Source organism: Candoia aspera, chromosome 2, assembly GCF_035149785.1.
Source record: "Candoia aspera isolate rCanAsp1 chromosome 2, rCanAsp1.hap2, whole genome shotgun sequence".
In the NCBI taxonomy this organism is placed as follows: Eukaryota; Metazoa; Chordata; class Lepidosauria; order Squamata; family Boidae; genus Candoia; species Candoia aspera.
This window is the reverse complement of record NC_086154.1, coordinates 217,429,102-217,573,280: the sequence shown is the minus strand read 5'-3', so window position 1 is coordinate 217,573,280 and position 144,179 is coordinate 217,429,102. Positions and strand designations below refer to the sequence as shown.

The 144,179-nt window shown below is 38.6% G+C and overlaps 1 protein-coding gene across 1 annotated transcript; it reads left to right on the top strand.

The window, feature by feature from the left end:
• The first annotated feature begins 50,104 nt into the window (after positions 1 to 50,104).
• On the top strand, positions 50,105 to 115,723 carry MAN2A1 (mannosidase alpha class 2A member 1). Its single transcript, XM_063295344.1, has 22 exons — positions 50,105 to 50,411; positions 62,301 to 62,561; positions 67,475 to 67,619; positions 71,549 to 71,720; positions 74,610 to 74,737; positions 76,392 to 76,565; positions 79,525 to 79,711; positions 82,249 to 82,426; positions 85,436 to 85,638; positions 87,784 to 87,969; positions 88,190 to 88,304; positions 89,674 to 89,741; positions 96,015 to 96,180; positions 98,646 to 98,879; positions 98,962 to 99,084; positions 99,710 to 99,824; positions 101,681 to 101,814; positions 102,627 to 102,768; positions 103,447 to 103,580; positions 107,924 to 108,118; positions 109,736 to 109,846; positions 112,232 to 115,723. The coding sequence occupies exons 1-22, from the start codon at positions 50,277 to 50,279 to the stop codon at positions 112,382 to 112,384; spliced, it is 3,459 nt and encodes a 1,152-aa protein (XP_063151414.1). The 5' UTR covers positions 50,105 to 50,276; the 3' UTR covers positions 112,385 to 115,723.
• The last annotated feature ends 28,456 nt before the right edge of the window (positions 115,724 to 144,179 follow it).

Below are 144,179 nucleotides of genomic sequence, written 5' to 3'. Positions count from 1 at the left end.
CCTTGCTAGTCCTGCATGGCAGTATGTCCCCCCCCCCACCCCTTCTGCACTGTCAGCTTTAGCAGCCTTGTTTTTAAAGAAACTCTGAGTTAGGAAACAGGTCTAGATTCCATCTGATTATTTATTCTATTCCCCCAGCCTATCCTGGAAAGAATACTTCTTTCTATACGTTGACTTGGTTCCAACTTTACATTAAATCATTATTTACTTAAGCATGGTTAAAGGATCCACATTTAATTTGGTTCATACAATACACTAAGCTATAAACCATAATTTACAAACCACAATGCCTGAATTCACACAACAAGCTACACCAAAGCAAAGAAACCACATTATGTCTTAGCACTAAGTGTGACCAGGCCAGTGATGGGAACTCTTAAATATAATCATAACTGAATGTTCCATAATTATTCTAAATCACAAATAGGTTATGTGAGACTAGGCTTAAGCTGCCATAACTAAAGATGAAGCAGGCACATAAGCAGAGAGGACAAAAAGCCAGGAATCTTGTCTATAAAATCCCTTCAGGGAGGTAGATAAGAAGAAAACAAGTAGTTAAGGAAACAAAGGAAAAATGTCACCTGAACCAGACAAAGGAAGTTGGGCCTGAGCACATGGAAAACCCCTCCCAAGCTGCCAGTCTTGTGAATCAACAAAGCAAGGACTTTGGGGGATAAAAGGGGTCCCGAAGCCCACCCACTCTTTGAGTTGTCTTTGGATCCAGACTTGGTGACTTCTGTCCCTCTAGCTAGTGCCTGGCAGCCTAGTTGGGAAGGACGCGAATAAGTGTGGAGGAGCGTGTATGTGTGCATGTGAGAAAGAGCAAATGTACACTGCAACCAGTAAAGTTTTGCTGTTACTTTAAATTCACTGGGTCTCTGTGTATTTCAAAGAACCTGCTGTGCCTCAGTGTTCGTTTGGAAGTGATTTGTGTGTGTCCCTAATTATTTCCCGGCTGTTGAGCAGGGCTGTGTGTCTAGTCTGCTCAAGCCGCACCTATCTGGAAAACCCAGGTAGAAAGCAAGGGGGGCTGACAAGATCTGCATGTCTCAACAGGCTGTGAATGTGTGAGTGAATGACCATAAGCCAAATCTGGGGATGCATGTAACAACTGCCAATTAAATAGTGTAAAGATTGCCTATTCTAAAACACCATCAGACTCATGAGCAGGATCACAAAGATATCTGATTTATTAACGAATAGTATGCAGGATCACAAAGAAAGCTGAGAATGAAAAAAGCGTGCCAAATGCAAACTAAAAACCCTTGGTACAAATGAGATCCCTCCCCCCGTAGAATCTTCCCAAGCTCACAATCCCAGGTGCTCCTAACGGCTTCTAATGGTCCGCGGGAAAAGTCCTTGAGCAGAGCACATGACCCAAACACATTCCATTGAAATGAACAGAGATACAGAGCTTGGCACAAGGTTTCACAGCAGCTCCCTCCCAAACAGAAACACGCGTCAGCACCATGGCATGTGAAACGTTATGATGTACAGTGCACATTGAAACAGTGAACATGACAAATAGTATGTACTATGAATAATACTAGTACTAAATTTAGAATATTTGTACCAAATTGAATGGAATATTGAATGGTTTTATCTTCATTATAATTTGTGAAGTTTTAATGCAGAATTATATGGGTATAATATCACCAAATACTGTATATTAATAGCACTAATTCAATGGGCCTGGCTGGAGAATTCTGGGAGATGAAGTCTACACATCTTCAAGTTGCTGAGGTTGAGAAACACTGATCTAAAGTGTATGCATTGATCATGTATGCAGGGGAAGCTGTAAGTTTAGCCACCGCTGTTTGTACATTTGTTAACAAGTCTGCAAAAAGCTTATGTGTACATAGAACATATTACAAGCATACAATAAATGATATACACCACATCCATGACCTTTGTCTGTCCTGTGGCAAATAACCCTTGATTGATCATGATTATCTCAGTTATACAAATATGTCTTTCAAACTGTCGTAAGGAAATTACTTAGACTTTTGCTTCAGAACCTCTGCTAACGTTCACGGCAGAGTGAAATACACTGTTGCATATATTTTACCTGCACATTATAAGAAATTAGATCACCAGTTTTATAGGTTGCAATGAGCTCATTTTTTCATGAGTTCATGCAAATTATCAATTTCTAGTGCTGGGCAATCATTATCCTGTGGAGTTTTGAAATTTATAATCATACAGGTTGCCAAGTGTTGTCCACACCAGTATCAGCAGGCCAGATTGGAGAGGATACTGAAAAAATCCATATACAATCTACCTCTGTGTCATGATTTTGCCCTTCATGCATGTTTGATTGTAGGAGTGTCAGATTCAAATGGAATTTTTTCTTGCTTTTGAAGATGAAGAATTACAAATGTCAGGCCTTTACAGGATTTACTGATTTATGCTATAATTGAAGTGGAGGTGTGAGAGTTAATTCTTGCACAGAGAAAAACAACCTGTTATCAGATCTGTCATTTTCCAAAACAAAAGATAGATGGAAATTAGGCTTCCTGCCTCCATACACTCCATTGCATAGATTGGTTGGGTGAAAGAAACACAAAAATACTAACTTTGGTTTCACTATATATAAGACTCAATTTTGATATACAGCAGTTGCTGGAATTCCTTTGTAATGTCTTCTTTGCTTTTTCTACAATGAATTACTTACCAGAAGTTCTTGGATTCTTGTATGCCTATGTAATTGATCAGAGACTGGCCTTGCTGGAAAGAAACCTGATAGTTAATTCTGGCAATTCACTACTCCCACTACATAGGGAGCAACTTTGCTTTGAGTTTCCAGAACTAGACCATTGTGATCTATCTCTTTGCCACACTGTCAAACCAGTTGAGTGTATTTTTTTCCTGTTTTACAATTCATATCACTAACATCCCTAGCCCACAAAGCAAGCAGGCAGTTGCTCTTTCAGGCAAACTTGAACATATTGTTCCCTGTGACCTATCTCCTGCCTTTATCTTGCTAATCTCTAGAGGTGGGGAGACATGTTCTTAACTTCACCTAGAAAATTTACACACTGTAACAACAATACTTGCACAGATAGATGACCCCACAGATGTAGGGAATTTCCACTGATTCCTACTAGTCACTGCTCTGAGTTGTTTTTGAGAGGGTAATTATATAAATTGCTAAATAAAATAAATTGCTAACCCTAATCCCTATTTCCTGGAAAAAATGGGAAGAATTATTTCACAATGGCTGGCTGAACATTCCTTCTTTATGGGGAGATGAAATGTTGAACAGATTTCTGGATTGGGGTGGGATGGGGGGAATTGACTGAACCTGAACCTAACATTCCTTCACTCTCTCCCTCTGACTGTCAAGTTAGCATAGACACTACCCAACCTGGCACTGGGAGAATGAGTTCTGATCTGGGGAGAGTGTCTACTCAGAAGGTTGAGTGTTCAAAACCCTTCTGTCTGTAAAAGTTTCTTTCTCCCTCTGACTCTTTAGAAGAAGAGAATGAACTGGAGATTTCTTTGTGCCTAGGTTCCCCTGGAAAGAGGGAGGAAGAAGAGAAGAGTTCTACAGCGCATGAAAATAATCTATGGAAGAAACATATCCTTTCTGAGTTTGCTCTTAGGCAATGAAGGAGGGATGAAGAAGTGATTCCCCAGACTCCTCTAGGTATGAGGGAAGGGAGGTGCTGTGAGATTTACTTTTTTGCACAGAGGAAAACAATCTCATATCAAATCTGTCCATTGTCAGTGTAAGAGGCAAATGGAAACTATGGCTGTCTAGAACATTGCAAAGCTTGGCAAGAGAAGGAGGTGAAAAAATATGAACTTTGATTTTGCTAAAAATAGGACAGGGTTTTGATACACATTAATAGGACCTGGTTTTATATACATAGGGATTTTTCATAATGTCTTTGTTGCTTTTCTACAATAAATTACTTATCAGAAGTTGCTGGATTGTAGCTTGCCTGATTAATTGGTTTGAGCTTGGTCTTGCCAAGCAGAAGCCTGACAAGAGGGGAGGAGCTTGTTCTTTTCCTCCATGATATTACACATACAAAGCATGATACAAAAGTTTCCAAAAATGTTGAGATGTAAAGAAGCAGAGATAACAGAAGTGAATTAAAAAGATGTTGGAAAAGCCTGTCCTCAACAAACAAACACTGTTAGGAGGGCTTAGATTTAGACTTCTGCACTGAGTAGGGTGTTTGGCTTTATAGTCTATATTGGACCTCCTCACCGTATGGTCCTATGATCTAAAAATGGGGACAATGGCTTCCCACCTGTCACTGCTTTTTGTTTCTCTTTGGGTTTTTTTTTTAATGACTGAATTGGGATCCAGGACAGAGAATATGACATTCAGACTTTGTCCTTCTCCATGTGATTGGTGGAATTAGCAGGGGGAATGTGTCTGGTGCCAGTGGAAATGGTACCTCTTGTCCCCTTCGTGGAATTACAACTGTGTAGGATGGGATGGGATGTTCAGAACATTCTTCTTTAGCCATTTTTGTTCCCTTTTTTATTTTTCTGGGAAATCTTTAATGGCTCAGCATCACAGCCAAGGACCTTTCCCCACTTGGACATATCCCTGACAGAAACATGCTCTGGTAACATGTGTTTCCATGGCATTTCCTTCATCAAGTCCCAACTGAGAGTCTTCTTTTTATCATCCCCAGATATATTTGTGTTAATGTGGTGTTTTTCCCCTTATTCCAACACTGCAAGGCAGCCTTAATGTATATAAAATCAATTAAGAATTTTCACACTGTGACTGGCAGTGACTGGGAACAGAGACAATAGAGTAGAATAAGAATTGACAGTGAGAACAGCAAATTTCATGCCAGTATAGTTTTCTGATAACTCAAAGGCAGGTGGAAAGTATTTTAGCTCAGCAGTGGGAAAGTCCCTAATGCAGATTTGGCTGATACATTGTTTCTCTGTGAGCCATGCATGTTCCCAAATTCCTGTAACACTGAACACATTGGGTTGGGAAGGAAGAGAGGGAACTTTTAGATGGAGAAGGTAGATCAGTGGGAATCCAGTTTGGGCTTGGTGGAAAAATATGTCTTCATCTCATTGATTAAATATACAGTAAGTTCGTATAGAGAGCTGGCTTCTGGTAAGAAAGTCACTTTGTATGAATTGACTGAGCATGTGTAAGGGAAATCACTCAAAAAACATAAATCTCTATCCATCTTTCTTTGCAAGAGAATATAACTTGAAATCACTGAGGATGCCTTAAAAGATCAAGTAAGATTTGCTTACGTTGTTTTGACTCCTTGTGGAGTTATAAAATGCGAATGACTGAAGCATTTAGCCCTTTGCAGCTTGTGTACTGATTCTTTTCTCTTGATACTTTCTTTGCTGCACATATTAGCTCTCTTGATATCTGGTTATTCTGAAGTTTAAGAACTGTGTAACACTCTGCTGAGAGGATTCATTGTCATTATGTGTTAGATACTTTATCCTTGCATTCTGTATGCAGTAAGAGATGTTTGTGCTATTGGTCCCAAGTAACAGCTCTTTAAAAGTAATTTCCTCTAGATGACTCCAAATGAGATGGCAGTCTAAGCTAATCTTTAAATCACATCCACACAGACTTAGTTCCTCACTACATCACACTTAATCGATGGGGAAATGCACAGGAGGGACACAGATAGACAAGTGAATGATCAAATGCTTGGATTTCATTAAGCACAGAAATTGCATGAAGATGTATTTACAGGTTAACATTTTCAAGGACAATGAAAAACAATTTACCAACTTACTATTTAAAAGCAGTGGATCTAGGAGCATATGCAGCTACTGTTGGGCAGGATCTCCTTGTTTTTATTAGTTAGCATGATATCTAAAGACATCTTTAAAATTAGAGGCAGCAGATTTATGTACCTACCATAACTTGTATGATCTGCTGAATTATCTGAAAAAGGAAACTATGCAAAGGCAGATTAAAAAAGAACAATTTCTTACCAATGGTTTAAATTATTTACTTTTTAAAAATTATTTAGATTGATTATGTGCCATCAATCAGTATTACTCTTAGCAACCACACAGACAGACCTTCTCCAAGATGGTCTGTCCCCAGCCTGGCTTTTAGGTCTTCCAACAGTGCACCCATCACCACTGTAATCAAGTCCATCCATCTTGCAGCTGGTCATACTTTTCTTCTCTTTCCTTCCATTTAAAACTCTTACTTATCAAATAAAAATTGTCACCAAAGCCACTCATATCAATTAAAAATAGGCCCTGTCTATTTAAGACTTCAATTTAAAAAAAAAAAGGGGGGGGGGAGACAGGACCAGAAAGAAAGGGGAGATGAAAAGTGATGAATTGGTTTGACTAGGCCAGGATACTTCCACAAAAAGGATGCAGCTGATCCAGCATGTGGTTCTTCCAGCCAATGGGCAGATACCAGCATGTTGCTTGAATGCAGTAGTCAGCCCACTTTGATGCTGGGTGGTGACAGCAAGATTTTGAGTAGTAGACAGCTATATGCCATGGCCTGCTGCCTCCATCCAGTCCAGATAGCTTCTTAGAATTTGAATGAAAAGATCCGTTTTAGCCTTCATCTCAGGCTGCAACTTGTTTTTGTTCCTGCTACCACATTGCTGTTTTTATTGAATCAGCCTGTGATCAATGGTTATAAACATACATACAAATATATTCTTGTACATTCTCTTTTTTAATGTTATGCTAGATTCTCAAACAGCAGAATAATTTTTACTGACATGTCCCTCATCCCCCATGCTCCCTCATTCCATGACCTAAAATCTTTCACTATCTAAAGATTGGTGAAAGGTGAAAGGTCCCCTGTGCAAGCACCGAGTCATGTCTGACCCTTTGGGGGGATGCCACTTTCGTGACATTTTCTTGGCAGACTATAGCAGGGTGGTTTGCCATTGCCTTCCCCAGTCCTCACCTTCCCCAGCAAGCTGGGTACTCATTTTACCAAGCTTGGAAGGAGGGAAGGCTGAGTCGACCTGAGCCGGCTACCTGAGAATCCAGCTTCCGCTGGGATCGAACTCGGGCCGTGGGGAGAGTTTCGGTTGCAATACTGCCACCTACCACTCTGCGCCACACGAGGCTCTATCTAAAGACTAATTCCTATTTATTTTATAATATGTCTGTGCTTGTTTGATTTGATACTGTAAACTGTCATGAGTCTTCATGGAGCGTGTTAGTCTAATGTGCAGTTAATAAATATTTCATTACAATTTTACATCAAAGTATTTTCATTCCAATGAATGCAAAGAACAGCATGCCTGTAATGTTTATTCACAGAACTGATTTTGAAGATCCTTTATAAAAAAAAAAGATGTTGAAGTCATTGGAAGTTTCATATTCATATTGATATAGGATTTTTTTTCCATCTGTGAAAAATCTATTGGTGTGTTGTTTGATCCCTGGTATTTTACATCATAATCACATTTAAGAAATTAACCAGTATGACTTGACTGAGGAAGAGTAATGACTAGATTTATATGTATTTGGGCAGTGAATGATATTGGCTGCCTTCCTAAACACTCATTTTCATGTGAAGTTCTTTTCAAGTCAGGGGCAGGAAAAGCAATCAGAGATAACATCGGTTTGGCAAAACAATATATATATATATCAAGCCAATATATCAAGCAAATAAGGCATTAATGCCAGGTAATGCCCGTCCTCTTGTAATTATTTCTATAACCTGTACATCCTGTTATTGGGATTTAAGGCAGAAGTATCATCTTTATTTCAAAATAACAATTTGCCAAAAGAGGGAGACATGATTGTCTCATAGTTAACTAGCTCCTTAAGTATGAATGGTCGAATACTGTGATCCTTCGTTTTCACAGTTTTCCTCTACATTCCTCAGTAAGCTGCTTAAGAATAAGTCTCCTTTAAGCCATGCTTGATTCTTGGTGCCTTCATGATTAAGTCCATGCAATTTTCTTGGCAACAGTATAGAAGAGGTTTGCCACTGCCTTCCTCTAGGATGCTTTTTGTTTTTCCAGTCTAGCCTACGGCCCTGCTATGTATGTATTTATGAATGTATGCGTTATGTTACCAGGCCTATAGACTGCTCAGTCAGAACTGATTCATAACAATATTCTCCAGTGGGAGGAGATGGGCGGTGACAAATTTGATAAATTAATTAATTAATTAATTAAAATATTCACCAGTGGTCTATTATCCAAGTACTAAGAAGGTCCAACCTGTTTATCTTCCAAGTTCAGGCAGGGGCTGTCATCTTCTGCTCAATTCCACTTTTCAAAAAAGAATATGGAAAAATAGAAAAATATGTACAGTATTTACACTATAGAATGTTATAATTAGGTCTAGAAAACTGCAGTAATTGTATAATGTGATTCTAGGTATGCTCAATCAAAAGTTTAAAAACACCAACATTGAATGTAGTTGGACTTAATAATAGAATTTAGGGTTGTAACCTTCACATGTAGTAAAGGAAAATTAGTATATATTCTGTATCCTGGATACATTCTGGAATCACTATTATGATTCCTATATGGGCGATCACTAATCTTGCCATACAATAGCAAGATACAGATACTGTATCTCCCATGTTCTTTTTCCATTTTCCTTCTCACTCTTTATTTTCCTTTCATCATACAAAGCTGGGTGATTGTTCGCCTTTTGCACAGGGACTTCTGGTGGGGACACGGCCAACTGAGCAGCTGTGTCCATGAGCTCTGTGGACAGAACTGACAGCAGTGTTGTTCTTTTTTTTTTTCTGGAGTGTGGGCAGGTTTTTTCCTGAAGCCTGGAGCATTTTCATGGACAAAGAAAACACTTGGAATCATCCCATCTGTTCTCTGGAATGACGACTTGCAGCCTGAGAATCACAAACAGCATTTGAGCCGATCAGGTAAGAGTTGCCAGGAGGCTGGAATATTATCATTTCCAACCTGCACTGTAGCCTTAAGGCAGGAGTCCCCAACCCCCGGCCTGTGGACCGGGACCGGTCCATGACCTGTTAGGAACCGGGCTGCACAGTAGGAGGTGAGTGGTAGGCGAGCGAGTGAAGCTTCATCTGTATTTACAGCTGCTCCCCATCACTCGCATTAATGCCTGAGCTCCACCTCCTGTCAGATCAGCAGTGGCAGTAGATTTTCTGTTAGAATGCAGTCTGAGTTTTGCAGCAATGGCAGAAAAGTTGCAACAGAGCCCAGCTTGACAGTTAGAAAGAGAGCCAAAAAGAAAGAAAGCCCATTGAGTGCTATCTCCAAATGGTGCAAAGAAAAAAGAATAAAAGGTTGGAAAAAAGAGGAACATGTTGTCGGGGACAACCATTCTTCAGGCTCAGCTTTCAGACCTCACCTCATAGGATCCAGAACTGGGAAAACCTTCCAAGCTTTGCATAGCCAGACCACCAGACAAACCTGCCTTCCTACACCTTCACTGCCCTCAGCCGCTTCCAGCTCTGCCCTGCTGACCCATCCTCCACCAAGTCCTACCTTCCTACACATCCTCCACTCTCCACTGCTGCCTCCATTGCTACCGCGCTGCTGCCGAAGCCTCCAAGAGTTACCAGGCTGGAGCACCTTGCCTGAACCTGCTGGTTTCCGTGCCGGTCCTAGTGCCTGATGTGTGCCCTGTGAATCCAAGGAATTCTGTGGCTGGGTCTGCTTTGACTTTGCTGGCTTTCTGTACAGGACTGTGCTCTTCAACCCTGCTGGCAGCACGCAAGTACTCTATGTCAAGCTTTGTACCTGGTGCAAATCCCACAAAGTCTTGTGGTTGCCCGAGTGAATCTTGCCAAGCCTTGTTGTACCCAGTGCAAATCCTACCAAGTCTTGTTTTTGCCAGAGTGAATCTTGCCAAGCCTTGCTTGGATCCAGTGAGAAATCTACCAAGCCTTGTCTTTGCCAGTGTGACCTTGCCAAGCCAAGCCATTACCCTGCTTACCACCATCCTGAGGTTCGTGCCAAGCCTGCTATGTGCCAACCAGCAACTAACCACTGAACTTGTATCACACTTACTGTATTAATAACTTTGCCACATGGAGACCAAGCACCCTGCATTAAAAGACAAGCCTTTGGAGTTTTTCAAAAGAAAAAAATGTGAACACTAAGAACAGAAGCAATTATTGAAGGCCACCACTTCATCAAATGTGTCTGCACTGAGAGCATCATTCTTTGTGGCTAACCACATTGCTAAAGCTAAGAAGCCCTTTACTAATGGTGAAGAGTTGATCCTGCCTGCTGCTAAGGACATTTGCCGTGAACTTTTAGGAGAGGCTGAAGTTCAAAAGGTGGCGCGTGTTCCTCTTTCGGCTAGCACCATAACTAGACAAATTGATGAAATAGCAGAGGATATTGAGGCACAATTGTTAGAGAGGATTAATGAGTCACCGTGGTATGAAATCCAGGTTGACCAGTCTACCGATGTTGATAACAAGGCAACAATGCTTGTTTTTGTGCGATATATTTTTCAGGAGGATGTGCATGAGATATATTATGTGCACTTTTGTTGCCAACCAACACCACAGCTGCAGAAATATTCAAGTCTTTGAATGATTACGTATCAGGAAAACTGAATTGGTCATTTTGTGTTGGTATATGCACAGATGGAGCTGCTGCCATGACTGGACGGCTTTCTGGTTTCACTACTCGGGTCAAGGAGGTTGTTTCTGAATGTGAGTCTACGCACTGTGTCATCCATAGAGAAATGCTGGCTAGCCGAAAAATGTCACCTGAATTTAACATTTTGCAGGATGTGATTAAAATTATCAACCACATTAAAGTACGTGCCCTTAACTCATGTCTGTTTGCACAGCTCTGTGAGGAGATGGACGCAGAGCACACACGTCTTCTCTTATACACAGAAGTGAGATGGCTTTCTAAAGGTAGATCACTGGCCAGAGTTTTTGAGTTACGAGAGCCGCTCCAGAGCATTCTTTTAGAAAAACAGTCACTACTGGCAGCACATTTCAGTGACACAGAATGGGCCACAAAACTTGCTTACTTGTGTGACATATTCAACCTGCTCAACGAACTCAATCTGTCACTTCAGGAGAGAACAACAACTGTGTTCAAGACAGCAAATGAAGTGGCTGTATTCAAATCCGAACTGGAATTATGGGGGTGACAAGTGAACGTTGGGATTTTTGACATGTTTCAAACATTAGCAGAGATTTTCAAAGAGACTGAGCCAGGGCCTTCTTTCTCTCAGTTGGTGCATGATCACCTATCTCAGCTTTCAAAAGAGTTTGAGCATTACTTCCCAACCACAAAAGACCCCTGAACTGGGAAGGAATGGATCTGCGGCCCATTTGTGAATAAACCAGGTGAATAGACTTTGTCCATGCTAGAAGAGGATCAACTGCGTAAGATTGCAAATGATGGTGGCCTTAAAAGTATGTTTGAGACAACTTCAAATCTCCATACATTCTGGATTAAAGTCAAGGCGGAATATCCTGAGATTGCCACAAAAGCACTGAAAAGCCTGCTCCCATTTCCAACATCCTATCTTTGTGAAGCAGGGTTTTCTGCAGTGACAGCAACCAAAACGAGATTATGGAGTAAACTGGACATAAGCAATACACTTCGGGTGTCACTATCTCCTATCACCCCCAGATGGGACCGTCTAGTTGCAGGAAAACAAGCTCAGGCAGGGCTCCCACTGATTCTGCATTATGGTGAGTTGTATAATTATTTCATTATATATTACAATGTAATAATAATAGAAATAAAGTGCACAATAAATGTAATAAGCTTGAATCATCCTGAAACCACCCCCACCCCCACAGATTGTCTTCCATGAAACCGGTCCCTGGTGCCAAAAAGGTTGTGGACCGCTGCCTTAAGGGACACTAGGTTGAGCTACCCCATTACTAAATCACCCAAATTATATATATATATTTTAAGTTATGTGCCCTAAGAGAGACTTTCTACAGCAAGGAGAAATGATCTCTCTTGATGCTTGTCATTATTTCTGGAATTAATTTTCAAAACTCTTTTAAAGCTTTGGCTTGTTTTCCCATTTGGATATTGAGGAGGATTGAAAATAAATAATTGTCTCCCTGCTATTATTTTAGTATTGAATTTGAAGGATTTAACGTTTTCCTACATGTTGACTCTGCTGTTTCAAATCTCCAGTTTTCTGTTCACTTTCTCTGAGAGCTGCTTGTTAGCATACTTTCTCTTGTGTCAACAACTTTCAGAGATCTTCTATTAACTCATTAACGCCTACGTCTGCCAGTCAAGTATCTAGTGGGCACAATCATCTACTGCCTAAAACATGGAGGATTTCAAGGAGACTTTCTCAGAGTTCTGTTGTGAGCTTTGCTGTGAGTTTAAACAGATCTTTAAACAGATCTTTCATGATACCTGTCAAGCTATTCTGCAAGATATTTGGGACATTGCAGAAAATATCAGCTTTAAAATGTTTCATCTGGCTGAGAAGGTTGTGGAAGATGATGCTAATGAAGAAGAAGAAGTTTCTACTGACAACAAAATTGAAGCACTTGTGCCAAATGACCAGATTTTGGTTTTGAAGGAGTTAAAAGAACAGACTGAATTGCAAATCACAAATGCAGTTGTTTTTTTGATGGAATGTTATGGGATAGAAGAGGCTGTGTTCTGTGGGAGGTTTTTTTCTTTTACTGAGAATCTGAGTTTCCAAGGGGGGCAGTTGGGCTGTTTGATTTCTATATGAAAAATGCCTTGTGTGTAAAATAGAGATATATAAATGTTTTGGTATATTTTGAGGTGGGGTAAAAAATTAAGAATTTTTTTTTTTGGATTGATATTAAGGCTTGTATGATTTTATCCTTCTTTAATGATTTGGATTAAGATTTACTGGATTGCTTTTAGATTTGATTTTTAAGATTTATAAGATATAATAATATTTGCTTGGTTTTAGGTTTAATAGGGTTAAGATTGTTATAGCATTATTAATTATAAAAGTAAACAATTTAAATGTTTTTATAATTTGATTTCTATTATAGTGGACAGAAATACATAGAACACTGGTAGGAAGGAAAAAATTAAATAAATGTTTAAATAAATGTTTTTGTGGGGGAAGTTGATTTGGAGGCTTATAAATTTCTTTTTCTTTTAATATAAGGGGAAGGAGCAATTGTGTTTAGTGATTTTTATAATGTGCTAATAGAATGATTTATAGAAATAATGTGATCTTGGTTTGATATAAAGTAAGGGTTTGATTATGGAAATTGCTGTATATTCTTGTTGTTGAAAGTCGGAAGTCACCTCTTTATGTCATCTTCAAAATTCTTTTTTCTTGTGTTTTACACTGTTTTAGGTTTTTTTTGTAGGTTTTTTTTTGGTAGTTTTTGTCTCAAACTTAATAAAATTCTTATAAAAAGAAAAATTGATTGTTCAAAAGCACTTGTTCTTTATAAAGAATCATAGTTGTGTTCCTTCATTACTTCCATCGATTTGAAGGTAAGATTCTTATTGCCTACATAAAGATAGTAAGATGGCTGGCCTGTGATCTTTTGCTCAAGCAGCTTTAAAAAAGAAGGCACTTTACTGAAGCTGTCCATGGGAGACAATCTTGAAATATCTCAGAGAAACAGTAGAATGACAAAACAGAATGCTTAATTGCCAAGACTCATTTCCTTCAAATTCCATCAGTCAAATATATGGGAGAATGTGGATTATATTGAAAAGGTTGCACCTGAAAACCTGGGAAGCATATGTATTACCTGAACCCTATTAGAAAGAAAGAAAGAAGTGAGCATTTATACAAACCAACTGGGACTGATTTTTCCAAGTCACAAGGGATAGAAATGCCAAGATAATTGCAAGCTCTATGACTAACAAGATGGTTTGGCCAGAAGCTAAGATTTCCTCTGAGAGCTGGCAAGAGTGTTACAACAAGCTATACAGCTCCTTCTTCATTAGTTCTTGCTTCAACTTGCACCTTTAAATAGTGTTCTCCCCAGCCCAGCCACCAACTCTAATCAGTTAAAAAATGGGAAAGCAAAGCCCCCATTAGTGATCTGATACTTCCTAAACTTCTGCAAAATAATGCCATTGGTGGGCTTTCCCACTGGCTTCCCTACAGTATTCACACATAACAACACATTCCAAATGCCTTCAAGACTGGAATTTTCTATTATTGTCCCACTATTTAAGAAAGGCAACAGCATGGACCTTTCAAATTACCACCGAATCAGTCTCCTAAGTGTTCCCAGCAAACTATATGCATGCTTTGTGTTCTATGACTTCTGAACTGGCTAGAACTGGGAAAATGTCTTGCTAATGAATAAATGGGTTTTAGGGAGGAAAGGGCAACTGCAGATCAGTGTGCTGTCTTACAGTTCCTAGCAGAGAAATACCTACATGCAAACCTCTGCGCCATTATTGATTTTAAACCAGCTTTTAATTCCATCCCTACAGGAAGACTCTGGTGGAAGTTATTTCATTCATCCATAGATCAGCGATTACTTTGCTTAATTAGGATGTTGCATGCAAATATAGGTATACTGTACAAGTTAGATGTGGCAGGAACTGCCACTTCTTGGCTGATATCTTTGAGTGAAAACAGGCCTGTATTATGGACCCTCTTTGGTATTTATGTGAACTGAATAGTCACCACCTTGATCAAAGCAGAATTCTATCACCCTATATGTTACAAGGGACAGCTGGCCAGCTTCTCTATGCCGATGATGCAGCCATACTCTCCTTAATTCAGGTTGGCCTTAGAAGAAGTCTATGAGCTTTAGCAGACTACTTTAGGGAGCAAAGGTTCACAATAAGCTCTTCTGAAACCAAAATCATGGTTTTTGTCATGTTCGCCGTTTCAATGTCTTTGATGCATCGTAACGTTTTGCATGTCATTAATTGGATGCGTGTTTCATCTTTCTGGGGAGGATGGGAACGATTATCTTTTGGCTTTGCTTTGGAATGTATTTGTATTATCTACTGCGCTCAAGGTTACTTTCCCAGGCTAGCAACTCTGACGATTGCTAGCACCTGTGCCGGGCGGGGCTGTTACGAGGGAGGCGGGATACGTTTGCACCAAGGGTTTAAGTTTGTATTTGGCGCGCTTTTGCTCATTCTCAGCTTTCTCTGTATTTGTCTTTAGTACTCTAATAAATCAGATTTCATTTAGCAGCCTCTTGTGAGTCTGAGTATTTGGGGCTAGGGCAATCATTACATAAAGCTGAGAATCTAAGTTCCTAACTCCGCTGGCCCCTGTCCAGGAAAGACAAGCGTCTAACCCTGTGAGGGAGAGAGCCCGCGATGACCGAACCCGACATCATGATGATGGAGGAAGGGGAACCGGACTCGACCGTGAGGCAGTCCGGCCGACCGTTCCAAGGTGGGGAGCTGTCAGCCGTCCGAGAGGAGGCGAGCTCCGAGTCGGAGAGTGAAGCCGGGGGGCTGAAAACGGCCCCGGAGACCACCGTAAAGTCTCCGGGCAAGCTGCTCACCTGGGATGAGACCCAAGGAGATGCCACGGCAGCGGGGGGCCCATCCTGGAAGCAGAGATACCCATTATCCCCCAACGTGGTGCAGGTGCAGCCAACGGAGGGCTCACCCACTCCGGATCGGATCCGAGTGCTGGAGTCCAAAATGGATTCGTTGGAGGCTATACTGAAACAGCTGAGCTTGGATGTGACCTCGTTGCGAGAGGTCCGGGAAGAATCAAGCCAGAGGCATTCAACCCCTTCGTCCCAGGGGCTGTCCCCGGAACGGCGACGGATGGTGCGGAGGCGCGAAGGGGACCAGTCGGTCCAGATGGAAATCGCAGCATCGCCAGGGCGATCGCCCCGGGGCCCCGTGCCGCCCCGAGCCAGGGAAGCACAAGCTGCGGCAGCACCGGTGGTGGGGCGCAGCACGGCGGGAGGCGGCATGCGAGACTTCCCTGTCAAGTTTGATGGGGACCCGACCAAACTCTTGTTCTTCCTGACGAACGCGAAAGCCTACATGGAGGAATGGGGGGCGTTTTTCCAATCGGAAAAGGCAAGGATCATCACCATTGCCACCAAACTGAAGGGGAGGGCGGCAGACTGGTACGTCCAGATGTGCCAGTCGGAGGCGCCTGAACTGGAAAGTCTCGAGGAGTTCCTCTGGGCGTTGAAGCAACACTTCGAGGACCCCTTAGCAAAGGAGAGAGCAAAGCGAGCCCTGAAGGAACTCAAGCAGGGGTTCAGATCAGTGGCCGATTATGCTCTGGAGTTTAAAGCGCTAGCTGGGAAGGTGGATGACTGGTCCCAAGCAACCATTATCGAGCTCTTCAAGGATGGCTTGAATACAGAGGTGCTGCGCTGGTCCCTGGGGAGGGACGACCCATACACGCTGTATGAGTGGATCCTGCTGGCGGGGAGGGCTGAACATGCCCAGGAAATCTTTGCCCAGCGGAAGACCGCCAAGTCGGGGCGGGAGGTGAAGCCCAGCCGCCCATCGACCACCGGGGGGAAACCGGGACAACGACCCTGGGACGAGGAGCGGGAGAAGCGGTACGCAAAAGGCTTGTGTCTGAGATGTGGTAAGGAGGGGCATCGAGTGGCAGCATGCCCGAAGGCAAAGGTAGAGGAACGGCCCGGAAAACCGCCGGCAAAGTCCCCTGCATTGCCGAGGAAACAGAAAGCTGTGGTGGCTGAAACCGAGGGAGACGATGTGATGTTCTACGAAATTGAAGGGGAGACCGAAATCCTGCAGCCGGCGGGAAACGCCAGCCACCTGCTCTAAAGGGCGCCGCTGGGCAGGTGGTAGACGACGGGCGCGAGCCTCCAGCGGTGAGTGGCACTTACCGCATACTCATGGTGAAATTGAAATTGGGCTCCCAATCCAAGACTGTGGAAGTATGGGCCATGATTGATTCGGGGTGTTCCCGGGGTCTTATGCACCCCGACGTGGTGGCGGCGTTGGAGCTCCCCACTTTCCCTTTACAACGACCCATCGCTTTTACTCAATTGGATGGGTCCATGGCAGGGGGCAAACCGGTCACCCATTTTACAGGGCGTGTAGCCTTGCAACTGGGCAGTCACCAGGAAGGGTTGTCTTTTGTCGTGGCTCCTGTAGGGGGACCATTGGTGGTGTTGGGGGTACCCTGGTTGGTGCAGCAAAACCCCCAAATAAACTGGGTTTACCGAACTATCACGTTTAGGGATGGGTTTTATCAAGCGGCAGAGGGGAAGGGTGCCCCAGAGGAGATGGTGGGGGTTGCGGCAGCTGCGACTCCGCCTTACCCGACCTCTCCTCTGGAAGGCTTGCCGGCCGAGTACAGGATGTTTGCTGATGTATTCGGTGAAAAGGAAGCTGACCAGTTGCCCCCCCATCGAAAGACGGACTGTGCCATAGAACTGCTGCCCAACACCCAATTGCCTAAACCAAAAATTTATTCCATGACGCAGAAGGAACTGACTCTGTTGAGGGACTTTGTAGACAAAAATCTGGCGCGCGGATTTATTGAGCCGGCGAATTCACCCGTGGGGGCGCCGGTTCTTTTTCGCCCAAAAAAGGACGGGACATTGAGACTTTGTACGGATTTCCGCGGATTAAATGCCGTCTCAATTTCCAACAAATATCCCTTGCCATTGATAAAGGACATGTTGTCACATCTGGCCAAGGGAAAGATCTTCTCTAAGCTTGATTTAAGAGAAGCCTACTATCGTGTACGAATCAAGGAGGGGGATGAGTGGAAAACTGCATTCAATTGCCCGTTGGGAGCCTTCCAGTATAAGGTGTTGCCATTTGGGTTGGCTGGGGCCCCTGGGGTATTTATGCAATTAATCAATGAAGTTCTGCATGAACATCTGTTCAAAGGTGTACTAGTGTATTTGGATGATGTGTTGATTTATACTGAAACCATGAAAGAGCATGTAGCTCTGGTAAAGAAAGTATTGTGTAAACTCAGATCTGCTGAATTGTATGCCAAGCTGTCGAAATGTGCCTTTCATCAGACCCAAATTGACTACTTGGGGTATAGGATTTCAGATAAAGGCATAGAAATGGATCCTGCCAAGGTGCAGGCTATCATGGACTGGGAGAGTCCCCGCACCCGCAGGCAACTTCAAAGTTTCCTGGGGTTCAGCAACTACTACAGATTGTTCATAAGGGGGTTCGCTGAGATTGCCTTGCCCCTAACTGAGCTGCTTCGAACAAAAGGGGTGGGAGATACTAGGAGAGTCAGTAATCCCGGAGCGTTGTTGAGGTGGACGCCTGCTTGTCAAACGGCGTTTGAGAGGCTGAAAGCAGCTTTCGTCAAAGAGCCCATTTTACAGCATCCTGATCCCTCAAAGCCTTTTGTTGTACAGGCAGATGCCTCCGATTACTCTATTGGGGCATTGTTGATGCAAAAAGACGAGGCAGGATGCCTCAAGCCCTGTGCCTACCTATCCCGCAAATTCTCCGAGACTGAGAGGCGTTGGCATGTTTGGGAAAAGGAGGCATTCACAGTAAAAGCTGCATTAGAAGCTTGGCGGCATCTGTTGGAAGGGGCAAATCATCCCTTTGAAGTATGGACTGATCATAAAAACTTGGAGGCTCTCAGTACCCCTCGAAAACTGAGCCCCAAACAGGTTCGTTGGGCTCAATTTTTCAATCGATTCAATTTTCAGTTCAAATTTATTCCAGGGAAAAAGAACTTCTTGGCTGATGCCTTGTCAAGGCAACCTCAGGACTCTGGGGCAGCGCCAGATGTGGTAAGCACCCTATGGACGGCGCCCCAATTGGGCATGCAGGCTGTGACGCGAAGCCAAACGCGCGCGCAGCAGCCGCCCACCACAAGCGCTATTCAGCCAAGCACTTTGTCAATTCCCTCCCAGTTGCAACAAAAGTTTCTAAAAGAACTGAAAACGGATACTTGGTTGCTTGTGAATAAAGACAATGTTACTTTTGACAGAGGCTTCGCTTGGAAATCCGACCGCCTCTACGTTCCTGAAAACCTCAGAAAAGAGGTGTTACTACGTTCACACGATGACAAACTCGCAGGTCACTTCGGGTTTGTAAAAACCTTGCACCTCGTTCGGAGGCAATTCTGGTGGCCCACATTACGTAAAGATGTCAAAGACTACATTGCCTCCTGCACTGTTTGTGCAATGTCCAAGCGCAAGGTGGGCAAGCCCCAAGGACTGCTGCAGCCGGTGGCAGCCCCTTCTTCCCCTTGGGAGGAAATCTCCATGGACTTTATTGTAGAGCTACCACCCAGCCAACGCAAAACGGTCATTTGGGTGGTCAAAGACTATTTCTCCAAACAGGCTCACTTCATCCCTTGCGTGTCCATTCCGTCGGCACGTCAATTGGCTCGCCTATTCCTTGTACACGTGTACAGGCTACACGGATGTCCCTCCCGCTTGATTTCGGACAGAGGTACACAATTTACCTCGCAATTTTGGCGGGCGTTTCTCAAGCTGTTAGGCACGAAGCAAGCCCTGTCCACGGCTTGGCATCCTCAGACGGACGGGGCCACTGAGGCGGTTAACTCTACTCTAGAGCAGTACCTTCGAGCTTTTGTGAATTATCAGCAGGACAATTGGGTAGACCTCCTACCGTTTGCTGAAGTGGCTTACAACAATGCAGTGCATCAAAGCACTGGCCAAACCCCATTTCGGGTAGCTCAGGGTAAAGACTTTGTACCTATCCCTGATCTACCGCAACCTCCTGCAGGTGCAGTCACTCCAGATGATTGGACAACACAACTGGCTGACTCCTGGCCAATGATTCAAAAGGCATTGGCTGATGCACAAGCGGATTATAAATTGTATGCTGATAGAAAGCGGGCCCCCCAACCTGCATTCCAAGTTGGGGACTCGGTTTACCTTTCTACCAAGTTTATCAAGTCATCACAACCTTCAAAGAAACTTGCGCCTAAATTTGTGGGTCCTTTCCCGATTATCGCTCAAATTAACCCTGTGACTTTTAAACTTGACTTGCCTCATAACCTTAAACGCTTACACCCTGTTTTTCATTGCAGCTTACTCAAACCGACTATTCCTTCTGACCGCTGGCATCGCCAACCTCCACCTCCCACCCCCATCATGATTGATGGTCAGCAACACTTCGAAGTTAAAGAAATTCTGGACTCTAGACGCCTTCGAAATACTTTGCAATATTTAGTTCGTTGGAAGCATTTCCCTCATCCAGAGTGGGTCGCTGCACCAGATGTGGCTTCCCCTGTTCTGGTGGCCCGTTTCCACTCTGCTTATCCCACGAAACCAGGTCCCTAGGTGTATTTTTAGGGAGGCGGTATGTCATGTTCGCCGTTTCAATGTCTTTGATGCATCGTAACGTTTTGCATGTCATTAATTGGATGCGTGTTTCATCTTTCTGGGGAGGATGGGAACGATTATCTTTTGGCTTTGCTTTGGAATGTATTTGTATTATCTACTGCGCTCAAGGTTACTTTCCCAGGCTAGCAACTCTGACGATTGCTAGCACCTGTGCCGGGCGGGGCTGTTACGAGGGAGGCGGGATACGTTTGCACCAAGGGTTTAAGTTTGTATTTGGCGCGCTTTTGCTCATTCTCAGCTTTCTCTGTATTTGTCTTTAGTACTCTAATAAATCAGATTTCATTTAGCAGCCTCTTGTGAGTCTGAGTATTTGGGGCTAGGGCAATCATTACAGTTTTCTTGAAGAAAATTAGATGCAGCAAACATCAATGGCAGATAATAATAAAACAATGAATTTCATTTTTCAAATATCTTGGTATAGTATTCCAACCCTCTGTAATCTGTCATAAACAAATTAAATCTATTTCTGCTAAGGCCAACAACAGTGCCATGCCATACTGGGCTTCTTTCAAGGAGGCAAGAACATATCTGTTGCCATAAAACTTTTTAAAGTAAAATTCTTCTCCCTGGTATGTGCATATAATAACCTAGAGCCCTTAGAAATCATCCAGTCCATAAAAAATTATATTGTTGAAATTTAATAAAATTGTATGAAAAAAACCCCATCTAGTCCAGATTCCTAAGAGTGCCATTCCAAGTACCTTGCTGTGTTTTAAATGTAGCACTCCATTCAGAAACTGGGATCATATTGCTGCATTTGTTAACTCTATTTCTGGCTCACGTTTCATTTCTGTGATTTCCTGGCTGCCGTGATTCTGCTAGACGATTTTTCTTCTTTCTGGAAAAATAGAATTCAGAATGATCTATGCCAGAGCAGCTTCTTATGTAAAGGTCTTCTGGTCATCTGAAATCTGGGAGCAGATGGTATAGATTTCCAGGTAGAGCAGGGCAATTTAGACTATCAATACTGGCAGGATATAAACAGGAAACCCTTCATGTCAGCAAATTAACTATTCAATACTACCTCCCCCGCGCACTGTCGAGCTCTCTCCTTAGCCTGCTTTAATGCCTCGACCTCTGCAATATCGGAGGGAAGGTATAACAATACCCCATTTGCAGAGCAAGCTGCCCTGTGACCTGGCAGAACTAGAGACTCTAGCCCATTTATTCCTTCAGTGTCCCTCTTCTATAGCAACTTGTGCTCTTCCTTCTTAACTCCACTTGTATCAGAAGTTTCACTTAATCTGAGGAGGATTTCATTTGCTTTTTCTGTTGGATTGGAATGCCAACATCTCCAGGAGAATTCAAAATTTATTTCAACTGTCACTGCATTACACAGGAAAACATTCTCTAATTTTAGGATCTTACAGATATACAATTTTTTCTTACGCTTTCTATGCCATTTTGCATGTTTATGTCTGTTACATCTCACTGGTCCCTAATTACACACACACACTTTGTAATTTAGTATTTTATTCCCAAAGTAGTTTTATAATTCATTCAATTAGTTTTAAGTATTAGGTTTTTTTTTTAGTATCCCACTACTCATTTTTATAGATGGTTTGAACCATTTTATTATTACTCCATTTTATTATTAACCATTTTAGTATTACTCATCTAGAAAATGTCTATGTATTGGAGTCTTGTAATCCTTTTACAAACTTTGTATAAAATGCTGGTCAGTGACTGTAATTCAGACACTATTACTGAAAAATAGCAACAAACACAAACATACACACACACAGAAATCCCAGAGAAATATAATAGGAAATTAAACACAGATTTATTCAACAAATTAATGTACATAAGGACATGGTGAATAATTTAGCAAATCAATATGAATAACCTGAGTAATTGAAGGGTACAGAAGCAAACAGCTATGTAGATTAATTTTTAATACAGCCTTATTTAGTGACCTGTATACTAGTAATAATTGTTGAATCTTAATTGCATAAATAATAGTGTAATAGTTGTAATGAGTTCAAAAGAGAAAGCTGAGAAAGGGATAAGCAGGTCACAGAGTCCAGAATAGCAATTCTTCCATCAAAACCTCATAGATTCTAACTGAATTTTCTTGCTAAATTAATGAAAGTGAAAATTGCACCAAAGTACAAAGTAGTTTTCAGCAAGATTAAGAATAGGTATTATTCATGCTTCAGCATATTTGTTCCTAGACAGAAGATGTTAGCAAACAAAAACTAAATGTAATTTGCACATCTTTGAATTTTAATTTATTGAAAACATAAGCTTCTATTTATTCTGTACTAATTTTAAAACAAGATTTTAAAAAATCTTAAATGACAAAAAAGATTATGACAATAAATCAAAACCCAAACTGTAACAGATCACATCAAAAAGACACACAGCAATATCATCACACAAAATCTGTCCTTACATACATGCAGATAGTAAATCACTTTTTTGCATTATTATGTCAAAACACACATTTTGTCATTCCCCCTGCCCTCCCCCCATGAAAACTTATGATTCCTTTAAGCGATGTATTAGCTAGACTAGCACATTCAGCTTTGACATTTCTTGCAACCTCACATGAGGGGCAGTGTTCTGAATTTTACTGGGCCTTTCTAGGAAATATAAACAGTACAATTGTCCATGATTGAATCCACTTCTGCTCTGCCTGGATGTTCTCCCAGGTCTTTGGCATGGAGAAAAAAAAAAACAGTATGTATACTTCAGATGTAGTTATTTGCCAGACTAGACAGCATTCATTGCAAGGGTGAGAGTTGGAGACATGGTGTTACAGTAGTTCTATTCCTTCATGAGCAGGATGGTTGTGGGGTTGGGGGAGAGGTTGGCCCCCTGGACACTTTGTTATGAAGTGCTTCAGGGTTGTCCATTCACCTATCCTATTCAACATCTCTATGAAACTACTGTGAGAGGTCATCTGCTGGTTCAGGATGAAGTATCATCAATATGCTGATGATACTGAGTTATACATCTCCATCCCAGGTCCACTGGGAGTTGTGGTGAGTTCATGACCAGATGTCTGTGAGTTGTCAGGGTTCAGATTAAATAAAACAGGTTCAACAAGACAAAGTGGCTTTTGATTCAGAGGATGACTGATCCCAGGCCTGTATTATTTTTGACTCTTGATAGGGTTGTGCTGCTCTGGAAAGAGCAGTCTTGCAATCTAGGGGTCTTCTTGGACTACAAAGAGCAGGGGGAGGCTACGATGACTTTTGCACAGCTTTAGCTGATATGCCAGATGTGGCCTTACCTGTGTGAGGGTTCTTTGCTTTCCAAGTACTGGACACACTACAGTGCAGCAAATCTGTATACAATTGCAGCACACACCTTCCCCAACAGCAGCCTATTACTCTGGGTCAACTCCACCCATCTAGGACTTCCACATTGCTGTTGCCACATAAATACATCTTTAATACTCAGTCCTTTATACTCAGTCTTGTAATACTCAGTTCAAACAAAAGCCTCAAAGTTCATAAAGTAGCATACAACCTTTGCCTTTTTCCAAAAGTTCTTACACAACTTGGGCTGAGGTGTTGTCTCAGTGTGGTTGCTCCTCTTCAAGTTGCTACTGAGCTCCCAGCAAAGCTCCAAACTTGACTCCCACCAGGATACGCTGCTTACTAAAACTTGTAGTCCTGGCAGCTGAATGATAGTCCTCTTGCCTGCTTATAATAGCTGCTTATAATCTTCAAACATTGCCTCCACTTCCCCATTTGTATGCCATTTGCTTATCACCTTTCCTCCTACACACACCCACTCTGTCTTAGCATTTGCTTTTGTAAGGTAAGAGCCCGGGTGGAGGTGAGGCTGCCTCTGGATGTGGGCATGTTCTTGAAAATGCTAGGGTGCAGTTTAATTATCACAAGCAGCTGGAACATTGGTTTGAATGCTTGTAACATTGTAGGTTAATAAATGAATGTATGAGGGAAATGGGTTGAGAAGTGTTTCTGCCTGGCTGCAGCTACCTTTCCCAACTTCACTCCCTCATAATCTGAACAGATAATTGCTGTGATTTCTAAGCTTTGTATATCTAGTTCCTAATTATTTCATTCTGATTTGTACTTTGTTTTTAATATGTACTAGACAACCCATGAAAGAAGAGATCAAGAAAAGGTGGCAAGAATATACAGAAGACCTGTATAGGAAGGATAACAATATCGGGGATAGCTTTGACGGTGTGGTCAGTGAGCTAGAGCCAGACATCCTGAAGAGTGAGGTTGAATGGGCCTTAAGAAGCATTGCTAACAACAAGGCAGCAGGAGACAACGGCATCCCAGCTGAACTGTTCAAAATCTTGCAAGATGATGCTGTCAAGGTAATGCATGCTATATGCCAGCAAATTTGGAAAACACAAGAATGGCCATCAGATTGGAAAAAATCAACTTATATCCCCATACCAAAAAAGGGAAACACTAAAGAATGTTCAAACTATCAAACAGTGGCACTCATTTCACATGCCAGTAAGGTAATGCTCAAGATTCTGCAAGGTAGACTTCAGCAATTCATGGAGCGAGAACTGCCAGATGTACAAGCCGTGTTTAGAAAAGGCAGAGGAACTAGGGACCAAATTGCCAATATCCAATGGATAATGGAAAAAGCCAGGGAGTTTCAGAAAAACATCTATTTCTGTTTTATTGACTATTCTAAAGCCTTTGACTGTGTGGACCATCACAAATTATGGCAAGTTCTTACTGGTATGGGGATACCAAGTCATCTTGTCTGCCTCCTGAAGAATCTGTATAATGACCAAGTAGCAACAGTAAGAACAGACCATGGAACAACGGACTGGTTTAAGATTGGGAAAGGGGTACGGCAGGGCTGTATTTTCTCACCCTACCTATTCAACTTGTATGCAGAACACATCATGCGACATGCTGGGCTTGAGGAATCCAAGGCTGGAGTTAAAATCTCTGGAAGAAACATTAACAATCTCAGATATGCAGATGATACCACTTCGATGGCTGAAAGCGAAGAGGAACTGAGGAGCCTTATGATGAAGGTGAAAGAAGAAAGTGCAAAAGCTGGCTTGCAGCTAAACCTAAAAAAAACCAAGATTATGGCAACCAGCTTGATTGATAACTGGCAAATAGAGGGAGGAAATGTAGAAGCAGTGAAAGACTTTGTATTTCTAGGTGCGAAGATTACTGCAGATGCTGACTGCAGTCAGGAAATCAGAAGACGCTTAATCCTTGGGAGAAGAGCAATGACAAATCTCGATAAAATAGTTAAGAGCAGAGACATCACACTGACAACAAAGGTCCGCATAGTGAAAGCAATGGTGTTCCCCGTAGTAACATATGGCTGTGAGAGCTGGACCATAAGGAAGACTGAGAGAAGGAAGATCGATGCTTTTGAACTGTGGTGTTGGAGGAAAATTCTGAGTGCCTTGGACTGCAAGAAGATCAAACCAGTCCATACTCCAGGAAATAAAGCCAGACTGCTCACTTGAGGGAATGATATTAAAGGCAAAACTGAAATACTTTGGCCACATAATGAGAAGACAGGACACCCTGGAGAAGATGCTGATGCTAGGGAGAGTGGAAGTCAAAAGGAAGAGGGGCCGACCAAGGGCAAGATGGATGGATGATATTCTAGAGGTGATGGATTCGTCCCTGGGGGAGCTGGGGGTGTTGATGACCGACAGGAAGCTCTGGCGTGGGCTAGTCCATGAAGTCACGAAGAGTCGGAAGCGACTGAATGAATAAACAACAAAAGACAACCCATGACCTGCTGGGTCATCATTTCAGACTTATTTCCTTACCAGATTCCTCAGTGCCTTCAACATTCCAATGTACTGCCTTCACTGGAAATGTTCTTAAAAATTCAGGGAGACATTCAGAGATGAATCTGCCTTAAAAGTAGCCAATGGTGAACTGTATAGCCCAGTTAAACATGAGGGGTTGACCACAGGAAATGTCATGAGTACTGATGGCGAGCTGGACGGGGCATCTATCCAGGGGGGAAAACGCATGTGTAGTACTGAGGAATTAAGCAGCCATTCAAAGAGACACAGATCAGACCCGCCTTAACTTTTGGGGTTTATCTGTCTGGGTTTTTCCCACACTTCTTCAGTTTGTTAGGATTGATGTCCTAACAGTCAGGAATCACGCTGAGACGAGAGGTAGGTCTCTAGTGTTTATTACTGCTACATAAAACAGAATCCTAACAAACTGAAGAAGCGTGGGAAAAACCCAGAAAGATAAACACCAAAAGTTAAGGCGGGTCTGATCTGTGTCTCTTTGAATGGCTGCTTAATTCCTCAGTACTATGCATGCGTTTTCCCCCCTGGATAGAGGGCCCTTCCAGCTCGCCATCAGTACTCATGACAGGAAATGTTTTATGACATTTTGTATTATGTCATAAAATGTTTTATGATAATTTTATGTAATAAAATATTTTATAAAATTTGCCAAATTTCTATTCCATGGGAGTCATGGGTCCCGGATTTTGGATGCATTCTCTAAGTTAGCCCATTTGAGGTACCTCGGCTCAAAAAGTTTTGCCCTACGACACACAGTTTTGCCCAGTTGAAGGTAACAGACATGAGAGCTTTAGTAGTATATACAGTAGATACCCACAAGTCTCCTAGAGTCTGGCCAGTTTGAGGTGGTCAGATAAATTTCATAAATGAATAAGTAAATAAAATAAACTGTTCCCATTTGGGTTCTGTCAAACTGCAGGCTACTTTCTAAACTTGGCAAGCTTTTTCAAATGCAGTGAGCTAGTAACGTATACTACTTTGGCAGTCTTTTATCAAAGAAAGATAGTGGTGCAAGTATGAATATATCCTAATATTAATTCATTTAGGAATATCCTAATATTCCTAACTGCTAGATATCTGAAGTATAAATGTGTGATGTATCATTTAAAGGGAACAGAAGCTGAATAATCTACATGTGTGGGCAAAACCACCTGATTATAAGCAAAATGTAATATCCTACTATTTCCCAACATGATGTCTCGAAGAGGTTTCGGACTACCTCACATGGCTATGCTGGCTCGGCATTATAAGAGTTGGGGCCTGGCACCTCTGGACACCAGGATGGAGAAGATGAGGTTAAGTTCATGAGTGCCATGCAACGTATTTTCCTAAATATGAATGGCAAGACACTCTTGTACTGCCTTCCCCAACCAGATGCCTTTCAGATATTCAGTTGCACACAATCCTATCTATTGTGACTGGTAGCATTTTGCCAGGGTTCCTGGCTCAGGCTTTCCCATTACCTGCTACCTGACTCTTTCATTTGAGGTATCAGAGACTGAATCGGAGGCATTCTATGCGCAAAACATGTACTCCACCGCTGAGCTATCAATGGAGATTCCACAGACTGCACTTTGGCTTCTATAAAGAAGCAGTTGTCCTTGCTGGTGTGTCTCTTGGCAGCATCAGGCTCTCATTTATTAATGAACAGTCAGATAGATCTTTCAGGGGGATGGGGAAGAAACCCAGCAGGTGTGTTCATATCCCTTGGTTACCTTGCTGACACTGTGATAAAAAGGATTTCCATCATGCATTAAAACATTTGACACTCATGTTATAGAACAGATTCATTCACAGCAAAATCAACCTTGATAGGCAAAAGGAACAATCAGCTAAATAACATCCCGCCAGATTAATGCACAGAAATTGCCAATTAAGCAAAGTGTTTCAAGGATAATGAGAAATTCAACATGGGATTCTTGCTGTAGCTAGAGACCACAGTACTTGCACTGTAACAGTATTAAATATATAATGCAATTTAGCATCCATTTAATTGTTGCCTTTATCATGTCCTATCATGTTTGTCCCAGGAATTCTCTAATATGCAGATTTCCCCAACCTGTTCTAATCCAAGTACAGCTAATAGTCCAACACATCTGGAAGGTAAAAGATCAGCAAAGACCTTATGATTTGGCTTTCTTTCTCTCTCTCTCTCTCTCTCTCTCCCTCTTTCACTACTTCTAAGGCCAACGTTTTAATAATTCAGATAAACCAGAGGCAGAATTCATATCCTTTCATTTTGTTTTTATAGGGTTGCCTGAATACTAAGACACCATGAAACAGTTTGCCATTTCACACACTGCAATTGCTGAAATATATTTTGAACTCTTAGAATCATTTTGAAGTTTTAATTGATTCTGCTAACCAAAATAAAACACTCTCTTTGCCTTAAATAATTGCACAGATGAAAATAGGCAAATTTGTCATAATGGCAAAGACAAATAAGGTAATTTTGATATTATAAAATAGTGGGGGACATGCAAAGGAAACAGATACCTTTGTAGGTATAAAAATAACTGTATAGGATAATCCTATTTTCATCTGTGCAATGTTGGAAGACATCAACCAACGCTAAATTTATATGATTCACACTCTGCTGTGATTCTACTTGGTGTGGGTTGCAGTCGGCAAGAAGTTGGGCAAAACATGAGAAAATTTGGCAAAAATGGTATCAGTGTGATACCACATTACACCAATGTGGTGTAATGGTTAAAGTGTTGGACTAGGAATGGGGAGACCCAGGTTCTATTCTACCTTCAGCCATGGAAGCTCACTGGGTGACCTTGGGTCTGTCATTCCCTCTCAGCCCTCACAGCACTGTTGTGGGGAAAAATGGATCTTGTACTGCACTTAGCCTTAAATGAGGATCAGATAAAAATACTACTAAAATGCTAATTTGATAGTCTCTTGTTCAGCTTTTCTATTGTGAAAAGCTCAAGTAATTTTTATAAAATAAATGAATTTGGTAGGAAAATTAGTCTAAAATTAGTGTTTGTTTCTTTAAATTCCACATCTGTTGCTCCATTCCCATCTTGTATTAATAAGCCCCATATGGATAGTTCTGAAAGTTCAGAGGATAAGCTACAATTTAAGAGTAGTAGATGATAGAACAAATTTAAAATAAACTTCCTCACTGACTTAACCTTCCAGGATTACACTTCACCCACTTTTTTTGGCTGCATGCATTTTTTTTCCTAGAAAAAAAAAAGAATGATATTCAATCAATTCAATCACCTAAAACAAGCCTGTACTGCATTTCTGAAAACGATTCCCATAATCAAGACCAAAAGGGATCCAGATAATCAATTTTCTCTGGGATCCTGCAAATACGTTCTCTAAAATCTTATTCTAAAAGGGAAGTTTGGGTGGAAATTATCCCATATACTGGTGTGGCCATGGACTCTCTTTGGCAGAGTACCTATGAGGCTTGTTTAATCACCCCCCCAGGAAATGGAAAAATCTATCTCTGTTCTTTACTATTACCAGTAGAAAGTTTCCTCTCAAAAGAAATGATTGGAAAAAATGTTTTTGAGTTGCAGAGCTTGAAAAGTTTCTATATCAGTCACTGAACCCCCCCTACAGTCTTAGTAATTCTACAAACTAATTTGATAAACTATGGTATGCCTCTACTGAGAACACTGAATGAATGTCTATTTATAAAGGTGCTCAGGTACAGGGTCCTTCTGGTCACAAGATAAAAACAAAGCAGTTAGCATCATGAGTCATGAGTTACTAGGTGAGGGAAGAAAGCACACACAAAAGTATTCTAGGTCAATGCACTTTAATAATACATTATTTATTGGGAAGGAAAAAAAGGATATTTAGGTTACACATCCCAAAAATGTACATGGAAATTTATTACTGCTACCCTTTAGCCAAAGAGCAAGTGAGTACATGAATGCAGTTAGGTATATAATTTTTACCACGCACAATAGGTATTGTTAGCATCTTTGACTACATTTTCCTATACTCTAGAATCTCACAGATGAAAATAAGAATGGAAAATTTTGATCAGTTTTTTTTTTCTTTTTTAGAAGAACTAGTTCACAATTCCTGGAATGATAGGTGATCAAAATACACTTGTGTTTCACACATGAATTTGTGATGCAGTTCTCAAGTTGAAAATAGTGTTCAAGTTGGAAAATGTATAAAAAACAACAAAGAATTTAGAGAAATTTAAACAATTTATTTTTGTATTGTACTTATTAAACACCAAACTCATAAAAAAATGGAGCAGAACACAACATGAACCTAGCTTGAGATACATTGCAGTCATATTTTCATTCAGGTTCACCATCAATAACAACAGCAACAACAACAATTTAGTAAATTTATATGCTGCCCAACTCCCAGCAACTCTGGGTGGTTTACAGTTGTTAAAACATTTAAAAACAAAGAATACAAAAAACACAAACCAGCACAAGACAAAAGAACAACAATGGCAAAGGAAATAAACCCAGAGAGGAACGGAAAGGAAGAAAGGGGCATCAGTCATCCTTTCTTAAGGCCCTTTAAAATACCAGTAGGGTAGGAACAGTTCGAATTTCAGGGGGAACCTCATTCCAGAGGAGGAAGATGAACACTGAAAAACAAGTCAAACAATTCTAACTAGCCACATTTTAGCAGGACAGTGATTCATTAAAGACACTTTATGTAAACACAGGTCTCCCACCATGTAAAATGAGGGGAGTGGCTATCAGGAAACTGCCTTCTCAGCTGGCAATGGTTCATTCTGCTCAGAGAGGCTCAGCTACCACCTTTGTAGCTTTTCAGTGAACTTTGTTTTAGATAAGCCTTAGACTATAGCACTTTTACTTTAGTTTGTCTTTTTAAAAATCTGAGCCGCTAATCATTTTGTTCTGCCTCCACTAGAAGGCAAATTATCACGCTCTGTTTGGAAATCTTTTCTGATAATTCTGGAAAATACAGTCCAACCACTTCAGGACTGGTGGAAACTGGATTGGGGAAAGCTGTACTGCAACGACTGACTGCAAGTTCACGAGTTCCTGCTGGCTGCAAACTTAGGCAATTATTGACAGAACTGGAGGATAAAGAGTGAGCAGAGATCTGTAGTGAGGAAATCTGCCTCTACATATCACTGTGGATCAAGCTTTCTAACTTGGGAACTACGGAAATGTCAGATTCTTACTCCTATCCTATGTAGCAATGGTCATGCTATGTGTAGATAAATGAAAATTGCAGACTGACGCCAGGTAGCATGAGTCTTATTTAGGCATGGGAGGAAGTTCAGAAGTAAGCAGATTGCTGTCTTTCTTGATTCTCACCTCCATCTATCTACTTGGCACAACTGTCAGCAGTGGAGGCCTTCCCTACTTGTGGAGGTTTTGTGCAGTTGGAACCACAGAAAGTCAATGTTCTAGACTGTGCAGAGAACTTCTATGGATAGACTTTCTTCGGCAGTCAGAAAGTGAGAAGCAAGCCCACTCATCCCTATTTTCTTTTGTGAGTGAAGCAAGTGTGAACAGCCCACCAACACCACCTCTAAGAGGTTTCCCACTCTTATGCCCATCCTTAAAACATAATTTAAGAAGAGGTCAACAAGGGCCCTGTTTTTCTGGGGTGGGGTAAGGAAAAGCAGTGGCTTGGTTCTAAAAGAGTGTGGATTTTCACTTCTACCCTTAACCTCTCCCAAAAGCCAAAAGGGAGAAAAAAGGCTGAAAGATTCCCTTTCTAAGCCTTGCTGGACAGTCTTCTGTGGCCCTCCAAAAGAAAGAGAGATACTGAATTGCGGCACTCAATTCATTGTCCACTTCTTGGGCAGACTAAGGGGATCAGTTCTTTGATCAAAGAAGCCCACTGAGAACCTTGAAAGCATAATGGGAGCAGTCTCACCAAATGGCTCGACAGGGAGGTGTGATGGCCATGGCCAGCCATACAACAGCCATTTATCTGAAGACAACCAGCTTCTCATATAACCTTCCATGGTCTCTACTGACTCAGCTTATCTTTTCTGCAGCTACCTATTGTTTAATTTTTATGAATGCCTATGTGAGATCCATATATATTCCGTTAAATAAAGGCCATGCAGTATAGCACACCAATCTTCCTTTGTTAAAACATTCAAAGTTTAACACCTCTGCCACCAAAAAAAAAAAAAAGGACTGAGGCAGGAATCAGTGGCTTCCAGGTTAGAAGTAGCTATTATACAGATGTACACCAAGCTCTGCACCAACTATCCATTAATCTGAAAGAGCCAGAGGAAGCAGCTGTGAGTTAAACCCTTGAGAACATAAAAACCTTTTACAACTTGGCACTAGCAGTGGGAAATCAACTACAGTATGACTTTTGTCTGCAGAAAAGAGTGTAATCTAACCAAGCCACGTTTCAGAGTTTTCAGCCAAGTCAAACCTTGACAGAGGATTTATGACTGATTGCCAAAACTTGTTTGGGAAGACAGACACCCATCTATGAACAAGTCAGGGTAGGAAATCTTGTGAGTGTTAAGGGAAGAAGTGTCCACCATGGGCACCACATTGCCAAATTCTGAGAGTCTATCACATTATGAATGCCTGAATAAGGTTATTTTGAATGCCCCATTCTCTCTCCCCACCCCAGCCAATTTCTAACTCTCCCAAAGACAAAATAAGAAGGACAGGAGCTTCTAATTTAGAAATCTAAATTTGGAAACAATTTGTATGTTTATGTTTTTTATTGTATATGTGTATATGACTTGCCTTCAATGTATGTTGGAACTTTTGTTATCATTCTTTTCTTTATGCATTTATACATTCCAATATTTTACATGGAATATGTTTGAAGTAAAAATCAACGATTCTTCTATCCCACATTCCATAATTTTTACTGTTCAAGTCAGTTTGCTCCTCCTGTCCTTGAGCCTTATTGTGATCTCTTGGATGTCATATCTTTATAGACATCTCAGACAGGTGTTATTGGGAAGGATTATAACTAAAGGAGTTAACAATGTTTAATCCATTTTTCATGGAGACTACCTGCTCTCCTCTTCTGCACAGAAACTATATAGACCATAAACCAGAGCTTTATCTGCATTCTCACGTCTTGTAATTGAGATGTGGTATTAATCTCTTCCTTCTCACTCCTATTTGCATAATTACAACTCCCAACTCTGACAAGAAATTATTGCACTTTTTATGCTGTTAATTCATAATGTTGCTTAGCAACTGAATGGACTCTTTCAGTTCAGGCTAATATATTCGTATATACTATGGCGTTTGCCGAATCTGCAGCATTCGGAGAACTATATCTATTATACCACTACTAATTCAGAGAAAGAATATTAGTGCACTAAAAAGGTAAACATATATCTAGACATTAGACAGGAACATTATTAGATAAAATACATGGCAGGAACATGACCGTAGCTAAGAACTGTGAACAACAGATAGATGAAATTCTCTGCAGATTCTGCAAAACAGATCAGTCAACAAATGAAAATAAGTAGCAGGGAACTGAGAGGCAATGAAGAATTTTGTGGAGCATAGAAAAAGAGAAAGAAAAGCAAGCATCAACATTCAAGAATATATTCTTCCATCTACATTTCCACCATTTGGCTGGAATTTTAATATGAAGGATTGGCATGTTATGCAGGAGATTCATGAGAGGATCTCCTATCTGTTTTCTATAATTCAAATAATCTCTGAGAAGCAGCGAATTTGAATTGAGGTAGGAAAAAAATGAGGAAGAGGGAAGAGAGTCAATGTTTAGACATTTGCCAAATAGGAATCCTGCCTCTTTAATGCTGCTGTTAGCTCTTATCACATTTAAACTTAGTACACAAATCATGTTAAACAATAATGTGGTTTGTTTGATTTGGCTTAGCTTGGCAAGCCAGCTACTTTTTTTATTATTCCATTTGTATTCTGACGTTCCATGCAAATGGCGCTCATGGCAGCTAACCAAATTTTGTATCATGTTATGAGAGGCCAGCCAATCATGCTTTACTGAATAAAGCCTAATTAAAAATTAGCTTAATACATTGTATGAATCCAAACAGAGGGTATTAATTAATACTTTATACAGGTAGTCCTTCCTTAACAATGGTAATTGGGACTGGTAACTCAAGTCACTAAGCAACACGGTAGTAAAGCATGACGTCATGTGAATGCGCCGACTTATGACAGCAGTTGCAGCAGTCCCAGTTGTCATTGTTAGGCAAATCCTGCATGATCGCAGCATACTGCAGTCATGTGATCACCATTTGCAACCTCCTGCCAGCTTTCCCATTGATTTTGCTTGTTGGAAGCTGGCAACAAAGGTCAGAAATGATGATCATGTGACTGCAGGATGCTGCGACCATCGTAATTACCAGCTAGTTGCCAAGCATCCAAATTGCATCATGTGACCATAGGGATGCTGCAATGGCTGCAACTAAGAGGGCCCATCGTAAGTCCCCCTTGTTCAGCGCTGTCCTAATTTTGAATGGTTGCTCAATGAGTGGTCATTCAATGAGAACTACCTGTATCATATTATCTATTTTAAATATAATCTATCAACAGTCCTGAAGTAGGATTGAAAAACAAAGAAAAATGGGTAATAAAGTGGGCCTTGCTTTCTCCTTTCATCATATTATTTGGCAATTAGCCAATTTTAATTAAAATATCAGAGATACAGTGAAAGATTAGTTGTATTCAAGGAATAAATGAATTTCCAAAAAGTTTGTCTGAAATTGTAGTAGCTTCTGTAGTATTCAGTTCAACTTCACTGCAAGAGCAATCTGATAGTAGTAAAATACATTTTAATATTACTTTGTATTTTATTAAGGATTAAGTAACAACACAAATTATACAAACTGTATTCTCATGTTGCCAAAATTATTCCATGGCAGTATGTGATGATTTAATTATTTTGTGTACCATACATTAAAATATCTGACATGAACTCAAGAACATTTGAATTCTGAAGTAATTTTATTATAACTGGCTACTACTTCTGCCTTTTTAAAAAATAAAGATTCAAACAAACCAATGCAAGGGGAATAAACTATTACAGGCAGATGGTATTTGCAATTCTAAAGAGAAATCTCAGAGGGAAAAGAAAAACTCCCAAGTCACTCTAAATGGCAATTTGGTTTCAAGACATTTATGCTGGCAGCACAAATATCTTTTTTAGCTTGATGTTAATGCTGCCTGTAGGTACAATTGCAGGCTGGGTTCACAGGCATTAAGCCATAGCTTGCTAAATATGCCACAAATACCTAACAAAGATTTTGTAATTTATAGCATAGGTCACAACAAACAATGTAAAAATTACCATCGAACTGTTTAGTTGCTAACATCCCTGAAAGCTGTGGGTTCAAGAACAGCAAGCTGTGGGTTCAAGAGCAACATATCTCCAGTAGCTTATGGGAGCTAGAAAATGATGCCTGAATTTACTGGCTTACAGTATTATGTGTACAGTTCACAGCAACTGTGATTTGTACATCACGGATTATGGCTTAATATGTTTGTATTCAGAGAACTGTAGTTCATTCAATGATTCATGGCTTAGTGCAAAGTGTCAGATTATCCCCTTATATGACATAAATACAACCTCTTGTAGCTAATAATCAACTTTAATTTGTTGGCTATAATCATAAGAAGAACTGGCAAAGACTTGCTAAATTTTAGAATGCAAGGCTGAAGAGTAGTGACAGAAGTGGCCTTATAATAAGCAAATCAGGTTTCCAAGTGAGGGATAGGGAAATAGAACAAATTCTGGCAATGCCAGATTATCAAATTATGTATCTTGGGCTTTCACTCTAAAAAGTTAGAAACTCTACATCTTCAAGAATCTAGCCTGTCAATTCTTTTCCTGTTGTACTGCCTGCCATTTCAGTTCCTTCCCTTTGTCAATCTACTGTCACTTATTATCCTGATAAGAAACATTGGGCAGTGTTGACATTTCAATGTCACACTGCACAACTTTTAACTCAAATGCAGTGTGTGCCCAAGGAAGAGAGCCTTGCATTTTCTGATACCAAACAATCCAGGTGAAAGGACTGGATTATGCTACCATGTTTATTCCGACAGCTTCAAGCCACTTGTTATCTAGCAGTAAACTATGTGGAGCCAAGTAGACTCCTCTCAGCTTCAGAAGAGCTCTGACCAACACTGGTTAATTCATTTGCTATCCAGTTCCTGGAACAACTAAGTCTATGTTTGGAATGTGGTTGTACCTCATTAGTCTCCATGTGTAATTTTCTGAATTTTGTAGGGCAATGCTGTCCTCAGCATGTTTATGTGGTCTTACTCTCTCTAATCGTAAGTGTGCTTAAAGTTTCACAGTTTTGGAACACGGCTTGGTGGCATTAGTTGCTTTATCCATCTCCTTTTAGGGGGAGATGGGCGGTGATAGAAATGTGAATAATAAATAAATGTCAGAATTTGATCTGCAAAGCAGAGTTCCCTATCACTGATGGAAAATGAACTAAGAAATTACATTACATTAAAGCATTGCATTACATTAATGGAAACATGATTTGTATAGGGCTTAGAACTGATGAGTTAAACCTGTCTGAATATTAATTTCCTCCAAGATTTGGCATTTTCCTACCATATATGTTGCATACTGTTGAATTATGTGAGTCCTCTGCTTGGCTGCCCTTTAGCTTTGAGATACTTAACCTTCAGTTAGGTTTATGCATCACACTAAACTATAGTAAAACATAGTAATTCATACAACATGCTAAGCCACAAATCAGAGTTTACAAATCCCAATAACTGCTTCCATATAACACATAAACAAAACCTAACAAACCATGTTGACCTATGAACTTGACCTATGTCCCATAGGATCATAGGAGTGGAACAGACCTTGGAGGTCTTCTAGTTCAACCACGTGCCTAAGGCAGGAATCCTCATACTATCTTGGACAAATGGTTGTCCAATCTTTTCTCAAAAACCTCCAGTGATGGAGCACCCACAACTCCAGGAGAAAAGCTGTTCCACTGCTTAATAGTTCTGTCAGGAAATTCCTCCTTATTTCCAGGTTGGATCTCCCTCTGACAAGCTTCCACCCATTGCTTCTTGCCCTACCCTCACATGCTATGGAGAATAAATTGAAGCCCTCTTCCCTGCGGCAGCCCTTCAAGTATTGGAAGACTGCTATCATGCCTCCCCTCAGTCTTCTCTTTATTAAGCTAAACATACCCTTTAGCCATTCTTCATAGGATTTAGCCTCCAGACCCCTTATTATCTTTATTGTTCTTCTCTGTACTCTTTCTAGGGCCTCAGCATCTTTTTTGTACTGTAGTGACCAGAACTGGATGCAGTATTCCAATTGTGGCCTTACCAGTATGGTATAGAGCAATACTATCACTTCCTGTGATCTTGATACTATCCCTAAACATCCCTCTGTTGATGCAGCCCAGGACTGCATTGGCTTTTTTAGCAGATACAGCACACTGCTGACTCATTCTTAAGTGGTGGTCCACCAGGACACCTAGATACCACTCACAGGCACTGTTGTTAAGCCAGGTACTGCCTATCTTGTACTTGTGCATCTGTTTTTTTCTGCCTAAGTGTAGGACCTTACGTTTCTTGCCATTGAACTCCATCTTGTTGGATAGCGCCCAGTGCTCAAGTCTGTCAAGATCCTTCTGAATCTTGAGTCTATCTTCCAAAGTGTTAGCAATTCCTCCCAGCTTTGTGTCATCTGCAAATTTGATGAGCGCTCCTTCAATCCCTTCATCTAGGTATAATGTTCCTAGTTCTGAATTCTCCTAAATAACTTAAGTACAAGCCGCATAGGATATATCTAAGTTTATTCAATGAGAATCAGCATCCAGAAGCAAAGGCAAAGTCATGATTAACTTTTGGCACACAGTTCAGCAACTTAAAGCTCCCCCCGCCCCCAGTACACAGACAACATACTTCCCTCCATGTAGATGTAGTTCCATTAAGGACCACACACTGAGTGGGGTTGGTCAGCCAACTGCGAATCCATTTGGTAGTGGTACTAGATGGTCTCTATCATGAAGAAGAAAATCCATTTCATTTAGATATTCAAATTGGAAAATGCTTCCACTGAGGATGAAGAACTAGCGCCCCACATTTTGTGGGAGACACTGTGGCCAAAAGGCAGCTGGATGTGGGATCCAGACTGCTGATATAACTTTCTCTGGATAAAAAAGAGAACTTGAGATCACCCTCATGCATTCCGGATAGCTGGTTTTTTTGTGAGTTGGCAGCAGAAACTAATGTTTTTGCAGCAGCTTGCGATCAGCTGGGAATTGTGGGTCTTATCATGCTCTGAGCCATTAATGTAGCTTTTTTAAGGACTCAAAGTTTGTCCAAACCTCATCTTTTTAATCACCTGGGAGTTTAAATTTTTTCTTACTTTTTTTTTTTTAAGATTGAAAAATCTTCAGAATCTCACATTGGGTATTCGCTGGGTGAGTTTCTCTTCACTCCGCTGAGAAAGGAAAATTATGTGTTTCCAGCTTTGTAAGATCTTTATTTTTGTAATATATAACAAAAGGGGGACTATAGTGTTGTTGTTTTTAAAAAAGTTTTTAAACACTAAGGATTTGGATGTAATTGAGTTAAAGAAAGATGCTGAAGTTAATTAAGATCCTCTTGTGCGGGAAAGAACTTTGTGTTTATATTCTGACTTGATAACAAAGCTTTGAAGTTCAATTGCTAGAGAGTACCAGATGGCTACTTTAAAGGAAACATTTTACAAGCTCGCTCAAGAAATGCTTGGACTATTTAACCCGATATTGGAACTAAAAGTTGTTATGGAAGAGAACCAAGTTCCTTGGAATATAAATGAAATGAAGGTGGACTTAAAATTATAACTTGTAAGAAGGAGATGGAAATATTGGATTTACAAAAGGAATTCTATGGGTATTTAAAAATTTAAAAAGATATACAAATAATGTTCCAAAAGAGATGGATTATCCCTTTAAAATGAATATAAGAGACTTATATTCCGTTTCAAATGGATTTTAATTTTTTATCCATAAGAGTGCATGCACTGAAATTACATATGGACTTTGACAAAGATGACAAGGATTTTGAGAGAAGAGACAAGCAGAATAGAAGAAAGCAGATGTTACTTTATTTATGGGATTCAAGGATTGATGGGAGGAAGAAGGAAAAATACAAAACTGGTTTGATTATGGTTAAGTATTGGGTTGTTATTTTTGGTATTAATGGTTATTTTGCCTGGATAGGGTTTTTTTGGAAATGTACAACTGGGTGTAATTGATTAGTTTGTAATATCTATGTTACTATATTTCATGTACAAATAAGGGATTATTATGGATTGGGGGACTATGTTTAAATGGAAATGGGGACTAAATGTTTATGTTGTTAGTTATGTCTGTTTTTATACCTTTTGTTGATTAATAAGGAGAGCTAAGGATTTACAGATGGGTTTATACAATAATGGGTGAAATATGGAATGAAGATGTATTTGGTAGTATTTTAAGAGATAGTGATAAGTTCTTAAGTTTATATATATGTATATATGTATGTTGGGGATGAAGGGGGGATTTTGGTCTTTTTGGGGGGGATTTTGGTTTTTCCTTTTCTTCACAATTATTAAATATTTTTATGTATTTTTGTATTAGGCTTTTTTAATATTAGTTTTATCTGTTTTATATAATCTTTAATACAATTATTGAAAAAATAGATATTCAAATCTAATCAAAAGTGAACTGGCTTGAAGTCTTCTGAGTTTGGTGAAAGATAGTATTAATGACAGTGAGATAACCAAATCTCTTACAGGATCAGGTCACTAATCTTATTTCACCTCTTGTGCTTCAAGGAATTGTCACTGATTTTAGATTTATAAAGTTGGGGAACACTTAAAATCCTGATAGTTTTCCAATGCACTGATACAAAAAGTATATTGAATTTTATCTGCTATTTTGTATAAATGTCTTTTGAGTTAAGTCAAGCCTAACTTCTGGTCATTTCATGGACCATCTAATTCAGTTTTCTTGGCAACAAAATGGAAGCAGTTTTCCAATATTTCCAATTTTTTTTTCTTTTTTCTTTTCCAGTCATGCATACAACCCTCATATTTCCCGGTGGTTTTCTATCAAAGTAGGTAAAGGTAAAGGTAAAGGTTTCCCTTGACGTAAAGTCCAGTTGTGTCCGACTCTAGGGGGCGGTGCTCATCTCCGTTTCTAAGCCTTGGAGCCGGCGTTGTCATAGACACTTCCGGGTCATGTGGCCAGCATGACGACTCGGAACGCCGTTACCTTCCCGCCGAAGCGGTACCAATTAATCTACTCATATTTGCATGTTTTCGAACTGCTTGGTGTGCAGGAGCTGGGACTAGCAACGGGAGCTCACCCCGCCGCGCGGTTTCAAACCGCCGACCTTCCGATCGGCAGCTCAGCGGTTTAACCCACAGCGCCACCGCGTCTAACCAGTAATGTTCCTGCTTAGCTTTTTATGATAAAAACTCATAGGGAATAAAAACATTGCATATATTCAGTAGGCAATAAGGAAATGCACAAGATTAAAAAAGGATATTTTGCTCTGAACACTCAGCCTCACTTGGAACTTTCTGCTGCAATTGTACAAAGTTGCATTCCAACAAAATAGAACTTGAAATAAATTGTTCCACCCCAAGGAGTAATGGAGTTTAAAACATACTCTTTGCTCCTTTGATTTTCATCCTTCTGTCACAGAAATAAATGTGGTAGTAGGCCATGCTAAATTTTAGGTGCCACCAGAAAAATTAGTGACAAGGGTTTTTTAAACAGACAGTGAGATTACCAAATGTAATGTCCATGTACCCATTTGCATTTAGGAACATGCCTAAAAAAGAAAACAGCACATACAGAACCATGGGGATAATCACATAACATTACCCATAAAGCTTAACTTCTACATAGCAAAAAGAGGGGAAAAAATGCAGTAAATTTACCTCTCAGGCAACCAGTATTCTCCTGTGCTCTACTCCTCTCCTGAATAAGCTCCAGTCAATAATTAAGCAGTGATTTATTGGATAATTCACATATCTTTTGATGGTTTTTAGAATAGTCAATTGTAGGAGATCAGAACAATTAAAATAACCTGTAAGGGAACCTCCCACTTCAGTCCAAGTTCAGCACAACATTCCAGAACATGCCATGTTTTTGTTCTAAGCTAGAATACCCAAAATAGCCATACCAAGTACACCTACTAGATAATACACTATCTCTGCTTTTAAGCAAAGAAATAAGTTTCTAGTAAAAAAAAGATTTTAGTTTGCAAAAAGGTCAGAGGTATATATTAAAGCGAAGTTTAATCCTGCTCTGCAGTAGTAGCCTTTTGTTGTTGTTTTTAAATAAACTTTATTTATTTCATCGTATAATAAAAACAAAGTACAAATGTTCCTTTGTCTTGCAAACATTTCCAACAAGTGTTTGAAGTACTTTTGTACATTCTCGATAATTTATCTGGTGTTATATACCAGCGATACATCATTTTGTAAGAGTTTTCTTTTAAATTATAATTCAATGTAAATTTTAAACCCCTGGTCCACATTCTTTCCCATTGATCCAACATAAAACTGTAACCAAAATTTTTCGCCCATTTAATCATACAATCTTTAACTTGCTTATCTTCCAATTTTATTTGTAATAACAATTTATATAATTTCACTATAATATGATCATCATTCATGGTTCTCCAACCATGTTGTTTCCTTTACAAATTTATACTTCTTTTTATCTAATTTAAACTGCTCCACTAGTTGTATGTAAGGAAACCAATGACATATATGTCCTTCTATTTCTAGTTCTTCCCTTGTCTTGATTACACAGTTGCCTTCTTCATACTTTAATAAGTCCTTGTATCTTAACCATCTTATTCTTTCTGCACTTTCCCTTCATACAAAGGCTTCTTGTGGAGATATCCATGATGGCATATTTGGTATTAATCTAGAATTATATCTATTCCAAGTCTTTAGTAAAGCTTTCCTAATATGATTATTACATTCTTTATTTACTTTAATTTTGTCATACCAAATGTATGCATGCCATCCGAATTTTAGTTCATGACCTTCCAATTGTAACAATTTATGATTCTCTAATATTATCCAATCTTTTATCCACATAAGACAGCCCTCCCCTTTCTTTGGCATCTTGTAATAGTTTATATTTTATTCTTGTTCTTTTCCCCTGCCAAATGAATTTTGAAATATCCTTTTGCCATTGTTTAAAAGTAGTTTCTGTTAATAATATTGGTATCATTTGGAATAAAAATAACATTCTGGGTAGTACATTCATTTTTATTATAGAAATTCACCCCATTAGGGATAGATGTAATTTTTCCCATCTTGCCATATCTTGTTTCATTTCATTCCATGTTTTACTATAATTATTTTGGAACAAATCCCTATTCTTAGTTGATATATCCACTCCTAGATATTTGATCTTCTTTTCATTTTTAAACCCTGTCCTATTTTCTAATATTTCCTGATCTTTATATGTCATATTTTTACTTACCATTTTCATTGTTTATTTTAAAAACAGCTAACATTCCAAATCCTTTCAGCTTTTTCATCAGGTGTTCAACTGATTCTAGGGGGTTCTGTAGTATAATAACTAAGTCATCGGCAAATGCCCTTAACTTGAAAATTTCTTTTTTAATCTTTAATCCTTCTATTGTTTTATCCTCTCTAATATCTCTGTTAAGAACTTCTAGAACCATTATAAATAGCAATGGTGACAGAGGACAACCTTGTCTTGTACCTTTCTCTATCTTACAATCTGGCGTCAATTCTTTGTTTACAATGATTTTTGCTTTTTGGGTTGTATAAATTGATTTAATTGCTTTTACGAATGACTCTCCAAAATCCATATTTTCTAATACCTTAAACATAAAACTCCAATTTAGATTGTCAAATGCTTTTTCTGCATCAAGAAATATCAAAATTATTTGTTTTTTGTTATGATAATGTACATATTCTATAATATCCAATTGTTGTTTATTCGTTTAGTCGCTTCCGACTCTTCGTGACTTCATGGACCAGCCCACGCCAGAGCTTCCTGTCGGTCGTCAACACCCCCAGCTCCCCCAGGGACGAGTCCGTCACCTCTAGAATATCATCCATCCATCTTGCCCTTGGTCGGCCCCTCTTCCTTTTGCCTTCCACTCTCCCTAGCATCAGCATCTTCTCCAGGGTGTCCTGTCTTCTCATTATGTGGCCAAAGTATTTCAGTTTTGCCTTTAATATCATTCCCTCAAGTGAGCAGTCTGGCTTGATTTCCTGGAGGATGGACTGGTTTGATCTTCTTGCAGTCCAAGGCACTCTCAGAATTTTCCTCCAACACCACAGTTCAAAAGCATCGATCTTCCTTCGCTCAGCCTTCCTTATGGTCCAGCTCTCGCAGCCATATGTTACTACAGGGAACACCATTGCTTTAACTATGCGGGCCTTTGCTGTCAGTGTGATGTCTCTGCTCTTAACTATTTTATCGAGATTGGTCATTGCTCTTCTCCCAAGGGTTAAGCGTCTTCTGATTTCCTGACTGCAGTCAGCATCTGCAGTAATCTTTGCACCTAGGAATACAAAGTCTTTCACTGCTTCTACATTTTCTCCCTCTATTTGCCAGTTATCAATCAAGCTGGTTGCCATAATCTTGGTTTTTTTGAGGTTTAGTTGCAAGCCAGCTTTTGCACTTTCTTCTTTCACCTTCATAAGGCTCCTCAGTTCCTCTTCACTTTCAGCCATCAAAGTGGTATCATCTGCATATCTGAGATTGTTAATGTTTCTTCCAGAGATTTTAACTCCAGCCTTGGATTCCTCAAGGCCAGCTTGTCGCATGATGTGTTCTGCGTACAAGTTGAATAGGTAGGGTGAGAGTATACAGCCCTGCCGTACTCCTTTCCCAATCTTAAACCAGTCCGTTGTTCCGTGGTCTGTTCTTACTGTTGCTACTTGGTCGTTATACAGATTCTTCAGGAGGCATACAAGATGACTTGGTATCCCCATACCGCTAAGAACTTGCCACAATTTGTTATGGTCCACACAGTCAAAGGCTTTAGAATAGTCAATAAAACAGAAATAGATGTTTTTCTGAAACTCCCTGGCTTTTTCCATTATCCAGCGGATATTGGCAATTTGGTCCCTAGTTCCTCTGCCTTGTCTAAACCCAGCTTGTACATCTGGCAATTCTCGCTCCATGAATTGCTGAAGTCTACCTTGCAGGATCTTGAGCATTACCTTACTGGCATGTGAAATGAGTGCCACTGTTCGATAGTTTGAACATTCTTTAGTGTTTCCCTTTTTTGGTATGGGGATATAAGTTGATTTTTTCCAATCTGATGGCCATTCTTGTGTTTTCCAAATTTGCTGGCATATAGCATGCATTACCTTGACAGCATCATCTTGCAAGATTTTGAACAGTTCAGCTGGGATGCCGTCGTCTCCTGCTGCCTTGTTATTAGCAATGCTTCTTAAGGCCCACTCAACCTCACTCTTTAGGATGTCTGGCTCTAGCTCACTGACCACACCGTCAAAGCTAGCCCCGATAATGTTATCCTTCCTATACAGGTCTTCTGTATATTCTTGCCACCTTTTCTTGATCTCTTCTTCTTCTGTTAGGTCCTTGCCATCTTTGTTTTTGATCATACCCATTTTGGCCTGGAATTTACCTCCAATGTTTCTAATTTTCTGGAAGAGGTCTCTTGTCCTTCCTATTCTATTGTCTTCTTCCACTTCCGCGCATTGCTTGTTTAAAAATAATTCCTTATCTCTTCTGGCTAACCTCTGGAATTTTGCATTTAATTGGGCATATCTCCCCCTATCACTGTTGCCTTTTGCTTTCCTTCTTTCTTGGGCTACTTCTAGTGTCTCAGGAGACAGCCATTTTGCCTTCTTGGTTTTCTCTTTCTTTGGGATGTATTTTGTTGCCGCCTCCTGAACAATGCTGCCAACTTCTGTCCATAATTCTTCTGGGACCCTATCTACTAAGTCCAGTCCCTTAAATCGATTCCTCACCTCCACTGCATATTCCTTAGGAATATTAGTGAGCTCATATCTAGCTGATCTGTGGGTCTTCCGTAATCTCTTTAGTCTGATCCTAAATTGTGCAAGAAGAAGTTCGTGATCTGAACTACAGTCAGCTCCAGGCCTTGTTTTTACCGACTGTACAAATGTCCGCCACCTTTGGCTGCAAAGGATGTAATCAATCTGATTTCGGTGTTGTCCATCTGGTGAAGTCCATGTATAAAGCCGTCTCTTAGGTTGTTGGAAGAGAGTGTTTGTTATGCAGAGTGAATTGTCTTGGCAAAATTCTATCAGCCTATGTCCTGCTTCATTTTGTTCTCCCAGGCCATACTTACCTGTAATTCGAGGTGTCATTTGACTGCCCACCTTAGCATTCCAGTCTCCTGTGATGAAAATAACATCTCTTTTAGGCGTGTTGTCCAGTAGGTGCTGCAGATCCTCATAGAACTGCTCTACTTCAGCTTCTTCAGCATTTGTGGTTGGGGCGTATATTTGGATCACTGTGATGTTAGATGGCTTGCCCTGAATTCGAATTGAGATCATTCTGTCGTTTTTTGGGTTGTATCCAAGCACTGCTTTAGCCACTTTACTATTAATTATGAAGGCTACTCCATTTCTTCTGTGGTCCTCTTGTCCACAGTAGTAGATCTGGTGGTCATTTGATGTGAAGTGGCCCATTCCAGTCCATTTCAGTTCACTGACGCCCAGGATGTCTATCTTTAATCTTGACATCTCACCAATAACCACATCCAATTTGCCCTGGCTCATAGATCTGACATTCCAGGTTCCAATGGTGTGTTGATCCTTAGAACATCGGATTCGCCGTTCACCACCAGCACCGTCGGCCGCTAGCCGTCCTTTCGGCTTTGAGCTAGCTGCGTCATCACGTCTGGGGCTAGTTGAGCTCATCCTCTGTTCCTCCCCAGTAGCATTTTGACCATCTTCCGACCTGGGGGTCTCATCTTCCGATGGTATACCGACATATCTCTGGTTGTACTGATCCATTTAGTTTTCACGGCAAGAATACTGGGGTGGGTTGCCATTACCTTCCCCAGGGATCGCATTTGGTCTGACCTCTCTGTCATGACCTTCCCGTCTTGGGTGGCCCTTCACGGTTTAGCTCATGGCATCATTGAGGTGCTCAAGCTCCAGCACCACAACAAGGTAACGATCCTTTGCTGAAGAATATCCAATACGATCCTTATATTATCTTTTATTTGTCTTTTAGGTAAAAAGCCAGATTGATCTTGATTAATAATTTCTTGTAGGACTATTTTCAGTCTTTGTTAATATTGATGTAAATAATTTATAATCATATTTAATAATGATATAGGTCTATAATTTTTACAGTGTCAAATCTTGTCCTTCTTTGGGAATTAGTATAATATTCACTTCTTTCCATGTGTTTGGTATTGCTTGTCCTGTCATGATCGAATTTATCAATTCTTTGAATGGTAAGGTAATTTGGTCTGTAAAACATTTATAGTAACTTGCTGTGATACCATCTGGTCCTGGTGCTTTTCCTGGTTTAATTCTCTTTATCGTGTCTAATATTTCTTGGGTTGTAATAGGACTATTCACTATTAGTTTCTGTGTTTGTGACAGTTTTGTTAGCCTTTGTTTAGTCAAATATTCATTTATTTTTTCCAATGAAATTTCTTGCTTTTCGTATAAGTTTGAGAAAAAATTGTGAAATGTTTTTAATTTTTTTTATTATCTACTAGATCTATATTGTGTTCCCAAATTTTGGCAATCATTTTACAAGCTTAATAAGCAATTAAGTTTTACAAACTTAATGAACATCACACTTTATCCAGGCATATCCAGGCATTATCCAGGTTTGAGCTATGCTGAAATATACTCTGAGACTTGTCATTCTTTTCCTGAAAAGTAATGCTCAATCACATGGAAATAATATGCTAAGCAGCACAGTGGCTAAAGAATAAAGACTTTTTTCTCTCCAATTTTTTTCTTCCTAGCATTATACCCAATTATTTTGCTGGGCAGCCAAAAATAAACTTGCTTGCTGGACATTGAAAAGGGCACACAAGAGGATGCATTATGCACAATAACAAGGATGTTGTGTAGTATATTTGCTAAAATTGTACAGGTAGTCCTTGTTAAAATCGACCACAATTGGGACTGGCAACTCCGTCGTTAAGCACCATGGTCACTAAGCAGAAAATCACATGAGTGCGACAGACTTACCACATCACTTCCCATTCAGTCATTAAGCGAATCACCACAGTCATTAAGAGACATCACATGACTGCAACTTGCAATTTTACTTCTGTGTTCTCCATTAACTCTGATTGTTGGGAGGCTGGTTGGAAAGCATGCAAATGGTGATCACATGACTACAGGATACTGCAACAATTGTAAATGCTGGTTGTGAAGCTATTTTTTTTTTAACATTGTCATAACTTTGAACAGTCACTAAAGAAGGCTATCTGTAAGCGAGGACTACCTGTAATCTATAACCTGGGAAATCCCTGCTTCACTCAAATGCAGAGATTATCTTAGACCAGCCTTCCCCAATGTGGTAACACTCATTTATGTTTTTGACATATTATTTATATTTTTAGTTTTATTGTAAGCTCTCCTGGAAATAGCCAATTTACAACAGTTTTGCATAACAGGGGCCTCAAAATCTTGCAGTATATACCAGTATATACCAGTAGCTGCCTCTGTCTACAAGAAGAAAGCAGAGGGGAAGGCTCCTACCAATGACAGAGTGGTAACCATGGTGGTCAGGAAGTTCAAGGCAGGACTGCCTTGAAGGAAAGCAAAGGGTTGTGCAACTGCTGTATACAACATTGAGTCTGAGTTTAGATTGTAGATACAGCAATCCTACACATGGCTTTGCAGAAGGCCCACTGGAGTTGATTGGAACCTATATCTATGAAAAGCTTCAGTATACTTATAAGGGAGTTTAAGTTTACTGCCAAACATTACTAGTTAGAATGCGCACAAGAGTTTCAGCAGAGAACTAGAAAATGTCACTATAGGTAGTCCTTGCTTACTGACCATTCAGCAACTGTTAGAAGCTGTGATGGCGCTGAATGAGTGGTACTTACGACTGGTTAAGTTCCAGCCGTTGCACCACCTCCGCAGTCATGTGATCATGATTCAGGAACTTGACAACTGGCTCGCACTTACCATGGGTGCAGCACCCATGGTCACACAATAGCCATTTGCAACCTTCCCTGCTGGCTGATCACAAGCAAAGTCAACGGGGTAGCTGGCTGGGAAGGTTGCAAGTCATTCTGCTAAGTCCCCCCAGCCTCCCTGTGCTCATATGGCACCGTAGCCTTCTTTCCCCAGCCTCCCTACACTCTCACGGAGGTGCCTTTGTGGGTGGGCCTTGGGAAATCAATACCAAGGTATTAGTAGGCTTCCTGTAGACATATCTAATGATAATCACTTTTTAGGAAACCTCTGATCACCAATCAACACCCTTCCCCCCTAGTCCAAATCTTATCCAGACTACAAATACTGCAAGGGAAATCCCTCTTCTGAAAGGTTGTACTGAGGAAGCCTTGTGGGGTAAAATGTCCACAGAAAGCCTGAGCAATACCTTGGTATTGATCTCCCAAAGCCCAGAGAACCCAACCACAAATTATGGACTCTGGGTTAGAAAAAAGGTAACTGAGGGAGGCATGATCAAGCTGTATAAATCATTAATTGCACAAAATGGACAGGAAGGATTTTTACTCCTCTCAAAACCCTAAGGCAAGTGTCCTCCAATGATGCTAGCTGGAATACCACCTTCACTACAAAAGAATGAATTTCTTTGCACAGTATAATTAACCAGAAGAATTCATTACCACAAAATGTGATGATGACTACTAACTTTAAGTGAGGATTGGATACATTCATGGAAGACAAGTCTATCAAGGCTGTAACTTTTGAAAATTCAGTGTTTCCAAATACCAGGAGCAGGGGAGCAATGACAGGAGAGGGTGCCTGCAAGCACCCCCGAGGCATCTGGCTAGCCACTGCAAGAAACAAACAATAGACCAAGATGGGCTTTGGCCTGATCCAGCAGACCTATTCTTACCTTCTTAAGACTATTTAGAGAACAGGGCTGGAGTGAATAAACAAGGCCTTTTCTTCTAGTTACACTGTAAGCAAGCAGTGCTGGTGAATATGTCAGCATGTCAAATATTGGATGGCGGTTTTTTTAAAATTTATTTCATTGGTCTGCACAAAAAAGAAAGAAAATTTGTGTCCATTGCTTTATAAAGGGAAAGCAGATGGAAACATCAGGTGTAAGGAATGCCGGCTTCTGCGCCGCCCACATCTGCCGTGCAAACTCGAAAGTAGTAACAGCTGGAAGACTCCATAGCAATTGCAGCCACAGCAGCTGCTCCCTTCCCAGTTTTCCAGGATACAAAAGGGGCTTTCTCTCACCCGATCTTCTTGCCAAACTCCTTCCTTCCATCTATTGAGGAAGACGATTTTGCGCGCACGAACATACACAAGCGTCGTTATGTTAGCCCTCGCGAGTGCGGCGGGACCCGCTTCCTCATGAACGCGACCCGAGCTCGGTAGGCACGTGTTCTTGTCCAAACATCAAAAAGGAAGCGAAGCGAAGCAGCGGCGCCCATAGCGGAAGCGAAGAAAATATAGCCCCCAAACAGCGTGCGGGAACTAACGGCGGCGCCTGAACTCGCCACTCGGAGAAACCCCGTTGCTCCTCGGCTCCCACCTGGGGCCGCCTCCCTGCCAAGGCGTGCGGTGGCGCTGTGCGGCTGGGCGGCCAGGCCTGCCCGGGACGCGCGGGAGGCGGGGCTCGCTGGTCTCCGGCTGCAGTCACAACCGCGGTTGCCGTTGCTGCGCGACGGGAGGGCGGGCAGGCGGGATTAGGCTCCTCCCCGCTTCCTTCTTCGCGCCGCCTTGTGGGTTTGTGGAGCCATTGCTTGCTTCTTGCCGCCAGTCCTGCTCGGGGGAGGCGAGAGAACGTGGCTTGGCCGCGTTGGCGGCCGGGGTTTCGGTGTGTGTCGCAAGCCCGGTCGATTTCCCTCTGCCGGCCCCTCTCCGTCCTCGCCGATGAAGCGCGAGTAGCGTCCGCTCCCTTTCCGGAAACTCCCGAGCGGATCTTCAGCGAGCGCCTTCGTGGACGAGGTTTGGCCGGCTTTCGGCTGTCCAGCTCATCTCGAACGGGAGCGGAGGTGGCGGCAGCGGCATCCGGAGCCGGGGGTGGGCGATCTCTTTGTCCCAGCCCCGCTTGCAGCCGTCCGGCCCCGGGAGGAACTTTCGTCCTTCCAGTCACACGCCGGTTAGGCAGTGGGGCCGGGACTTTTCACCACCGTATCCAGAAGTTGATTGCTGGAGCAGCTACTGCCGTTGGGCTGGTGCGCGTCGGGGGCTCCCGCTGATCGGGTTCTTTCCCCCGCGCGTGGGACGGCGATGAAGCTGAGCCGGCAGTTCACGATATTTGGCAGCGCGATCTTCTGCGTGGTGATCTTCTCGCTCTACCTGATGCTGGATCGGGGCCACTTGGACAACCCCAAGAACCACCGCCGGGAAGGCTCTTTCCCGCAGGTGAGCGGGACGGGAGCCGCCGTGGGGCGGGATGGTAAAGGAAGGGGCGGCTTGGTGGGATGGAGGGAGGCTTGTCTGGCAAGCGGGGACGGTTCGGGGAGGGGAGAAAATGCAGAGCGCTCCGGCTCTAAGGGGGAAAGTGGCGCGGATGACTCAAGCAGAGTAGGCATCTCTTCAGAAAGGAAGTGCGGGGGGTGGGGAGTCTCTCCTTGTCTCTGATCCGGGGAGAAAGGAAATCGTGGGTTTCAAATCCTTCCAACAAAGCAGGCTTGCTGGGATCTAAATGTGAGCTCGGTGGGCTTGCTGCTACCTAAGCCTTCCTGCTAGCTAAATCTTGAACACTGCAGCTTAAATTGGAGGGGGGGGGGGGGAGCAGCCGGCCTTCTAGCAGATTTTAAATGGAAGCTCAGTGATATAATGACTTTCTTGTTTTTTTGGACAGATTTCATTTGAGCTGGAGTCCAGTCCTGGAACTGGATTTTAAAGAACCTACTTGCCCTAGTCTGGGACTGTACGCCTATTAACTGTCTCCTGGTACATCTCTAGTAGTGGCTAGGGATGCAGATGGACCGTGGGACTTCCAGATAGGGATAGCTCTATTGCCCCGCGGAAAAGGGGTATAGGCAAGGATAGCCTGTTGGCTCTCAAAAATATAAGCCAGCTGCTTATCAGGTGCTCTTTTCTCCCATGACTTTGAGATGAAACTTCTTTTAAGTCTGGGAATCCTAAGTCTGCATGACTGTTAAATGAGTTTTACCACTGGCTCAGTTTTGGTGGGGGGTTTTTTCTCTTTCATGTTCTTATTTTGACTTGTGGGTAGCAGGGTAACCCCTTTCCAAGAAAAAGGCTAGATTCTTTATGACACAGTATAATAGTCAAATGTGGTTGGTATACCATGGTTACTGGGTTAATGCATTTAATGAATGAACCCAGCCAATTGTGGTTTACTTAAATATATTTAATTTTACTTAAGTTACGTATTCATACATAACTTAAGATGTTATTGGGGCACACCCTGAATTCTTTGAGCAGCCTGTTTCATAGGTGGTGGGTGGAAAAAAGACTGGCCCAGCACTAGACCTGAACTCAGAAGTTCAGTGAAAGTAGAGTGTCACAACCACTACATTACTCTGATAATTATTTATTTGCAGCTAAGAAGTTAATATAGTATGAAAGCTCTGTTCTTTTCTATAACCATATTCTGTTCTGTGAGTGAAAATAAATTGAGTAGTGTATGGCTAATCCTATCAATTAATATTGGTGTAGCTTAGAAATACTTCCCTATGTTAGGAGAGGGAAGAGTGCTAATATTTGGCATTGCGTTTCCACATTTTCTTTAAATATGTAATGCTAGGTATGCTTGCTTTTGAACCAAGTCTGTGATATATCTCGTATACCTCCAAATAGGACAAATCAAATATTTTAATTATAAACATTGTTTTTTTAGAATACAACATTAAAAATTGGAAATAAAATGTTATATTTGCATGCTTTCATTACCTTTGTTCACTAGGAAAGAAGGCAACATTTATTTACTCTGATTTCCCTTTTGGATTTTGGCCTGAAGTGTAGAACTGCCAGTCTCTGGACTATTTAGCAAATTGTGTATTAGATAATGTATTACATAGAGGAAAATTGTGGTCTCACCTAATTTTGTGCTTCTAAAATTTCAAATTCCTATGCTGGAATGCAAAAGTTTCTTTCTTTTAAAAGTCAAGAACCTTAGAAGTTTATTTAATATACTTATATATTGCTTGCTATGTTGAAGCATCTCAAAGTGCTTTATATAAAAACAAATAAAATACATTAAATTCAAACAATATAGAGGAACATTTAATAAGACATGTCCATTAAAAGGTTGGAAAGATAAGTAGCATTGTCAGAACTACGCACTCAGTTATTTAATATAGCTGATTTAAAAATAAGTGGAACATGTGAGCTATTAAATGGTAACTTGCATAGAATTTAGTGCTTTACAGGAATGTTTTAGAAAGTTTATTTTTTCTGACTTTTGTAACAATGCATGTGAATTGAAGTTCTGTAAAAATAAGGAGTTTGGAAAGAAAGATTCAGGTGATTTTTGAGGAAGGATATGTTTGTTTTTTTATTTTGAAAGACTTGTTACTTGATAGACGAAGTGATGAGTATCTGTTTACTGTTAGCAGTTTTACAGCTGTGACTAATTCTACCCTAAAACATTGTAACATCAATGACTGCTGCCATCTGTTGAGAGAGTAATAGGAACTCTTTCTGTCATAAGTAGGATTTTCAGTTAAAAGGACCAGTTAGGTTACTGATACTGAAGTCTGTGTGTTCCCCTTTCTTATCCATTATTATTAGTTATCTCAGAGGAATAATTGAATGGTTGGCTAAATAAAAGCATTTATATGTGGTGCCTAGCTAGAATCTCTCACTTGGAACATTTTTGGCTTACTTAACCTAAAAGTTGGTATTAAAACAAAAAGACAGTAAGTACAGTCAAAGCAATAAAAGGAAGCTAAAATTTCTAGCATTTGCCTGTGGATAATATGACAGACAGATGCTTAAGCTTGCTGAGAAACAGATATAAAGCAAACCTCCAGGAATCTGTATTTGGCAGGGCCGTGCAGCTGTAGATTTCAGTTATCTCTCTGACACAGGCCTCGCAGTGGCTTAGGTTGCACGCAGGGTGTAAACTTGCCTGGAGGCACAATCTGATTCAGAGCAGTAGATCAGGGCAGAGTTCCAGCTTGCATTCACAGACAATAAACATTGTAGATGTCTTTTTTTTAAAAAATTATTGTTGAAGATATAATTAAGGCATATAATGCAGAATATAAGACTGATAAAATATAAGTCTAAAAAAAACAGGAAAAGCTAAAACGGTACAGGAATAAGCAGTGAAATATCAGACCAGTGGCTTCTGATCTTTGACAGTGCAGGTATGTCTTGATGTTGTCTGGGTTGTAAGCTGACAAATTATAAATGCAGTGTTTTTCATTAGGAATAGAAGCACATAGGCCATGTCGATACAGAAAGTCTGACTTTGAAGGATGACATACAGTTTTTTTTAAAAAAAAAATAAGGGCAAATACATTTTTGCAAGGGTGATATTTCACTTGAATGACTTGCCATGTTTTTAAGTTTGCATAGTAATTAAGGGTACCCAAAAGTTATGGTTCTCAATATACTGTAAAATGTATTTATCTTGATAGGCTTGACATTATTTTTAGCTGAACTGGAAATATATTTATTAGAATGTTCTAAACCCTTGGTTGCTCTTATAAAGTAAAGTAAATTGGAGAAATCTTCACTATTTTGAATAAACTCACTATTTTGTTATCTGAGTGGAATATTTCATGGTCACTTCATTTTTGAGATCCATAGCTGCTATATAAAATCACACAATTTACTAGTTTTGTCTCCATTCCAATATTTTTAAACAGGAAAAGATAAAAATGCCAGCAGCCACATCATTGTCATTTTTTTTTATTGTAAACCGCCCGGAATCCCCCATTGGGGGAGATGGGCAGTGATATAAATTTAATAAATAAATAAATTTAGTATATGTAGTGCATGTGTAAAATCAATCAAAAGAAAGGGTATGACTTTAATATGCAAGTGTTTGGAGGCTTAATTGGCTGTAAACTTTGAATTGGAGATGGTGTGTTTTTTGACATGCATTAGAAATATTCTAATCTAAAATACTTGTAAGTTTTCACAGAAAGAGAGAGGGAGAGGGATGCGAATATGGTAAGACATCACTTCCAGAAAGTAGGAAACTTGCCCAATTCTAATCAGAATCTAACAAAAGAAATATACAGTATGTGTACTGTATCTCTTTGTGAGTGTGGATTTGGTTAATCTGTTGAAATAATAATCTATTAAAATCTGGTTCTTATGTAAGAACATAAATTTATTTCATCAGATGAACCCTGGATGTTAGGATTCATAGTCTGATTACAAGAAAAATCATCCATACTTAAAACAATTGGGATACATTGAATGTAGTTTGTGCAGACTTACATGCAGTGAGATTTCTTCTTCCTATCTTCTTCCTGCACACACTGTTCCATCAGATGTCCTCTAAGGTAGATTTTTGAGGCATAGAAATTCTATCTACAATATCCATCCTGTTGATGGATATGCACTGCAAGATTACTCTTTCAGATACTATGATTTATTTTACAATTGTTTCTTTGCTTAGAACATTGTAAATATTGCACTCAGCAACTTTAGTTAAGCTGGTATTCATGGATATAATCTTGTTTGGTTGTGGTGAGGCATAGCTCATCTTCAACTATAATATTGCTGATTTCATTTCATAGAGAAAAAATAGGATATGTGTCACAAATGTAGAAATGGTATGATTACTTAAGACAACTTTTCAATACTTGCAAAATTGTAATGCTCTTCACTGTTTTCTCTAACTGAATGAAACAGATTGAAACAGTTGGCAATTAGTGGACTTTCTTTTTTATTAACAATTTATAGGAACAAAATACACATTACTCTCTTACTACTATTGTAGTGGTTCTTAACCCTATATGCACAGATTTTTGTCATGTTCAGGGTTCCAAATTCATAAAACAGAACTGAAAGGCACCTTAGAAGACATCTAGTCCAACTCCCTGTTCAGTACAGGACCCACTAGAGTATGTCTGAGAGACAGCTGTCCAGACTGTTTGAGAATCTCTGGCGAAGGAGAACTCACCACTTTCAAGTGACAGCTGTTCAGCTGACTGACAGCTTATACAGTCAGGAAATTCCTCCTGATATCTAGCTTGAACCTACTTGTAATTTGAACCTAGTGTTTCTAGTCATGCCCTCTAGGCCAATAGGGAATAAGTTTGCTCCTTCTATGTTGTGACCCTTCATGTATTTGAAAACTATCATATCTCCCTTCAGTCATCTCTTCTGTGATGACATACCTTTAACTGTTCCTCACAGGGTTTATTTTACAGATCCTTCACCAAATTCTCTGAATGAGATAGTTTGTCACTGTCCTTTTTGATCTATGATGCCTAGAACTGGAGGCAGTATTCCAAATAGGGTCTGACCAGGGCAGAATAGAGTGGAACAATTACTTTCTGTGATATGGACTCAGCGCTCCTGTTAATGAAATTCTTGCTCAAACAAGCCTTACTTCTAAGAGTTTCCATTATTAAACTTCAGTTGATAGGGGGTTTTTTTGCACTTGATGACAAGTTTCGATCTGCAAAAGGAGGTGTATTGTATGGATGCAAGATTGTGGTAAAGTTGACAACGCTTAATATTTAAAACTGCACTTATGTGGCATTGGTTTGAATTAAAAATGTATTTATCTGAAAAGAAGGCATTGCTGAATTTAAGACTGTTCCTTCTTTCCACTAAGGAAGAATAGATAGGAAAAAAATTATAAATGCAGTCAAAAATCGTGTGCAATGCCCAGCTTCCCCACCATGTCAGTCTTGGGGTTTGAGCCTCAACCAAAAACAATTCTGGAGATTCCCATGCTCTAATGTGCACATGTGACATACTTATATGTGCATATATGTATATATGCATACAAATCAGCCAGAAACCATATCCAAAAACTACATACATGAATGTTTTAAATTACTGACTAAATTAGCCTGTAAAATAATTGTAAAATGAATTAATGCCTGTAGAAGGAAGGACATACGCTGTCTGGAATGCTAGTATGTGTCTTTCTCGTCTCCTGTAACAGTCCTGCCCTTATTGAAATACTGAGCCAGCCCTTTACAAAGGATGGGCTGTGGTGCAATGTGACAGAGCTGGGGGAGAAATGAGAATATGAAAAGAGGGAAAAAAGAATCAGCCATGGAAGTAGGGCATTGTTGGCTGTTTAGAGGTCTCAAAGATGGGTGGAACTCTTATGGGCAGTCCAGGAGCAGTTGCAGAATAACCCAGACTGCTACCATTTTGATAAGGGTCCTGAGACGCTAGCCATCACCAGCTTCTCACAGGTGAATAACTTGGGGAAGCGGGCTTGAAGATGCAAAGCCAGGCAGGCCTGGCGCAATAGTATCTGGCCAAAGCACCAAGTTAGGGGAGAATAGTGTATTCTAGGTATTGAGAGGTATGGCAAAATGCACATATTTAAAAGCATATGTTTTGATTTGCCATATTGATTTGTATGCTGAGCACTTTAAACTGTGAAGATTAGTGTTTGCCTAGCTGGGGAAAAACCCAAGCCTGACACATGATATTGTAATAGATGAACAGTTTTTCTTTTAAAACTTTGACAATACATTAAAAACAGCTGTAAAACTGTTCGCATGAAGTCAGGCATTAGCCACAAAGTTACCAAATCTTAACTTTATAGGTGAAGGATTCCATTTATAATAATTCTTTCCTAAATTATAGTAGTAGGTACAAAATACATAGAACTATCTTTTTTTTTTGTCCAGTTAATATACCACTAGGGGGCACAAAGTAACACTTTAGATCTTTGTCTTTCTAAACTTTTTATCCCCCTCAGCCTTATAATAATGTACATAACTTCCTTTGAGATGTTCGCGTTTACTGGTTCAAATCTGAATTTTAAAATTTATGAATTATAATACTCGATTGAAAACTATCCATGAATAGGGAGCTTAATTCAACAGAAATTTAAAGAAAGAGTACAGCTGCATGTTCAATAGAATATTTTAAAGATAAGCTAGAAATCATATAAAATTGCAGAATTGCTGCAGAAATAACCAGTGGTGGCTGAAAAGGCATGGAAATGTCCTAAAAAGAACTATATGGACCACTTTCCCCAACCTTATCTCCAGATATTTTGGATTACAATTTCAATAAACCCTGGTCAGTTTACTGAAGGGTAGCACATTCTGTTTAAACCAAGGTTATGGCAACCAGCTTGATTGATAACTGGCAAATAGAGGGAGAAAATGTAGAAGCAGTGGAAGACTTTGTATTTCTAGGTGCGAAGATTACTGCAGATGCTGACTGCAGTCAGGAAATCAGAAGACGCTTAATCCTTGGGAGAAGAGCAATGACAAATCTCAATAAAATAGTTAAGAGCAGAGACATCACACTGACAACAAAGGTCCACATAGTTAAAGCAATGGTGCTCCCCGTAGTAACATATGGCTGTGAGAGCTGGACCATAAGGAAGGCTGAGCGAAGGAAGATCGATGCTTTTGAACTGTGGTGTTGGAGGAAAATTCTGAGAGTGCCTTGGACTGCAAGAACGTCAAACCAATCCATCCTCCAGGAAATAAAGCCAGACTGCTCACTTGAGGGAACGATATTAAAGGCAAAACTGAAATACTTTGGCCACATAATGAGAAGACAGGACACCCTGGAGAAGATGCTGATGCTAGGGAGAGTGGAAGGCAAAAGGAAGAGTGGCCGACCAAGGGCAAGATGGATGGATGATATTCTAGAGGTGATGGATTCGTCCTTGGGGGAGCTGGGGGTGTTGACCGACAGGAAGCTCTGGCGTGGGCTGGTCCATGAAGTCACGAAGAGTCGGAAGCGACTGAACGAATAAACAACAAGCACATTCTGACCACAGGTGAAGGGGTGCTAAATGCTGTTCCCCGCCTTGAATTATGTATAAAAATAATAAAGGGATAAAAAATCTAAAAGAAAAAGACACCCCCTCATCCCAGCCTTGAAAAGAACGGATATCTCTGCTCTGTAAAATCTGTGGGCAAGACCTGCCTTTTTTAAAGATTGTCTGAAAACAATATTAAAATAGTTAAAACCTATCAGCCATTGTTAGCTAATATGCTGGCTGTAGTTCCAAAGGCTGAGACCATAAAAAGCTGTAATAAATTGAGCACACATCAGACAACCACTGAATGATGGGATAGTGAAAACAGGTAGTTTTATTTGAGTTGAAATCAATGCAATTAATAGAGTCTTGCTAATACATAACAAAAATATAACATCCTAGCTAGTAGAAATTAAACATTTAAGAGAGTATTAATACTGCAGGCAGCAGGCTGTTTGCCATGGATATATTCTCACCCTATCACCTTGCATTTGCTGTCCTTGCATAGTTATTTTGATTTACCATGGGTTGTTCAACAGATCATAATTAGCTAAGTTCGCAAACTTCACTGAACCATTTATTCAATTTATATCCTATCTTCTGCTGAAATACTCAATACACAAGTACTCAAATTGGGTGAAACAATTTATAAATCACAGTAGTTGGAATCACGTAGCGTACTGTATTCACCCAATGGAATGAAATTACAGATTGTGTCATTGTCAGTTGATTGCCGAGTATGGTCAAATATTCCATAAAGGCTGTGGAAGTTCTTCTAATATTGAAACAACATAATATGTTAGTTAGCAGGTATGAGAGTTGAAGGAGAAAACATTGGGAGAGCACCAGTTTGGGGAAATTTGGATGAGTGTGATTTCAGAATACAATGGTAGGTGAAAGGGATTCTCCTAGGAGCTAGCATGCTGGGGTAAATTAAAATTGCAAGCTAAAGTCAAAAGCCAGTTGGAAGAGATTCTCACTACCTAGCAAGATACCTTCCCTTTCTTAAATAATTACTGGTACTTTATTTTATACCTGCTTTTTTTTTTTTTTTTTTAAATGCTCTTAATTGCAACTCATCCTGCTGTTCCAAGATGAAAACTGAAGAATTAGTGTTCAGAGATTTGTACTAATTTATTTATATGTTAAGATAGAATAGTTGCATTTTTAAAAAGTTAAATTTCAGTTTCGTACTAATGAACCAGTTTTTGCTATTAAAGAAGTCTGTTGAAACAGATCAAATGGTGTTTTAATAGAAATATTTTAAAATATTTGACCATTATTTGATACTTCTGGTTTGCAAATTAACAGCATTACTTACAGCAATCAATTACACAATATTTGAAAATAAATCCCATAGAATTATCTTTTGCTTTACTAGATGACAAAAAACAACAAAATGAACTATCAGTACCAAGTTTGATACATTTCAAATATTATCAAACCATGTGGTTTAAATCCAGGATGGTAACCTTTTTGGAGCTGAGGACCAAACTTGGCCTTTGAGTAATGTTCCAGAGGTGATATTCCAGAAAGCAAAGGTGGGGGAACAAGGCAAAATAAAATAAACCCCCAAACTGTAGAATACCACCTCCTCCCCATTTGTATACATACATACACACACACACACACACTTAAACACCCCCTAATACTTCCACAGCTTTACATTTTAGAAAAGTAAAGCTTTTCTAAATAAAATAACAATAAAATATCAAATTTAAGTAACAGTTTTGAAGGACATTTGGAAAATTTGAATGTGCCTAACGTGGAATCCATTCCTGTATTAGCAAGCTTGGCAATGATTTTTGGTTCTCGTTTTTTAAGTGGAGAATGCGTACTTATTGAAATGTGGCTTTCTGCATAACACTTCCTTATTTCCTAAGGAAACTGGCCATTTCCTCTTCTTCATGAAGGACTATTTATGAATGTTTGCTTTCCTCTGATATATTCTTCTTTGCTTTCCTTTCATTCCAATTTGTTGATCATTTATCTGCTGTGCATTCTCCATTCACAGTACCTTTGGATTCCTGCTTTTATTTTTTTATATCCCAGATCCACTTCCCGTTATTTGGATTGCCTTAACAAATTACTTTGGTCCCTAGGACATGTATCAGATAGGGCTCTGCAGATTCTTTGAAAGGGGGACTTCAGAGTATCTGGAAGCACTTCTTTTTTTCAATAAGTGAAGCTGCCACATTTTTTTCCCAAGCTTTTGTGGCTACTTCCTAAGTTGCTGGAGTTTTTTACTGAAGCTATTGGGCCTGCACATGCTTGCAGAGACAGCTGGAAGGATCTTACAGATCAGTTATATGAATCTACCAAAAGGAAGTAGCTTCATTATTGAATTGAAAAGAGGTGCTTTCTATGTGCTTCCACGCAGGGATGTACACACATTTTTAAAAAAGGGGGTGGAGCTTTGATCTGCTAGTTGCGCCTGCCATTTGGATGCCGTTGACTCTCCCTGCAGACACCCCTGCTCCCACACATTGTGAAGCAATTCTTTCAAAGGATTTGTACAGCCCTAGTAAGACAGTTTTATTATTAGGTTCTAATCCTTGCCTTGAAATCTTTCTCTTGTCTTCCAGAAAATGAAGGCACTGAAACATATTTTGTATGTTGTACAGTTGGGAATATTTATAAATGTTGATATCATGTATTGTTTAACATATTCAGTATTTTTGTTTGTTAATACTATAAATCAATTTAGGATTTATTTTAGGCTAAAAGATTACTTTTAAATTAATTTTATAATAAATTCTACTTTAGCCTGTCTTTAGCACAAGTACAAAGCAATAAAGATATCCTTGCTGTTTCCTGACAAAGGCTGTTTAAATTTAGATCACAATATTTTCTGCTCTGCTAAAATGTCAACCTAATACTTCTGGTTCTTAACAGAAATTACTGCTGTTTCTCAGACTGTACACCTCATTGTAACTATGGGAGAAAATGCTCTGTTGATCAGTGTGGGACTGATTCCTGAGTAAACACGTTTCAGTTTTCAGATTACTTTGCATAATATAGAGGGGTGTTGACTGCTGGTGACTGCCCAGATTAGCCCCTGCAGTTTTCTTGGCAAGGTTTTTCAGAAGTGGCTAACCATTGCCTTCATATTGGGGCTGAGAGAAAGTGCCCAAGGTCACCCTGCTGGCTTTGTGCCTAAGGCGGGACTAGAACTTATGGTCTCCCAGTTTCTAGCCAGATGCCTTAACCACTACACCAAACTGCTGTCCAGAAAACAGTTAGCACTGTGTAAAACTAAACCTTTACCTCCTTCCTAGGACCAAGAGAGAGTGACTGGTCCAAGGTCACCCAGCTTGGCTCCATGCCTAAGGTGGGACTAGAACTCATGGTCTCCCGGTTTCTAGCCTGATGCCTTAACCACTACACCAGACTGGCTCTCATTATATGCACATACTGTTGTTGAAAGGATATAGCTGCTGCTCAGAATTTATATGGTGGGAAGAAGAAATACAGTGTGTATGTTTTAAAAATCTAAGAAAATATAAAAGGCCTGAGTTGTTTTTGCTAATTCTGCTAATAATACAATATTCCTTCAATTTTTGCTAAAACCTATGGTTGCAAATAAATGTACTAAATGAAATAAAATGAATATTCTTTTATGCACTTAGAGCTACATGTATATAGCAGGTGCCACAGGAGGAAAAGCAGTATGGTTGTTGTGATAGGGGATTACTCTTCCAAAAATATACATGTAACAAAAGTAGTACTGTGAGGAGATAAATGTAGAATGTGTCAGTAAGGAAATGTACATCTGCTGCCTGGAAAAATAGGAATGTGGATAAACCTTCTCTGACTAAAATTATTTTAATCTGCTTTTGTTTTGAACTACAGCAAGTAGTTCGCTTACCCCATAAAATGTTTTGAATGAAGCATGTACCTAGACTGCAATTCTGTGAGCTAAAGAAGGTTCTCTGAAAGTCTGTCAATTATTCCCTTTGATTTTCCATTCCAAAGATATTTTGTAACATAACTAATATTTATCTTAATAAATAATGTCTTGTGAGAGCCAGTTTGGTGTAGTGGTTAAGGCGTCAGGCTAGAAACCGGGAGACCACGCATTCTAGTCCCGCTGTAGGCACAAAGCCAGCTGTGTGACTTTGGGCCAGTCACTTACTTTCAGCCCTAGGAAGGAGGCAATGGCAAACAACTTCTGAAAAACTTTGCCAAGAAAACTGCAGGGACTTGTCCAGGCAGTCATCAGGAATCGGACATGATTGAATGAATTAAAAAAAAAAAAAGCTTATTCTAGGACTTTTCCACTAAGATATCCTAATAATAGAATTTTCAATAAGTTTTTATTTTAATGATGAGACAGTTTTAAATCTTATTCTTGAATTCATAACTTAGTAGATTTGGATGTCTAATTATGTATTTTTCAACAGGGTCAGCTTTCAATACTGCAAGAGAAAATAGACCACTTGGAACGGTTGCTGGCAGAAAATAATGAAATTATTTCAAACATAAGAGATTCTGTGATCAATTTGAGTGAATCTGTCAAAGATGGACAACATAGTCCAGAAGTGATAAACTTCAATCAAGGAAATTTTTCAGAAGTATTGCCTCTTGGCACTGCATATCTATCAGTTGAGCCTGAAGATTGTCAGTTTGCTTCAAAAATTGGAAGCCAAGCATCAGATGTTCAAGTAAGAATCAATTGAATAATATTATCCTTCTTCTATTTACTCCTTTGCCAAAGAAATATAGAGATCTTTTTGATAGCCTTTCAGATAGTTATGCTTGGATTACTAAACAAGCAAACACATAATTGGTTGGTAGATCAGTCAAACAAACATGTAGGTACTGAAATCACTGGGACTTCCAAGAAAATGTAATATGGTATGCAAATGTGAGAGTTTAAATGGTTTATATACTTCGTTTAAAGTAATCATTTTGTATTATGTGCAGTCTTTGCATCTAAATGTAATCTGGGTATATTTGCAAATAAATTTCTCCTCTTACTATTTTTATTTTTATTTTATTTTTTTAATTGTAGTTTGGGACTTTCTTTTTAGGTAGAGTGATTATATGTAATTGTTTGATATAGTTAACCTCTAGTGAATGAGAAGTTGCATTTAAGCACAGCATAAATGTTAGAATGACTTTTTCAAAGAATATTCTATAAAATGTTTTTCTCTGAGCTCTATTAACTGTTTTTTTAAATGGTAGATTACAGTTAAAAATAACTCTTTCTCCATAGCTGCAAATCTATTATATTGACATTCACCATACCAAATGTTAAAGTAGGCTGTGTTTTGGGGATTACTTACTGTGGAAATGCTTTGTCCCTTTAAAAAAAGACATTTGAAAATAAAGTGCTACTAGAGGCCAACAGCCAGTGATTCAACTATTTATTTCAAATCAGTGTGCAAAAATAATCTGTGACAGCTCTGTTGTTTCTTGCCGTTTGTCCTATCCTTCCCTTAGTTCTCCTCCTAGGTTCCTGAAAGTCTGGTCTTTTCTTTTCCCTAGAGTTTCCTCTGCCCATCTTTCCCCATTTCCCCTTCTTTGTTGTGGTCTAATAAGTTGCCAGGATCCACCACTAGATCCTTGTGGCTCTGAGATCAAGAGAACCCATCCGGTAATGAGCCAGATCACGTTTTGCTTGTCCTATCTTTTTCTAACATTAGGGAAGCTCAAATTATTAACAAAGGCTTACTCAATACAGTAAAAACATTTATTAAGGGTTTTAGAACCTAACTGATGAGAGGCCATGTTTGTGGGGGAGGGGAGGGGATAGTTGTGAGGAAGATGGGACTGAGATTTTCTTGATTTTTTTCCTGGGTTTCAACTTCCTTTTGTATTTGCTTGCATTGTTTATTTATTTTAGGGCCTACAATATAGTTTCCAAAAGTATAAGAAACCATGCCACAGAGTTTTGAAATTTGTGGCCAAAGGGACTTTGAGGGCTACACATCAACCTGGAGCTTCATGTTATGCAGCCATGATATTTTATATCATACAAAGTGTCAGATATAGAGCAAAGAACCATGCTGAGATCAGAAGTTTTAGCTCTAGTGTTTATTGTTCTGCTCTACAATTCAAAATCCTGCTAAACTGAGAAAGCACCAGCAATTCCTACCAGAAAAGCTCAGAAAGCTAAGGCGGTTCCTTTCTGGGTTTCTTGATAGGGAGGCAAAGAGAATCAGTACTGCGTGTGCATTTTCCCCCTGGAGAGTGCCCCCCCCTTCATCAGCAATGTCCATAACATAAAGTCTTTGTAAGGAGCAATCATTTAAATTATTTTGAGTCAAATTTATTGAAATGCCAGGCTGGCTTTATATCAGGTTAATGTTTGAATACTTGTACTTAGTACCCATAGTTAAACAAATTATAATAATTAGGCATTTCTAGAGTAATTTCTTCTGATATGCATTTGTATGATTTGAAGTGCTTTAGTGGGATTGCAGTTCATTGCAGTGCCATCAACTTCTAAAATGTGTGTAGATAACAGTGCTACCACTTCATTTTACAAGGAGAATAGAATAGTTTCTTTCTTGTAGTGTTGGGACTAAAATTCCTCAAAATTTCTGGCCAGCTGTTGGCTAGGGATTTGGGGAGATGTGATTCCAGTGTATCAGGAGAACACCAAACTGAATTAGAATTTTGTGTTCTTTGATTATTTGACTTACTGTGAGATGTAATAGCTGTTTACATGCTTTTGAGTATTTAATGTAGGATGAGCAACCTGTGGGACTCCAGATTTTGCTTATGACTAGGGTTAAAGAATGCTAGGAATTGCAGATCAGGTTGTCTGACCTGATCTAATGTGATAAGAGATTGTCTGTCAGTTTACTTTAATATCTAATTGTCCAATATTCCATCAGTGTCAAGTCTATAATTCTAACAGACTCTTCTAGGTGATATGATAGTTATTTCCAAAAGTAGAATTGGCAAGTAGATGGTAAATTGCCAGCACACTTATTGTAACGTCCTTTTGTCTGTTAGGCAATAGAAGTGTGGTTTGTTTGGTTGAGATTGTTATATGGTCCCTTGATTAATGTACTATGGTTCTTTTAATTCTGTTCTTTTTAACTTTAAACAGGTTTTATTATGTTCTTGTTGATCGTTATTATATTGTTCTCACTGATCATTCTTAGCTGACCGAAGTTCATATGCAAGATAAGCAGCCATATAACGTTAATAAATAAATACCTAAATAAATACGTAACTAGCATGTGCTATATGGACGCTAATGAGGTTAAGGAAGCAAAGCATTGCAGTTAGTGGTTCCTAGTAGGCCTCTGGATTGAGGCATATAGTCTCTCATTTATCTGCTATTCTGGTAGAAGCATGTCAAAAGGAATTCAGGAGGGCCTTGAAACAACAACTTTTTAAAAAAAACTTTATTAATTTTCATAGTTAAAGTAAAAAATATAGAATATAGAAAAGCTAGAGTACAGAACTAAAGAAAAAAGTAAAACTATAGAAGTGCAAAATAGAGGGAAAACAGAAACAGGAAGTGACTTCTGACCTTCTTAAATACAGATATGAATGCATTTACAAATATAATCTCTTACCATTAGTTAAACCTTGGTAACATAATTTCTATCAAATAAAACCATTTAATCATTAAAGCCCAAAATCAAAGCTTCATTTTTTTCTGACACAAGCAAATAGTCTAAAAGTGGTTGCCAAACAGAGAGATATCCAGACACGGTATTTTCTCTTATCAGTGCTGTTAACTTTGCCATTTGGGCCAATTCCATCAGTTTAATCACCCATTCTTCCACTGTAGGAATTTGTGGTTCTTTCCATCTTGGAAACAGCATCTTCAAATGGATGCAGCTGCTACAAGGAATAAATTCAGAGGGGTTAGGGAAGGGACTTTTTGATAAGAAAATAGCTTTGTAGAATAAGATATGTTAATTCTTTGCTGGTATTTTCTATTTTCTTGATTTTTTTTAGAGCTTTGATTGTTCTTCTGTTTGTGCAGCTTTATATCAGTTTCTTTAAACATACCATCTTGAGGGAACAAAACCTAGGCAGTGGATCCCAAGAGTCTTGGGAACTCCCAAGAAGTTATACTTGTGTACACCAAAAACTTCAGGAAACCAGCTAGTCTAGGGAGAGAATGCTATTAAGATACGCAATAATACCAACGATTTGAAATAATAAAATATTAAAAAGAAATATTCCTTAAAGTTTGATAAAAGATGTAGGCAAGTCAGATTTTTACTGCCTGTTCATCATTTATCTGATGTTGAAAGGTCAAATGCTTGAGGCAGATATTGAAAAAAATGTTCTCCACAATTTGAATTTTTGGTTTCTTTCTTGGGTTGGGTTGTAGAAAGGAGTAGTGTGCAAATTGATTCCAACTCCTTCCTAACAGAATTGTACTGCAAATTTTTGGAATCTGCCTGAATTTTCCTTTAACTCAGGGAATTTGCAACTATAGTAATAATGTTTGGTGGGCAAATATGTTGTATATATACTGTGTGTGTGTGTGTGTAAAAGGCATTAGTCTTTCAGCTTGTTTTAATTCTTTTGCTGCTTTAGTTGTTTTCTCCAACAGTTGCAGAAGTTGGAGTGTGTGAGAGAGAAGACAATGTAGTTTGGGCAGTAATATGCATAAAAGAATTGTTTTTCTTTGGAGTATTTTGTTTATCAGAATTTCTGAGAATTAGCTGAATTCTTAAAGTTTGTGGATAAGAAATTATTATTACAGGGTAGTCCTTTATACATCTTTAAAAAAAGTATTATCTACTGATGTGATTTCCACGAAGAAAGAGAGAATCCCATTTGTTCAGAGCAAGTGCCGGAGAACTTAATTGAACTTAGTTTCTCAGTAGACATGTATAGGATTGGTCTGTCGGTTAAGGTGGAAGCACAAATTTGAATTTGCTTAATACCTGTTTATTTTGCATCTGTTATTGGCAGGAATAATTTATTACATACGGGTTAACCGAAGCTAGATTAAAGACTGAATTTTATTTCTTCATGATCATTAGTGTTATGTTAAGTGACACTTCAGTATTTTTATGTTCACAATGTGTGTGTGTGTGTGTGAGGGAGAGAGGGAGAGAGAGAGAGAGAGAGAATGATTGCAGGAAGAATTAGTTGAACAATAGGAATCTTGGATATAAAATATGTGTATGTTTATAGAAGGTGATGTGTGGCACACTTCAGACTGTTGTGACTGATATCAAAACAAATAGTGTTTGTATAAAATTCTATGAAAAGTATTCTTGGAACAGCATATTCAAACAAAACTTCAGAATGAAGCTTTTTATTTATTTATTTATTTATTTGTGCCTTTGAGACTTTACTGACTCCTGGCAACTGCCTGGACAAGTCTGTGTAGTTTTCTTGGCAAGACTGGTTTGCTCTTGCCTGCTTCCTAGGCCCGAGAGAGAGTGAATGGCTCAAAGTCACCCAGCCGTCTTTGTACCTCCTGGTTTCTAGTCCAGTGCTGTTAATCACCAGATCAAACTGGCTCTCAGTGATTTGTTTGAACTTTGTTTAATAGTAAATTAGTGGGCACAACCATGCTTGCAGAACTATGCACATCAGCCACTTAATTTTACATATCATGGCCTACCCTTTTTATCCATTTTAGATGCTGAAAGTCTATGACATCCTTCCTTTTGATAATCCAGATGGTGGAGTTTGGAAACAAGGATTTGATATAACTTATGATGAACATGAGTGGGATGGTGAACCTCTTCAAGTTTTTGTTGTGCCTCACTCACATAACGACCCAGGTAACATTTCAGAAAGCTTTAAAATGTGTTTGCGGCAATCATATTTGTGTCCTCATCTCCATGAAACTTCATGTTTTCTCACCATAAAGTCACAACCTGGTTCTCCTTTACTAATGTTCTTTCCTTGATTCCGTTGCTACTAAGAATACTTTATAGGTTACAGAATCAGCAGGTAGTCACTCTAGCTGGCTAGACTTTCGGTACAAATTGTCCAGAAATAGCCAAAAGATTTCTGTATTTGTTGCTCATGGATATGAGCAAAAATGAGAGAGCAGTGACATGCTAAGCTGTTATTACATACTTCACCACAATTTCTGTTTGCAGAAATAGTCTGCCTTAATCTTTCAGCCTACCCACCAATAAACAAAGAACTGGACTGGACTCCACAGTTCAAAATAAAGAGATTGCACAATATGATTTTGCTGGCATTGGTTGCCAGCTAGTAGCCAATAAATTTGGGGTTTTGAAGACAATAGGCTCAAACGAGGGTGAATGCCAAAAAGGATTTTTTTTTGAGTAAATGTTAAGAAAATTGCAGGAGAAAAATATACTAGACTGTGTCACCTCAGCCTGTCAGGGACCCCAAAATGATGGCAAATAGGCCCCCTGGAACTGGCTGGCAACTGCATAGTACCTTCCAAGATCATTAGATCTGTGGCAAGGTTCACAGTATCTGGGAGCTTCTGCCACCTTTTTATAATTTTTGAAGGACAGAGAGTATAAACCACACAACACCTGGGGATGGCTTGGTAGCACATCTTATCAGTGACTTGGTCAGACAGTGGACCCACTGCTGGGGATATTAAGTAAAACATTGTTTCCAGCACACAACATTTAGAAATGGTCTGATGACATATCTTGTCAATAACTGAGAAACCAAGGTATTCTATGTGAGGCATCTTTTCTAAAAGTGCCACTATTTTCCCTCCCCACTGCAGGCATCTGATTAGGGACCTCATGTTGTTCTCTTTATCTTAATTGTTACAAGCAGCAATGCAGATAAAATGCTCAAAGTAAGAGGCATTTCATTCAATTTGCAAAGCTTGTTAAGTAATTCCTTCTGAGTGTAGAGGAATTTACAGTATAATGATACAGTTTGCAAAGCTTGTTGAGTAACTCCTCCTAAGCACAAGTGTGGAGGAATTTCATCTTATAGAGAAAAAATGGCCTGTACCGTCTGGCCAGTTCTTCCATGATGACACTACAGTGGTGTCCTAGGATTGCAATTCATAATGAGAAACTCACAGATGTATTTAAGGAGGTGAATTGAGCTCAGAGTGTGGTGTCTCACAGTGTGGAAACTGGCTAAAAACCTTGAATAGTTTCACAGTGTGATTAACATATCCTGGTACAGTACTTTGCATGCCCCATTTTGTTACTTAAATTCTAAGGGGTTAAGTACATTAGGCCCCAGAGCACCTAAATAGCACCTAAACAGTTTCTGAGTTAATGTATTTTAGAGCTGTTTACTACTTAGAAGGTTAAGTCTGCTGAACTTGTTTAACAGTTCAGCCAATCAAAAAGTTTGGGTGTCCCAAATTTATGTGTCAAAATTCTGAAGAGAAATACATTGTATATAACATACTTACTTTTACAATAGTTTTAGTCTGAATAATAGAATATCACCTTATAGGTAAACTCTTAAGAGAATTGAATTTAGAATTTTGGTTTAGAATTTTGAACAATTGTTTGCTTTCTGCTATAAAGTAAAAGCCTTTGTGTTAGCTCTTATGGATGTTCATTCTTGAAACTTCCTGTAGTAAAGAGTTGCAAAATACTTTCTTACTGTCTTGATTTGAAAACCTTGAACCATTCGCTTGATATTTCAGTGACATTTTGTACTTGGGAATAACAGTATACCAAAACCAAAAAAGATTCTGCAGCATCTTAATCTGAGACTTGTAGAAGACTGAGGCTATTAGTATCAGCCTTACCCATATAAATATTCCATGTCTTTCAGTCTTATTTAAATGTGCTCATGTCATATAATAGCCTGTTTGCATGTTTCATTAAGAGTTATGCCATATTGGCTAAAATCCAATTCCATATTTCAAATTGTTTATTGTATAAAGGTTTAAATTGTTTGAAAGAGCAATTAAAATGTTAAATACAGAAGCCAACATTCATCAAATTAATAACAGTTATTGTTCTCTCATTACTGTACAAATAGGTCCTTGCACATAATAAATGTATTTAACATTATGGGACATCTGTGGAAGTTTACATCTGTTGCTTGAGTCTTGCATAATTACAGTGAGCATATTTTGATGGAAAACATAAAGGACAAACCTGTAAAAGGGGCAAAGCTGAAAGAGGTTCACAAAGATAAAAAAAATGTTTGTTTATAACCTTGCTTTAAGAAGGAAAATTCAAGAGCAAAATCAAGAAAATAAATAATTAAATTAAGTAAATCGAAAGGACAGCTTTCTGAAACAGAGAACTGCCCTTTATAATAACGGACATATGGTCACTGTATGCATAATCCAAGGCCTAATGGTAATAACTGACACGATTTTCAGGATCTATGCACAATAGTTCCTTGTGCTTTACTACTTACTTTCTTTTATGTTTGCCTTTAGTAGTTGACTTTGCCAGAAGCTCATGTGGCATATTAAACAAAAGCACAGTGGCAGTAGACTGGCAAGACATACCATCTAATTCATTTTTGTTCGGTTTTGCTATATTAATTTTTATGCCAGAAACTCTGAGAAATACTTAACAATTATTTTTTAGCTATTTCTTTGACGCACTGGTTACCTGACTTCTTCTTGTCCTTCTATCAAATGAGATTGTATATTCTGTTTTTAGAACAATCAAGCCACCATTTTTCTTTGCCTGATCAACAAAAGATTATTGTACAATTCAGATACTTGCAAATATTCTTATAGATGTTGAAAAGAATCTAACACCCTTTTTAGCAATTTATTTTAACTCAAGTCATTCCTTTAAGATTCGTATCTTATATTTCTCTGTATGTTCAAATTACGGCCTTCTGAAATCCCTGATATTTGGGATCTCATCTACATCTAAGGACATATTAATTTTAATTGTCCCATTCTTTTCTTTTAGAAAGCTCACAGTGACTTTCAGAAAATTTCGTTCTGAAGGGATTCATACCTACTTAGTTTCTAGCATAAGAAGATAATTTTCATTTTGATACAAACGTGAATGGAATTTCAAAGACTTAAATTGGCTTCATTTTTTATCCATTAAAATCACATTTATTTTGTTTCCTGATTTGTTTACATCACATTTGTTTCCATTCGCATTCACTTTGGGGAAGTTTTTTTGCCTTCTTTCTTGTCACTTGTAGTTCAAGCAGTAGCAGAGTGATTTTGTCTCCTTTTGGCCACCATTTTGTTCCCAGAATTTTATGGAAGTGGTAAGAGCACTGTAGGAATCATTATTATTTTTCTGGAATGTTCTGGAATGACATAGTTTTCAGGAGCTTCTGGGAAAATAATTGTCTGCATGCATTTGTAGAGAGAATAGTTTGTTGCTTCTCCTTTCTCCTATATTTGGAGTAATGAAACAAATCCAACCTACACACACTTATTGCTTGTTTAGTAACAAAATGCAGTTGAACTGAAGTAAACCATCTTGGTTCATTTTTTAAATATTAAATGAAAATTAATACCTTCTTTAAAATTTTAGAGCAGTTGACTTGCTCAGGAAGATATTAGCATTATCACCATAGTTTATGCTTTTGAAATGTTTAAAAGTCACTTTAAATACAGATATACTTCAGAATACTTCTTGTGTTTTCTTACTGTTCAGTTCAGATTTCCAAACTAGTCACAGTTTAGTTTCCACAGTCACAGTCAATTTTTTGTTACACAAATGGCTGTGATGATTGTTTCTGGGAATCCCTGATTTTATCATAATATATTCAGTTTAATTTGTTCAACATGTGATGTTATGTTTAATAGGTTGGCTGAAGACATTTGATGACTACTTCAGAGATCAGACACAACACATTCTCAATAACATGGTTATTAAACTTCAAGAAGACAAAGGAAGGAAATTTATGTGGTCTGAAATCTCTTATTTTTCAAAGTGGTGGGATGGAATAGATAGTCAGAAGAAGGATGCTGTGAAAAGGTCTGGATATTTTATTTCAATATTGCATGCATATATTTTCTTTCAGCCTATCATATGCCCTAGTGTAAAACCGCATCAGTATTCACTGTCATTGTAACACGGTTTTTGTATAGGTTTATAAATTACAGTATTCTAATGCATAGCTAGACTTGGGCTTTATTTCTTGAGGCACAATTTAGCTTCATTTCTTTTAATGTTATGATTAAATTACCAAGTGCCATAAGTGTGAGTACTTTGGAGTAGAAATGTTAAGTCATAGCTAAGGTCATTTCTTTTATAAAAATAGTGGTGCTGGTTCAGTTCAAAACAATGAAATGATAATTTGGCTGACTTTTGAAACTCCATTATTAATATTCACCCACTCTAGACATTTGATAAAACAGGCCAGTTTCTCCCAACAGACACAGTATGATAACTAAATCCATATTTCCCTATTGGCAGTAACTCACATAATTTTACTTCCAAGTCAGTGGAATAAAATGGAAAGAATAGAGATGGAGCAAAAACAAAATAGAACAAGATAAAGGAACTTTAACTGATGTATCATAAGAACTAATGACGTCAGTTATAGTCTTTGCATCTCATATCAATATATCTCACCCTGCATCTGCATGTATGTCTCCATCCATCTATCCATATTGCCTGATCCACGCATTCATGTTTCCTGTTCCACTTAAAAAGAAACTAAGTTAGCTATTGAAGATATAAAGCAAGAGCCAACAACCCAGAGACTACATTTATCCCCCAACCCATTTTAAGGCTGCAAAGTTATCCTAAGAGTTTGCTGCTAATTTTTTTCCCCCAACCAAATGGTGGCTTTGAGCAGTTTTATTTTTCTTCATTAGAATGAAATAATCCACAGTGTAGGTATGTAATGTGTCTTTTAGGCTCAATGCACATTTTATAGTTAACCCCCCACACTGATAGCCCCTCCCCTGCAATTAAAAAAACAAACAGGCACAGAATTTTGGTCATTCTCTTTGTATTCCAAATGACAATGTTTCTTTGTAATAATATATCAAGTATTTATTATTAATTTGTGTGAATTGATGTTTCTGGAACTGTGATATTGTCACCGTTTTCCTAATAAGTATTCACATGTTTGTTATTAGCCAGGTTAACATTAGCTCTAGGCATAAGTCAAGACAACTGGCAATTCTAACTGATCGTATCATTAAATAATAATATTAAAATTCATAAACAGGGTGGCAAGTATAAATCAGATCTAGTTCTCAAACTCCACAAGCAGAAAAATTAACTTACTGTATATTCTTGCGGCTAAATCAAGAATTTTAGGTGCTAAAATACATCCCGCAAAATGGGTTTGGCTTACCTGCAGATGGGCTTGTTCATCAGTATATATGGTAGGTTTTTCCCTCAGCTTTTTTTAAAAGTACTTGTATATCCTTCATATACTCATGGACAAGCCCATCTGCTGATAAGTAGATCCTTGAATTTTTAACCAAAATACTGTTTTTCATTGTATTTTGCATAAAAATTTGAGGGTCGGCTTATCCTCAGATTGCCTTATACACAAGTATATATGGTACTATTGCTAACATGCAGTCTATGAATCAACTTTGATTTGTTTTGATTGCTTTGCATGAGCATTGGTTATAGTGACTGTTAGCAACATAGTATTATCCCTAATAATATTGCAGCATCTCTAAATATTAAACAGATGAACATAGTTTACATAGCAGTTGAGTCCATCAGTGTTTAACTTGATCATACTTTAATGCTGTTTTGCATAAGTAACCCAAACAACTCTGGGCGGCTTAAACTAAAATCCAACTTATTTAAAAAAAAAAAAAAACAGACCAGAAAAGCAACGTACAAAACCAAAAGGGGGGCTTCACAATCACCCTGCCCCCTAGGCCTGGGAGAACAGTCAGGTCTTCTGCAAGTTCCTGAATGACATACAGGTGGTATAAATTACAAAGAAGAAAATAAGAATTGTTTGGAAGAATACAAAGTGTGTTGCTTATAATCTTAAAATGAGTTTAATTCATCAAAATGTTTTCTTTTATGCTTGTTGAACACCTCAGAAAATGTTTTAATATTTTAAATTTTTAAAGAATATTTAAAACATTAAAACATTTTCTGTGGTGTTCAACAAGCATAAAAGAGGTGTTCAAAAAGCATATTTTAAGGATGTTTAAAACCTAATTAGCTTGGAAGTGTAAAGTAGACAAGGAAATGCATACTCATATAACTCATACAACTATTTTGGGGTATGTGTTTTATCAATATATAATTCTTCAGTATTGGAAAAGCAGTTAATTCCAGTTTTATAGAGTCCTGGAGTGATGAAATATGTTAACTTTCTATCTTTGAACTGGCTCTCTACTGGTGTAATGGAAAGATAGATCAATAGTCTGTGTGGTCAGGTTTTAACGATTTGTTTAAAAGCTGGACTGAATGACCTTTTCTGTTTGTAATATGTTTTATCTTTTAGTTTATTTTTGTGATTTTTAAATGTAATTTATCTTGTTTTCTTTTCTCTTTCTTTATATTATTTTAGTTTTTCTTTTCACCCTTTCTTTGTAAATGAAATCAATACAAAATTATACTCATAGCTCCTTTCAGTGGATTATTATCCTTATGTTAATTTTTATGCAGATGAAGTAGTTATAGACCCATAGTTGGAGTAGACCATTGAATGGAATAAGTGAGATACCCAGTTTCTTTAAACTTCAAATAGTCTTTATACTATCTTGTGAAATAAGGTGTCACATATTTTTCTAGTAAAATATGCTTCAAAAGATGATACAAGTAGCTATCTTTTTTTGAGCAATGAAATACTATCAGTATTTAAAGATGACTGACTTTATCATTGTGCATAAACAGTATTACAAATAATTAAAAAATGGTAAACACATTTTTCAGGTTAATAGAAGATGGCCAGTTTGAAATAGTAACAGGAGGTTGGGTCATGCCTGATGAAGCTTCTGCCCATTATTTTGCTTTAATTGACCAATTGATAGAAGGACATCAGTGGCTAGAGAAAGCTCTAGGTAGGTTCACATAATTTGTCTTGTGATTTCAACTTTGCTAGCTCTTCTATTTGAGTATAGAGGTTTAAGAAATGAGTTGTTACTCATTGAATCAATCATTGTCCTTTACAAATTGCTGAACCACAACTGACAATATCAAAAATGTATATAATAAAGTGTGCCTAGCTAGGTTTATAGTAGAAATAGATGTCAGTAAAAACGTTTGAAGAACTCAGCTCTTAATACATTATTGCAACAAATTCAATGTGACTTCTGGATTAGTATAATTACCGAGTTTTCAGTGCTAGTTTTTTTTTAAAACTGTTGATTATTTCTTAGGTGGCAAAAGATATAAATAAATTCTAAGTATTAAGACTTCCTAAAACTGAATCTGCAGATTCTGATTTTAGCAAATGACAGCTAGCTTCAAAAAGGGTAGAAGAGAGAAAGATTGTGATGAGAAGGGAGGAAAAGTAACCAATTTCTTAATCATTGTAGGTATAATATTCCAAATTTGTAATAAAAATTCATTTGAAACATAAACAATTAAGGAAAATGCCTATGTAATTTTTAAAGTAAAATTTACCTTGAAAATTGTTATTTCCATCTGTATAGTCAAAGTGGAAATCATGATAATTTTCAGCCTTAGGGCTCTTGTGGGATTTCCACATAGTCTTTCAATAGACACAAATCAGACATTTTTGAGGTTACTTATAATTAATCATGTCCTTCCAAATCCATTGAATGGGTATGTTTATAAATACAGGCTAGCCAAATGGTTTAAGTTGATGGATCTGATAAGTCATTAAAGTACCACATGTTATCCTTCAAGTTGAGAAGAGGGTGCTTTTAAAATTCTGCACAATGAGATAATAACTTTGGAATCCCACCATGTTCACAGGCAGTTCCCTAAGCTTGCTCATCCTCCTGATGTTTTTTTTTCATTGAAAATTAAAAAAAAAAATTAAAGGCTGCTGTGCTGCAGAGTAAAATGCATCACCACCATTTTAATTTCCAAGTTAAAATGGGCTGCACTTTTTTTTCTTAGCAAATAGAAATGGTAGGAAGTCAAGGGTTAGCATTCATTTTGTATGGCTGTATTTAAGTGTCTCTAATTTCCTGGAAAAGTTGATGATTTGTGTGTGTGTATAGGGAAAATATATCTCTGATTTTACATTTGGGGGTTAGATAGCACCTTTGCTTCATACTTGGGTTCTCTGGCCAGTTTCTTTCAACCTCAACAGTTTACCTTTTAGGATTTTGTTTTGTTTTGTTTTAGAATTGACTATACCCCCTGTCATGAGTACTGATGGCGAGCAGGAGGGGGCCTCTATCCAGGGGGGAAAACGCATGCATAGTACTGAGGAATTAAGCAGCCATTCAAAGAGACACAGATCAGACCCACCTTAACTTTTGGGGTTTATCTGTCTGGGTTTTCCCACACTTCTTCAGTTTGTTAGGATTCTGTCTTATGTAGCAGTAATAAACACTAGAGACCTACTCCTCGTCTCAGCGTGATTCCTGACTGTTGGGACACCCCCACCCCCATGGCAGCCAATCCAATGTGCACTAGTCCTCAAATATTGGGGACCCCTGTGTTAATGTGTAAAAAGAAATGTTTTATGTTTTTATAGTCTGGGATTATGTTGCTTTCAACACACATTCTTCTTGTTAGGAGTAAAGCCAAAATCTGGCTGGGCAATTGATCCATTTGGACATTCACCAACTATGGCTTATCTTCTGAAACGTGCTGGATTTTCCAACATGCTTATACAGAGAGTTCATTATTCAGTTAAAAAACATCTTGCAACCCAGAAGGCACTAGAATTTTTTTGGAGACAGAATTGGGGTAAGTATCACTTTCTCATGAGCTCATATTGTTATTGCAACAAATACTTTGGCATCCTTGGTGCTCTCTGAGCTTAGTTGTTTGCTTGCAGAAAGATTAGGGCATTGTTTTCTGCTTGATCGTTTGCCTGTTGTTAATCCCTGCTTAACTGGGTGTTGGCTGCTGGAGAGGATCTGTTCTGGTCTTTTCGTTTCCCTCTTAGCTTTTTTATTGTCTCCTTTGAATGGTGTGTAAATGTGGTTTATCTCTATGTGTCTATTGATGGCTGATTTGTCTGAATGCCAAACTTCCAGGAATTCCCTAGCATTTTTGGATTTAACTTGGTCAATGCTCAGTTTCCCAGTTGAAACTATGGTTGAGTCTGTCCATGTGCTGAATCTGTTCATGTAGAAATAAACCATATTTATACATAATTCAAAAGAGACATTTAAAAAGCTAAGGGGGAAACAAAAAGATCAGAACACATCCTTTCTAGCAGCCAACACCCAGATAAGCAAGGGTTAACATCAGGCAAACAATCAAGCTGAAAACAATACCCTAATCAAGGAACTCCCAAGGAGAAAACCACACCCCCACCAACACTGGGAGGACAAGCTGCTGTATATAAACAGGGAGCAAACCCCACACTCACTCGCACTGATGATGTTAACCTAGTTGGGTAATGAAATGTTTGCAAGCAAACAACCAAGCTCAGAGAGCACCAAGGACTCCACAGTTCAACCCTGAGCTGCATATATTCTTTTCAATTGGAACAAATACTTTATAGCCACAAATTGTACTTCTTTGAACATTTAAATCTATATAGCAGTCTTGGAAGTTAAGTTACATATTTAAAATAGTATGTTAAATACAGGTGCTATATCATTCAATAGGTGAATTAGAATTTTTTTAAGTATCTTACCATTTTTCCTAAAACAGGCAAACTTGTATCTTTGAACATCTTCGAGAAGGGAAATAAATCCTGGGAAATACCTGAAGAATATTAAACCTTGGAAAATTGTCTTATGAAGTATATTACTCTGCCACCATTTACTAAAGCCCATTAGTTTGTTTTGCCAGGATTTAATAGTGTTGTTAAGCTCTTAGAAAAATAGTGTCCTCCATTTTCTACCAATATCATGGTAAATTTCAAGACTGAATACTGGCAATGGGAGTATGGCCTTAATTCATTAAAATACTGTATGCACTTCAGTTACTGTAAAGATCTTGGTGGTAAATGAATTACAAAATACATAATTATGACTCCTAAAATCTTGCAAGGAGTGAACTTTTTGTATTACGATGTCTGTTGCCCAGAGTAATGCAGTATCAGCTCTGAATAGACTTCTTTGTCAGCATTTTGTGTTGTAGCGTAAGTTATGCTGTCAAATCTGTGTTAGCAAAATAGTAAGATAGTTGGCTTCTTTGTTTTGTTTTTTGGTGTAGATAAATAAATAAAAAATCTGATTCATTCATCCTCCCACTTTTGGAGAATGGGCAGTGTTATTGAACATGATAAAGAATTTTAAGAATGGGTAATTTTAAGGAAGCCTGGAGGAATAGATGCATTTATCCATTTTTATTTATTTAAAGGGTTTTTTATCCTTCTCTTTAGCCAAATGTCTCCCAGAGCAAATATAAGTAGTAACACAGTGCCAGTGCTTAGGCTTACAATCAAGACATAACTCACAATGAAAAAGGAACGGGGGGAAGGAGATGGAAGGAAAGCAGGTTGGATCTAATAATAACCAACTCAGCTGGCAATTGTCAAAGTAGACTAGTAGAATGCTTGTTGGCTAGGTGATACTTGTGAGAGAGCAAAAGTTGGCTAGTTTGTTACCAGAGGCAGGGAACAACCACTTTTTTTCTCTTTCTCTGCTTTGCAGTCTAATGGAATGGCCGCTGTCTAAAAGATAGTGGGAGAAAGCTAAAACTAATCATTTTGGAATAGCCTTGAAAAGAGAAGGCTAGGGGTTGTTGTAAGTTATAGTACAAACTTAAGCTGTTCTTTTTTTAAAAGCTTCTTTGTGGACTTAAATATGCTGAAATAAAGGTCAGGCATGGGAACAGCCTTTCAAGTCACCTTTCCAAAATCGGTTTTTGGAAGTACTGATGAAAGAAGCTCATTCCTACTTACAGTTAGGTACCTTAAATTGAGTAATGTTTCTAGGTATTTTGAGGTAGATTTCTCCAAGGCTTACATCTTTGCTTCTTAAACCTGTTTTAATTGATTTTCTATTTAGTTTGACGTTTCTAGGAGATTCTGGTACTGTGCAATATGCTTTACTCAGCATTACTACATTTCTTTTAAAATTCATAGTATATACCACCATTAGATTCCTCTACACATTGGGCTACTGAAATACTTGACTGTCAATCTGGATAACATGAGATATTGAGAATCATTTGACTATTAAGCTGAAATTATAGGAACTGTTTGAAATGCAGTGAATAATTTTTGATAGGAATTCTTGGCATACGAATTTCATTGCTAGATCTCTGAAATCAACAAACTAGTAAGCTTTTGAGGTGTACTGGTGTTGGAACACCATAGATTATTATAAGTTTATGTTAGATCTCAGTATACTGTTAGATAAAAAGCAGTTCCAATACTATATAAGGCTGCCAGTTGTAATCTTGGATTATAAACTGGGAAATAAATGTAGTATATAAGCCCAATTTAATATTAAATTCTGTCATTAGATGAGATAGAATATTGGTGTCTTGTGAAATGACATGATCGATGCATCTAGCAAACCTTGAGAATGACCAAGAAGGAAGACATACAATGCATATTTTTATTCTGTGGCAGATGGCTTTTAATAAAAACAAGAAGAGGATTTTTTAAATTAATTGGTGGTGGAAAAAAAAACTCTCTAAATTCTTGAACTTAGGAGATGTGGATTCTGAGTAGTCTAGTTTATGATATACGAAAAAGCATTTATGTTTTATTTTTATCTTTATCTTATTTTAATTCTAGATTTGGGATCTGATACAGATATTCTCTGCCACATGATGCCTTTCTATAGCTATGATGTTCCTCACACTTGTGGACCAGACCCTAAAATCTGCTGCCAGTTTGATTTTAAGCGACTTCCTGGAGGAAGAGTTAGTTGCCCCTGGAGAGTTCCTCCTGAAGCTATTCATGCAGGAAACATTCAACACAGGTAAATGTATAAAAAAAATCAACAACAACAATAATGCACTAAGCATGTAAAATGTGGGCATCTTTTAATTAAACAAAAGAAATGTTTTTCACACCAGTGCACATTTTTTAACATTATTTCAAGCATTTTAACTGGCTCAAGAGCCAAAACGGGATGTCAGAGTAGCTTTCAAGTTAATTAAAAGAAGGCAGCCCATGTTCTCATGGTTATGATCTAAACAAATGACACAAAAGGAAAAAGGGGTTAACAAGAACACAGAAAAGTTACTTGAAAGAAAACAGCAGTGGTCTCAGCTATGTAATTCTTAAAATGGTCAGTTGGAACAGGAGCAGTTTGAGATGAGGTGGAATAAAAATTGCTGGTCTGTCAGTAGGGCCAAAATAATAGCCTTGCTGCTCTTCTCTCCTTCCTGGATATAGCTTGATGGGATCATAGGCATCTATAGCTGGCCAGATCATTATGAACTCATGATCCAGTCTCTGCCCCTCAATATCTATGTTGTGGCGTCACATAAAAATGCATAAAGGGTGCAGTTTGCATTATAATTTATATTTTGTCTTTGCCCTTCATCTGGACAACTATGAATACATGGCTACTATTAGGTGATGGCTAAAGGTGAAAGAAGCCTGATGGTGGCTCTTCTGTTGTTTTTATTTCTGAGTGTAACTTGATAAAATGGCACCAGACTTACAGTAGTTGTTTTCTAACAGCCTGGCTTCTTCAAAGACAAAGTAATTACAGTACAGTAAAAGTAATGAATCTCAGAGATGGGGTGCTGCTGTACAACTTAAAGCAGAACATAAAAATATAATATTTATATATTATACATAGGCTATATAAATATGATGGATGGATGGGTAAGGCTTGTTTCAGCATGGCAGTCAACTGCACAAGGTCCCATATCTTAAAGTAGTTGTTGTGGAATTAATACCCTAGGGTGAGCTATTACTTTATACAGGGAGAAGTGGAGAATGGATGGTGCATGTGAGCTGTCAGTTGGTCACTAGTAGTTTGATGAAGTTTTATTTCTGTTGTTTTTAGGCCTTAGTTTTTACTTACGTGTTAAAATGTATGGTTTTGTTGTAAATTTACGCTTTTGTTGTGAAAGAGGTGGTTGTTATGGATTTGAAATTACAGATTCAAATCTGGTATCTGTTAAAGCCAAATGTCTGTTAAATCTGAATTCATCTAATCAACATAACTATATGTACTCTATGTACTGTATGTACAAAACCAAGAGCTGAGAAGTCTTTATTTGTTAGACATTAAATCACGTTTTCTTCTACATGGATATTTGCATCCACAATAGAAGTTGCTTTCTCATCTTCTAAAGGAATATTACCCAAATTGATGCCTTCCGGATGTGTTGGGACTGCATCTTCAGAATTCCAAGCCAGCTTGAATGTTGCAGACCTGATATATCTGGAGAATGTTAGAAAGATGGCAAGTGAGGAGGCAGATGACTGGAGAAGAGGCCACTGTGAATAGAATGCCCTCCTGAGACAGTCACTAAGTTTTATGTCTTCTCAGTGTTTCTAACATGCTAATTAAGCTTGTTTTAATTGGATGGTTTACATTGGTAGCATGATTTTAAAAATGTTCAGTACTTTTCTTCTTTGCCACTTAAACTAATTTTTTTTACTGGATTCTGTTTTATGCTGTGAGCCACTCTGGCAGTTTCTTAAACAGAAGGGTTTCATAATTCTTTGAAGTGCTCCTAGAGCAGAGTTTCCTTTCTGTTCTGTGATAAAAGCTCTTGGTTTATTGCAACAGTGTTGATAAAACAGAAGAATATAGGAAACTTTCTTTGCATAGACATTGAAGTTTGCATACCAGAATAGGAATGAGAAGTGAAACCTTCTTGTTTTTGTTTTTTCATTATTTTGTTTTGAACATTCCTTGAGTGCTGAGGTTATTGTATTTATACTTTAATAATTATTTCACTGTTCTGATCCTAACCTTCCTGTAGGAGGTTCTGTAAACCTATTCTTTTGGGAGTGGAGTAGCACATAGGCGCTAGTAAATAAAATCAATATTCAACAAGTTTTTGTTGATTGTGGAGTACCTGAGAAGGGTTGTGGATATTTTAGAATAATGTGCTATGAATAAAGTTAGCCATGTATGAATAGTGGAACTGTTGAATCTGTAATTTCATTACTGTGATTTGTAAGTTGTATGCAACTTGAGTGAAAAAGGAATCTTAATTGGTGGAATTGATGAATATGCTGGATTTTTGGTGTTCCCATTTCATTGACACAGCTTTTCTAAATCTGTTTGCTCAAATAATGGCACTCTTATGTTTGTCATATTGATTAAATACGAATAAACTAAAGCTGTCATCATTACTCGTAGGAGTAAGTTGCACTGAATGTTGATAAACTGTCATAGGATTGCATATTCAACTAGAAGGAGTAGATTTTAAATACCTCAGGAATCAAATTTGGTTGCATAAACTTTCCTTTTAAAAAGGAAAGTAATTTAGTAATTCAGTTCAATCAAGTGAAATTTTGCAAACCCATTCTCCTTTTATCTCTAAGGGCATGGATGATATTAGATCAGTACAGAAAGAAGTCAAAGCTTTTTCGTACCAAAATTTTATTGGCTCCTCTAGGAGATGATTTCCGCTATACTGAAAGTTCAGAGTGGGATCAGCAATATCAGAATTATCAGAAGCTGTTTGATTATATGAATTCTCATCCTGAATTCCATGTCAAGGTAAGGAGCAATGATCCTAAGATACCCATTATTTGATTTCCTTGCTACTAATTCTGTTTATACTTTATACTTGCTTCTGGACTGTGGTAGCAAGAGCTCATTAAATATGCATGTCTTTCCAAAAGTGATTCCTCTGACTTCTGATGAGGTATTCTTTCAGTGTATAGGACTGTAGTATATACGGGATTGCAGTCTGTTGAGGTTTTCCTACTAACGATTAAGACTGCTATTATACCTAATCATTTTGGCCACGTGAAGAGGTTGTATTTGATTGACTCCTTTCACGTGCTTCATGCAAATCGCCTGGGGGGAGGAGGACCTGCCCAGACTTGTTTCTTACGTCCTCTTTTTTTTTTCCTCTGCCAGCAATGTAGCCAAGCAAGGCTTGCTCCAAAGGGGAGCTAAGTCCTTTAAATATGTTTTGCTTTTGTTTTGCTTTCTGTAAATAAATTATTTTTATAGAAATGCTTGGTGTGTGACTTTTTTGACCTCTCCTGGGCTAAAGGCTTTCCCAGCATCTGCTAACACAGTCTTTGGCTAACTGTTTTATCTGTACCTATTTAGAAGTAGGAAAGTTTTACTCCATCATACATTATAGGATTGTACTGTATATGCTTTATGAATACAGGTAGTCCTCAACTTATGACCATTCATTTAGTGACTGTTCGAAGTTACAATGACACTGAAAAAAGTGACTGGCAACCGGTCCTCACACTTACAACCATTGCAACGTCCCTGGTCATGTCATGATTCGGGCACTTGGCAACCGTTGTGCACTTATGGTTGCAGTGTCCTGTGGTCACGTGATCACCATTTGCTACCTTCACAGCCAGCTTCTGACAAGCAAAGTCATGGGGAAGCCAGCAGGAAAGGTCACATGATGTCTCACTCAATGACCATGGCAAAAAGGCCGTAAAGTCGGGTGTGGTCACATGATGCCTCACTTAACGATGAATTTTCCAGTCTCTGTTGTGGTCGTAAGTTGAGGACTACCTTTAAGCTACATATTTATTTATTCCTCTAAGAAAATTAAAGTCAACTGTCAAGTAACCTCATAAAATGTTATACTAATAGATTCAGCAAACCGAACAATTTAATACTTTATCTTCTCCCAGTGGAATCTGAAAAACCCCAAATCCTCACTAAGCTCTAGAAAGTAAACTGCCCAGAATCCCCACATGTGGGGGAGATGGTCGGTGATAAAGTTCGATTGATAAATAAATAAACAAATAAATATTGTAGCAAGTCATGTGACTCTCTCTTTAAGAGTTTTCCAGTATACCAGCACCGTAGTCTAAAACTTTTAAAAATGAACGTGTTATGCTGGGTTTCTCCTCAATTATTGGGAATATGAATGTATCTAAATGTCAGAGATTGTGCTTATTTACTGAAATAGAAATAGAATTCACCCAACAGTGAAAAGTGGCATTTTAAAAAGTAGATTAAAAACAACACACAGAATTATATTTTCTAAGTTTCAAATCCCCCAAAGTAAAGATTTATGATGATAATAGTTCCTCTGGTAGGATGCAAAATGCTTTATTTACAAAATATTTTGAAATTTTAAAACAGTTATCTGGTTACCACTTCAAAGCTAAAAAACTGTGAATCTACAGTATATAGGAATACAAAGTAATCCTATGTTAAACTTATAGAACCTTGAAATAATTTAGATTTAAATTAAAAATCATCAGATTAACTGCCTCATGAAATTTGCTATCTCTCAAATTCAGATTTAAGAAATTTTCCTTTATATTTGTAAGTACTTCTGTTCTATATGAAACAACTGTAATTCTTTGGAAATTCATGGATAATAGACTTCATTGAAATGATGATTATTTATAGATGATTGCTTTGAAATTATAAGAATTTGTTGTAATTTTCGTTGCCTGGAGTTTAAGGAATTTAGTCATATCTGCGTGGCATCTCCAAGAATATACTCATACAGGAACCATGTTATTTATGCTCAGTCATAGTATAGTACAGATATTGTACTCCATCCTTTTAGTTTAGGTTTGTGCAACCCTCATTCCCTTCTACTCCTTCCATGCAAAAGAGTGGGATTCTAGCAATATACACATTTTTCCCCAAGATCTTGATATCATTTTAAGTAGAAACTGGATAAGACAAACTCACATCATTTTCAAACTAAGTGAACTTCAAAACGTGTGATTGTAAGATGGGATAGTAAACTAACTGCAACTTGTTTAAACACACACAGATATATACAATTTTTCTTGCATGCAAAATTATGTTCTGCTTGTGTAATCTGTAATCTGTATTTTAATGTTATATGTATATTTATAATTTGGATAAGCAGTACTGCTTTATTACACTAAGCATTGCTCTGGATATCTTTGAGAACAAGAATGGTATATAAATAAGATTAATAGCAAGATTAATAGCAATATATCACAATGCAAACCTGGTCAATGCAGTCTTCTGAAATTATATCAGGGATGAAAAGTACTCCTGCAGCAGCTACGTGTGCTTAAGGGCAGGGAGCCACAAGTTTGGTAATAGGAAAATTGTTCAGGTTTTATCAGGAAAATTCACATTATTCTTTCATAGACAAGTTTTTCTGAGTTTTTAACTAAAGTTTAAAAGATATAAGATGACTACTTTAAGCAGGAGCCTCATGTCAAAGAAAACAAGTCCTACTTTATCTGTCTCAGCTTCCGCATTACAATGTTCTGCATTTTTATGATTCATGGTTTGTGTGCAAAATACAATCTTCCCCATCTCATCTGTTCACTTTAGGAATTAACAAGGTATAGTAGCAAAGGGAAGGAAAAATTGAAATGGAGATGGGAGAGAACAAGTCATTTTAGTATAGAGACAAAAAAATGAGAAACAAAAACTAGAGTAGGCTATCCTAGAACAACGGGAAAATCTCAGCTTCAGCAGTAAAACAGTATAGTAGATTTCTTAAAGTTTGCTTTAGAACAAAATTTTCTCCAATTGAATGCAGGGTAAAGAATTTATATGCCACATTTTAATTTGCTTTAGGCTCAGTTTGGAACGTTATCAGATTATTTTGAGGCGCTGCAAAAAGCTGGTAAATTGGATGAAAAGAGCAGTAATTCAGTGTTCCCTGTTTTGAGTGGAGATTTCTTCACCTATGCAGACAGAGATCATCATTACTGGAGTGGATATTTTACATCGCGACCTTTCTACAAGCGCTTAGATAGAATTCTAGAATCGTATTTAAGGTAAATAGTGTAATTTTGAATATTTGTGCTCTCATCCTGTCACATAACACATACTTCTGTAATTATATTGCTATATTTCTATATCAATAGAATCTAGCAGCATTTTTTTTTTACTTATGAAAAAGCAGTTCTGGGCCTAAATATTAACTACTGTAGAATATTATAAAAGCTGTTACATAATTAATATCCTCTACTGCAATAATGAACTACACTACTTTGTTTACCTTTTGGTGAAAACAAGGGGATATGTGCTGCTTGAATGCTTTGGTTCAGTTTTCCAGGCCCGCTGCTATACCATGCTCTCAGCTACAGTTAAGTTAGCACTCCATGTTTACTAAGCATACTGAGTCCTCGTTAGTCACATCTCAGCTGAAGATTTTTCTACAGATTTTTCATATCTCTGCAAATCTTGAGGTTTGCTATGTTTACTGATATCTATGTCTTGTAAATTGGTGGTTACATTTTTATTATATATAGATGGCTTTTATAGAACTGGGATGGTTACTAATATTTAGAAGGAGGTTTCTTTAATTATTTTATTTTGTTGTGCTTCTATTCAGGAACTATTTCCTGCACAGTCTCTCTCTTTTCCTCAAAATTGTACTATTGGTTATTTTAATTTCTTTGAGTGAGGGCGGTGACTAAATTTGACATGTAAATAAATTTGTAAATGTTTCATGGTTTCCCCAATAGATTACTTTGGTTTACATTAAAATTGAGTGGCTTTGTGCGAGATGGGCGGTGGCGAAATTTGCAATAAATAAATAAATAAATAAATAAATAATCCTGGAATTTTCTTTTGATTTCTGTTTTGACTTTTTGTTTCTTGGGGTAGTTAGTAGCTTCTCTACTGAATCAGGAAATAATTTATCCAGACAATGAAATACTTCTCTTTGTCAAGCAGTGAATACTATAAAGTCAAGTGGATTTTTTAAAGAATTTCAGATCACAGCTTAAGAATTGTAGGACAGGTACATCTTCCATAGTAAGTTTCCAGCAGTTGGGTGATTGCAGTTAAATCTGCTAAACATTCTCTGATGTGCTCAACAAACTGATAAAACTTTTTTTGTTAACTGAATTGTCTCATGAATTCTGAGTTTTTAAAATAATTCTTCATATTAAAGTACATTTATACCGCTTCTCATTGTAGTCAATCCTGAAGCAGTTCACAAGCCCCATAGAGAAGAATAAAAACATCCATTAAAAAGTTTAGGAGGATATAATGGTTAGAGACAGCCAACCTACGAACGTGGTTTTTTAAAACCTTCTTTTTAAAAAGGACATTCAAACCCATAATTCCAAAAGATATATAAAAATTAATCAATTTCTTTTACTTTTCCATTCCTGATTATAACAGTTTCTAAGTTAGCGTCATTCAATAAAAATTCTCAGATCTTAGGAAAAGGAAACTTGTGGCTGCAAGAGTATCAGAGTCAAAAAGTGCATGCAAAACATTCAAAAAGGCATTTCCCAAAGTGTGTTGGCATGAGCAAAATACTACTTCATCAAGCATCAAAGCACTTGCCTCTTCCTCAAGGCTCAGATCAGCTGATCTGAAGGCTTTCCAAAGTTGTGAGCATACAGAGGTAATATATTTGCTGTGACCTCCAGGAAATGGAAGTGCAGAGATAACCAAAGGAAATGATTGTCTCATCATTTTGGGATTTTCAAATGCTGTGCACATAGCCCTACCCCAGAAGATGATGATGACGACGACGACAAATACTTAAATTATATGCATTGCCAAAGAGTACTGTGAACTAAATCAAATCCAGTTTTAGGTTCAAAGGAGTTTATTTGTTTATTAAATGTTTACATTGCCTGAATACTTCACTTATCCAAGTGAAGAGTATTATAGAAGGCCCAAGCTACCAGTAGATTGATATGTGCATACTTGAATACATACATCCCAAACTTTGTTTTTCAAACTGTGATTTTTCTATAAGGGTGAGCTATTTATGTGTGAAAGGATCAGAATAATACCTCTAATCAAATATTTTCCTAATACACCTTAGAGTACTGAGTGATGGTAATGAAATGTAAGTCAAAATTGCAAATGTTGTCCAATTGCACAATAGAAACTACTTTTAAGAATATATTTGTTCAGCTAATAATACTAATAATAAGCATTGCCTTTTCTTTCAGGGCTGCAGAAATTCTATATTCTTTGGCTGTGCTACAATCCAAAAGGTTTGAGAAAACAAAAATATTTCCTTCTGTAGACTATTACAGATTGCTGACAGAGGCCAGAAGAAATCTGGGACTTTTTCAGCATCATGATGCCATCACAGGAACTTCAAAAGATTGGGTAGTGGTAGATTATGGTACAAGGTGAGTATTAAAAATGTTAAAGTATCTCAACAATTTTTATTCAAGATGAATCTGATTTCTGGATTCTTGTTTTAGATCACACTAGATTATTTGTTTTAAGTTTAAGTAGTCTAAATTAATACTTGCATGTCAATAAGTACTTGGCAAACCTTTTTTCCTATTCCTTTAATACAAAATTTCTTAAATTTAGTCTTCCATAGTTGCTGCATTTTTTTCACAGGCTTTTCCATTCATTAATGAACTTGAAGGAGATCATCACTGAATCTGCTCACATTCTTATTCTAAAGGACCAAGAAATGTACAGCTACAACCCAGCAACACCATTCTTTAAAATGGTGGGTTTCACAAAATAGTTGTTGTGATCATGGTGACTGCAAAAGAGGCCATAAATTGTGCTGATGAAAAGATAGCTTATCAGTGAAAGTTGGCTGGGATAGAGCATAAAAAGTGAATTTTAAACTTGAACTAGTCCTTTAATCACAAATTAGAACAGCAAAATAGAACTGTAGCAGGACATATGCATATAAGCAAAATATGCCCTGCTACACTCCCAGGATCTCGTCTCATAATTTCCCTGTTTCCACCCTAGTCTTTTTTTTGGGGGGGGGCAGGAAGGGAGGGATCAGCTGGAGTACTTTAAAGCAAAGCACTAGCTTCTAACTGCCTGTTCTATTTTTTAAGAATACTTCCATGTCTTTGTGAGTCTAATACTTGTTCATGGGAAATAAAGGTAATAATGAAAGGAATCCCTTGTTTTGTTTTGAAGCAAAATAGCTAAACATTTTTTAAAAAATCATCTGAGATAGAACACCAAGGAAGATATTCTGGAAGCATTAGTGTCCCATGGGTGCTGTATTGTGAACTACTAGAGGTGGCATTTCCACTGAATTAAAAAAAAAAGATTAAATAGTGAACAATAAATAATCAATGAAATTATATGTATTTTTACACGAACATTATAATTAATGTATCTGAGTCTGAAATAACTCAGTCTGAAAAAATGGGATAACACACTGGGTTATAAGCTGTTCAGTCTAAGTTTCTGAAAATCATACTTTGTGTCTCTTGCCAAGCTTCAAATGTCCTTGTTTGATTAAAGCTTGGCTGCATTTCTCTTGGGGCCCACCTGAGACTTTGTCTCAGATTTTGTTTGAGATAAATTTTTTTGGTGTGAGCCTCCACTTACCCTACTGGATAGGTTTTCCTCATTCCTGAGGTGGAATATTGATTCTTGTCTGGCATATTGTGGCTTCTTTCTCCTGGCAACATTGCACTCAGCCCAGATAAAGCCTTACTAGAACTTAAACGGAAGATTTGGGATTTAGTCCTACAAAAGCCAGTTTGGTCTAGTGGTTAAGGCAACGGGCTAGAAACCAGGAGATTTGAGAGTTCTAGTCCCGCCTTAGGCATGAAAGCGGCTGGGTGACCTTGGGCCAGTCACTCTCCCTCAGCCCAACTCACCTCACAGGGTGGTGGTTGTGGGGAAGAGAGGAGGAGGGAGGAGTGTTAGGTATGTTCACTGCTGTGAGTTATTTATAAAGAAATAATAAAGGCGGGATAGGAAATAGAAAGGCAGGCAGGCAGGGCCAAAATCACCCACCATCATTATAGCACAGTTGCAGATCTCTTGGACTATTCCTAGCTCTGATGTTTGTTTTATGTGTTGTATTAGTAAGTAACCAAAAATACTTTCCCTGCTGGTAGGATGTTACTCAGTCTTCACAAGAGACTCTGCCCCATAAGACTGTCATACAGCTGGGAAAACAGCCAAGGTAAATATTTGGTTCTTTAATATTTGAAAATATCTGGAAATGCTAAATGATGTTTCTATATTGTGTATGTGTGAATGAGAGAGCATGCACTGTTCAGCACAATCACTGTTTGCTCTAGTTTATCCACTACCAGCATGTGCCCCTCCCAGCATGTGCCCCAACCCAGATTACCAGTGCAAATGTTACTTCTGATTAACAACAGACCAATTTCTATTATAAATGGTAAGTTAACTATGTCATTGCTAAAGAAACCTGGATATGAAATAATGCTTCTTGAATAACTAAATGATTAGATTTATATAAAATAATGGATCTACAGTTCTATAAAACAGAACTCTACAGAAAGAAGGTTTCACCACAGCTAGGAAGAGGTGCGATTTTTGCTTCTGGGGAATTGGGACACTTTCCAAGAGAATATGCAAGGTTTCATTGGGGACTGTAAATGTAGAAGATTGGTGGATTTCCATTCTCTTTTCCAATAAAAAGAATCTTTTTCATTTGCCCACTGTCAACCATTTAACTTTATTTTAGTTGTAAAAGTGTGTGCTTTAATGTATCTTGCTTTGGCAGCCCATCAGTTGATTATAATAATACAAGGTAACACAATTCAAATACATACTGCATTTCAACTACCTCTTGTATAAAACAGACATACACAGGAAACAAAGGAAATGCTAAGAAAAATAATTATAGCACAAACATCTTTTATCAGTTGTGAGATAGTAGCAAAGGCACATTTAGAGATGATTAGGGCAAAACAAATAATTTGTTGTTTAAAAAGCATTAAAGCAATATTAAAACAAATATTTAATAAATATCTAGCAGAATGTCTGACTTTTTTTAACAATCTTTCAGTCTTAACTTTTCTACTGATTTTATTTTTTAAGTAAAGATTGATTACCAGAAAATCTACTTGATGTTATTGGTTTTGTACTAAGCTGCAGTTGATTTCAAGAAGAAACAGTAGGAACATCAAATGAATAAGGTTACAGATGTCTTTCTTAGCCAGTTGATACAACATGATAAGCCACAATATGAGCTGCATGCTGATGTGCATTGCTTGCATTGCATCCCATGTCTCCTTCTGCAAGTAGTCTTGGATAATAAAAGCACATACTGCTTTCCTTGCAAAAGAGCTGTCTACAATTTGTTAGCTTTGCCTGCTCATGTAAAAAGCAAGTAGTGCAATCAGAGCATTATGCACCAATTGTAGCGTGTTCAGAAAGCTTTATATCAGTTTAGTCAGTTATAAATAGGCTGAGATACACGCATACCACTTTGAATAGGGAAAGCTGTATAAGGTAAAGTTGTTTTGAATAAGCTTGACTACTGAAAATTAATAATTGCTAGCAATGAAAGTTAAAATCAAACATTTTAACTCATAAGGGCCACAAGTAATGAGAATAGAGTCATAAGAGTTAATTCCATAGTCCTATATTAGTAAAGTAGGAACATGAAACCCTGCTTACAACTATTACCATTAGTATTATTATTATCTAAATTTATATGCCACCCGACTCCCAGTGACTCTGGAAGCAGATTTAAAAATATTTGCTTCTGCTACTATTGCTCATAGCTTATGGGTCAGTGGGTCAGTGAAATGAAAACTGTGTGTGTCTAACTTACTGTACATATTATATCTATAACCTTTCTATTATAGGGTTCCCAACTTTTATGGTCAGTGGACACATTTTGACAACATAGTTCTGGGCATGATAGCGGCTTTGCATGAGGGGCTTGTCCATTCACAGAATGACATGGTCAAACATAGAAAAGGGGGCATGAAACTGAAAAGACACCAAGGTAGAGGGTTGTAGGCACAGTAATGAGAACCGTAGCCCTAGTTGGTTCCAAAAGGTAAACATACTTGGGTGTATTCTTTCTTACAGTGTTGTTTAGATATAAATAGCAGAGGTGTGAGCAAATAGTTTTAGGTACAGCAGTAATGAAAAAGATACCAGTTGTATTGTAACCAAAGAAAAACTAGTTCTGAAACAGACTTCTTTGCAGATTTGTTCAACATAAGTACTAAATAGATCTGTGATGTCATTATTTAAGGTGATTATATACACCTAGGAGTTGTGTTTTTTTTATTACAAGTGTTACGCCCTAAACATTGGCAAAAGTAGTAGTATACTGGGAATTTTTTAAAAATGGAAAATGTATTATATGCAGTTACAAAGCTTAAAGGTTCAGTAGTCATTCATAAGTTTTAGGTAAAAATTTGCTATGTGTTTTTGATGGATACTGCAAGATTCAGAAAGGTGCTAAATCTTGTTGAAGCACACATATTCTTTTGGCATTTCTTCCAGTGTTCTCTTGCTTTGTTAACCATTTTCAAACATGTATTCAATCATTTACTGTTTAGAGATTGTTCATTATAATTTTTCCAGATAGCAATATGTATGTGTTGTTTTGACATGATAGTTTTTTTTTTAGGTTTCTAGGCTGTATTATGATCTTAATTTCTTTTGCTGCCATTCACAGATGGAATTTATGGATGGTATTATAATTGGTGAAATAGTTCATACACTTTTATGATGATCTGTGGATTTTGGCAGTTGTTTTATCAGGAGAAAGGAACCAAACTGCCTCTCATTGGAGTTCTTGCTCATCTTCCAGTTACATATTTATGCTACTTGAAGAGATTATGTTTTATCATTGAGGGTTTTGTATTCAGTTATACTGCAATGCAAGTTTGATGCAGTTTAGTTTTCCTGGTTAAAAGTTGTATGACATAATGTTTAGGCATATTGGTATTAATTTTTTGATACTAGAGGTAAGTAACTTATTTTCCTTGTTAACACTTGCAGTTGTCTGTTTCTGCAAAATTACTTAGGGCATTTTTTGAAAACATCTCTGTTACTCTTGTTTGTATACAATCAGTACAACTGTTCCATCAAATTTTTATAGCCTTCCTGAAAGTTCATAAAGGGAGGTGGTATTTTTGCAAATGAAAATTCTAATGGATGCACCACTGATTTAAGTGCACCATCCCATTGCTTAGGAACATATCAAGGTAGATTTTTTCCCATGGCTGCAAGAGTGGCAGTAAGAATAAAATACAATTTAATTGGTTCTAGAATGAAATTGGAATTTTGGAGAGCACTTTAATGCTGGAATAAGCCAAACCACACTTCTAATTTTAGGAAAAAAATGTTCTGACTGGAAATTTTTTTCTTCAGGGTCTTTCTGGCTGATCGAAACAGGAGAGCAATTTTAAATTTTTGAAGGAAGAATCAATTCCAGCATAGACCCAGAGGCCAGTGCCACAAAGAAGTGCTCTGAATGGTGAGAGCAGCATAGCTGCCTAATGCCTCTAAAACAGAGGTAGTTGTTCAGTTTTTCCAAGTTCTCCAGGAATTTAATGGGAGCAAACTTCCTTCAATAAACCTGCCACTATGCTTCAGGGGTTTTTTCTTATTTTTATTTTTTTAATTTATTTGTGATGAGTTATATCTGGTCGCTGTCTTCCACATGAGTGTTGTTTTGTGCTACACAGAATGAGTAGAGTCTGCTGTGAGTGTGACGTCTTGATTATTGTAACTATGATATTATAGGTGGCATAATATCATACACGTTGCTCTAAAATAGTATGGTAGATCTGTATTAGTTGTAGTTGCAATGTGCATACTGTTGTGTATCTGAAATGCAAACTTATTAACCGTATGCAGATGTTGTAGTTTTATTTTTCCTTAAAACATGTATTTTAAGACTATTAAAAAGATGCATTCCTTCTGCTTTATAGGTCTGTCCTTAGCTTTTAATTTTTCTCTATTCCCCAAAACGTTTCTCTCCATGATAAATTAGATTCCCCCAATCTATGTACAGGTGACACTTCTTAATCCAGTGATATTTTTCCTGGTGGTTCTGTTCAAAATAGAATATTATATTGCCCTTCTTATTTTTCTGTAACATTATTAATCTGATTTAAAGTTTTCACAAATCCTCAGTGTGGGCGATATGCAGACTCTCTTTGCATTAGCAGCTTACATGTCTCCTAGGTGACAGAAATATACGTTCTAGTTTGCATCAGTGACAAGGTGCTGGAGAATATATATGGAGTTGATATAGTCAGTAATGATACGAATTACAATTTTAAATCAGTAAATAAAATTAATCTTTATTTTAGAATGCAAACCTTTTTGGGTAGGGAATGGTGTAACAGTCCTGATAGATTCCAGTATTCTGTTCTCATAATGGCTAGCCACATTCCTATTGGAAGCTTTAAAACAGGCTATTTTTTAGGGGGAGATGGGCGGTGATAGAAATGTGAATAATAAATAAATATTAATTTTATTATTTATTTATTTATTTTCTATCCCTCTTTCATTATTTTTATAAATAAGTCAAGGCGGTGAACATACCTAATACTCCTTCCTCCTCCTATTTCCCCCACAACAACAACCCTGTGAGGTGAGTTGGGCTGAGGGAGAGTGACTGGCCCAAGGCTACCCAGCTGGCTTTCATGCCTAATGTGGGACTAGAACTCACAGCCTCCTGGTTTCTAGCCTGTTGCCTTAACCACTAGACCAAATAGTACTCTCCCCATTTAATTTTAAAGATTTTATTTTCTTCTTCCTGAATTTCCCAACATTCAACTGTATTTGATCCTGGATTCTAATATTATATGAGAGATTGTCCTTATCTACTTTTGTAAATATAGAGTATTAAATAATCTTAAAATTTGGAATTAATTGTATTGTAGTGCCTGATGAGCACTAAGAGAAGCATCCATGGGCCTCACATTACTTGCTCTGGTATAAAACATTTACATGGGCAGAGTACAGAATAGAAAATCTGCGGGAAGGATTTCTATGTAGATTTTTGTATTATCTTGATGTCATGTCTCATTGTGTAGTTCTGGAGGTTGATAGACGATTTGGTGATATAGGTACCAATCAAAATACTACTTGGAGCTATCCCCTTTGTTAGTGAATATACAGCACTATTTATTATTCTGGAGGTACTTCAGAAGAATACATAGCGATGCAGATGTTTTCTTCTTTATTGTATGGCCAGTTTGATTTTATAGGTATATCGATTTTGTGGAACTTACCTTACTTATATTTTGTTTCTAGCTTGTTACTTAGTTGCTTTTAACCTTTTGCTTTCTGTAAGTATAGTATACACGTACACAATTTCAATATATTCATTCTGACCTTTGCAGCTGGTACTTGTACAAATTTACAGAAGTAGTATCTCAGTAACATAACCAATTGTGGAGTGTGATAAAGATAAGAGAACGGGGCCAGAAATGCCATGTCAAGATAAATCATTTTAATAGTAAAACTTAGATTTGGGGGGGGGGGGAATTTGCATAAATATGGATTTAAGTTTACAGTTTCAGTGTCCATTGATATATTAATTGAGGTTTTAGCAGTGAAATAGCATTTCTGTAGCTAACTTTAGATTCAGCCAGATTTGTTGGTTCAGTTTGAATAATTCTCAGAAATTCAGTTTTAGCCTCTATATATCTGGATCCTGCCAAGTCAGCAAGCTGCTAAACATCATTAAAAAAAAATGGGTTGAATTTTCCAAGTTTCCTTCATTGGAAGATGTTTCCTTGGAAGAAGCTTAATTTCATCCAATCCAATGTTATGAAGTTCTTTCATTTTAAAAAATAGCAGTACATTTATACATTGCATTTTTTAAAATTGGGTAGTATATAAGTCCATTGACATACATCACACAACAGGGTTACTGATTTATCTTGGTCAGGGACTTGTTTATATATCCACAAAATATAAGAAACTATGGTTCCTTTTAGATAAAAAATAGGCTGGATTCATATATCATGTTAAGCCATAATATGATTGGTTTTTATTTCATATATGTAAACAGGATCAGTAAGTAAACTGTAGATTATTTCTGGACAATAAACAACCATTTGAAACTGTTGATACAGTTGCTGTTTAGCAATGTGTATTAACAAGGACTCAATTTTTATACTTAGGTGCCCTCCCCATCCCTTTAGACCATCAATAGAAGTGCATAGAAGAAGTGCTAAAATTGATGAAAAGAAATCATGAATTGGCCAAACAATTGATGACTGCTTTACTTCTCTACAAGATTGAATCTGATTAATTTCTGGTTTGTTCAACAAACAATATGTAAAACAAAATATGGCTTAGTCCAGTCATGAACCCAGTCATGAATATATCTGATTCTATTTCTAATGATTTCTCATACCTGGAGAATTTATTTTTAGTGAAGCAGAATTACTTGACCAAATTACTTTGATTTTATAAATGTATATCAACTTTCTTGCAGGTACCTTGTGATTTATAATCCTGTAGAACAAGAACGCGCATCAGTGGTTTCAGTCTATGTGAATACGCCTAGAGTTAAAGTACTCTCTCCATCTGGAAGAGCAGTTGTGGTTCAACTTAGTGCAGTATGGGATGGAACATCTAAAATATCACATGATGCATACCAGGCAAGCTATTTTAATATATATGGGTATAGGTTCTGAACAAACTTAATTTTGGAAAATGCCCTACTAATTGCAAAATAAAAAAGATTAAGTTTCAGACAATGATTTATTATTGTTGATAAAGAATGCCTTCTAGATTGTATTTTAAAAATTCAAATTACAAAAAAATCCTCATTAGTGCCTCCATTCTGAGGCCTTGAAAATGCTGGAACTTTTAGAATAAAATCGTAAGCACCTTTACTTAGAAATAAACCTTACTGGGATTAATGAGGTTTGTTCCCAAATAAATAACTCAGAATGGGATTTATAGTGTTTTTAAAAAATAATACTGTAATGGACAACTGATAAATTGTATTTACCCCTATGCCCTTAAATGGAGCTGAAGTTTGGGGCTTAAAACATATATCACTTTTAGAACAAACACAATCACAGCATCTGAGAAGTATTTTGGGAGTGGATAAAAGGATTTCAGTTGCTGCAGTTAGAGCTGAATTGGTAATTTATACAGTTTGTTCTTTGTCTAAAATCAGGGCTTACAATTATTGGTGCAAAATTAATGCAGTGGAAACTGACAGACTCCCAGAAATGTGTCTGTTAGAACAGACAAAATCTCAATTACAGACTACTTGGATTGTACAACTGACAAATTATATTAGGAGCTGTGGTCTCCCTGTCTCTTGTACAACTGGAGAACAAGCTAAAAAGATTGCTGCACAAAGAATCTTGGATATAGAAGCACAGAAAGATATAGCCATCTTTAGTAAGGTTGGTACATTGAAATGGATGAGCCACTACAAAAGTACCTTCCAAACTGCTAAGTATTAAACACAGAAATGCCTAAACACCTTAGGGCGGTATTTATATGAGCAGGATTTGAGCAGCTGGACACAATGTTTAAATATGGAAGATTTAACTAAGTCCCTTATTAATGAACATACTTGTATTTGTGAAGCCCCAGAGATAGAAGACATAACACAGGTATTATTTGAAAGTCAATTGTATAAGAAAGAGAGAGATCAGTATCTAGGACCACACATAAGACAAATGGCCTACTGGGACCCTTATATTGCAACAACACATTTTATATTATTATTGATTAGCCATTAGGCCATATCAAAGAACAGAATATAAAACACTGAACGTTAATAAGACCATATATAAAAATAGAATAAAAGAGACAAATAAACAAGAATAAAAAATACAAATCATGTTTCTGTCAGAATTCAAAAATTACATATAATACGGCCCTTTATTTGAACAAAACAGTTTAGTTGATATTTGCATATATGAGTCTGACTGGGGCAAACTGTAGGGATGATACAGAAATACGATCTGTATTTTTTCTTTTTCTTTTTTTAATTTGTTTCTTTTCTATTTTTATATATGGTTTTATTAATATTCAGTGTTTTATATTCTGTACTTTGATATGGCCTAATGGCGCATCAATAATAATAAACTAAGCAAAACTGATAAATTACAATGTTTACATTTCAACAGTTTAAATTTGAATTTGGCAAGGGATATCAGAACAGAATACAGATTTGTTGGAGCAGAGATTTTTTTAAACTAGTTTTATATAGAAGTATGCAAGTAACTTCCCTTTCTTTCTGTTTTGTGGTATGAGAAAATAACCTTAATTTCACTTTGATTAAATTATTAGCCAAATGAATGTAGTTTAAGACAATCAGATATTCACACCTGCTGGTGTGCTTTGTACCTATTGTATTACAGTCATGTAAAGCAAATGTGATGAATTTTGTCTTCTTGAAACTTGCAGGTAAGAGTCTAAAACATAAACCAGTCTAGACTATTAAGTATCGTATTTTGAATTTGATTCATAATTCCTTTTTACCAGATGAATTTATCATATTATATTGTATGGACCTATTTTACCTTCATAATTCTTAAAATGGGAAAAAATAGGAAGATCTGTTTTAGTGATATCTGTGACAGCTGGCTTCTCAGGAAGTGGCAGCTATGGACTTGGAAGTTAAGCAGAATGAGGCGTGGTTAAGATCTAGATGAGAAATGTCCACAAAATCCCAGCAGGGAGGTGGGGAGGCTACACTGGTTTTAAAAAAATATCCTCAATTAAGGCAGTGCCACTTCCATATCTTCAGCACGAAAATTACCTGGGTGTGTCTATGGAGTCATGAGGAACTGAGGTCAACTGATAATTTGTTTACTTCATGAGGAAAAGCATAGCTGTTGTTGATATTCTGCCCAAGCTACTACTTTAATTTAGGTAAAGCCATAGATGTAATAAACTAAAAAGTTCAGCTAATGTGAGAAATAATTCTTCTGAATAAAATTTGTTTTCATATGACTATTTCCCTTATAAAATAGTTTCTAGTCTTGAGTTTAAGATCTTAACGATTAGTTGTTTTGAGAGCCAAAAAAATTTGTTGACACTTGGTTGTCTGTTCTTGACATCAGAAATGTAACATTTTCTTTCTTTTATTCAACAGATCTCTTTCTTGGCTCATCTACCTCCTTTGGGTTTTGGAGTTTATGAGCTTCTAGAGGGACTGAATACAGAAACTGCACTGGCTGATTATAATCTATATCATAATGATAAAGCTAAGTTAGTCAAGCCATACAGAATTTTTACTGTTAAAGAGGTACAGAATGCTTTGGATGAGATCATGTTAGAGAACTTTTACATGAAAATCTGGTTCTCTGGGAATTCTGGACTTGTCGAGGTATGAATGTAAACTATTTTGAAAATACTTTTGATGCTGAAATTATGAGGAAGATTAACCTCATTAATTGCTTTCCCTTTAGAAAGTAAATACGAAAGAAGATAATAAAAATTACAGGGTAAAGTTGGAGTTTGCTTGGTATGGAACTACAAGTAACAGAGACAAAAGTGGAGCTTATCTCTTCTTGCCAGATGGAGAGGGCAAGGTAATATTACTACACTTACAATAGGCTTACTTTGGGGGTTTATGGAGGAGGGGAGAGTAGTAAATGTGATATATTGGCTTGGAATCAAAGTTGACTCCTACCTAGTAAAAAGGTAATTCAACTTAGTAAAAGAATGTTGATGAGAAAAGTGACTCCAGACTAATTAAAGGAGGGTGGGAGAGGAATGGTTGCTGAAATAATTCAGGAGTACTTGATTGCAAGTAGTATGCCTGCTCTTTTTTTTTTTTTAGAAATAATCAAAAAAATAAAATGTATACTATGCACTATCATGTCTTTTATTATATTACTGGTGTAGGCTTGGGTTTAGAATTTCAGAAGATTTAATTTTTTGCTGATTTCTCCTGTTCCTGTTTAGAAATTGTGAGACCTGCTAGAATAAAATAATGGGCAGCTAAAAGATGAAAGGGGGGATTGACAAAAATTACTTTCTTAGTGAACAGTGACATGGAGAAATAAAATTAATTTTTACTTTATGGTAAAATATCTGAATGTTTTAATCATTTGGGGGAACTAATTGCATTCCCCCTCCACTCCTCTCTTTCAAGCAGGACCATGAAACCTGAAACTAGGAAGTACAAATTTGTTTACCTTTGTCTTGTTGCAGCCTTATATTTTTTCTGATCCACCTATCATTCGAGTGACACATGGGAGAATTTTTTCTGAAGTTACTACTTTTTTCAGTCATGTGACTCACACTGTACGACTTTATAAAGTTCATGGTAAGGTAAAATTAACAAATGTAGTTAACTCTACTATTGTTCTGTTTAAAGATAAGAATACTGATTTTTTTTGCTAGAGTATTTGTGATTATAACTGACTATTGTTTGTTTGACTTGCTATGCTATTGACCATCAGAAACTGTTGGTGGTTTACAATAAAACCAAATTTCAAATCAAGGCATTAAAAACAATTTGACTAACAATAAAACAAGTAAAGTCAACTGTTAAAATTAATGATTAATCAACAGTTAAAAGCCTCTCCAAAAAGATGTCTTTTAAAGGTGTTTCTAAAAGCTAATAAATATGCTAGCTCATTCAATTGTATGGGAACTGCATTTCAGAGAACTGAGGCACTGTTAGAAAAGATGCAACCCCAAGTCACTGCCAGATGAGCTCAGCCTCCGTAGCAGACTTCGTCCTTGAGCATGGAAGTTCCTGTAAAATGAGTTGTTCCCTTAATCATCACAGACCTAAGTCATGTAGGGGTTTAACAAAACAATCAGCATTTTGTTTTTTGCCCTGAAATGAATTGGCAGCCAGTGCAGTGCATGAAGCAGAGGTGTGATGTGGTGTCTCTGCATTCTTCCTGAAACCAAGGCAGCTTCTGAGTTTTGCAGCAACTGAATTTCTGGACTGACCACAAAGGCAGGCCCCACTTAGATTGTGTTAATTTAGAAAAGCCTGGAGGTTATTAAGCACTAGTGCTACAGGTTTAAGATCACTTCCAGAAAGAAATGCAGTTAGCATATCAGCTGAAGCTGATGAAGTTGACCCTGATTATTGCCTGTGTGTGGAAAACCAGATAGAAATTCAAGGAGCCCCACCTCGTATACCTGCTCCTTCAGAGAGAGCGTTATTCCATTCAGAATAGGCAGATCTATCACCTCTCTGAAATTATGACCCGTGAACACTTTATAAACAAACCAACACTTTAATCTTGTCTGGATTCAGTTTCAATTTATTATTCTTCATCCAGCCCATTACTGACTATTCAGGGAGTTCTCGTTTAGTTTTAACTGCAGTAGAGGTTAATGTGCTCAATTTATGCAGCCAACTTGAGGCTAGGCTATTGTAATAAATTGTATGTGAAACTGCCTTTGAAAAATTTTCAAGCTCGGGTGACTTTGACCTTTGAAAGTTTCTGAACTATCAGGCAAGGTCATCTTAAAGATACTGTGTTTTAGCAAGTCCAAATGTTAACTATGTATTAATGTTTGAAAAGAATATTTCCTTCAAGATGTAAAACTGCAATTGTTTCTATGAAAAAATATGGAAAATAAAACATATATAATATTTATTTGGAAAGTTTTTTAGCTTTCTGAAACAGCTGAACTATATTGCATATTTACCTTCTGCTTCTGTGAGTACGATAGAGAAATAGAAAATCCATGTTATGTCTGCAAGTCAGAGGAGGGCAATAAAATGTGTGTGTGCGCGCATACATGTGTTTTCCTAAAAATGTATGTACTCCAGATGTGAAATTTGACTCCCAGAATTCTCTCCAGTAGTTCTGCTGGTGGATAATTCTAGGAGTTGAAGTTCACAGTGCTGGAGGGCATGCAGATTGTGGAAGGCTTGGATGGGTATATGGTTAGTTGGTTAATTACATGCTTGCTTACTAATTTCTGTCCTTTAGCCTACTGTTCCAGAGTAGTGCTTGAACATGGTAGTGGTAAAGAATCAACAACTATGGAGGGAGAACTATACAAGCATCTAAAAAAGTAGTCTTTTCATGATCCCAATTTTACTAAAATATGAGATTGTGAGACATTTGTACCAGCTAGGTTCCTGAGTTTAACTAACCACTGTTGGAAAATGTCATGGCCAGTGTATTATGAGATACCTTTTATATTTAGGGTTAGAAGGTCAGTCTCTTGAGATATCCAATATTGTGGACATAAGAGGAGAATACAATCGTGAGATTGCAATGAGAATTTCATCTGATGTAGAAAGCCATAACAAATTTTATACTGACCTCAATGGATACCAGGTAATTCTCATGAACTAATTTAATGGGTACTGTACAAATATATTAAGTTCATAAATTCCTTTTACATATATTGTTAAAAGTAATTATAATAAACTGCATAATATTTAATCTGAATTTTGGGTCACAGAAAAGGGTAAGCGCTGAAGGATATAAAAATGACAAATGAATGAATGAATATAATTGTGATGAAAAGATACATTTCTTTGTCATTGAATATGAAGAAAAAGTTACCATTTGCTTTATTCTAGGGAAATAATATTTGGGAAAGTTTGATGGATAACTTTAAATGTGTGTGAGAGAGATGCCAGCATAACAACAATAGCTGAGAAAAAAAACCCTTACCTTTCTTACTAATCCTTAATTTTTTATAAGTTTATGGGCATGTTTTATATAAACAGTGTTTACTGTTCAGACTTTCAAAAAAAACCAAACAAACCATTAAAAATGTAGTTTCTTCAGCTGATGTAAATAGCATCTTTGCCTGGTCTTCTTGTGACTGGATTTTGCAGAAATATTTTTGAACAATCATTTCGGTAATAAGTAGCATTTTCTTCTTATTAGACGTCTAATGTTAATAAAAACGTGAATAAAATAGTCACATAATATTGGGTTGAGTCATATACTTTTATATTTTATATAAATATAAATTTTATATTTTCATTACTATATGAAAATATAAAATTTACTGTACTATTAGATAAAACTATATAAAGTAGTATTCACAATTACTATTTTTCATGAAGCAAAAGCAGTTTTTCTATTTGTATTATTTAAATTCTCAACATTCACTGAAGTCACATTTGATAATTTAGATTCAGCCTAGACAGACAATGAGCAAATTGCCTCTTCAAGCAAATTTTTATCCAATGACTGCAATGGCTTATATACAAGATAGCAAGATTCGCATGACCCTTCATTCTGCTCAGTCTCTTGGAATCGCAAGTTTAAAAAGTGGTAAGAAATGGTGGAAGCTTTTACAGTATGACTCTGATGAAAATCACAACTTTCTTATGTTGATAATACCAACATACTGTATAAAGGTAAAGGTAAAGGTTTCCCTTGACGTAAAGTCCAGTCGTGTCCGACTCTAGGGGGCGGTGCTCATCTCCGTTTCAAAGCCTTGGAGCCGGCGTTGTCATAGACACTTCCGGGTCATGTGGCCAGTATGACTCACGGAACGCCGTTACCTTCCCGCCGAAGCGGTACCAATTAATCTACTCACATTTGCATGTTTTCGAACTGCTTGGTGTGCAGAAGCTGGGACGAGCAACGGGAGCTCACCCCGCCGCGCGGTTTCGAACCGCCGACCTTCCGATCGACAGCTCAGCGGTTTAACCCGCAGCGCCACCGCGTCCCTGTAAACAGTATACATACTGTATACTATCATCTAAAAGTCTGTTCTGTCTCTCAAAGATTTGGGACTGTTATTTTGACTCTGACAATTTATAACTATTTGGTTTAGATTATAGCAAATCTAAATCTGCTATTCTGTAAATATCTCTTAACTTGGATTACTACTTCAGACACTTAAAACAGTGTATGTTTGTGGGAAGTATAATGCAGTCAGTGTTTAATAGATAATGTGAATGCAAATTGGTAGAGCCAAAATAAAATCATTGCTTATTTTTTTAGGCCAGTTAGAGGTTATCATGGATCGTCGACTTATGCAGGATGACAATCGAGGTTTAGGTCAAGGTGTACAGGACAACAAAATAACGGCTAATCTATTTCGACTTCTGTTGGAGAAAAGAAAGGAAGTAAATATGGTAGGCATATTTTATCATCTTGTTGTAGATTATTAGCTTTTAAATATATCCATTCATATATCATAAACATATTCCACAAGAATTTTTTAGAATCATATGTTCAGCAGTCCTCTTCAGTGTTCAAATTATAGTTAATTTTAGTCTATACTATCCCTCTAGGCCTCTCTCCCAAAGCCCTAATTTTATGATGTAAATGGTAGTGCCTGCAAATGCAGCAGTTTCTTGATTGCTCAATGCTTCCCTTGAAAGAGAAAGATGTTGGGTAGATCAAAGACAACTACAGCCATGCATGCAGACACCTCCGCTGGATCTCTGAAAATGCATAGCTGTTTCAGGGAAATGCTAAGTTCTCCTGTTGCTTTGAAGGAACTCCTCATGGAACCAAATAACTTCACTGCAAGCAGGGATTGAGTTTGTACCACTATAAATGACATTATTTGACTGTTGCTAGAAAACTAAGAAAGGATGTGAACCATATGTTTGATTTTGCTCCCTACCCCTGATTTAAGTTACAGTACACGAATTGTCATAAATATCATGTTTGCCCTCTTTAGGACATACATATTTTAATTTATGATGCTATATAATTTCATATGCTTAGGAAATGCAATAGTGTGTTCTTTTTTCTCTGAACCAATGCATGGAATATGGGGAACAAGTAGGAAAAACTAGAAGGCTTAATGCATTCAAGAGAATTTGGCTAAGGCTACAGGTAGTCCTCGCTTAATAACCATTTTGTCAGTGACCATTCAAAGTTATGATGGCGCTGAACTAATTATAGTTATGACCCATTGTCGAAGTTACAGCCATTGCACTGCCCCTTAGGTAATGTGATCAACATTTGGGTGCTTGGTAGCCTGTCCGCATTTACAACCACAGTGTGCACTTCAGCTCTCCCCACCTGCCTATCTCCCTGCCATCTCTGCCCTTTTGGCTGCTCTGGACTCTGCCACCTGCCCCTGCCGCCCCCAGCTGAACTTCATTGTCGTTCTCCTGCTGCTGGTGAGGCGCACTGGACTGAGGCAGCAGCTAGCCCTTCACAAGGCCTTTGCAGCCCCTGCCTATCCTCCCCCATCTCTGCCCTTTTGGCCTCCCTGCACTACACCACTGCCTACCCGCTGTCACCCCTGCTGCCCCCGGCTGACCTTCCTCCTCCGCACTGGGCTTGCTGCTGCCGCCCCAGCTGCCAGGCTTCTGGTGGGCCTTCCTCACTTCAGCAGTCTCAGCCTGCCACACATTCCCATGTGCATGCCCAGTCTGCCTGCCAGGGCTCCACACACCAGACGTGGTTCACTGCCTCCTCGTGGCTGCCAGTTGTGGTGTTGCAGAGCAGCTGATCATTCCACAGGGGTTGGTGCCTCCAGCGAAAGCAAGGTGGGCGCAGGCTGCAGATCATGGCCTGGAGCAGCCATGGTCCAGCCGGCAGCCCCCTGCTCAGCGCAGGTTACACCCTTCTCCTCTCTGGATGCTCCTGCCTGGCTCATGAGAGGGCTGCTGTGCTCCCTGCCCCTCCTCCTGTCCTCCCTTTGTTTCTGCCTTTTCCATTTGTATTGCTAAAGAAGGAAGTCAGTGATGAATATTGTACAAAGTTTTGTTTATTAAGATGTTTGGAGCAAGGAAGAAATACGTTATTCCATTAAGCAGAGCCCTCTCTGCTGCAGACCCTGCTTCAGCAGTCTCAGCCCACTGCCAGCTGGGGGTCATGCATCCCTCCACCCCTCACTGCCTCTCTGGCTGCCGGACTCCTGATGGGCCTGCACAGAGAGGGCTGTGCTGAATGAAATAATGTGTTTCTTGTAAACAAAACTTTGTATTCATTGCTGACTTCCTCCTTTAGCAACACAAATCCTCCCATGTCTGAGTGCATCTAGGTGGAAAAGGCAGGGACAGGGAGGGAGGGAAGGAAGGAAGGTTGCACCCCTCATCTCTTGGGATGCTCCTGCCTGGCTCGTGATAGGGCTGCTGTGGTCCCTACCCCTTCCCCCATCTTGCCTCTGGCTCTGCTGTTTCCATTTGTGTTGCGGAGATAGGCAGGAATCACAAAGACTTTGCATAGGCCTTGCAAAGGGCCAGCAGCTGCCTCGGCTGGGCATGGCTCGTCAGAAGCAGGAGGAAGAAGACAGCAAAGGTCATTTGGGTTGGCAGGGGTAGGCGGTGGAATGCAGGGCAGCCAAAAGAGATAGGTGGGTGGGGGAAAGTTGAGGCAGAGGTGACCACAGCAGAGCCTCGCCTAATGATGGCACCACCCTGGCCTAATGACCACAATTGGGAGTACTGGAACTGCCGTTGTTAAGCAGTGTGGTCACGTGATGTTTTGCCTAATGACCTCTTCGCTTAACAATGGAAATTCCAGTCCCAATTAGGTTCGTTAAGCAAGGAAACAACAGAGAGATTGCAAAACTGGTATAGACTACCAAGTTAGGTAGAAGATCTGGATAATGCCCCTTTGGACCAGATTTCAGAACTTTCAGGGAAGTGAGGCATAGCAATAATGGGACTTTAAAATAAATAAATATGTATGTATGTATGTATGTATATTAAATTTCAGAAAATGATAAAAGATACAGAAAAACAAAACAACTACAAAAAAGAACTAAAAAAGTGAAAACACAAAAGACAAATTTTAAATAGATTACAAAAAGAAGTGACTTCCAACTTTAAACATCAAGGATATACAGCAATTTTCCATAACCAATCCCTTACTCTAAATTAAACCAAAATCACATTATTTCTACAAGTCAACCCCTTAGCACATTATAAAGATCACTAAATACCATTGTCCCCTCCCTTTATATTAAAAGAAAAGAAAAATTATAAATCACCTAATCAACTCCCCCCCTAACATAATTAATTATTCCCTTTCTACTACTATTCTATACATTCCTGTCTACTATAATAAGGATCAAAAATAAAAAAGCATGTAAATTGTCTACCATTATAATTAATGATGCAAGAAACATGAATTAATATATTATTTTTTAAAAAAAACACCTTAATAATTATAATCCCAATCAGTAATGATAAGTAAAATATCCAAAGCCAAAAGACCATCCAGATAAATATTTTTGGTCCCTTAACCCACTTCAAAATAGACCAAGACATTTACATATCCCCATAATAATCACAGAGCTATTTTCTTAGATCAAACAGCCCAACTGCTCCCCTCACCATCACAGACTTCTCTTCAAAAAACCTCCTATGTATAATAACCCCTTCTTTCCCATAACATTCCATCAGAAAGTCAAATTCACTCATGTCTTGCAGCTCAATTTCTCCATTTAAGTTCTTCAGTTCAGCATTGTCAATTTCATCCAGGATTTCAACAGAAGCCCTAATCTAACTCTTAGGAGAGACATTTCCATCACTGTTAGATTCTTCAGTTCCATTCACAACATCCCCAGCCAGGTGGCACATTTTAGACCACATATTTTCCACAATGCTCTGAATGTCTTGCATAATAGCTTGGCAGGAATCAGAAAAAATCTGCTTAATATCTGCTTTAATATCTCGGTGAAAGTCAGAGAAAGCCTAGTTAAGATCCTCCATGTCTGAGGCAGTAAATTATGGCGCCCCCTAGATACTTAACTGGCAGAAGTGAAAGGTAATGGAAAATTTCCGAACTGAGTTAAGGTAACTCAGAGAAAGTAGCAGTACTTTCTCCAGAGAAAGTAGCAGCAGGAAAGTAAAAGTTCAGAACAGCAGATTCACCATGTAGGAAAAATACAAAAATCTTCAACATTAGCACAAAAATAATAATAGGGAGATGATAACTTACTTTCAACCCTCCTTAGTATTGGATGGAAAGCAAAATCCAAAGCTTTAAAAAAAAATTAAAAATTACACATAAATAACTATAAGCACCAAGAGAGATTGTTTCTCCTTAATGTAGAAAGCCTCTCTTAGGGTAGAAATACTTAAAAAAAAATTGAGTGCTTTAGAAATGGGGTGGCTGGACTTAATGTCCCTTTAAGGCTGCAGCGTGGCTTGGAAATGGTGATATCCCAGCCTCCCGGCAAAGTCTTACCCATCGATCGCAGACACTGTTTACGATCTCCTGGCTGCAACTCGCCATCTGGAGGACAAATGGGTCAATTCTGAGTGTTTTCTTTGGTCTGGAAAAATGCTCCTGGGCTTCACAAGGAACCAGCCTGAGCCCAAAAAAACTGCCACAATGCCAGTTCTGCCTGCGGAGCTCGTGGTCACAGCTGTTCAGTCTGCTATGTTCCCACCAGAAGTCAATAATGGGAGACTTTAAGTACCTATACATCTGTAAGAAAGCATACCACATGGGCAGTGTACCACATGGGCAAATAGCTAAATATTTTCTTTTTGCTTTTTAATAGAAAGAAGAAACGTCACCTGTCAGCTATCCTTCTATACTTAGTCACGTAACATCATCTTTTATAAATCATCCCGTGATTCCAATGATTACTTCTGCAGGCGCTGTTATCCCTTCACTTTTGAATACCTTTTCTCCCTTAATTTCATCTATGCCATGTGATATGCATGTAGTTAACCTGAGGACAATACAGTCAAAGGTGAGTTGATAATGCACACTCTTACAAAACTCCAGTATTCCTGAAAATGTAAAATGTGTAAAATACTATTGAAATCAGTTATCCAGGTGGTGTTCTCCAGAGTGGTGAAGTAGCATGATATCCTTGCACAGAAGATCCACAGTTTCTTACTATGTGTAACAAGCATAATGTAGTATGCTGTCTCCTCTTAATCTGCACTGATTTATAGATGCATTTATTTTTTCTCCTATAACACAAACAGTATTTTACATTGAAATTAATTTGTTGTATAACTAGGCTGCTATTATGTGAAGCTACTGAAGGAGAGAGTGATAAATATCTTTTGTCTTGTAAACCACAAACTACCATTTTTGTATCAGTAAAAATAATACTATGAAGCTATCTGGCTAACTATGTATGTTACTATAACAATAAGATTTTAAAAATGTTCTCAAATTGCAAAATAGTGAGATTATGAATTAGTAATATTAAAATATTAAGCCTGACAAGATACGTCATATATTTCAGTAACTGGGAAGGAGTGGTGAACATTTCTAACAGTATATCTCATGACATATACATTCTATTCACACTCCTTCTTTAAATTAAGAGTAGAATACTCCTGCTATTTTGGCATAAGCATGTTCCTTTTGACAGCTTTGAATAAACTGGAAGGGTTGGCTGAAGACATTCTTCAAAATAGTAATGCTTAAAAATCAAAATACTATTCCTTTATGAGTAGCAGGTAGCCAACGTGGAAATTTACTTTGTTGTAAGGATTGATATCAAGTCTGTAAAGCCATATTTTTGTCTCAGGATGGGCATTAACTTAATTTGGATTAGTTGTGATGTCTCTATGGAATTTCCAGTTCGTGCCTTGTGGGCTTCCTGCAGTCAGCTGGACATGAGAGACCAAATGTTTGCTTTAATGGATTTTGGTCTGATTTACTACAGCTTTTGTGGACAGCAGCAGAGAATACAGTCTTCAAGGAGATTTGCCTTGAGAATGTCTGCAATGTTTTTTCTTCCAGTTGAAACTTCTTTCACCATTCTTTTGCTACAAAAGATTTTTTTTATATATATTATACATACAATATACAGAAACACACACAAAGTTTTAGGGAAAGTATTCCCTGACTTTTAGCCATTTTGAAGGATAAGTGAAAATTTCTAACCTGTTGGTAATACTATCACTGTGTGCGTATTAACAGTAGTGAAGGTTGCTAAACCATTAATATATTTGGATAAGTCTATTTTAACTGGATTTACTGTTTCATTATTTGGTGAGGATAATTAGTTAAATCTGCCATATCATCAAGCTTTACTTAAAGGAGATTTTACCTTTTCTTTTTTGAGCTATTTGAATTATTAATTCAAAACCTATTTTGGATATCATCTGTATTAGTTTGTTCATGCATCTTAACTGCTATATTAACCACTGTTTCTAAATGTGACTCAGCCTATAATAATGTTCATGATCCTCAAGTATGTATGTATATGTCTATCTATCATTATAAATATTAGAACAGGCTATAGAATACTTTATAAGTTGCCTAAACCTTACTAATTAAGTAAGGTAAATTGCCTAGTAAATAAGTTGCCTTAATCTTGCTAATTCTCTTCCAAATTTGATTTCAGGCAGATTCGGGACCATCTGATGAAGCTGCCTTGATTCTTCACAGAAAGGGATTTGATTGTAGGTTCACAAGCACAGACTTAGGGCTCCTCTGTTCAACCACTCAGGGAAAGGTAAGATACAATATTTTAATAAGGTCTGTATACTGGTTGATCTGGTTGCCTGGTTTCCACTTGGGTATGCTCAATAGAATTGTCAACCTTTCTTTTAAGCAGCAAAGCTGCATGCTATTACCATAAATCAGAGCCTGAATTTCCTTTGGTTGACCATATTTATAGTGGACTTTGTGGTCTTTGCATATTACATTATGTTACAATGCATATTTTGGTATTTATTTTTATTTATTTATTTTTTATCCCACCTTTATTATTTTATAAATAACTCAAGGCAGCAAACATACCTAATACTCCTTCCTCCTCCTTTTTTCCCCACAACAACCACCCTGTGAAGTGAGTTGGGCTGAGGGAGAGTGACTGGCCCAAGGTCACCCAGCTGGCTTTCATGCCTAAGGCGGGACTAGAACTCACAGCCTCCTGGTTTCTAGCCCGTTGCCTTACCCACTAGACCATGCCTTAATATAAGCTATAGAAAGAAAAAAATGTTCAACTTGTGGGTTCACCCTGAACATATGCTGTGAATTAAGGATGTTTTTTTTCTTTCCATAGCACCTGATATTAAATTAGCTTTTTTATTATTTTTTGCTATCAGTGGGTCATCACAATTTTGAAATTCTGTAAGGAACAATATAAATTTAGTTTACTGAATTCGTTTAAGAATTCTCTAGATTTAAACTTGTCAAAATAGCATTCAGTTTTCCTTTATAGTTTCATTTCCTTCCATGGTCTATCTGCTGCCTGCAAAAGCAATTACATATGTACATCAATTACTGCCTTATGTAGTGTGAGATTACTTATCACTTTTATTGCATCTGTTCCCTGTCTCCAATAAAGTGTGGCTACTAGGCCTGTGTGAAACTTTGGCTAAGGTTCATGCAAAGTATCAATTTGAGCTGCTTCATGAAACAGTGTGGACCTTCCACTTTTAAAAGTGAAGCTTCACTTCTTTTCTGAGGCCACCTCTGGCAGTTCCAGTGGATAGAAAAGACTCTGAAGTGATAAGAAATGCTGTGATGGGACATCTCATCTGTACTTGATGAAGTGTATCACATAATTCTTGGGGTGCAAATTGTCTAATTGAGGTGAATTACAATTTCCTGACATATCCTGACATAGTGTCTAGTCATATGTATCTATATATTTCACTCTTTAGGATCAGTTTGAGAACAGCAAGGTTCAAGGAAATGTGGGGCGCCTAAAAGGAAGCCCAGGAAATCTACTGTATATAAAAAAAATTTTTCTGACAACTTCAAATCTTTCCCACAAATTGAATTGGGCTGAAATATAGACTGCAGATTCTGCATCTTTCTGCTTCATGTAGCATCAGTAACTCTATGGATAGATTCCTTTGCTTGATTAGACAGGCTAGAGGATAACAATATGTTGGACACAATTAGGGACATCTTCATTAGTATCAATTGTAGTATAAAACCTACAGATGGACAGTAAGATTTATTTTCATTTTAAAGCATTCTAATTATTTCCATCTATATTAGTATCAGCTTAAATGTCAAATACGAAGAGCAGAGTTTTTTAGTTCTCTAATTAGATCTCCAGTTAATTCTCATAAAACCAAATCTTAAGTATACCTGTGAGGGGAGAGGAACAGAAAGAAATGCTTCATTTTAAAATTACAAAATCAGCACTTAGTCATTGAGATAGAGGGGCTTTCTAGGATCAGGCTTTACTAGGTTTAGTACAGGATTTTGCTGGTACCTACTCCTGGATAAAGGTGCAAATAGCATTCAGTTAAAATGCAAAATCTGGCTGGTAACCAGATCTACAACTAGCCTGAATTGAAAACAAAATAAAACAGAACAATCTTTGTGAGGTAACTAAGTGTGGCAGTTTTTATGAAAGGCTCTAATTAGGGTAGGATTGCAAAACTGGGAAAAGTTTCTGCCCCCTGAAAAAGCTTACTGATATGGAGACCTAAGTTACTTGGTTTATAATGCTATTGGGTGCCACTGATTCGCTAATGTACATTTTTAGTTTTAGATCAGTTGTTTTCAGATTAACCACACCGAGTCCCTTTCCATGTCCAGCCTGACTACTAATGCGAACCTGTATGTCTGCTTGTCTAGCATAGAGTTGTGGACCATATTCCAAGTTCAGGTTGTTCTCTGGCCAGGCTGGACAAAGATGGGCATTTTGGATCTCGATTAGTTCCCTTTAGGCATTTGGCAAACTGTATACTTGCTTTTAGGGAAAGCAGGCGTAAGTGCACTCACCCTGTTTCAGGTGCCTGCAGTGGATATTCTATCCAGTGAGGTTCTGAATGCAGTTTAGAGACTTTGGAAGAATATTCTTAAAGAATGAAATAAAATTTGAAATGTATAGAATGTTGGCAGTAATTAAATTTTTGTCTTTTTCAATTTTCAGTTAAAGGTGCACAAACTCTTTAACAAATTCCATGTGGAAAGTCTAATATCTACATCCCTGTCTTTGATGCATTCATCTCCAGATGCCCGAAACATCAGTGAGATTAGTATGAGTCCTATGGAAATTAACACATACAGAATTCAGTTAAGATGAAAATTGGCTTTTGGACTTGGACACTAAAGGAGAATCTACAACTCTGTGTCTTCTCAAAGATCGATGTGCAATAAGAAGCACATTTTTATTCCAGCTTCTCGATACTGTGACAATACATTCATTTTAAAATCTATTTGATCTTAAATGCCATAAAAGCCATGATGCAAACAGTTTTTCTTGTTCTCTAATAAAATGCCAACACCAGTATACATGAATACAAGAACTGAGGGAGAAACAAAGGATTTTATCTCTCATCAACAAAGTTAATCTCAGGTTAAATATTAGTTTATGACTTCTAAGTTCATAATTTGTATCTGAAAGGGAGGTAACACTGAATTTAAATTGTTTTCTGATCCCTAGCTGACTCTTAAATACATACATTGTTGAAATCGCAGTTTGAGATTGAATCTGAAAATTCTCTGGCGAAGCTATTGTCCAAATACTTGTAAAGACTTCTATAAAATACTATTTCAGCTTTCTGCATTTATCCCACTCTATCTAAGCCTAGAGTGAAATCCAAGAACCTTTGAGAAATGTGGAAGATTTTAATTATGTTAGACAACCATCTTGAACTGCTGAACTTAAAATTCTGGAATTCTTCATCTTTCTTGGAAAATATTTTAAATCTGTTTTGTTACTTGACACATTGGGATACGTGCAATTACTCCAATATACAGAATAAGGAAGATGGAAGTCTGAGTACAAGTTTTTTTACCGAATACTTGGATACTAATGCTCTCTGAAATGTGTTTTCTATTTCAATTTAACCTTATCAAAATAAATGTGCCTTATTTTTTTGTATAAGTGTTGTTATTTTTTATGTGTCCATACAGTGTTTTGTTTTTCAAGAAACAGGGCAATTTGGGGGTTAGCAACTAAAAGAATCTGTACCTTTTATTTGACAGTAATGGCCACATTCTGATCTCCTGCAGCAAATGTGACCTAATGGTGCTCTGAACACTATGAATGTACAAAAATAAGCTTATAAAACGAATGAATAAAAGACTAAAAGTAATCATTTGCTGGCAAATAAACAGACATTTGAAGGCTGGCAGAAACTTGCCATGTGCATTACAGCATCATGTGCCTCTCTTTAAAATACTGTTGGACAAACTCAGTATTCATGGTTATGTAGCCAATTTGGTTTCTTTGCATCAAGCATTTTATGTTAAATTCGTGAAGACATGCGGGTTGAAAATTTTCACCTCTCTAAATAAAGCTTTTGTTTGCAAATTCAATTATTTAAGGCTGCAGTCATATAAAATCATTGAAAAGGTGAGCAATCTGGTACCTTCTGGGTATTTTAGACTTCAGCTGCTGTCAGTCCCATTGAACAAATCAAACAACAGGAGGTTGTGTGGAAGTTGTAGTCCAGAATATCTAAAAGGCATCAGGTTGCTGCCTTTTGCTGTATGAACTTTAAGTCCCTTTCAGCTTAATGGACTTCAGTCAAGAGATGTATAAGTTTGCACAATAAATTGTAGTTCAGTGTGATTCCAGTTTATTTCATTTTTTAATGTTCCTTTAAGACAATTAACTGGAGAATTGCTTTTGGGTTCATCTATTTTGTGCTCTATTCAACCGATCTGTGTCTTTATTTATTAAACAAATTTACCACAGTTCCAATCTTTAATATATTTATCATATTCAAATGTTGGCCCTCTATTCATTGTATAGTTCCTCTACTTCAGTAATAGGATAGTGTCATCTGTGTTATTAAAAAGTGGGAGAGCATAAGGAACTGAAAATAAATTTATGCAATAAGTGTACACTTTTGAATACTTTCATTTAACTGGAATTTTAAGTGCAGAACTTTTCTGTAACTGCTACTTTAATTTTATAGTTTTCACAGAATTATATGGCTTATAGGTTGATGATAGCTCTCTACTCTACCCAAAATTATTCAACATATTATACCAGTAGCACCATAACCATTTCATCAGGGTTTACTTTTCACTTTTACTTTCAACATTTTTTAAATGTTAGTTTATTTATAGGCCACCCAAAGTTGTTTAGGAGCTGGACAGCCTATAAATTAAGTAAAATAAATGTTAAATAGTAAAATAAGCACTGATGAAGTGATTATAGTGTTACTCGTATAACCCTCTTCCCCAACCCAGTTCCCTCCAGATACTTAAAAGTTGAATTCCTATAGTCCTCCTTATATGGAGGTCATAATCCAGCATATCTAGAAGGCATTGGACTAGGAAGGATTGTAGTTGTATAGGAATGGAACCCATATTTTGCATATACTGCCTGAATCTTTCTCAGTGCCCTACAGAAAACAGAATGACAGAAGATTTGCTAAGTATACTGAGAAATACCTAGTATTCTTTTAAAATGTAAAAAATACAACTCTACACTACCCCTGTAGTGTTTTTTTTTTTATTATGCTAGAATGCTGCCCACACCAAAATCTTGGCTGCCAAAACTTAATGTTAAAAAAACCTGAAAATTTGGCCATCCCTTTTGGAGAACTTGGTTACAAAGGGGATCTGCAGTCCTGCCCTAAACATGCCTAATAATTATTGAATCGAATGTGTCTTTCTAGTAAAGGATTGTAGTCTTTGTTTTATAACTTGAAAAGTCTTAAACTGTACAATCATGCCTAAATTATTAACAATCTTTTGCTATAGTTCATATTATTAATATGGCTTTTTGAAATAATGGTAATTGATTGTATACATTCTGAAGTTTGTCAGAACAGTCCAACTTACAGTGATTTATTTCTCTAGGAAATTGATAACTTCTTAGTGTTTAGTGATATAATTTCTAGTACCTATACAGATAGGATCCAGAGTTCACCTCCCAAGAGCGAAATTCTTTCATAGAAGGCATCTGATCCAAAAGAAGGAACTTGCTAATGAATTGAGAGATCAATTTTGTTGATTTCCCCTTGCAACCACTTTAAATCTGTACCAGAAAGATTGGGAGTCTTCAGAATAGTTTGGGTGGAGTGACTGGGGGCTGATAGGGAAGGGACTTGATGAAAATTGCTTCTCTGCAGATGAAAGCATTATGAGCAAAAGTCTGTTCAAGGGATGCTACTGCTGGTAAATTCTGGATCCTGTCTTGTATGTTCTAAGATAGTTTGTATGCCATATAGTAAACAGTTAAAATATTGTAACTGCTGCTCTTAGGAAAGCTGAAACCAAATTTCTTCTGCAGGAATTCCATGGATATTGAACATTCCTTTATGTTTTGATTTCTTGGTGTCTTTTGAAACCAACTGATTTAATTTGAAGGTTTTCATATCTTTATTTTCATAGAAAGATTTTCTTTTTAATTTTTGCCAGGGGGAGTGTAATCTGATTGCCAATAAAAATTCTATTATGATAACCATGTGTAATGCTGTCTTGATAGCCGTTTTAGGTAAACCAATGTTTCAAAATAAGCCTGCTGTTCTCAAGAGAAATGCTTCACTAGTAAATAAGACCCATCCATTGTACACAAGTTAGGTTTACAAATATATCAATATACCTGAAAAGTTGGCAAGGGGAACAGTTTCCAATAGAATATGCTGCTTTGCATTTTGAGAAAAATGTGTTTACTGAACTGCCTTATGACAATTTTTGAAATATCAAAGAGTTTCTGGACTTGTGTATTTACTTCCTATGGATAATATTTTTCCTTGTAATCTGGAATATATGGGGCACTTTACATTTTAAAGCTCTTTGTGAATTCTATAGAATAAAGTGTTATATCCTCCAGATCTTTTATTCTGCTGAGTGTAAATGCCAGAGTCCATCCCTCATTCTGGCTTCCACACTCAGAGCACTCTATGCCAGCAAGTCGGCCTCCAGTGACTAACGTATACTGCAGAAAGCTGCTGGTGATGTTTTTCCCACAGAAGGATGGGAGACAAATTTAATTATTGAAAATTATAAATACTGTGGGTCACGAAAACTGTATTTTTAAAAAGTGAAAGAGGAAGCATGGTGCTAATAAAAACAAATTATGGGTGTCACTTTATGATTCCTTAAATGTATTCTGTAAGTGGTATGATTATTTTTTAGGTATTTTATTATACAAAATAAGACACATAAGTTATTAAGCCCCCTCAGAATCCTAGATTCCTCCCACTACCCCCTCCTGTTAAAACTATGTTGCCTCTCTGCCCCTTTCAGCCTCAAGACCAAATTAAAATGCAGCCTCTAATCAAATGAAGTGCCTGCCCTGATTTAATGTCACTTTACCCAAGCAGTCCAACCATTAGCAGCCCTAATACTCTTATACCATGGAGGGAAAATATATATCTTCATTTTGACTAGAAATAACACTTGATAGAACCAAAATGCCTAACTCTTGATACTGTCCCAATCTATCGAATTTCACTTACCCACTGATAACAACCATTCCTATCTTTCTGCAGTTGCTATGGCAATGGTTCTATTCTCTCCTTGATATTTCATTCTCCTGGCTCTGCCTGTACATAGGCTGCCTTGATTTTGCATCCAAACTGTCATTACAAAAGCAAAGATACAGCTAATACAAGATTAACAACACATAATAAGCAAAACCTGTTGTGTGTGGCAAGCCTCTATTTCAGGAAACTGGAAACGGGATAGTCCAGATACAAAATAGCTGAATATTGGGGTTATGTGGGTATCCAAGTAGCAATAACTTGTTCCCCATGGTTAGCACGCTCTCTGAAGTAGCAGGATTCTAGGTTTTGGTGTTTGGATCCATTAGATCTTTAACCTGCAGTTCAGATGAAAAATATACAATTAATGGTAATGAATGATTTCCGGAAAGTCAAAGGCCTCATTTAGCCTTCCAATCACCAACATGATTTTAGTCACATTACAGTTGGGGTCTGTGTGTTAAAAGCCATTTGTAGGGTTCATACCACAGTTACTGTGTGTTCTCCTTTCCAAAGGAATAAAATGGGTTCAGGGGCTGCAGCCTGTCCACCCTTGTTGGAAAGGCTTCCTGTATGCTCTTGAGCCTTTGCATACAAAGCCCACACAGGTATGGCGAGTTCATCACTACAGCCCCTGACCTCCCACCTCAAGAGTGGAGGAAGGAAAGCTAGACAGCACACCCACCCTCTGCCTTCTGTGATTGGAACCATGAAGGAGGCTCAGGTATGTCTATGTGGGCAGAATACCTCTATAGTTTCATCTAAAACCCTTTATTGTGTTTTATTTTCCTAGATCATGCTACAACCTACAGTATTAAGCAGAGAACAGTTTGGAAAAATTTACAACACTTGGGGTTGTCACTTCATGACTTATATGTACAGTGACCGCACGTCCTTTATTATAAAGGGCAGAAAGCTGTCCTTGAGATTTCTTTATTTTTCAAAAACTCACTTTTGTCCTTTATTTTGGTCATTTAACTTTTACCTTACAAATGGTACCACTTAATGCCCAGTCTTTCACATTCTATGGAAACTGAATTGTCATTTTAAAATAAATTTATATATACTGTTTGATTTGAGATATTTTTATTAGAATACACATTTTTCTAAAGTTTTTCTTGGTTTTGCTGTTAAATTTTCCTTTGTAAAGCAAAGTTACAAACAAATAATTAAAGAATAGTTATCCTTATGACCCTCTTTCAGATTCATCCCTTTTTCAGGTTTATCCTTTATTTTTTCCAAGAAAATATGGTCACCGTACTTATAAGCCAGCTGAAACAAAAATGTTTGTGCAGTTGTGTTCATATATTAATGCAGGCCTGGCTGTAGTTAGCTGAATAAGCCATGACTGGCTGAATTCAGAGGTCACACTAAGCTAGAAATGATGATTCATTACCTAATGACTGGGTATCATGCTAAGCCAAACCACCATATAATGCTCTTATAAAAACTGAAAAAACATGCATATACTGCTTAGTGAGCAATGTTCACCTGAGGCCCAGGGTTCGCTTTGTGGCCCCCAGAACCACCCCTGACCATATTTGGTAAAACGGGGTGGCATTTTCACTCTCCATTTTGAGGCAGAAAACACTCAAAACCTACTGTGAAAGCTCAACATAATTTTTAAAACAAAGGATACCTTCAAATTCTAAGGAAACTGTTTCGTGTATTTTTAAAGTTCTGGACCTGCCTGCTTTGCAACTTCTCCCCACTTCAGCATGCTACCCACCAGAATGTTAAGGGCTCATAGAAAGACTTCAGCCAAGTGTGATCTTTAAATGTTAGCAGGAACTTACATAGGATCTCAAGTGATTTAGGTTTAGTTTCTTTCTATTTATAACCCTGTATTGGGATGATTTCATTTTCCACTAAGAATAGAGGGACAAGGAAGGAATTATCTTAGATTTATTTATATCCTACTTTTTGTTCAGAAGCTCAAGGTAGCACACGTGACATTCCCTGTTATTTTTCACCATAACAACCCTGTGAGGTGCTCTGGACTGAGAGAAGGTGAGTGGCTCAAGATCATCCAATGACCTCCTGGGGCCACATGTGGACCAGAACCTGGCTGTCCCCATTCCTAGTCCAACTCCTTAACCATTATGTCACACTGGCTCTTTTAAAAATATTTCTATGGGTTTTGAACGGATGAATTTGCATGTCAAGCAAATCACTAAGCCACTAAGCCACTAAGAAAGAATTGCCTGGTTAAATACTTTGGTTTTAAGTTTAGATTTTTTTTTAATATATAAAATATTACAGATTTCTGCATTAAACTAATAAATGGATTAATATGTAAGCAGACAAAAATGTTGATTAAACAAGTGGGTGCTTTTGAAAAAATCTGATGAAGTCAGTTTTACCAGTTACTCTATATATCTTTTTAGTACTTAACTAAAATAGTAAACAGACTGACTATTTCTGGTAGGCAAATACTTCAAATGGTTTATATATTACCCACTCAGATTCTCCAAAGCTACTCCAGATAATTAAAGAGCCTTCTGAAATAATGTGAGACCATGATGCCTAATCCTTTATCATGTGTGGGCAATATGTGGGCAAGAGTCCCTTTTGGGAGATGGGCGGTGATAAATTTGATTAATAATAATAATAATAATAATAATAATAATAATAATAATAATAATAATAATAAATGTTTCAGTGGTCAAGAACTGCCAAGAGCCTGACAGTGATGCCACATTATCAATGGCTGGGACAGAACTAGTAGTATCAGCCCTTTGGGGGAGTTTGGGAATATTTACAAAATCGGTGTATTAATCAGGTGGCTCAGTGTGAAGTCCCTCACATGAAGTTGGGTGCCAGAGGCAAGCTGGGGTCTTACTGGTATACTATTCCCGCCTGCTGCCCAGCTAACTCCCTATCTGAACTTCTTAATCTCATCACCAGGTTGGTGATGAATCCCCCTAGGTTTCATGTACTGAGCGATTTTAACTTCCATGCTTTGGCAGTGGGGGTGGGTTCAGGATCTCAGGGTTACCATGACAACTAGGGGCTTCTCCAAAATAATCACAACTCTACCTTATGTAGTAGACATACACTGGATCTGGTTTTCACCTCGGTACAACAAGAATGTGAACTGATGGTAGAGGAGATGAACTTCAGTCCATTATGATGGCACTTAACTATCTAATCGCCCATAGATTGGCAGCCACCAACAACCACCTTATAAAAAAAGGCTCATTAAGTTGGTCCACCTCAAGCAGCTTATAGATCTACTTGGGCACTTGGGGAATTCCCCAGTAACCTATCAGAATCTCTCTGGCTCTTAAACTATGGTACAACTACAGTGCTCAACTGGGTTGTTCCCAAGTAGCCTCCAAGGTGCTCCTTATTTATTCATAACTTCCAAAAGATGAAGCACCAAATGAGATACAGGAGTAATGCTGATGAAAGTCAAGGAGTGAAGATGACTGGAGATAGTTGTAAGTCCATGCTTAGGCCTATACCATGATGGAGTGCCAATATTTTTCCACAATTATTCCATCTACAAAGTGCCAACTAGCAGTGTTATTTGGGTGACACATTCCATTCTAGGCTTTGGGAACCCAGAAGATCTTCTTGCTGGCCTTTTGGGTCAGTTTGCCTAGCTCTTTAAGGACAAAGTCACTCATATTTTCTCTGAGGTGGACACTGAATGGACAGAATCTTGTGAGATGATTTGCAACATCTTGCATGATCAGCTGGGGCTCTTTTAAGTCTGTGATGGTTGAGAAAGTTGACAGTCATCTGTGTGGTGAAAGGTGAAAGGTCCCCTGTGCAAGCACCGAGTCATGTCTGACTCTTTGAGGGGACACCGCTTTCACAATGTTTTCTTGGCAGACTATAGCGGGGTGGTTTGCCATTGCCTTCCCCAGTCGTCACCTTCCCCAGCAAGCTGGGTACTCATTATATTGACCTTCGAAGGATGGAAGGCTGAGTCGACCTGAGCCAGCTACCTGAGAAGTCATCTGTGGGATGAGCCAAATCACCAGCAAATTAGATCTTAGCCCCATAATATGCAGACAACAAGAGAAAACACAATGGCATGGGTATAATAACTGAATTCATCTTTGTGGAAGAGGCAATGCCTACTACCTTGAAGGAAGCACTAGTGTTCTCCCTTCTCCTTGATCTAGCTTTCCTTAGTAATTATCATCTAGTCTCCTACCTACCATTTCTTGATAAGGTTGAAAAAGTGATTGGGCTTCTATACAGAAGGTCCTGATTATTTAGATCCCTTCCAGTTAGGATTCAGGCCTGGGCATGGGACAGAGACTGCATTGGTTGCTCTCATGGATGACTTGCAGTGGGACTTGCAACAGAGTGAAGTGCTCTACACTGTCCTGTGAGGTCTCTCAGCAGCATTCAATAACATTGATGATGATCCTTTCAGACTAGCTGCAAAGATAGAGGTATGGTAGCTCTACTTCGTAAGTGGATAGTTCCAATTAGTATAGTTGGTCCTTGTTTAATGACCACAATTGGGACCAGCAACTTGGTTGTTAAGCAAACCAGTTGCTAAATGAAACCATGACTCTGCTTACGATCTTACTTCAGCTTTCCTTTGCTTTACAGACATGTGAAAATTGTAAATGCGAGGATTGGTTGTAAAGTTACCTTTTCATCACCATTGTAACTGCAAATGGTTGCTAAACAAGGCAGTTGTTAAATGAGGACCACCTGTATTGCTGGAGCTTTTGGCCACTCCACTGCAGGATGCTCCTGGGCTTTCTCCCTCAACATAAATGAAACTGTTAGGGGAGGTGATCCATCAGTTTGGGATTAGGTATCATCAAAATGCTGATTATATCTAGTTGTAGTTCTCTACCCCAGTTTAAGTAAAAGATGTGTTAGGTGCCCTGATCCAATATACAGAAACTATAATGGAGAGACTGAAACTGAATCCTAGAATGATGGAGTTACTGCTGGTACAAAAATCACTTGCTTCATGGATATTCCATCCATTGCTCTTGGTGAGGGTGGCTGGGATCCAGTATATAACATTCACTGTGGGACAGTCTACCACCTGAAGTCAGGTTGGCCCCTATTCTTTTGTCCTTCAGAAACGTGAAGACAGTGCTGTTCTGTAGGACTTCAGAAAGGAAGATTTTACTTACAACAGCCACATATGTTATTCTAATTGTGCAATGTTTTATGGATGTTTTTATATCTGTATATTGTAGGCTCTCTAGAATTGTATGAGTAAGTAGCCTATAAACTGAAATGAATAAAATAAATTCCTAAGTATCTAAATATTAACAGGATTATTTTCCTTTCCTTCTCACTTCCATTTCTTTCTTTTTTTAATGGTAGAAAATATATGGCCCAATTATTTAGCAGATTACTGATAAATTTCACAGTGTGAATTTGAGAGACTCTGGGGACCGCAAATTAAAGTAGGTCAAGGATTGCATATATCCAGGTTGTGGTCTGATCACCCCTGTTCTTGAGTTAAGGCTAAACTAGCCTTGAAGTTGAAAATTTCTTTACATTTTACATACATTGTTTAAAAATACAGTAGCTGACAACTGTAATTTATCAGTTTCATGCAGGAAAGAAATGTTTATCTTTAGCTTGCTGTGTCGGTAACTGCTTTTCTGTGGTTTCTGTTCCAATTGTCATTTTAAGATTTTTGCCAGAACTCTAGCAAGACCAGAAAAGGTTAAATTAATATTTCTTCCTTCTGTGATCCCAATAATTATCAGGACTGCTTTTGTGGTTACTATGTGTACTTTTAAACAACAAACAAAGTTGCATTTAATTAATTTAACCTTTACAAGAATGTGACCATGGTAATCTGAAGAAGCCCCCCCAAAATTTAGAAGCTTGTAGAACTGACACCTAAAATGTAGAAACAATCTCATTTTTAATTGTCTTGAACCTTACCTTCTGAGGAATAATTTGCACTTACAAGACACTCTGTTCTACTGAGGCCCCTTTTAGTGCAGTGGTGCCACTGAGGGTTTTGTGGGGTTTTTTGGTGCCACTGAGTTTTAAAATTAGCCCTATTCATGCCGTTGTTATATCTGATCTAGGCAACTGCTTCCCACAGGCTGATTTTACATCAGAGTGTGTTTATTCTGCTCTGCTTCTACTAAGGTTTTGGCTAGACATACTATTCTTGCTTCTTCACTTCTATATGGACAGTTGCAACTGCTAGAGCAGCAGAGTTTCAAATGGTAAGTTGAAGGTGACTTCAAATGATGTTTAGAAAATGGCCTATTCTTGTAAATCTGTTATCTTTTGTTTTCATTGCTGTTATGCTATTCGCAACAGCACTGATATAGAAGCCAAGAGTTGCAATAAACAACATTTCTCTAATCAGCTTTGTAAAAAATGCTTAATGTCTGTGTCTGGCAGTGATATTCTTCAGCTATTCTTGTATTAAAAGATGTTCCATATAGAAACCTTTGATCTAGATTAACTAAGCATGGCTCAATTTAGTCAAAGGACATTCAAAGGTCTTGATAATTAGAGCCATAAATTTTCCCCACTCCCTTAAATAGTGGGACATATTCAGGTTTGCAGGATTAACTTTGCTTTTTACTAGAATCTTGATATGCACTCAGTGGGGCTTGGTTCAAAAGGAATGTGCTTAGAATAGAAGAGTTCCAAACCTAGACTTGTTTTGGGTATCAAAACATAATTGCAAGCATGAATTCCTCATGAAAAACATCTACCATATGGACTATCGCAATACACTCTACATGGGGCTACTCTTGAAGAGTATCCGGAAGCTTCAGCTGGTTCAGAATGCGGCCACGCAGGCAATGATGAGTGCCCCAAGATCAGCACATGTGACACCACTGCTGCGTGAGCTGCACTGGGTGCCAGTTTGCTTCCGGGTCCAATTCAAGGTGTTGGTTATGACCTTTAAAGTCCTTCATGGGATGGGACCAGGCTACCTGAGGGACCATCTCATCCCCATAACATCGACCCGTCCCACCTGGTCATGAAGAGAGGGCATGCTACAGATCCTGTCGGCAAGGGAGTTTCACTTGGCGGGGTCCAGGAGGTGAGCCTTCTCTGCAGTGGCGCCTGCCCTTTGGAACATTCTGCCCCCTGAGGTGATGCTAGGCCCCTTTGCTCCCGACATTCCAGAAGGGTTTAAAGAGCTGGTTCTGCTGCCTCACCTGGGATGGGGAAACAGCTCTTCCTGGGGGTGGCTGGTGGCATAGAGTTCTCCCTACCAAATGTAAATTTTCCCACTTGGATTTTATATTTATTTATTATTTTAGTATTTTGGATGTTGACTTTATATGCTGAAGTTTTAAAGGGATAATTTTATTGTAAACCACCCAGAGTCCCCCTCTTTGGGGGGAGATGGGCGGTAATAGAAATTTGAATAAATAAATAAATACATAAATACATAAAAAACTCCAGATTGATCATCAGCCAAAATAATTTGAGATCCTAATAGGACATTGCAAGCTATTGACATCACTGAAGGAGGTAGACGATGGTTAGAAGGAAAGTTTGACGATATTATTGGCCCTTAACTTTACTGACTTTTAACTTAACATCCTCACCCATTAGATACTTAATTAGCTGCAGCAAAGTTTAAATTATGTGCCAGAAGCTTAATTTAATTTGCCCAGTCTAAGCAGCTAACCATAGTAGTTAAGTTTGCATTTGAAAGAAATTACTATAGGTTACTCAAGCAAAAACGTATTAAACACAGGAAAGCTATCAACATGCTAAAATTTCACAGCTCAAGTGCCTTAAAGCAAAAAGGCACTCTGTTTGAGAATATTTCTGAAAACACTGGGCATAATCCACTAGACATTTCTGCTCCAAAAACCTTGCTAAACATTAATGCTGTTTATTTCTTCACTTTTACATCTATGTTCTTCCATCTCAAACTAGTAATCTCCAGATATGTAGGACTTCAACATTCTCATTCCACATGAACATGTTAAGTGATGGTTGTGCAGGCTGGAAATTATGAGTTTGACAAAGACTTAGAGGCATTCTAGAGCAACTGTTAATCACCAAACTGATTACATTGTCATTCAGAGTAGCAATTCATATTCATCTTTTAGACAATTCATTTGTATTAATAATGTGTCTAAAGGCTTCAGTTTTCTAAATTGGCCTCTGCTGGCCACACTGAATTCCAAATGTTCTTATTCCCCCAAACATCTCATGTGGCTTGGTGCCATTGTAACTTGTATAACTAAAGCTTCCCTTTCAAGAAAAGCCATGTCCTCAGATTTTATGACTGAACTGCTACTATCATGGAGAACTTATAAAAAATGCTTGGAAAGATGGGCAGAGAAATAAGTGATAATTAAGCTGAACTTCCATGCATTGCAGTATGCCAACCCTATCATCCTCTACTATAATCTCAAAATTACATTGCCAGTTTACAATAAATGTACTGGGCTAGCTAATGAAATCTTGAAAATCCAAGATCAAGAAAAGAATGCTACATACTTTCTGCTGGTGGGGGTGGTTTTTTCGGTAAGCATCGGGAAGAGTGATTTTTGCACTAAAAAAAAATAACAGTTGCCTTTAAAGTCTCTGAAACTATTCTGATTTTTTTTCTTTTTGGCTAACATTGACATCCTTCTGTGAAGAAAATGTTCTGCAAGTTTTATACTGGAGACATGGGAGAGTCTAATAGGGTTGATATATAATAAAACATATAAACACAACATCAGAGAGTTAAACAACTAATTATGCCTCTTAAAAACTATAGAACATGCTACAGAGTTCTGGAAATACAAAAAACAGCTTGTTTAAATGAACAGTCAGAAGTATTTGCTTGATGCCGAATTTCTGAAGTGTTTCTCCTTCCAATGGCAGTTTTCTCACTAAAAACCATCCAATCTCATGATCATTCATACAACAGTCGAAATAACAACAATATGGAGGTGATGGGTACCTCATCCATGTCTGGCTTTAGCAAAAATAGGCAGGTCTGCTTTGTCTATTTGTCTGTTGTCAGAAAGCTATGTCTGCTTTCTGTAGTTCTGTAGCTTTGATGACAAGAAGCTGTTTTGCTAAACAGCTGATAACTCTGAAAACTCGCTAAAGTACTTTTTATTTTTATATCCAATAATATTAATAAATTACATATTCCTGGTACAACATTAACATTAAATAGAACTTTAGGAAATGGAATGATAAACTTTCTTAGCCCTTGATGTCATTCCTAACACTTAGGTCACCTCATATTTGGCACTGTAATGATTGCCTATTCTAGAACACCATCAGACTCATGAGCAGGATCACAAAGATATCTGATTTATTAAAGAATAGTATGCAGGATCACAAAAAAAGCTGAGAATGAAAAAAGCACGCCAAATGCAAACTAAAAACCCTCGGTACAAATGAGATCCCTCCCCCCATAGAATCTCCCCAAGCTCACAATCCCAGGTGCTCCTAACAGCTTCTGATGGTCCATGGGAAAAGTCCTTGAGCAGAGCACATGACCCAAACACATTCCATTGAAATGAACATAGATACAGAGCTTGGCACAAGGTTGCACAGCAGCTCCCCCCCAAACAGAAACACGTGTCAGCGCCATGGCATGTGAAACATTACGATGTACAGTGCACATTGAAACAGTGAATATGACATACTGCCCCCCCAAAAGAAAGAAAACACTAAGCGGCAGGCTTCAAAGGGTAAGCCAAGTGGAAACGGTTAACTAAATCAGGAGCATTAATGTGGTGAGCAGGCACCCATTCAGGATGAGGAAAGTGTTTCCAGCAGATCAGGTACTGGAGGGTGCCTCAAAGCTTGCGAGAATCAACAACCTCCTTGACTTCAAAGTGCTGTTGGCTGTCAATCATGATCGGAGCAGGAGGAGGAGGTTGCGGATGCCCGTGGGAAGAGGGGTGGATGGGCTTGAGCAAGCTGCAATGGAAAACAGGGTGTGTTTCAAATTGTGAGGCAGGTTGAACTTAACAGTAACTGGATCGATAAGACCAACAATAGGGAAAGGACCAATGAACTTGGGAGCAAGTTTCTTAGAGGGTTGTGGGGACTTGATGAATTTGGTAGATATACTTGATCCCCAATTTTGAAATTGTGTTGCAAAGAACGTTTATCAGCTTGAAACTTGTAAGCAGCCTGGGCATCAGCCAAAGCCTGTTGAATCACCAGCCAGGAATCAGCAAGCTTAACAGCCCAGTCAGAGGCAGAACAGGATTGGGGAGGGGGTTGTGGCAGCTCAGGGATGGGAACAAAGTCGTGACCAGAAACCACACGAAAAGGGGTTTGCCCGGTACTCTGATGGACAGCATTGTTGTAAGCCACTTCAGAAAAAGGCAGCAAGTCCACCCAATTGTCCTGATGGTAGTTAATTTATGCTCTAAGGAATTGTTCAAGGGTGGAGTTCAAAATCTCAGTAGATCTGTCAGTCTCAGGATGGGACGACGTGGACAGTGCCTGTTTGGTGCCAATCAATTTTGAAAATGATTTCCAAAACTGGGAAGTAAACTGTGTCCCGCGGTCGCTGACCAAATGGGAGGGGCTACCGTGGAGATGGTAGATGTGGATGAGAAATAGGCGGGCCAATTGTGGGGCCAATGGGATGGACACACACGGAATGAAATGGGCTTGTTTGGAGAAAAAAACTTTTACAACCCAAATGACAGTTTTCTTCTGACTGGGAGGTAGGTCCACAATAAAATCCATAGAAATCTCATCCCAGGGACGGGATGGGCTGGCCACTGGCTGTAGAAGCCCCTGTGGTTTCCCTCCTTTTCACTTTGACATGGCACAAACAGGACAGGAAGCAACATAGTCTTTTACATCACGCCTTAAGGTTGGCCACCAAAATTGACGGTGAACCAAATGCAAGGTTTTAACAAAACCAAAGTGTCCAGCAAGTTTATCATAATGGGAATGCTGCAAAACATCAGATCTTAAAGTTTCAGGCACATAAAGGCGGTGTTCCACCCACGCCAGACCATTTTCAAAAGAAACATTGTCTCTATTAGCTAGCAACCAAGTGTCAGATTTCAGTGCCTGGAGAAAGTCTTTCTGTAACTGACAAGGAACTTGCACTTTCCGCTTCCCAGACTGGGCTGGGGGTGGGGATGCCTGCGCATGGGTCTGGCTCCGGGTGACAGCAACTAAGCCCAATTGTGGTTCAGTGTGAACAGTCCCAACCACATCTGCTACTTGGTCAAAGTCCTGAGGTAAACGTGACAAAGCATTGGCCAGAAAGTTTTTCTTTCCTGGAATAAATTTTAACTGGAAGTTAAAGCGACTGAAAAATTGAGCCCAGCGAATTTGTTTAGGACTGAGACGCCGGGGGGTGCAGAGGGTTTCCAAATTCCTGTGATTGGTCCAAACCTCGAAAGGGCATTTAGCACCTTCCAGGAGGTGACGCCAGGCTTCCAAAGCGGCTTTTACAGCAAAAGCCTCCTTTTCCCAAACATGCCACTGGCGTTCAGTTTCAGAAAATTTTCTGGACAAATAAGCACAGGGTTTTAAGTGATTTTCAGAATCTCTTTGTAACAATATACCCCCAACTGAGGAGTCAGAAGCATCAATTTGGACCACAAAGGGGCGTTCAGGATCAGGGTGCTGTAGAATAGGCTCAGCAGTAAAGAGGGTTTTTAACTTCTCAAATGCTGCCTGGCATTCAGGCATCCAATTCAGCACTGCCCCAGGGTTTTTTACTTTGTGTGTCTCCCCCAAGCCCTTGGTATGGAGCAAATCAGTAAGGGGCAAAGCAATCTCAGCAAACTCCTGGATAAATTGGTGATAGTAATTACTGAACCCTAGGAAACTTTGCAATTGCCTCCGGGTGCGGGGACATTCCCAACTTAAAATCACCTGAATTTTTTCAGGATCCATTTCAATGCCCTTGTCAGATACCCTATAGCCTAGATAGTCAAGTTGGGTCTTGTGAAACTCACATTTGGAAAGCTTGGCATAAAGCTTGGCATCTCTAAGCTTGCTTAACACCTGTTTGAGGAGACGTTCGTGTTCCTCCTCGGTTTCAGTGTAAATGAGAACATCGTCTAAATAAACCAGGACTCCTTTAAACAAATGATCGTGTAATACTTCATTAATCAATTGCATGAAGACTCCAGGCACCCCTGCCAACCCAAAAGGGAGGACTTTGTACTGAAATGAACCCAGTGGACAATTAAAAGCGGTTTCCCACTCATCTCCAGCTCATATGCAGATGCGGAAATAGGCTTCACGAAGATCGAGCTTGGAGAAAATCTTGCCCTTAGACAAGTGAGCTAACATGTCCTTCATGAGCGGCAGAGGGTACTTGTTGGAAATTGAGATGGAATTTAACCCCCAATAGTCCGTACAGAGTCGAAGTGTGCCATCTTTCTTTTCCCGGAAGAGCATAGGGGCCCCAATTGGGGAATTTGCAGGTTCAATAAACCCCCTTGACAGATTTTTGTCAATAAAGTCCCATAATGCCTCAAGCTCCTTCTGAGTCATTGGATAAATTTTCGGCTTGGGCAATTGAGCTTTGGGAACCAACTCTATTGCACAGTCAGTTTTCAGGTCGGGGGTAACTGATCTGCTTCCATCTCCCCAAATATGTCTGCAAAGTCTTGGTATTGATTGGGCAAGCCTTCTAAATGTGCCAAACTAGGGTGTGGCATGGCAATTGCAGCCTTTCCAACCCCCACACTTGAAGCCGTCTCTGCGGTAGGGGCTTGGTAAAACCCATCCTTAAAAGTCAGAGTTCTGTGTTCCCAATTTATATGTGGGCTTTGATAGGTCAACCAGGGAATCCCCAGAATTACCAAGGGGTTGCCAACAGGTGCCACTACAAATTTAAAAGTCTCATGGTGGCTGCCCATTTGCATTGCGACAGTTCCAGTGAAATGGGTTGCTGCCCCCCCCCTGCCATTGAACCATCCAACTGTGTGAAGATCAAAGGCTGCTGGAGGGGGAAGCTAGGCAGGTCCAAAGCAGCAACCAGATCAGGGTGAATCAGACACCTGGAACACCCAGAGTCAACTAAAGCCCAGACCTCTGCAGTTTTTGTGCGGGAGCCCAATTTCACTTTTATTGCTAAAGTGGGACAGTCAGCACTCACCATAGCATCCTCGTGCCCATCCTCCCCCACCTGCCCACAGGCGCTCTTCATGGCAGGTGGCTGGCGTTTCCCACCGGCTCCTTAGAGTCATCTTCAGCCTCTCCCGAGAAGTAGAATACTTCCTCAGTGTCAGCTGCCCCCTTGGCCGCTGTCATCCGCCGTGAGGGGGGCGGCGATTTGGCTGGCAGCTTGCCTGCTTGATCTCCAGCCTTGGCTTTTGGGCAATTCGCTGCTCGATGCCCTTCCTTTCCGCATCAGAGACACTGACCCCTCACATAGCACCGATTTCTCTCCTCTTCCCAGGCTCTATAGCCTGGCCGGGCAGCAGTTGCAGCACTTCAGGGGGCCCTCATGGTGGCTGGTGGTTTTTCAGGTTGTCTGGTTGGCATGAAGGTATGCTGGGCATGCTCAGCCTTGCTGGCCAGACAGATCCATTCGTACGATGACTCTGGGTCGTCTCTACACAATGCCCATCGTAGGTCGTCCCGGTTGAGTCCCTCTTTAAACCGTTCTATTAAGGTTGACTCAGACCAGTCGGGGATTTTCCCCACTAAAGCTTAAACTCCAGGGCGTAATCAGCTACAGACAGTTGGCCCTGGGTAAGATCCTTCAGTGCCTTTTTAGTCCTTGCCTTGGCTAGAGGATCCTCAAAATGCAGCTTTAACGCCCCCATAAAGTCTTCGAAATACTCAAGTTCAGGGGAGTCAGCCTCACTTAATTGAACATACCAGTCAGCCGCTCGACCCTTCAACTTGGTGGCAATGGTAGTTATCTTAGCCTCTTCGGAAGGGAAGTATGCTCCAAACTGCCTCATGTAACTTTTGGCATTGGTTAGAAAGAAAGATAACTTGGTTGGATCCCCATCAAACTTAACAGAGAAGTCTTTCACGCCCACTCCTGTTGGAGCAGAACCGGCGGCTGCTTGAGTGGTAGTTGTCACTCTGCGGGGTGGAGATTCATCCCAGAGCCATCTCCGGCCCTGCTCCACCGGTGGTCTGGGTGGGAGGATGGGGGATGGTTGCGTGAAGCTGGGACCTCCGTCATGCCTCCCCTGCCCCCCCAATGATAGAGACAGGTTTCTTAACATGTACTCCATTGATTCTATTTTGGCTTCCACCACACTTAGCCTTTCAGAGGTTTGAGATTCCTCCCTCCCTCGCATGTTAGGCTGTCTCTCTGTTGACACCGTGGTAAATTCTATGTCTGGGGTCAGCGGGAACCAATGCAATTCTCCCATTGCATCCCAGGTGATCAACGCTGTGGGTGATTTGCTGGGTACTGGTTACTCTGGTTCTCTCCCATCGTTAGATTCCTCCACCTCAGGGCTGGAACTTGAATCTGAAGGTTTTGGGGGGGAGACTCAGTTCTCCACTCCTGACCATCAACTCGGGCATCAAGTCAGTCGGCTCCTCAAGTCCTCCGGTCGTGAGCTTGGACTCGGCCATCGTTAACTATTTTCCATCACAAGAAACTAGTCTTGGTAGGAGCTAACGGTACAACTTTGGTGATTCTCAGCTTTATGTAATGATTGCCTATTCTAGAACACCATCAGACTCATGAGCAGGATCACAAAGATTTCTGATTTATTAAAGAATAGTATGCAGGATCACAAAGAAAGCTGAGAATGAAAAAAGCGTGCCAAATGCAAACTAAAAACCCTCGGTACAAATGAGATCCCTCCCCCCATAGAATCTCCCCAAGCTCACAATCCCAGGTGCTCCAAACGGCTTCTGATAGTCTGCGGGAAAAGTCCTTGAACAGAGCACATAACCCAAACACATTCCATTGAAACGAACATAGATACAGAGCTTGGCACAAGGTTGCACAGCAGCTCCCCCCCAAACAGAAACGTGCTTCAGCGCCATGGCATGTGAAACGTTATGTCAGGCTCTGCCTGAGACCCAATAAAAACACAGACGCTAGTGTAGACTTAGGTTCTGGGTTTATTTGGGAATAGAGTGCATGCCCTTAGAAAGCTGAGAGTGAGGGGAGCGTGCTGGAACGGGATTTAAATAGCCCGTGCCGGTCAGCGCTCCACCCCACATCATCCCAGGTGCGTCCCATGAGTCCCAACGGTTTCATCCCTGCCAGGTGAGAGGTCGTGCAGCCCTCCTGCGCCCTGGGCATTGCCTCGATCGCCTTCCTGTGCGGTAATGATCCATTGCCGGGCGATCAGGCTCTTAATTCTTCAAAAGCCCGGGCGCGCCTCTCCTGTTGTTAGTCAATTACCCGTTGGCTACTTTGTATCTTTTGTTTCCCAGTCTGCCGGTCTCGGTCGTTATTTAGTTTCCTCACACCTGCTGCTGGTTCTTTGTGTTTCTTAGTTGCCTTTGCCTAATCCGCCAGAGACCCATTTCCTGGTATTGTCATGCGAGCCGTTGCGATGTCACAAGCATCGTAACGGTGATCATGACACGTTACGATGTACAGTGCACATTGAAACAGTGAACATACAGTGACATAAATAATGTATCTGAGTCTTTATTATAGCATTTACCCAGTTAAAAACATCTCCTTTCTTGCAAATAAAGTACTATTTTGTCAATAATGCCAGATGAATTCTAATTCTATGAAATGAAGTAAGGGAGAGATGACAGCTTTGATATCATATGGAAGAGCTGTGTTTGCATGCTTTTGGACAGTTTGGTTAGCATTTTTATCTGTTACATGTGTGCACATCATTTCTGAAAGTTGAGGCAAACCCCTCAACTTTCAGGGTTGAGTGATTCTGTGCAAAAGTGTATTTCTTATACAGATTGGGCATAAATTGAAAGTTTCAGACCATTAACATTTCAACAGATTCCTGTTCCCCATTAACATAGCTAAGGGGTAAACAGTACTTTAAAATTACAGGTACAGTCCTTGTTTAATGTCCATTCATTCAGTAGCCATTCAAAGTTACAACAGTGCTGAACAAGGAGCACTTATGACATGTCCTAGTAGTTGCAGCCATCGCAGTGTCCCTGCAGTCACGTGATTGTGATTTGGGCATTCAGCAACCAGCTCGCAATTATGACATCACAGTGTTCCAAGGTCATGTGATTGTCATTTGTGACCTTCACTGTTGGCTTCCAACAAGGACAGTTAATGGGGAAGCCAGCAGGAAGTCGCAAATGGCAATTACGTGACCACAGGACACTGCGACCGTGTGGGATTCGCCTATTGACTGCAACTGGGACTGCTGTCATAAGTTGGCACAGTCACGTGATGTTGCACCTTATGACTGCGTTGCTTAGTGATGGAGTTCCCAGTCCCAATTACCATCAGTAAGTTAGGAGTACCTGTATTTACAGAGCACAATTTCACAGCTTTCTCTTCCTTATTTTCAGTACAGAGTAATTATAAATGTTAATGTAGGCTAGCCCACTTGTCTTGGTCTAGTATCACAAAAGGATGAATAATTTTCATGCAGATAAGGCTCAGGACATGCTTGGTCGGAATATGGGCAAATCACCTTTCTATATCTTAGACATTTTTAAAAAAAATTAGGAGGTACTACCCCAAGACAGCTTTCTGACTTCCTCAGCCAGCATGGTCATTGCTGAAAAATTTTGAAGTCCATACCTTCAGAAGGCACTCAGATACAGGAAGGCTGTCTCAGGCCTCCTTACCGAAAGCTTAGCTCTCAAAATTTAGCAGTAGGAAACATGCAATAAACAGGATTTTTCTTTCCTCCAAATAGTGTCTTGCTCAGAAAAGAATTTATGCCATTGGATCCTCTCCCAGTAACTGGTGAATCTGAAATCTCAATCTCAGAGGCCTTATGCTGGGTATTCTCCCTTGTGTGGTACAGCTAACTAGCAGGCTGAGCGTGTAGTGGCTGATTATCAGTGGTACCTCTTCAACTTTGGAATAACCCTTCTAGTGAAGCATACCTGGTGCCTACTTTTTATTATATAATAGTAATCTTAAATTTATATGATACATACATTTAAACTTATCTGTTCTTGTGCTTTTATAGGTAGTTCTTGTTTAGTGATCACAATTGGGACCAGCAACTCAGCCATTAAGTGAAGCAGTCACTAAGCAAAACTGCAACTGTGCTTATGATCTTACTTCTTTCCTTTGCTTTACAGACCTGCAAAGGTTGTAAATGTGAGAATTGGTTGCAAAGTTACTTTTTCATCACTGTTGTAACTGCAAACAGTCACTAAATGAGGCAATAGCTAAAGGAGGACTATCTGGTATTTTTAATTGTTTTCATTTTCACAAAAAGTTATATTGTGGTTAATTCAAGGTAATTCAACCCAGCACTCAGATGAGAACAAATGCAAGGAATGGACAATGAGAACCAGATGAGCAAAAAGAATGGGACTTTCTAGAATGCATCAGAAACAAATCTCCTGATTGTTTTGAATGGAAATCAGAACATTAATATTCCCCAAATGACCTTCTGATGTATTGGCTATGTCTCCTGAAATCTTTTGGAAGTTGTAGTCTGAGCATACCTGCAGATTTGGAGAAAGCTGGTCTAAATCATCAAACCCATTACAAGCTGGTTCACCTCACAGACAGAACTCATGATATTAAAACAAGGCCAACCAGTTTTAAAGATTTGAACAAAGAAGAGACCAGAATGAGCTGTGATATATTTAGAACAACAAAACAAATATCTCAATCAATATATGCCAACCGGGGACAGGGCCACCCACTAAGAATCCAACTCACTAAAAATATGGAATAGAAAATAAGGCAATTATGGATAAATCTGGCCTGAGAGGTTTTGGTGTGTCAGTTGAAAATATTCCTAACAGGGCTTCTCCTACTAAAACAAGAATAACCAGGAAATTTTTCTGTATGAGCATCTTTGAACTGCCATGCACTAAATGTTCTATTTTTTCCCTTAAGCTTTCATTTATTTCATGAAAATAATTGTGCCTTTTAGGGAATTGTGCTTCCTAAGTCAAAATAGGAATTCTGTACATGTATACATTCAGTAAGCTTTCAACATGGTGAGAAACCTGTTGCCCTTTTGATATTGATGAACTCTAAGTCTCAGCATCCCTCACCACTAGTTACAATGTAATTTAGCAACATCTGGAGAAGGGGCACAAATTCCCCATCCAGTATTTCCCAACCATGGTAATTTCCAAATTGTGGATTATATCCTCAGACTTCTCAGCAGTGGCCATGCTGGCTCAGGGAATCTGGGGGTTGAAGTCCACATATCAAGGGAATGTCCAGGCTGGGAAACACTGCTTTAAAAGGCAACTGGCATTACCATACTGCAGATGTGAGAGTTAATTGGCTAAGGGATCTAATAAATTCATGGCAGTGAGGCAGGATTTTAACTGGAAACCAATTAGTGTACAGCTCAGTTCCTTAGCTAGTATATTACACACTGCACATCTATAGGTTGAAAAGGAAAGAGAAAGATGGATGCCATTTTGAAAAAATGAATAGTAGTAGTAGTAGTTACTTTTCCTGTAGTAGGAAAAGTAATTTTTGTAGCTAGCATTGTAGCTGTTCCATATGACATATTCTGAGAAGTGTGAACATAGGATTGCAACCTAAAACAGTAATGATGGTCCTTAGAGTCGGTATACCAAGTCATTAAGAAGATCAATTAAATCTTCTATAGTTTAAGACAAATTCTTTGAAGTTATGATTAAAGAACATGCATGGGACATAAAAGCAACTGCTCAAATAGCTTCTTTACAGTTTGACACTGAAGGTTAGGGAAAGGACATATTCTTAAAAGCAAGTTAAGAATAGTTTTTTTCTTTTCACTCCTTTTATAATGTTTTAAACTTCGTAGAGGATTTTAAAGGGTATAACAAACCTAAGCTTCTATAAACACAACATATACATTGTTCCTTTCCCCCTTGAGAGACTTGAAAAACACAGCATAAAATTCTGTCCCTACTTAATATTTAACAAAACGATAATCACTTTGGTAATCAGCTTATTTCTTATTTTTCTTTTCACTCCCCACCCTTTTAAAAGAGAATGCTAATACCAAATTGCACTCCTAGGACAAGCAGCTTTTCTCTTCTCTTCTTTTTCCTATGAGATCTTAATTGATGATGATGATGATGATGATGGATGTCAGTGAACAACAGAATATTAATTAGTTGAGTGACATGCAATGCTTCTCTATGTAAGCTTACTAAAAATAAATTTCACTATGCTCAGTGAGATTTACTTGCAGTTAAATATATGTAGAATTGCAGTCCAAAGCCTAAAAATAAAGTCTGCATTAGCATGAACTGTGAATCAGAGGTTGAGAATATGTCACTTAAAGCAGAAGGTGACAAACTGGTGGGCACATTTAGAATTTCAAGAGTAATTGAGAACGGTTAGTCTTATAAAATGGGGCTTGACTCTTCAGAAAATGCATGTCATAGTGACCTAGTTCCCCCTCCCCTTGTAATGCTCTTTCTCATCCTTATGGGTGCCAAGGCTACTACCTGTGGGCATATTGGCACCCTTAACTATTACATCACCAATACTAACATTGAGGATACTGAAAAACGTCTGATATTTACATATCAGACTACTATCTGGCTACTTACATCAGGCATGATTATGGCTGTTAGGCAGTGTATTTGCTAAGAAGATGGTAACACACAGAATTTGTACTGCATCAGTCCAAAAGTATGCACAAGGAATTTTGCTTTTCCACACAAAATGATCAGGAAAGGCAACATTTTGCAATATGAAATGAACATTAAGCAATGTACTACATGTATGCATGCTAGCAGCAATGCAAGGGAAATTAGCCAAATAAATAAATACAACAGTAACTATCAGATTTTGCTGTTATAAAGGCCAGTCTAAGTCCAGAAATGTGATCTGATTTGGTAGCCAACATATGTATATGAAAAGGAATGAAGTCTTTTCTCTGTGAAATGCCATTATAGAACGTTGAATATCAAAATCAACTATTGCTTTAATTTTGAGAGAAAAATTAAACTGTATGTAATACAAAGATGTCTAAGGAATAGTTCTAACAGGTTAAAAAGAGGTTGCTGGAGACAATGATCTATCCAAAATCTTGCTATGAATAGCCAAGACTATGAACAAAATCCAGGGCTTGCTGCCAACTTTTTAGGCAGAACAGGAGGTTGGAAGGGCTTTATCAAAGAAATTAAGCCATGATAACAACTTCAATAGAGGACCCTGAATTTTGACTAATTTAAAGCTTGGTGAGGAGATGATCCTTTCAGCACTGAAGAAAGACTGCCTAAACTGCTGGTAAGAACAGCAACTGCATTTGGAGACTCTAGACTAGCCTTTCTCAACCTTCCAGCCATGGAGGAACCCTTGAAATATTTTTCAGGTCACGGGGAACCCCTGCACATTCAGGCTCAAGTATGGGCCGGAAGTTATAAAATTATTATATCAATTTCATGTGTAGGCCTATATATATATGCATTAATGGTGTTCTTAAACTAAAAATAAAGAATGAATCTTACCTCTTTAATGTGAAGTTGCCCAAATTTGAAATATATTTTTAAATAAATTGTGATCTCCCAGGGAACTCCTAGTGACCTCTTGTGGAACCCTAGGATTCCACAGAACCTGGCTGAGAAACCCTGCTCTGACCACAATCAGCCTATTGTGACCTATCAAGGAAATAACCTTTTGGTTTAATTCATTAGGTTTATATTTTGCCTTTCTTTCAGGAGCTCAGGGTGGCATACATAGTACTCTTTCCCATTTTTCCCACAACAGTAACTCTGTGGGATAACTAATAGTCCAAAGATACCAATGAACTTCCATGGCAGAAGGTAGACTTGAACTTGAGCCTCACCAGATCCAGTATAAAAATTAAGCACTGCACACTGCTGAATTGGAACTTGGATTCTTCCTTAAACACTAAACTATCTTCCTTCATGGCTTGAGTTACCTTGGAACACCAAATTACTTAGAACTGGGAATTGGGAAAGGACCTCAAATACAGATGAATAATTTAATTTCTGTTTAAATTCTGCCCATCTCTGATCCCTTTCTAGTTATGCCTTTAAACAGGATTATTACTTGATTAAATTAAAGCTGAGAGCTAGTTTGGTGTAGTAGTTAAGGTACCAGCCTAGAAAATGGGAGATGGTAAGTTCTAGTCCTGCCTTAGGCATGAAGCCTGTTAGGTGATTTTGGGCCAGTCACTGTCTCACTGTCCTGTCTCAGGCTAAGCACACACAAATAGGTAGTTGCAAACTTTTACTAGGTGAGTTTTTAAGCAATAGCAAGCAGCAAAGGAAGGTTATGTGCATATGCACACATGTGCACAAAAGCAAACAAGTCCCCACAAGTCCAGCAAACTTGCCTAAAGAGATAGTCCAAAATCAAAGGAGCAGGCACAAGAGTGGTCAGGCAAATCCAGGGTCCAAAGCATCAGCAAGGTCGTCAGCCAGTCCAGATTCAGAATCACAGTCACGTGAGTTCAAGTCTAAAGGCAAGGCACAGAGAGACTGGGTTTGTGAACTGTTGTTTCCAACAAGAGGCTTGAGCTCACAGCTCTCCTTAAATAAGAGCAGTCCCAGTGTGGCTCATTTAGGGGGGCGAGGCTGCTTCCTAACAAAGCCTTGCTGAATTCCTTTGCTCTGCTCTTTTTTCTGCTCGAAGGGCTCTTGCATTGGGAGGGAGTAGTAATTCTGTGCCCTCATCTTCAGAGAGCAGTGGCAGCTGTCTCTGCTGATTGCTGACCAGCCCCACCTCTTCTGCCTGCTCAGGCGGCTGTTCATCTGATGACCCTGGAGCTGACTGCTCATTATCTAAGGCCACTTCTTGAGCTGGCTGCCCTTCTCGCCTGAAGATTCTGACTCCAAATCTGAGCCCACCATGACACTCTCTCTCAGCCCTAGGATGCAGGCAATGGCAAACCACTTCAGAAATTCTTGCCAAGAAAACTGCAGGGACTTGTCCAGGCAGACTCCAAGAATTGGACATGATTGAATGGATTAAAAAAAAATGCAACTGTGCAAAAAAGAGGAAAATACACGAAGTCATGTTTTTTGCCAAATTCACCCCATCAGTCACAGCATGCCCTCCTCCTGTATTTGATGGACTAGGCAAGATTTAATTGCTGTCCTGAAACCCAGAAGGGAAGAAGCAGACCAGATTGTTGTAGGGAGGGAATTCCAGATTTTGGTGTGTGTGTGTGTGTGATTGAAACAGCAGCTTCTGAAGTCCCATCAGATACCATTCTCATATACAGAACCTTGAAGGAGCTGACCCTACTCTTCTTATCTTCAAACAAACTATATTGGCTGGTTTTCAGACAAAATTGACAGAATTCTGAATAACTAATAAATGGGTAACAATATGAACTATATGACACTCAGAACTTATTTTTTTTATAAGCAAAGATTCATTTTTCATGCATTATGAAATGAACAGACAGGGACCTGCCAATAATGTCAAAGGTCATTCATTAAACCTGCCCTATGTAGATATAATATCCTCTATGAAAAAGCTTTTCATTGTTCTCCCTTGGGAACTGTAATGCTTAAATCAACCTGAACTATGGCCCCTTTTGATCAGTTGCTATTCCCCATACTTCCTACTTATCATTAAATAGACCTATCCAATGAACATGCTTGCTCCCTCCTGTAGTACTAGGCAATTTGCCCATTCCTTTTTTTATAACCAACTTTACAATCTTCTTTTTTATTGCAATGGCCAAAAGAAATAATAAATCAAAATCTCCAGGATATCACGGGAGGAAGCTTTAAATATTTTCTGGTGTGACAGGCAACTAAAGAGTTTATCCAGCAGACTAACTTTCAAATCGTTACAAACTTCCCCATTTAACACACTTGATCTGGTTATCAGACATCTTAAGTGCGGGGAGACTTATAAGGATGGAAATATTCCTTGAAATACAAGTAGATTAGTTGAATAGAAATCATTTGGCAGCGAGGTCCATTCCTCATTGGTCCTGCTGGAAACTGCCCTCCTGCAAGGGTGACGCTGAGCTGAATATGGACCAACTGACATCAGGCTCGGGTGACAGGCTGGTTGGTCAATTCCTGTTACAACCAATGGATCAACAGCCATATATAATGTCGTGGCAGGACACTGAAATGGCATTCGTTGATCCGAAAAGCAGATCCTGCACCTGTGGGAAACGCTAGGAAGAAGAACTTGAATAGAAATCATTTGCTTAACTAAATATGTTCCATGTTCTATACAGTTGCAGTTATTGTAAGTTTTTATGCCACCTAGCCCCTCTTGGACAAAACAATACCTTTGATTCTGAAGCAGGAAACAGCTACAGTAGATGCATAATATGCTGGACAGGTTGAAAGATCTTTCAATGGCAGGGACATTTTTTTCTCTTTCCCTTCCTTTTTAATCTACTGCCTTGTGCTTGGGTATGTTTATTTTTGCTATCAGCTAAACAAAAAATTAGCATGTTTGTTAGTCAGTCTGGGGTATGTTCAGCAAATGAACTGACCTTAAAGTTGTCAGATCCTAGGTACTCCAAGCTACTTTTATACAGTCCCTATCAGCATCTATCTCAGTGGGTAGAGGAGACCTTTATCATTTAGTAGCCTCTTAATGACTCCAATCCATGACTGGTCTCTCAAAGAGGCATTGCTGACTACCAACACTACCTCATACCAGAGGTTAGACAGCACTTTGTGGTATTAGCATCTATAATATCAAAGCAAAGAAAGTGTGTGTTTATTCAGAATTGTTGTTTTTATTTATATGTACATTTATCCATCTAATTAACTAATCAAAATTAAAATTAACTAAGATTCCAGAGATGCATTGCATCCCTAAAGAAAATAAACATTCTGGCTCCCATAATATAATTCCTCAGCTCAAATTATATAGTTATGAATGAATTGATGTGATCAGTAGCTTGTCTAGATTAAGCACAGGTAGTCCTTGGGTTACAACAGCAATTGGGACCAGGATTGTCATCACTAAGTGATGCAGTCATAAAGTGCAATGTCACATGACCACATTGCTTAGCAACGGCAATCCAGACAGTCCCGGTTGCTGTTGTAACTCCAAGATGTGTGTGTCATTAAACAAGAAGTGGCAGGAGTCCCAGGTAAGGAACGCAGGGGTGCTGCAAGGGGGAGGCCCTGGGAGGCCCCATGCATGCTGCACCACATGTGAGTTGGGGGAAGGGGGCTGTGGTGCGGCGCAAGTGTAGGAAGGCCAAGGGAAGGAGGGTGCGGGTTGGTATGAGCGCAGGGAGGCCAAGGGACGGAGGATGAGTCACAGTGCACAGGAAGGCCAGGGGAGGACTTACTAGAGTGACTTGCAACCTTCCCTGCCAGCTTCCCCATTGACTTTGCTTGTGGTCAGCCAGCAGGGAAGGTTGCAAATGGCAATCATGTGACCGTGGGACACTGCAACTGTCATAAGTACAAGCTGGTTGCCAAGCACCCAAATTGCTATCATGTGACCACAGGGGCACTGCGATGGCTGGAACTTCAAGGACCGGTCATGAGTACCACTCATTCAGCGCCATCACAATTTTGAACAGTCACTGAACGAGTGGTCAGTAAGTGAGGACTACCTGTAATTAATAATATGTTATTTTCAATTATTGGTTATATTACAGTCCTGAAGAAGAGGAGGCCAAGACATTCTATACGTTCTGATATTTATGTTTTTTAACATGCGGTGAACAAAGTTGCTAGCAAGGTAGCTGCTGCTAATTCCCTAATTCTCTCTGCATTGATAGCTGAACAAAATTTAGTGCTAGCAATTTACAGGGACAAGCTTTTAAGCATGGAAGTGTCTATGCATACAAATAAAATTGTTATTTCTGCTTCAGTGCTAATGAAAGAAAAATGATCCACGTACTCTGTTAGGATAACAGAATCTTGAAATCAATTTAACTCATGATTTAGATACTCTACAAATTGTCAACAAATTATTCAATCCCCATTAATGAGCTTTCACACATGCCTAGTGAACTTATTAACTGCCAGTCACCTAGGCTTCTGTGCTGCACATGAGAAACAAGTTTTAGCATCTATGAGGTAGACCAGACTAAGAAACCAATGCCATATAGGTCAGGAATACTTTTAATGTCACAACTATAGTAACAGAATCTTGTAAGCCTGAATGTGCTTCTCCCCTCCTTCACTTTATCTTTGTGTGTACTGGAGTGGGGGCGGGGGGTGGCTGAGACATTTTCTCAAATTAGTTTCTTGGAATGGGATCAAACTCCATTTATCTGACTGTTGTCTTGGTAGCAGCTTTTCCTCCTGTCCTTCAAGGCCATTCCCTATGCCCTCTATATACATATAGAGGAAAATTGGAATTAGAAATGGTGCAGGATATAATTTCCTTCCTTCCAACACCCATTTAAAACTACACAGTACTGCTGGATTTCCCCATCTCCCAGCATAGTAATGTATCCAGTGATCTTCCTTGTAGTGTGCGCTGTACAGAGTTTTTTCAAATCGCAGTGGAAGCATTCTATCTTCCCATCACTTTTGGGAGAGGAAGGAGAAGCATGGATATGTTGAGTGCCAGAAGACGGGAAAAATGTTGACGCAAGGTGACCCATGTTCTGCTGACATTATTTATAATTACTTCAGAAGAAATAATTTGCAGAGCACTGACAGTGACTTCAGCTGAAATATGTTTCTGCATAGGAAGAAGAAGAATAAATGTTTATTAGCACATATATTTATTATGTGGCTCCAGCAATATCAATGCCTAATTTGGTCATTGATCAGTTTGGTGGAAGAGGGCATAATTGTCAGCACAACTAGGTAATTCAGATGAGGAAATAAATTCCACAGGAAGGCTAAAAGTTTTTTTTTTTGGAGAAAATAATAGAACCTTGCAATTGTTTTTAAGTTGACAACAAATTTGACTTCTTGCTTGTAAATACTGCATAATAAAGTTTGCTGCAAATAAAGTTCTGCGCACGTCCAGTATCAACCACCATCTCTAATTGTTTCCTATTAATAGTCCCAATTTCTTTTTCTTTAGAATCCATAAACTCATCTTCCTCCTTTTTACTTTCAGCTATCCAAACAAACCTAACAAACTTGCTCCTTCTTACAACATGTGTCTTGGCTTTCTTCTAACAAACTTGAGCTAAATGTCCTTCCTCCCTCCCTCCCTCCCTCCCTCCCTCCCTCCCTCCCTCCCTTCCTGAATATGAACAGTATTCAGTGCATTACATTGTCCTCTGGAATGATGTGATAATACATAGTGATAATAAAGAATTTCTGCTTGTGACAGACTTTAAAGCCGGAACACTGTCCCAGATACCTTTTGACTGCATTTTGCTGATGAACACTATTAAAGGAAGAGTCTATAGAAATGCTACTCATTGCTGTCATAAGTGATTTTCTTACTGAACATTTTAATATAATCTGGCCAATGTCAGATCTTCTTGCTGCATATATTTTTCATGCAATGTTTTGTGAATGTGTTTTCCCACCACTTGTTCTCAAATCTTATCTGCATAAGTCTCCATATGCACATAATTTGGCTAATTCTATAATTGCATTAACATTTGCATCAGTAGTTTCATTAGGTGCTTAAATTCTATTTTCAGATTTAAACTGTTCCATCAGAACATTTCTGCACAGAGTGAAATATTTATTCAAAGCAGCTTCAGCTTATGAAAAGTTACTGCTCGTAAGTTTGAAAAAAAAACAAGATTGTACTGGAGCTTCCAAAAATGCACCACCCTTTGAATAGCATCTTCTTCCTTGTCCAATTTGATAGCAATTCCATAGGTTCTATCCACATTTTATAGTTTATATACAGGTCATCTGTATTTTATTCAGAGGCTGGAAAGCAGCAAGACTAGAGTAAGACATACTTATGTAATGTTTCAGGATTCTGCCTTCATCACCAGTTGTTGTTTGCTTAGAAGGTACTTAGCACAAATTTCAGAATAAGTTATATCCTGGACACTTTATTACATAATCATTTTGTATATAGCATTCTAATGGCTCTCCATTTTGTTTTCTTCTCTCTACTCCTCTCCTAAGTCCCTCCTTTTGCTATTATACTGTAGTATTTCCTGGGAGTTCAGTTGTTGTTGTTTATTCGTTTAGTCGCTTCCGACTCGTCGCTTCCGACTCTTCGTGACTTCATGGACCAGCCCATGCCAGAGCTTCCTGTCGGTCGTCAACACCCCCAGCTCCCCCAGGGACCAATCCGTCACTTCTAGAATATCATCCATCCACCTTGCCCTTGGTCGGCCCCTCTTTCTTTTGCCTTCCACTCTCCCTAGCATCAGCATCTTCTCCAGGGTGTCCTGTCTTCTCATTATGTGGCCAAAGTATTTCAGTTTTGCCTTTAGGGAGTTCAGTACTATGCTACTATAACAAACATGCATTGTTTTTATTACAAAAGAAACTTTCTTATTTACAATTAGTTTCTCTATCCCATGTCTTCTGTTTCTACATTTCTAGAGATTTTCCATTGTTAACTAACTCTGAATAAGGTAACATTCC

Excerpts from the sequence above, each read along its gene's own strand:
- MAN2A1 (XM_063295344.1), top strand. The coding sequence starts at position 50,277 with ATGAAGCTGAGCCGGCAGTTCACGATATTTGGCAGCGCGATCTTCTGC. Across the intron at positions 50,412-62,300 it reads GGGAAGGCTCTTTCCCGCAG|GGTCAGCTTTCAATACTGCA; the intron begins GTGAGCGGGACG and ends ATTTTTCAACAG. Across the intron at positions 62,562-67,474 it reads GCCAAGCATCAGATGTTCAA|ATGCTGAAAGTCTATGACAT; the intron begins GTAAGAATCAAT and ends TATCCATTTTAG.